Source organism: Lithobates pipiens, unplaced genomic scaffold (assembly GCF_037356315.1).
Source record: "Lithobates pipiens isolate NorthernLeopardFrog02 unplaced genomic scaffold, aLitPip1_a1.2 Scaffold_16, whole genome shotgun sequence".
NCBI lineage: Eukaryota > Metazoa > Chordata > Amphibia > Anura > Ranidae > Lithobates > Lithobates pipiens.
In genome coordinates, this window is record NW_027507748.1 from 636,078,708 (window position 1) to 636,222,886 (window position 144,179).

At 42.3% G+C, this 144,179-nt stretch overlaps 3 protein-coding genes across 4 annotated transcripts in view; 2 read left to right on the forward strand and 1 right to left on the reverse strand.

Moving 5' to 3' along the window:
- The first annotated feature begins 3,833 nt into the window (after nucleotides 1-3,833).
- On the forward strand, nucleotides 3,834-20,332 carry CUNH13orf42 (chromosome unknown C13orf42 homolog). Its single transcript, XM_077484639.1, has 3 exons — nucleotides 3,834-4,489; nucleotides 15,628-15,775; nucleotides 18,755-20,332. Exons 1-3 carry the CDS (start codon nucleotides 4,085-4,087, stop codon nucleotides 18,979-18,981), a joined length of 780 nt encoding a protein of 259 aa, XP_077340765.1. The 5' UTR covers nucleotides 3,834-4,084; the 3' UTR covers nucleotides 18,982-20,332.
- Nucleotides 20,333-24,041: 3,709 nt separating this feature from the next.
- On the forward strand, nucleotides 24,042-76,106 carry LOC143984195 (guanylate cyclase soluble subunit beta-2-like). The gene is made up of 15 exons (XM_077484488.1): nucleotides 24,042-24,059; nucleotides 29,109-29,182; nucleotides 33,603-33,697; nucleotides 37,374-37,534; nucleotides 38,466-38,565; nucleotides 46,738-46,934; nucleotides 48,745-48,814; nucleotides 55,287-55,390; nucleotides 57,929-58,145; nucleotides 59,300-59,620; nucleotides 61,268-61,416; nucleotides 63,454-63,600; nucleotides 68,146-68,300; nucleotides 71,730-71,899; nucleotides 74,517-76,106. The coding sequence occupies exons 1-15, from the start codon at nucleotides 24,042-24,044 to the stop codon at nucleotides 74,651-74,653; spliced, it is 2,115 nt and encodes a 704-aa protein (XP_077340614.1). The 3' UTR covers nucleotides 74,654-76,106.
- A 21,163-nt stretch (nucleotides 76,107-97,269) lies between these two features.
- The window catches only part of RNASEH2B (ribonuclease H2 subunit B), a 61,655-nt gene continuing 14,745 nt past the window's right edge, over nucleotides 97,270-144,179 (reverse strand). Inside the window, exons 3-11 of one of the 2 annotated variants that reach the window (XM_077484238.1) lie at nucleotides 133,953-134,060; nucleotides 130,048-130,124; nucleotides 129,424-129,541; nucleotides 124,616-124,680; nucleotides 115,262-115,367; nucleotides 109,638-109,719; nucleotides 108,723-108,765; nucleotides 108,375-108,449; nucleotides 97,270-97,536 (exon numbers count right to left, since the gene is read on the reverse strand). In XM_077484238.1, coding sequence (XP_077340364.1) covers nucleotides 97,429-97,536; nucleotides 108,375-108,449; nucleotides 108,723-108,765; nucleotides 109,638-109,719; nucleotides 115,262-115,367; nucleotides 124,616-124,680; nucleotides 129,424-129,541; nucleotides 130,048-130,124; nucleotides 133,953-134,060 — 782 coding nt within the window. In that variant the 3' untranslated portion in view covers nucleotides 97,270-97,428. The remainder of the gene's footprint in view (nucleotides 97,537-108,374; nucleotides 108,450-108,722; nucleotides 108,766-109,637; nucleotides 109,720-115,261; nucleotides 115,368-124,615; nucleotides 124,681-129,423; nucleotides 129,542-130,047; nucleotides 130,125-133,952; nucleotides 134,061-144,179) is intronic. The other variant, XM_077484239.1, reaches the window with a different exon arrangement.

The window sequence follows — 144,179 nt, forward strand, 5'->3', positions numbered from 1 at the left end:
TACCACAGTGGAGTCCTGGATCAGAGGAGAGAGTGTGGGGAGTAGTATCAAATCGTTGTGGCCCGAGGGCGCAGGATTTACAAGCTGGGCTGGCTGGGAACAGTAGTCCACCGTCCAACACATGCTTTTAAACTACTAAGCCTCTGGGGAGAGGTACTGCAGACCTCTGGCCTAGTAGCAGCAAGCAACCAGAGTCAGCATTAGAGACTATTCAGAGTGGGATCTTCTGCACATAGAAGAAGATGTGCTTCAGTATACGTTTTGTGCAGGAGGAGAGAATTTCTGGAAACTTCACTCATGAGTAAAGTCCTTATCTTTACACGGTAACTGATGAGGAAATTCTGGGAGCAATAGGCTGCAGGAGATACGCAGAGGAGGAGCAATAGTCTGCATGGTGATGCAGGGAAGAGACTATAGCTGTTATACATTCACATCATTCCTTCAGGCTCAAACTAAGTTCTGATCTATAAATATGATGGTAAAGTATTTGATCTATGGGCATTCAATATACCCCTTTCCCCAACCAAGTTATACCCCCCAATAAACAAAAACAAAACAAAGAAAATGACTGTTCTTTGTCTCTGAGGTGATATACGAAGGTCTGGAAGCGGGGTGATTTGGTGTATGTTTGTTACTAGTGGCAACTACACCGCTACATCAGTATGTAGGAATGGTGATGAAAGGATTGTACCATGTTAGTATTTGGGGGTGATAGAAAGAATGTGCCATGTCAGTATGTGGGGGTAGCAGGGGTGTTAATGGAATGTACCATATCACTGTGTATGGGGTGAAGTAGAGGAGCCCTGGAATATCCCATGTCTCAGTGATTTCAGAGGGAGGTGGGGCAGGGACCAGTCTCACCCCTCTCCCTCTCTGGTCTTATCTATGATCTCCAGCACACAAGCAACGGAAATTTTCATCCCATCCTCTTCACAACCATTTTGACCCCAAGTCTACACCTCTTGTGCCTGCTTCATGGGATACTGCCATCTTTCCAGCTCCCCCTATAGGGATGATTAGGGGTTGGACTCCGGAAACATGGCAGCTCATCCCAGCCGGGAATCCTAGCCTTCCTGGAGCCAGAGCTGAAACTGGAGAGGTATCACACCTCTGGCAAGTGTCACATGGGTGCGGTCTTCACCTCCCGCACCCCAATAGGGATAGCAGCAAACAAATACTCTTGCGCATTAGTTTGATGTCCAGGTGGTCTATTACTCAATGGATAGTGGGGGTTATTTACTAAAGGAAAATCCACTTTGCACTGCAAGTACACTTAAAGTGCACTTGGAAGTAAAGTCACTGTAGATCTAAGGGGGACATACAAGGAAAATGAAAAAACAGCATTTTAGCTTGCACATGATTGGATGATAAAATCAGCAGAGCTTCCTCTCATTTCAGATCTACCCCTTAGATTTACAGCGACTGCACTTCCAAGTGCAGTTGTAGTGCAAAGTTGAGTTGCCATTAGTAAATAACCCCCAATATCTCTTGCCTTGCTGCCCTCCAGTATAGGGGATATCCTAATAGTCAAAGAAAAAAGAGGGCGCACCATGCACAGCTGCACTGGATTTTGCACTGGATGGAGAGTCTTTTTGTGGCAATCAGTCTCAATATTTCTCCACGTTTGTGAGTAGTTTTGATCTTGTTTTTATTAATACATTTCCTTGGGATAATGCACAAGGCTGCTGCACCCTCTTTTTTCTATTTTTTCTACCACCATAGCGATGTCTCTGCTTCGGGGGATTTTTTTTCATTCTCCTTGTATATTGAACATTCTGTCATATTGTTCATTGTCTGGCCATGTACATGCAGCATTGCCTGATGTGCTTCCAGTCCTGCCCCTCTCTCCCCAACTCTGAGATGCTTCTATGCAAACTGTTACAGAAACCAGATATTAAGAAAGATTAAAGGGTAAGTTTACCTTTTCACAAAAAAATTGAACTTCAATATCCTGGCCATCAGTGTTAATTTTGTCAACAAATTTTTTTGTTGACAAAATTAAAAATGCTTAAATAATGCATTACAATTTATCTAAACCCATTAGACTTTAGTCAACTAAAATAAATTTAGTCCACTAAAATGTACTGGAGATTTTAGTCCACTAAAATACAAATAAAACAATTGAGATTGACTAAAATATGTCTAAAACTAAAATGGTATTTTAGTCAAAAGACTATGGGGATGTTTCACTAAAACCGGAGAGTCCAAAATCTGGTGCATCTGTGCATGGTAGCCAATCAGCTTCTAACAACTTGTTCAATTAAGCTTTGACAAAATCCCTGGAAGCTGAATGGTTTCTATGCGGAGCTGCACCAGATTTTGCACCAGATTTTGCACTCTCAAGTTTTAGTAAATTCCTCTATATGACTAAAACTAAATTTGACGTAAAAATTAACAGGGCTGGCCATCCCTCCAGACCCTGCGGCAGTGGCGTCGGCTGTGGGGGGGGGGGGGGCTGACGGTGGCTGGACCCCCGACTGGGGCCCCGGGTCTCGGGCATGCACGGTTCTATTATTAGCCCCAAACCCGAGAGCCACCGCCGAGCGGGGACCAATCTGACCCGAGCACGGCCGAGTGACAAAGCAGATCTCGACTTCTGGAGCCTGCAGCGCCTATGATGGACGTCCTACTGGTCCAATGCGGATGTGTGACGTCCATCATAGGCGCTGCAGGCTCCAGAAGACAGAAATTACAATGCGGCCGCCGCGCCACTGTAAGAAGATCCCCACTTGGCGCTCGGGCGGGCAGCTCTCCTCTCATGTGTCATGGTTCTGGCTGCCTGGAGGGCCTGGCCCTGCTGTCAACTCTACGGGTGCGCCACACACTATGGCTGAGCTGCAGGAGAAGGAGGTCACATCACCTGAAGTCAGGTAGACCAGTTTATCATGTCATTGGGGATCAGCGTATGTCAGTGTATGTCAGTGTGGGTCAGGTAGGTCAGTGTGGGTCAGGTAGGTCAGTGTGTGTCAGGTAGGTCAGTGTAGGTCAGTGTATGTCAGTGAGGGTCAGTATATGTCAGGTAGGTGAGTGTAATGGTCAGTGTATGCCAGGTAGGTGAGTGTAATGGTCATTGTATGTCAGGTAGGTGAGTGTAATGGTCAGTGTATGTCAGTGCGCATCAGGTAGGTGAGTGTAATTGTCAGGTAGGTAACACACACCGCCCCCGCCCCCGGTGCTGGGCTTGGACTTGCGGCCCTGATGCCTGTGCAGCCCCGTCCATACACCATATAATGCAGTACACAGCCCCAGAGTGATTATCAGTCATTGGTCAGCATGGCCATGGTGGGACAATAAGAATTGCACTGCACTGACCTAAGTGTGTTTGCCATAATGACCATTATGGTGGATACTCACTCAGGGGCTGTGTATTGGGGTGTATGGTCTGCTACATCAGCAGCATGGGCCATCAGGGCCACTATGTGCAGTGGGGGCCAGAGGGGTGGCCAGGACATCGAGAGTTTGTTCACATACTGTTTGTATTTAAAATTGCATATCATTTTTTTATTTATACAACTACTTAGACTGGTGTTTTTATATATCCGCCTGGAGTTCAGCTTTAAGAAATTAAACCGAGTTGTCTGGGTTAGTGTGTACACACATTCTCCACCTGTGTAATAAATTAACTACTGCGGTGAATTTCCGGCTCAGTGTAAGTTGCATCTGGTTATCTGACTCTACCATTTTCCTGACAATAGGCAGACACCAGATATCCTTGTGCTTCAGTGTTACCATAGTGAAAAAACTTGAGATCCTCTCTCACAGACTGTATCAGTGATGGGTCTTTGTGTCTGGACCGTCTACCTTTGCAGAATCCTCATAAGATGCCAGCTTAAGAAGTATTATAGAATTTTAGTTTTTTCTTTTAGCTTTTTTTATTATAAACAGTTTCTGATGAAGAATTGTGCATTCACTATAGAAGTCCACGGATTACTGAACCACATTTACAATCATAAGTGCCAGACTTCTTCATACATTGACCAACATTGGCCAATTCTTGCTGAGAAGGGCTCAGTTACTTAAGAAGGCTGTACACATGTAATGTGGTCTTTTTTTCTCAGAAACATTCTACTATACAAAGGAAAACATGCTAAAGAAAATCCAATTAGCTTTTCATCCAAACTCCTGCAGTCGTGATCTTGTGGACAGTAACCCATCGTACAATGGCACCCTATCACCGATGCGCCTGGTCCGCAGCACTTCCATGTATGTGGTTGGTGGTGGAAAACAGACTTCTAATGAGTCACTAAAAAAGTACAAAAGTACCACCAATATTGAGGAGACCGGGTGCTGCCATTTCAAAGATGAGGACTCTGCATGGATGTTTGCCAAGACACAAGACTTCCTACAATACCTCCAGGACCTGTTAGCCCTTAGAAAAAAATATCTGAGCAGTCTCCATAATTTGAGGTGTATGACAGGTGCCTCGGAATACTCTCCATCCAGCAAGCCTCCCATAAAGCCAACCTCCCATGAGACTGGTAACTGTAAGGTAAGAGAGAATTATGGGATATGACGGATGCTTAGAAAAATGGGTGTGGTTTTGCGTCACAATTATTATAAACATACTTTATTTCTAAGTAATGGCTTACTGCATGTAATATACAGTGGGGGAAATAATTATTTGATACCCTGCAGATTTTTCCCACTTACAAAGAAATGGTCTATAATTTTTATCATCGGTGTATTTTAACCACTTATTTACTGGCCACTTAAACCCCCCTCCTGCCCAGGCCAATTTTTAGCTTCCAGTGCTGTCATACTTTGAATGACAATTGTGTGGTCATGCTACACTGTACTCAAATTACATTTTTATCATTTTTTTCACACAAATGGAGCTTTCTTTTGGTGGTATTTAATCATCACTTGGGTTTTTATTTTTTGCTAAACAAACAAAAAAAGACAGAAAAAAAAAAAACATGTTTCATAGTTTGTTATAACATTTTGCAAACAGGTAATTTTTCTCCTTCATTTATATTCACTGATGAGGCTGCACTGATGGGCTTGCACTAATGGACACTGATGGGCTGTACTGATAGGCACAGATAAGGTGACCCTGATAGGCACTGATAAGACAGCACTGTTGGGCACTGATAAGACAGCACTGATGGGCCCTGATACATGGCAGTGATAGATGTCACTGATGGGCACTGGTAGGTGGCATTGGTAGGCAGCATTGGTGAAGAGGCACTGATTGGTGACATTTATAGGTGGCACGGTGGGCACTGATGGGTCTTACTGTGGGCACTGGTAGGTGGCACTGTTGTGCACTGGTTGTGCACTGGTAGGTGGCATTGGCAGGTGGGCACAGAAGCCTCTGCAGAGGATCTCCATGATCGGGACTGATGTCTCTCTCAAAGACGCAGGTGATCAGCTTTTTTTTTTCTCCTCAAGCTACCAGCGTGAGGAGAAAAAATAGCCGATTTCCGACTCTGTTTACATCACATGATCAGCTGTCATTGGCTGACAGCTGATCACATGGTAAGGGGTCAGGATAGACCCCTTACTCCAATCTGTGATCAGCCAAGTCTCATAGACTCGCTGATCACAGAACGTACCACGCTTGAGCATGAGAGGACGTCTATTGACGCCCTCCCGGCAAAGTAGGTCCACGCTGTAGCTGTCATTCAGCTATAGTGCGCATGGGAAGAGGTTAAATGATAGAGACAGAATATCAACCAAAAATCCAGAAAAAACACATAAAACAAAAACTATAAATTAAGTTGCAGTTCTGTGAGTAAAATAAGTATTTGATGCCCAACCAAAACATGACTTAATACTTGGTGGAGAAACCCTTGTTGGCAAGCACAGAGGTAAGACCTTTCCTGTAGTTGGTGACCAGGTTTTCACACATCTCAGGAGGGATTTTCTTTACAGATCTTCTCTAAATCCTTAAGGTTTCTTGGCAACTTGAAGTTTCAGCTCTCTTCATACATTTTCCATAGGATTAAGGTCTGGTGAGTGACTGGGCCACTCCATGACCTTAACCTCCCTGGCGGTAATCCCAAGTCCGGCTCGGGTTAGGAATTTACTGATAGGAGCGGTAACCCCGAGCCAGACTCAGGATCACTTCGCTCGATGCAGGGGAGGACACAGTGAGACTCCCTTACCTTGTCCCCTGGATCCAGCGATGTCCGCCGCGCTGTGTGATCAAGCTGTCCTCCGCTCGATTCACAGTGCCGAATGCCGCCGAGCTCCGTTCCCTGCGGCGTTACTGCGCACGGGAGCGGAGAACGGCGGCAAATTCAAAAAAGTAAAAACACACAAAACACACAGCACTGCAATCTTACAGATTGCAGTGCTGTACTAAAAAATACACACCCCCTTTGTCCCTAGTGGTCTGTGCAGTGCCCTGCATGCACTTTTATATTATAAATACAGTTTTTTCTGCCTGAAATTTGGAGATTGTCCATAGCAACCAAAACGTGTCCCTTTTTCAGTGTTTTAGGATTTGATTACATTATTGAATAATTTTTATTATTCTTTATTGTATTATAAACTTTATCATACCCGGGTGTCTGCTAGACTCTGGTTTGAAGAGATTTAAGAGCGTTATTCCTAAGAATTACAGGACTACAAAATAAAACGCCAGATTTCCATGCAAAATAATTGTACGGGTTTCAGCACCTAATTCCAGACTGAATCATACCGCCAGGGAGGTTAATGTGCTTCTTCTTGAGCCACTCCTTTGCTGCCTTGGTTGAATGTTTTGGTTCATTGTCATGCTGGAAGACCCATCCACAACCCATCTTCAGTGTTCTGGCTGATGGAACAAGGTTCTCATCCAAGATTTTACAATACATGGCTCTGTTCATTGGCCCCTCAATGCGGCAAAGTCGCCTGTATCTTTAACAGAGAAACAGCCCCAAAGCATCCTGTTTCCACCTCTGTGCTTGACTGTAAGGATGGTGTTTGTAGGGTTATAGTCAGCATTTTTCTTCGTTCAAACACAGTGAGTTGAGTTAATGGCAAAGAGCTTAATTTTGGTCTCATCTGACCACAACACTTTCTCCCAATCCTCGTCTGAATCATTTAGATGTTCATTGGCATGACTGTACATGTGCCTTCTGAGGAGGGGGACCACCATGTTTGGAGGAAGAAAAATGCTGACTATGACCCTAAGAACACCATCCCTACAGTCAAGCATGGAGGTGGAAACATGCTTTGGGGCTGCTTCTCTGCTGGAAAAAAAAACAACAACCCCCTTGTGGCATTTAGAAATACAAAGAAAAGTGTAAAATAGTAGCAACAACAAAGGCCTGCACAGGAGGGCCAAAGGCTGGCAGCACTACAAATAGATACATCCCCAAGTAATAAGAGAGACATTCCATCCCCATCCTAGAAGGGTTATGGAGCATGGACAAATCTGTCACCATGTACGGGTCTAGATCTTCAGGTTGTTAAGAACAGGTGTCTATGGTTTGCAACCAGCGATCCCAACTTTTGTTATGCCTATCTATGACTTTATCCCAGAGATCTTTTGACAGAGCCTTGCCACCCATAGTTGATTGTTTGCTTCAGTTGTACTATCAGGGACTGAAATGCTCCAGGGAAGTGCTTTACATGCTGAGCTGATGAAAATGATCATAGCTGATCACAGTTAAAAGTTGAATGGCTTTGTGTGCCATTAAGAAGGTGATCAGCTACACCTAATTGAGTAATTTTATGAGGGAGGTTATCCCTTTTCCATCTCAGTGAGTTTATATTTGATTTTTTTTTTCCATTGACATGTTGGTGTAATTTGCAGTGTGGTTATTAAAAAACAAAAAAAACATTTTAGGCAGAGTGAGATTGATACTTTCTCTTAGTATTTTTTCCTGTTTGTGACCTCACTGGGGTCTAAGAACTGGACGTATGTGGCCAATGCCAGGACAGGAAGGAAAAGCCTTCCCCACTCTACTAAAAATGTGTCTGTGTCCCCATTAGGCTGGGTTCACACTGCTGCGGGGGGAGATCCGGATGTGATTCGCACCGCAAATCACATCCGATCTCCGTAGCGATGCGAGTTCAGCCATACAGATAGTATGGCTGAATTTGCATCGCTCCCGCAGCAAACTCGCACGGGACCCTTTTTTTGGTCCGCAACAGAATCGGATCGCATGGGTGTTCACACCATGCGATCCGATTCCTGTGCGAGTCGGCAGATCGCACTGCGATATGCGGACGGATCTGGGGGTGTCATTAACATATCATTGACACTCCCAGCCGTTCGCATAGGGCAGTGTGAACTGCCGGCGGGAGTAATGCGATGCGGGAAAACGCAGCGGATTCGCGGCGTTCCCGCATCGCAGCGGTGTGAAGGCCGGAGATTCCTCTAGCTCCCTGTCCTGACAGAAGAAATGCAAAAAATCTCTCTCTAAAAAAAACTGATTACAACCTGATTAAAACCTGGCAGAGGTACACTCCGTTTTCTCAATTCTGAAACTTTTGGCATATTAATGTAGCATTTCATATTTTTATTTGGTTATTCATCCTTTGGTGCTGCCTACTTTTACCAAGCAAATATGTCCAAAATCAGCTGATCATAGACCAGTATATAGAAAAAAGTTTCTAGTACAATTTTATGATATTCTTTAAAATATTTTGAGTGCGATTACACTTAATCTACCAACTGTCTAACCTCCATTAAACTCACCACATTGAAATAGCAGCTCTGCCGCCTTGTGGGCGCTGCACAGAAACGTTAAAATCTTCAATGCCAGGCCCACATATGTGCACTGCAAACTCTATTAAAGCTGAAGTTTAGCTGAAAAAATATCTGCATTTATAGTGAGCTAACTTACCTGCAATGAAGTACAGTGCCTTGAAAAAATATTCATATCCCTTGAAATTTTCCACATTTTGTCATGTTACAACCAAAAACGTAAATGTATTTCATTGGGATTTTATGTAATAGACCAACACAAAGTGGCACATAATTGTGAAGTGAAAGGAAAATGAGAAATGGTTTTCAAACTTTTTTACAAATAAATATCTGAAAAGTGTGGCGTGCATTTGTATTTAGCCCCTTTTACACTGATACCGCTAACTAAAATGTAGTGGAACCAATTAACTTCAGAAGTCACCTAATTAGTAAATAGAGTCCACCTGTATGTAATCTAATCTCAGTATAAATACAGCTCTTCTGTGAAGCCCTCATAAGTTTGTTAGAGAATCTTAGTGAACAAACAGCATCATGAAGCCTAAAGGAAAACACCAGACAGGTCAGGGATAACATTGTGTAGAAGTTGTGGAAAAATTGTGGAGAAGTTTAAAGTTAGGTTTTAAAAAAAATCCCAAGCTTTGATCATATCATGGAGCACTGTTCAATCCATCATCTGAAAATGGAAAGAGTATGGCACAACTGTAAACCTACCAAGACATGGCCGTCCATCTAAACTGACAGGCCGGGCAAGGAGCACATTCATTAGAGACAACTATATGTCGTGCACGCCACAAATCTGGTCTTTATGGAAGAGTGGCAAGAACAAAGCCATTGTTGAAAGAAAGCCATAAGAAGTCTTGTTTGCAGCTTGCGAGAAGCTATTTGGGGGACACAGTAATTATCTGGAAGAAGCTGCTCTGGTCAGATGAGACCAAAATTTAACTTTTTGGCCTAAAAGAAAAAACGCTATGTGTGGCGGAAAACTAACACTGCACATCACCCTGAACACACCATCCTCACCATGAAACATGGCAGTGGCAGCATCATGTTGTGGGAATGCTTTTCTTCAGCAGGGACTGGGAAGCTGGTCAGAGTTGATGGGAAGATGGATGAAGCCAAATACAGGGCAATCTTAGAAGAAAACCTGTTATGCTGCGTACACACGACCGGATTTTCTGGCAGACTAGGCCCGACGGAATCGTTTTTCACATTAAAAATCCAACGGACCTAGAAATAGAACATGTTTCAAATCTGTCTGACGGACTTAATTCCTATCGGGAAAACCGTTCGGTTGTATGCTGGTCCGACGGACCAAATACAATGCAAGGGAAGCTATTGGCTACTGGCTATTGAACTTCCTTTTTTAGTCCCGTCTTAGGTCATCACATTCAAAAGTAACGGACTTTCAAACGGACTTAGTCCGTTCGTGTGTGGCCAAATATGTTCGTTCAGAAGTTCCGTCGGAACCCCGCCAAAAATCCGTCAGGAAAACCGTCAGACCTAGTCTGCCGGAAAGTCCGGTCGTGTGTACAAGGCATTAGAGTCTGCAAAAGACTTGAGATGTGGAGATTCACATTCCAGCAGGATAACGACCCTAAACATACAGCTAGAGCTACAATTGGGATGGCTTAAACCAAAGCATATTCATGTGTTAGAATGGCCCAGTCAAAGTCCAGACCTAAATCCAATTGAGCATCTGTGGCAAGACTTGAAAATTCCTGTTCACAGACGCTTTTCATCCAATCTGACAGAACTTGAGCTATTTTGCAAAGAAGAATGGGCAAAAATGTCACTCTCTGGATGTGCAAAGCTGGTGGGGACATCCCCCAAAACAGTGCAGCTGTAATTGCAGTGAAAGGTGGTTCTACAAAGTATTGACTCCGGAGGGGTGAATACAGATGCCTTCCACACTTTCCAGATATTTATTTGTAAAACATTTTGAAAACCATTTATCATTTTCCTTCCACTTCACAATTATTTGCCACTTTGTGTTGGTCTACCACATAAAATCCCAATAAGATACAATAACGTTTCTGGTTGTAACATGACAAAATGTGGAAAATTTCAAGGGGTATGAATACTCTTTTAAGGCACTGTAAGTCTCATGTTGTGCAGGAGGCTGGATTCTGTCAAAATCTTCTGTGTATGGTGACTGACCAGTCCACTTTCTGCCTCTGAACTTCCAGTGGGGTTATTAGCTTGAGGTCTTCTGAGAAGCTGCCATGAATGAGGACCAATGAGGACCTGTCCCTATGATTAACCCCCGGTGGGCAAAGCAAAATAAATCAGGGTGTGTGGTTTGGAGGAGACATATAGGCTGAGGCTGCTTTTTATCCTTTATTCACCTGGGCTGGTCGGGAGTAGCGGCGATCCTTTGCTCTTTTTGATTGCTGTATTCTTGTGTTCACTATTGCTTGATGTTGCCACTTGGGATGTCAGCTTCTCATATTTTTTGCAATATGACTTAGAGTATGAAGTTTGTGTGATTTTTCCAATTTGCTGGTTATATTCACCTTATTTGGACTTTTGTGATAAGTATGTGGACTGGTTTTCTGTGATTTTATTGTTTTTGTGTGTGTAATAAAGTTTACTGTTCCATGTATTTTTCCAGATATAGTGGTGTAGATATTTTTTGTTAGAGGTTGCTGCATGTATACTGATTGTTCTCTTTACTTTCTACACTCAATAGTGCTGGTTCGTTTGGCCGATGTGGTCAGGTATTTTGGATATCTGTATTCCCATTGGGCAAATGCGCTCTCTCTTTATGTTACTGTAACCATTTTATCTGAGACTGAAAGTGAGAGAAAATCCAAAATTTCCTTTGCTTTGGAGTAATTTCCTCTTGCTACCTTTTGAGCAGTACCCAGGCTGCCTTGTATACGGCCACGGCAAACAGATGGTCTATCCTAAAATTACACAGGTTCCAGGGCCCATACAAGGGACCGAACCCTTCGCTCACCTGACTGAGCTTGTTTAAACCCTCACTCCAAGGAATAATCACCCGCTGAGTACCGTGCCTGTTTCCAGGACTCCGCAAGCAGGTCTGGAAAGATAACACTCCTTCTGCTACACTTCCCGGACATTTGCTGTGGATATACTTTCTATTCACATATTCACACAGAGTCCAGTTCTTAATGAAAAATCTAAGGATCCTGTATTCACTATATCTGGTATCCCACAGTACACAGAACATGGAAATGCAGTTATTTTAGTAAATATAAACTGCTATATACCATTTCTCATCAGTGGTATATATAGCAGTCTTGTGACTTCTATCAGTGTCTGGTTAAAGCTTGTAGGAGGAGTTTATATTCTCCTTTGACTGTCCTATGTGGCTGCAGGACCCCTGACCGTCTGTCTGAATAGTGCTGATTGGCCCTGTGCTGATCACATGCACCCTCCCAAAAAAACAAAAACAAAACAAACAACTCTTTAGCGTGCAGAGTGCCCCAATGCTCTGTATTATCTAGTGATGGATTAGGGACATTGCTTGATGGCTTGAACATTATCCATCAAATGGTGAAACTTATTACAGTTCTCAGTTGATGGTAGTTAACGGTAGGGTAGTTAATGGAGGGTCTTCATGTAGGAGGTATTTGTACCTTTGTAATGATCAAGTAAGTTGACTCTAACTAGGCCTTCCTTGGCTGGACTGTACTCCTCTTCTCTCAGTGCTACCCCATACCTTCCGGACCAATCACTGTGAGGGATCCCTCTGCAGCCCCTCCCCCTTAGTGGGAGAGCAGGAAATAGCTCAGCAGCCCTCCTCTCTGCTCAGGTCTTCCAAGCAGCCCAGCACACTGAACCGCAACTCCACCTTATCTAGAGGCTCTCACAATGCTCAACAGAATAGGAAGAGCATCCCTTAAGGGGGAATTAAACCAACTCCACCTGCCTACAACCTGGTGTTTCTACAGGACAAGAAGTGAAGTATAAATCCCCCCAATGACAGGTTTTAGCCTTTTCCTTCTTTTAGTAATGACACAGACACCAATAATAGGTCTAATCATCTCTTATGCTATCCAAAACAAAATAAAACATTTTGGTTGAATCTGGGCAGAAGAAGCAAAAAAAGTGACCAGGTAGTGAGTTTTAGTGCACTTTCATGTGGATTTGCCTTTAGTAAATAAACCTCAATGTGTGAAAGGCATTTTAAGTGAAGTTGAGCATTGCTATGGATATATACTGTAGAAGTGTAGATGAAGTAGTTACTTACTTACATATAACATGTGCTTATGACACTATGTTGAATTGATTTTGCCTTGTGTGTGATTAAAGAATGTTCAGACTCCGCTAGGAGCCTCCCCCCTGTGTTTCTGTGGGTGTGGCCAAAAGAGAACAGCCAGGGCCGCTACAAGGGGTGGGCAGAAGTTGCGCATGCCCTGGGCGGGACCTTTTACTGGAGGAAGGGGGCGCAGTAGAGGCCACGCTACAGGCCGCAAGTCCTGGGGCCGCAGCACTCCCCTCCCACCTCCTCCTCTTGTTTGTCACACAGCGCCGGGAGCGCTGTGTGTCAGGGAGCTGGGTCTGTGTGTGCTCGGCGGTGCCGTAACAAGGTCCCGCCCCCCTAGACTGGCTCATGTGGTAGCAGATTGAATCTGTGTTCCACCTATCACACGAGCCGGTCTAGTGGGGGCAGGACCTTGTTATGGTGCCGCCGAACACACAGACCCAGCTATGTGACACACAGTGCTGTGGGAGATGTCCGCTGTGTGATCCAGGGCAGGTTGTGTTGAATCTGCATTCATAGGCAAAGTGAGGCTGCAATTATGGGCACAGAGAGGCTGTGATTATGGGCACAGAGAGGCTGCAATTATGGGCACAGAGAGGCTGCTATTATGTTCACAGAGAGGCTGCTAATATGGGTACAGAGAGGCTGCGATTATGGGCACAGAGTGGCTGCTATTATGGTCACAGAGAGGCTGCGATTATGGGCACAGTGAGGTGGCATTGATGGGCACAGTGAGGCTGCAATTATGGGCACAGCGGTAGGCTGCATTTGATGGCCACTAGTGAGACTGCATTGATCTCTTTTATCATGTCTGCAGTCTCTGACCCTTTGCCTGCATCATGTCCTCAATCTATAACCATCTCTTGTCTTATATCATATCTGCAGTCTCTGAGCAGAGTTTGCTTAATTAGCAATGGTATTGGTAATATGCAGCAGGAAGGGGGTTAATGCACTATCACTGATGCATTAGTATAGATCCCATTGTCTGTAGGCACTGTAAATTTTCACAGCGGGGTGGCGCAGTTTTTTTATCTTGGCCCTGGGCACCGGATGACCTTGTCCCGGCACTGGGAACAGCGTATGTGCCCAAAGGCTTGCAGATTCTGGATATGCACCTCCAATTTTATCTATTTCCTCACCGGGACTAAGGCACTCCTTGGACACTCTGTTGGGGGAGCCCCAAGACCCATCCAACGCCTAATAACTTTCATTTTTACAGCAGCTGGAATAACGATCACAAGATCTTGGAAATTCCCAGTGCTAAATTTTGACCTCTTAAAAAAACAAATTGTCCTGGATAATGTTAAACGAATGCCTCTCTGCCATTTTGCAGGATAAGCTTCCCTGTTTCGAAAAAAACCTGGGATCCTTGGATCACCTACCTGATGGGAACAGCCTCTTAGTGCCCTAGGGGGAGGCTCGCTGTTTCTTTTCCTTTTCTTCTTCCTTTACCTATTCCTTCTTTCCTTCCTTGTCCTTTTTCGCTTCTTCCCATTTATTAAACCTTTTGATAGTTTGGGAAGAAACATAGGACTGCTGGTCGGTCACCATTGGTCCCACTCCCCATCTGATGACTGTGTATGCAAACACAAAGACCAGCTACCATTGATCAATTTATGGTTGGGATGACCCCTCGTCTTAGATAGAGGACGATCCCCAGTCATGCAGTTCCTCTTCTGAGGATGTGTTCTTTGTTATTAGGAAATATAGTCACAGCCCAAAATGATGCTATACTGGTTCCTTTGCCTCTTAGTGTCCTAGGGGGAGGCTCACTGTTTCTTTTCCTTTTCTTCTTCCTTTACCTATTCCTTCTTTCCTTCCTTGTCTTTTTCTCTTCTTCCCATTTATTAAACCTTTTGATAGTTTTGGAAGAAACATAGGACCGCTGGTCGGTCACCATTGGTCCCACTTCCCATCTGATGACTGTGTATGCAAAGACCAGCTACCATTGATCAATTTATGGCTGGGATGACCCCTCGTCTTAGATGAGGATGATCCCCAGTCATTCAGTTCCTCTTCTGAGGATGTGTTCTTTGTTACTAGGAAATATAGTCACAGCCCAAAATTATGTTATACTGGTTCCTTTGCGATCAATGGTGTCCCTAATGCTATCATGTATTGGTACTTTTCTTTACTTTATTGTATGGGTTTATATCTGTATGGTTTACCTTAATAATAAAAATGATTGGAAAACAATGTACAGAATGTACAGACTTCAGAAAGCCTTCAGATTGGCATTAAGCAGCAACAATGTCAATAAAACTGCTGTACTGAAAGAGCTGCTTGAACAAGTTATAAAAGAAGACAAGGCTCTCGATGCCAACTGTCTTGGTTTTGCCAGGACAGTCCCTCATCTCTGTCTTCAGTCCTGGTGATGCTGTGTCTCGGATTGTGTCCAGAGATCATAGCATCACCCTTATATGAGTTACAGAACAAGTGCAGTAACTCAGAAAGGGTATTAGCTGAGGGGGAACATGGTCGCAAGTGTGGGGTCCCCTATAATCAGGGACAGGACTGCCCAAAAGCTGGACATATCAAGTGTGAGATGTAGGTGGGGGTGTTCTGAAGACTGGGATGAAGATAATTGCAAGGGCATTCCATTACGGGTCCTCTTGTCCAGTAGCAATGAACTGGGCTGCTATAATAAAAGTTACACTGCTGCATTTTGTGTATTTCTGGGAGTATCTTTCATTAGAAATTACACTACAGAAAGAAATTGGGGAATACACCGTTGACTACTGTTTTTTTTACACAGGTCACAAATGGAAATTTGGAGCATCATCTCAACAGTGACATCCAAGATGCAATTGCTTATTTTGACTCAGTTATTGCAGAACTGGACATGGAGAGGAAAATAAGGACATTCCCAAGTGATTTCAAGCATGCCGATGTTGACTTTGATGGTTTGTGCTTTTTTTTTTTAAATCAATATATATAAAGATGGTCTAAAAGTCGCCTACCAAAAGAAAAACGGGACAGAAATTGCTGATCTCCTTCTGAACTGCTGGTTACCTGACTTCAGTATTTTCTGCGTCACTGGCCCCCCTGAACAAGTATGCATTTCTAGAAAGACTGCGTAAATTCTTAAAGTGACAATTTCCTATAGGAGATATGAAGTTGCTTTTTCTGATCTCCTTAAAATGCTAGTTTCCTGGCTTTTATTCCCACTTCAATATATTCTGAGCTACTGATCTGAAACAAGTATAAAATGCAAAAAAATCGGTGAAAAGTCAGAAATCCTTTAATGCTTCTTTGGCCTGACTTAAAGTGGTTGTAAAGATAGAAGGTTTTGTACCTTAATTCATTCCATGCATTAAGGTAAAAAAAAACATTTAGGCACAGCTCCCCCCGCATTTCGCCTAAATAAGTACTCATCTGAACCCGATCCTGGTCCAGTGCTGTACACGTCTGAGCCATCTTGTCCCCTCTCCCGGCTCTCAGAGGCTTGGCTGACAATCAAAACCCATGAGCAGAGTGGGGGGTAGGGCTGAGCCTATTGTGTCTATCGGGAGCAAGCATGCATGAGTGCCCCCATAAGAAGCATCTTGCTATGGGGGCATTCAGCGGGGAGGCGGGATGGGGGTCCAGGGGTGGGGACCCTTAGAAGAGGAGTATTGGGACTGCTCTGTGCAAAATTGCATAGAGCAGGCAAATATAACATGTTTGTTATTTTAAAGAAAAAATCCCGGAAGGTTTACAATTACTTCAAAAAGGAACTACAGTCTGCTCACATAATTTGAAATAAAAAAAATCTTTGCCATTCTGAAGCTTCCCGCCAACCACTTTGCATATTATTTTATATATACTGTGATTCTGTACTTGCCAAATATTCTGCAGAAATCTCCCTCCACTGAGTCTAACTGCAGCCATTTTAACTGTGGGCAGCTGAAGCTGCTGGTTCACTTCCTGGATTCACACGCACGCGCACACGCACACGCACGCATATATATACAGACAGACACATTCACTCCTCTGCTTGCCTGCACATTTCTCCTCTGTGGATGAATAAACATTGATCTCTGCGGTCTCCTATTATCTCCCCCTTCATCCAGCCCCCTCCAGCTCTGCAGTTCTGCAGCTCTGATTGGCCCTTCAATGACTCATGTAAAAGTAAATAGACAGGCCCGGTGAACACAACCGCACCGGACTGCTGCACTGAGACCGCGGATGCATATGTGTGAACCCAGCATAAGAGCTAATCTGCATTCTTGTTCTGGGTTAGTGATTGAAGCAAAAGGGTGAGTATGACTGCCACATAGCTAGCATTTCTATGATGAGAACCCAGCAATGGCAGCCTATATATTTCTTACAGGAAATATCCAAACACACTGTACCCTGTTTTATTCAACCGATTCTAGCTCAGTGTTCCCCAAACTGTGGCCTGAGGACTAGATGTGGCTTTTCACTTGCCTTTATCTGGCCCTTGGAGCACTCGTCCTGCCACTAACACTTACAATGAGACACCATTCTTTTCGCTGACACCAACAATGGGGCATTATTCCTCCCATTGACACTAATAATACAATACAATAATACTCCCACTGACATCAACGATGGGGCACTATTCTTTCCACAAATACCAACAATGGGGCACTATTCCTTCCACTAACGCCAACAATCGGGCACCCCACTTATACTAACATATGGACACTGTTCCTTTCACTAATACCAGTGGTACCAGTCTCCAAACTGTGACCCGAGGACTAGATGTGGCCTTTCGCCTTGCCTTTATCTGGCCCTTGGAACACTATTCCTCGGACTGACACCCACAATGAGACACCATTAGGTGTTATGTAATTTTTGTAGTCCCACAGATCGCTGGGACGTTTTCTACTTCCACTGTCTGGACAGGGGCTCAAGTGGTGTGTTCTCTACTCCCTAAAGACTGAAGAGCATCAACTTTTTTAAATCTACGATGAATATATGCCATTTAGATCATATTGCTCCCCCCACCCTCCCAATGTAATGTACCCAATAACAACTTAAAGTACATAAACCATAGACATTAGGTGCACATTACAGTTTGGATCTTAAAAGCTCACCTCATCTTCAGTTTGTAATGTACAGTAGTGATGAGCATCTTCATCTTGCGGCCGACGTGCACAATACTTAGTTCAATATAATCCCACATGAGCATGTGCACAAGAAACCTCCAGAAAGCTTTGAGGGGAGCCCCAAGATATCGACTGCCTAGAGGCCTCCCCAGAGTTTAATCCAGCACTGTCCTTTGTCGGGAGAAACTTCCGAATACTCACTCAATGAATAAAGGTTTCTGCACATGCAAGATTGAGGTGCGAATGTCCTTTTTGCAAGGCAGAGCATGGTGGTATCTGCCTTTAACCCAAATTATGGTAGCTGCACACCTTACACTGTAGTAGGTACACTTTGAGGGCCAAAATGTAGGCTTTATGCAGAGTTACAAAAAAGATGCCACTGCCCCGCCATCGCAGTAAGCAGCATAGGAAGGCTACATAAGATAAAAAAAAAGGGCCAAGGATAAATTCAAGGGAAAAAAAACAAGCTTACTTACTGATCAGTTCTCAGACAATGAATTAAACCTGTCTTCACTTTATTTTACTTAAGAGTAGGATTAAGTGACCTCAGAACAAAGATATTATTTGAGCAAGAATATTATCTAATTCAACCAAGCCAGTATAAAGCCTTGTTCACTCTCAGGACATCAAACTATGGCCCTCCAGTTGTTCAGAAACTACAATTCCCATAATGCCTAGACACGTCTGTGAATTTCAGAGTTTTACAATGCCTCATGGAATATGTAGTTCCGCAACAGCTGGAGGGCCATAGTTTGAGGATCCTTGCTCTATACCCATTACCTATATTTATGCAATATGGATTTAGTACTGTTTGTTTTCTTTATGCAGTGGCCACCAGTAGCCGGGAACATAGTTTACATTCAAACTGGATTCTGCGATCACCACGAAGAACCACAGAAGAGATCATTAAAGCATCAGCCTACAGCCAGTCTTGGAGAAGTAGCTTTGGGACCACAAATATGAAGAGGATAGAACGTTATCCAATTTATTTGCCGAAGGCTGTGGAAGGGGCCTTTAACACACTGAAATTTAAACCTAAGCCTAAGCGAAAATAAGTGAAATATAGAAAGGTTAAAAGACTATGTTAAATTGAACCTAAAATGCTTGTGCATAAGGGCTAGTTGCCATTGTCGCTGATGGGACAGATCAATGGTAACTTAGGTGGATATGGAAAATTCCAGTTTGGAAATAACTGAAGGATGAATTAGGGCCAGTTCACCTAATTCTCTTGTTTTGAGAAGATGATAATCAACAATCTGTTTTATTAGTATCTGCCAGGGGCTCAAGTGGTGTGTACCCTACACCAGAGAACTCAACTTCTCCACAATGCCACATCCATTAGGAGAGGATCTGAGTTACATTGGTGGATTTTCATGTATACTGAACCAAGGAACCATGGGGAAGTAACATTGCCAATGGAGTCTACATAACACCAACTATTATTAGAAATTCAGGAAATCTTTGATGAAAATATACCTTGCTTTGGATCACTTGCTACCCTGCAACAGACACTCTACAGCAGACCAGAGGACATCAATGTCTGCTAGTATGCAGGCAATTACATTTTCAACAGCATCATCAAACGTACCTAGCAAATTGACCAAATACATTATAATCTCACAAAGATTAGACTGTTGTTAAACCTCTACAAAAAAAACAGCACAAAAATGATTATTGATCAAGAGAATGTTATTCTGCTCTGCTCTTCAGTTACCTATTTCAAGCTAAAGGACATTTAGAATTGAAGTATTTGTATAGGCATGACCCAAATTCACCCCAGATCTCCCTCTCAAGCATATCCCGCATTATTTTTTCTTTTACATCATTCCTGTAGAAATTATGACAACCCTGTAACGTCATCAGGAGGCCTATAAAATTCTTGCTGGGGCAGCTTTTGGGAGGAGGGATTACCAGGATGCTCTAAGTCAGTCCCCAGACCTACATCTTCCAGGAGCCCTTTCCCTACACACACAACCAATCAGCTTCCAGGTTTTATTGTCAAAGCTTAATTGAACAAACTGAAGTTAGAAGCTGATTGGCTACCATGCACAGCTACACCAGATTTAGCGCTCTTCGGTTTCTAGATAATCAACCCCACTATGTGGGCAGACTCTTGGCAGCTAAGACAGGAAAGTTTCATTGTTTTAATGTGAAAAGATAAAGAATGTGATACATAAAGAAAGGGACAGGCAGGGGCAGGGTTAAGTTGATTTCTGTAGCCCAGCAAGGGAGAATTTAGGCAAGACTGACAATGCTGCTTGGGATTTCAGTGCAACAGAGGTAACATTGTCAACCAACAACAGAACGTTAGGTCCTGATTCATTTTCTGGCAGGATCAGCACATATTTTGTCTGTACTTGCAGTGTTTTTATTTCCATTTCAGCTAAAGCTCTTTTCAAAAACAGAACATCATATATTTATATTTATATATATATATATATATATATATATATATACCCCTGGTATCAGACTGACAGCACTGGGCAATAATGAGCTTGATTGGCTTAGAGGGCTGTGCTAGCCTGTACCAATCCGAGGGGATTGCTAACAGCTAATATGAAGATTAATTCAAGTACTTATATGAGCTATAGTTAAACATAAATGCAGTGATTTTTAATTAAAAACTATTTACTGGATTAAACAGTTATTTTTGACCACCTGCCGAGTGCTCACAGTATATATACTGTGAGCGGGCGGCAGGTACAGGCGTGCATGTATGTGACCGGTCTTGTTCCAGATTTGGGGTGCGTGCATGATTGGACACGGCCCAAGTCTGGAGGCAGATTTAAACCAATAATTTCAGCTGAAACTTGTTAATCAGCTGTGTCCAATCACGCACAGAGTTCTTTGTTTACAAACACTCAGGACTCTGAGTGCACAGGAACAGTGGTCTGGCTTTTTCTTCTCCCTGAAAAGCAGAGAGAAAAGATAGCCATATCAGAAAGTAAAAGCAGCACACATTGTCCTTAGATGTTAACCCTTTCCCAGCCAGTGTCATTAGTACAGTGTCAGTGTACATTACTATCACTGATCACTGTATTCATGTCACTAGCGACATCAGATAGTGACCTTCCCAGATAGTGTCTTTTAGCTCCAGATTGCCCGCCACCCTATCAGAGTCCCACTATAGATTGCTGATCATACATTCCTATATATAATTTTTTGTAGATGCTATAACTTTTGTACATACCAATCAATATACACTTATGAGGATTTTTTTTTTTTTTTTTTACCAAAGACATGTAGCAGAATACATTTTGGCATAAATCTATGAAGAATTTTAATTTTTTTTATTAGATAGGTTTTATAACAGAAAGAAAATAGAAAGTAGAAAATATCAGGGTTGTTTTCCTCTAAATGTATTAGTCTTTTTTATTTATATAGTGATGATCAAATACCACCAAAAGAAAGCTCTATTTGTATAGTGCTGAATAGCAAACAATGTCTTGGTCATGAAAGGAGTAAAACCCTTTGGAGTTCAAGTGGTTAACAATCTGCCTGGAGTTAAAGTGGTAGTAAACCTGCTGAAATTTTTTATTTTTTTTCTGACCTGCAAGGGAAAAGGCATAATGAGCTAGTATGCACCGCATGCTAGCTCATTATGAAATACTTACCTTAGAGCGAGGCCCCGATATCTTCAACGATCCCCGCCGAGGGAGCTGACATGTTCCCTCAGCGTGTCTTCCGGGTATTGCGGCTCTGGCGCTGTGAGTGGCTGAAGCCGCGATATCGTCACACATGTGCGCGGGAGATTTCTTTCCGGCAAAGTCGGCGTCTGCTGGGATTTCAGCCGAAAATCCCCTGTGCGCATGCGCCACTGCAGTCAGCAGCGCATTGCAAGGGGAATATCTCCTAAATCATACAGGTTTAGGAGATATTTTGTTTACCCACAGGTAAGCCTTATTATATCAAAAAAAAAAAAAAAAACAGTATACAACCGCTTTAAAGTGTTACTAAACCAACAGTAAAAATCAATGTGTATATGCAGTAAAGCATGCATGTTATACTCAATGTGGAACATAAGGGGTTAATCCTCTGCATTGTAAAAAAGGCTGTTTGATCCTGTCTCCTTTGAGCCTCCCCTTCTTCCACAGTCCCCAATATATCTCCAGATTCTAGAGGACAAGCTGCACATGCTCAGTTTGATGTGTATTGCCACAGAGTTTTTTCTTCTTGGTAGAGTGAATGCGATCAGCAAAGGGCCAATTAACACTGTCCAGACAGAGGGTCGTGGGTCCTGCCTCCTCATAGGAGAATGAAAACTCCTCCTACAAGCTTTAACCAGACACTGATAGACGTCACAAAACTGCTGAGGTAAAAAGGTATTTAGCAGTTTATATTTGATAAAATGATTGCATTTCCATGTTCTGTGTACTGTAGAAGAGCAGATATAGTGAATTCAGGGTGCTGGGTTTAGTAACACTTTAAACTTTTAAGCTCACAGTGCTTTTTAAAACCCATTGAACAAAGGAATTGGATTTGGTTATCATCTGTGAAAACAAATGAGCTGAGCTCTACCCCTTAGCTATTATCATCAAGCAGCAGGTCAATACAAAATCCGAAGAGTTTATTTATTAAAAATAAAGTAGTCCCGTATACAGCAGAAAACAAACATGTTTCCGCTTACAAAGCCTTACTCATAACTTTGCGTAAGACTTTGTAAGCCAAAGCTTTAGGGTTAGCTTTCTGATCTATACTGGACTAATGATTTTTAACCACTTCAGCCCTGGAACGATTTCCTTCCTGAGCAGAGCACTTTTTGTGATTCGGCACTGCGTCACTTTAACGGTCAATTGCGCGGTCGTGTGACGTGGCTCCCAAACAAAATTGACGTCCTTTTTTCCCACAAATAGAGCTTTCTTTTGGTGGTATTTGATCACCTCTGTGGTTTTTATTTTTTGCGCTATAAACAAAAAAGGTCGACAATTTTGAAAAAAACTCATTATTTTTTTACTTTTTGCTATAATAAATATCCCCCCAAAATATATATAACATTTTTTTTTCCTCAGTTTAGGCCAATATGTATTAATCTACATATTTTTACATATGACTACAAAAAATCGCAATAACCGTTTATTAATTGGTTTGCGCAAAAGTTATAGCGTCTACAAAATAGGGGATAGTTTTATAGTATTTTTATTAATATTTTTTTTTACTAGTAATGGCATAGATCAGCGATTTTTATCCTGACTGCAACATTATGGCGGACACATCGGACAATTTTGACACATTTTTGGGACCATTGGCATTAATACAGCGATCATGCTATAAAATTGCATTGATTACTGTAAAAATGTCACTGACAGTGAAGGGGTTAACCACTAGGGGGCGGGGAGGGGCTAAGTGTGTCCTAGGGGAGTGTTTCTAACTGCCTAAGGGATAGGCTGTGTGTGACGTGACACTGATCGCTGCTCCCTATGACAGGGAGCAGATGATCAGTGTCCTGTCATTAGGCAGAACGGGGAGATGCTGTCGGCATCGGCATCTCCCCGTTCTTCAGCTCCGTGACGCGATTGCGGGTATGCTCGTGGCGATCGAGTGTGCGGGCCCCGCAGGCATGGTCACGGAGCTCGCAGCTAACGTACGGGTACATTACTTTGCCCAGCCGAGCCATTCTACCGACATATATTTGCCGACAGCGGTCGGCAAGTGGTTTAAGTAAGCTCTGCAGATTTTGTATGGACTCCAGCTTTGACTTTTTCCAATCTTAATGAAAACCTCTGTCCTCCTAAGATTCTTTAAATAGGACTATATATAGAAAGAGAGTTTTGATTCATTCAAGTGACGTTGGTGCCTTTTGATACCATGCAGCATATGGTTTGTGAATGTAAACGATCAGTTGGAACAGACTGAAAAATGTGCACAGACCTTATTTTGTGGCACTGGAATTTTTTTTATTATACCACTTGAATTGTGATCTGTAACTAATTGGATCCCTGCGTGGTAATGTATGTGGATATTAGGTGAACAGGCCGTTGTATGATAATGTATGGCCAAGTAGAACAACCAATGGCTAATTTTGTTGCTCCTTCTATAAACTGAACTGGACAGTATGTAGAACACAAGTATAAAAGTGCCACTTACATTAACAAGTGTTTGCTACAAATATCTCAGCATGTATGATATACAGAAGGTCAGTAATTAAAATAGTGGTAATATATGGGACTGGAATTGGCAGGAAATCTCAAGAAAGAAGAACAGCTCCTATCACTGAATATGATGAATTTATTTGCCATGCGTTTGATTAGTCTTCCAGAAAAGTCAACTCATGAAATTGCATTAAATAAAACATCATCATTTTGTATTTAATCTTTTTGTGTGTGTTTTTTTAAATGTAATTAAAGGTTCATGTTTTATAGTTTATGCTGATGAACTTCTATGGGGTTTTTTCAGTAGAGTGCAGTAAATCAATTGACCAATCAGATTCCAGTTTATTGAACTCAGACCAGTGAAATATGAGTTCTGATTAGTTGCTATGGACTATCTGCACTTTGAGCTTTCTTTTTGCATAAAGTGGAGAAAATAATTATTTGATCCCATACAGATTTGGACGTTTGCCCACTTCCAAAGAAATGAAGGGTTTATAATTTCTATCATATGTGTATTTTAAATGATAGAGACAGGATATCAACCAAAAGTCCAGAAAAAACACATGATACAAATTTTATAAACTGAGTTGCAGTTTAGTGAGTAAAATAAGTATTTGATCCACAAGCAAAACATAACTTAGTACTTGGTGGAGAAACCCTTGTTGGCAAGCACAGAGGTAAGACGTTTATTGTAGTTGGTTACGAGGTTTGCACACATCTCAGGAGGGATTTTGGTCCACTCTTCTTTACAGATCTTTTCTAAATCCTTAAGGTTTCTTGGCTGAAGGTTGACAACTTGAAGTTTCAGCTCCCTTCATAAATTTTCTATAAGACTGGCTAGGCCACTCCATGACCTTAATGTGCTTCTTTTTAAACAACTCCTTATTTGCTTTGGCGTTATGTTTTGGGTCACTGTTGTGCTGGAAGACCCATCCACGACCCATCTTCAGTGTTCTGGCTGAGGAAAGAAGGTCCTCATCTAAGATTTTACAATACATGGCCCCGTCCATTGGCTCCTCAATGTAGCAAAGTCGGCCTGTACCTTTAACAGGAAAACAGCCTCAAAGCATAATGTTTCCACCTCCGTGCTTAACTGTAGGGATGGTGTTCTTAGGTTCATAGTCAGCATTTTACAGGCCTGTACATGTGCCTTCTTGAGGAAGGAGACCTTGTGGGCACAGCAGGATTTCAACCCATGGCGATGTATTGTGTTACTATTGGTTTGCTTGGCGACTGTGGTCCCAACTGCCTTGAGATCATTTACAAGCTCCTCTTGTGTAGTTCTGGGCTGATCTCTCACTTTTCTCATGATCAGGCTAACGCCATGAGGCAAAATCTTGCATGGAGCTCCAGACTGAGGGCGCTTGATGGTTATTTTGTATTTCTTCCATTTGGAAATAATTGTCCAACAGTTGTCTCCTTCTCACCAAGTTTCTTGCTGATGGTCTTGTAGCCCATTCCAGCCTTGTGCAGGTCTACAATACTGGCCATGACGTCCTTTGACAGCTCTTTGGTCTTGCCCATGATGGAGAGGTTTGAATGGAAGAAAGAGATTCTGTGGACAGGTGTCTTTTTTTCACATAATGAGTTGTCGTTAGGAGCACCTTCTTAAATTGACAGGACTAATGAGCACATACTGCATGTGGGGTCTCATTGACTAACATGGGATTTTACATGTCACGAGACTTGGGGTCTCACAAGTCGGATCTCAAGTTGTGGCAGTGTGAACCGAGCCTAAAGGTGTCTACTCATAAGAAAATTCACAATGCCTCAAGCATTTGCATAATCACCGTTACATGTCTAACATGTTTATTTCCTTTGATCGTCAGCTCCATCCAGTGGCCATTATGCAGTATTTTTCTGATTGTGGTATAGAGAAGCAGTCAGCTGGTATGTTTATCTCTCTGTGACTCTACTCTCTCTTCCTATCAGCATATTCCTTGTTAGCACATGAGCACTGCAGAACAATTGACTGCTGCTTCTCCCTCTCCCAATCTGAGCACTGCTATAAAGGGCCTACAAAAAATAAATTTACTGATGTATTAATGAACACAGGGCTACATGCATGCGTGTCTTTCATATCTGTCCAGAGTTTAGCTTTAATATCATTGACAAGATTATTTATGTTTCAGTAAACCTGATGGCCCAAGTCCACAGAGCACCCATGGGTTCCAGAATCTATGGTCAATACTGAAGGACATTTTAGTGGGTAAAAGTGAGGGTATTGGTTCAATTTAAGTTGATGGCATTCACATATATTTCCAGGACACTTAACGAATATTATAAATTCCCTTTAACCACTTCCACCCCGGGAGGTTTTACCCCCTTCATGACCAGGCCATTTTTTTTGCGCTACTGCACTGCGTTACTTTAACTGACGATTTCACGGTCGTGCGACGATGTACCCAAAAAAAGTATGTTCCTTTATCCCACAAATAGAGTTTCCTTTTGGTGGTATTTGATAACCTCTGCAGTTTTTATTTTTTGTGCTATAAACAAAAAAATAAAAACTGAGAATTTAGAAAAAAAATTTTTTTACTTTCTGCTAAATAAATAAAAACATTAAAACAAATCTAATTTCTTCATCAATTTAGGCCAATATGTATTCTGCTACATATTTTTGGTAAAAAAAAATAAATAAATAAATAAATAAACATATATTGATTGGTTTGCGCAAAAGTTATAGCATCTACAAATTATGGGATATTTTTTTTAAACTAGTAATGGGCTTATAGCAGGACTGCGGGACTGTGACATTGCAACAGACAAATCGGACACTAAGTGACACTTTTTAGGGACTAGTGACACCAATACATTAATCAGTGCTAAAAAAATATGCACTGTCGATGTACTAATGACACTGGCAGGGAAGGGGTAAACATTGGGGCGATCAAAGCACCCTAGGGGGTGCTTTCTAAGTGTGGGGGGTGTGCTTTAACTTTAAGAAGACAGATATGTGTTCTTGCTTAGCAGAAACACAAGATCTCTGTCTTCTCCTGTCACAGAACGGCGATCTGTCTTGTTTACGTTCCTTCGGAACGATCGGCGGGTCCAATCACAGCGTGCACGGGTCGCCAGTGGCGCGCCTGCATACCCCAGACCCTGAAAAAAGAAATCACATTCAGGTTCGTGATTTTGTGCTAAAGGGCTGCCTTGTCGCAGCATATGTACATGGGGCAGTACTTAAGCAGCAATGACCAATCAATGCAAATCTATAGAGTGGAAATTGTTGGATAAGGAAGCAAAGAAGTGACATCCATGATGATGTCCTCATTTCCCTGGTCTGCCCATCTCCAATTCATTAATTATCATCCAGAACCTGTGGACTGATAATTAATTTCCATGGTTGTTGGAGATTCTTCTGTAACCCCTCAAGGAAGTGATACCTTGTGGTGAACAATCAAGGTACAATCAATAGGGATCTGGACATTGCAAATGAGAGAATTAAGGACACTTCACTTAAGGTGACCAGATTTTTAAAATGAAATCCAGGGACATTTTTTATTTTTTTATTATTGGCAAATGGTAAACTATTTTATATGCATATTTTCCTCAAATTATATATGCAGTCAGAAGTGTAGCGTGGGTTGCCAGCGCCCAGGACAAGGCAAGAAATGTGCACCCCCGCCAGACTTTTAGCACTCCCTGAGTCCCTTCCACTAGTACAGTAGTACTGACCAACTTGATTCCTACACTAACCTCCCTGCCCACTGAACTAACCTACCTGGTTTCCTACCCTAACCACTACACTGACCTACCTGACCCCTACACTGACCTAGCTGACCACTACACTGACCTACCTTATTCATACACTGGCCTACCTTATCCATACACTGGCCTACCTTATCCCTACATTGACCTACCTGATTCCTACACTGACCACTGCACTAACCTACCTGAATCCTACACTATCCTCTACTCTAACCTACCTAATTCCTACACTGACCTACCCGATTCCTATATTGACTACTACATTGACCTACCTGAGTTCTATACTGACCACTACACTGACCTACCTGATTCCTGCACTACTCACACCCCCCGACATGAACAGCATAGATTGGTTGATTTTGCTTACTACTCCATGGTCTCCATGATAATCTATCAGAGCAGGGCTCTCCCCAGCATCAGGTACTGTTCCCAACACCCAGCTGCTCCTCAGTATCCCCTGCCAAGAGCTTCTCCAATAGCCGCCGTATGCTCTGCACTGCCCCTCCCCTCAGCTGCTCTCACACACACATGGGCCGCCCTCACCAGAGGGATCATGGGGGACAGGCTAGATTTACAGGAGTCCCTGGGCAGGGGGGGCAACACAGCACACTTGGGGGGGCACAGTAATGATTGTGCACCCCCCAAATGTTTCACCCAGGGCGAGAGTAACAGATGCCCCCCTCCATACCACTGCAATCCGGGGACAAATCCAGGGACAGACTGGCTCCGGGGACAGTGTCCTCAATCCGGGGACTGTCCCCAGAAAACGAGGATGTCTGGTCACCCTAACCACACTCTACTCCATAGATTCATGGGCTGTGGATTTCTATTACGTTACTTTAAAAGTTGTAATGCTGTTAAATTTTACATACTATAATCAGTTCAGTTACGTGTTGCTAGTTAGCCTAACTTGAAATCCATACTTTTTTGTTGTTGCCATGCCTCTATTCCCACTGCCCCAAACAGGTTTGCTAAATGAACAGTGGTTGCATGTAATCTGCATAATCTTATTGGCACTGTCAAAACAGCGCAAAAGGGTGACAGAGAAATATATTTCACGAGTCCACTAACAAGTCACCTGGAGACAAGAACAACCACTCTGCTTTTCTCAGCTCAACCATGGTAGGTAAACCATTCACTTGCCATTCTCATAGGATCAAGAAAATAAGATTTTATATAAAAAATTTATATGAAACCTTATGGAGTGAAGTATAATTCTTTCCTGGTAATTCAAATATTTATTAAATATATTTGTGCCTTATTTTTAATATTCAGAATGACATGCTAAATTCTTATTTGGAACCTTATTATAATATATATCTCTTATATGGATTCAAGTGCATTAAGCAATTTAAATAATTGTTGTTTCTTTACATTTCTAGTATGGATTCATTAATACTTGTTTAAAATCACTAGTAATGGAAAAATTTGGTGAGGAAACATGGCAAAAATTAAAGTAAGTAGAAACAGAAATATTTATTTTACATTTTAGCTGTTTTTGTTTATTTTCTTTCTTTTAGGTCTTTTTTTTTTTAACACACAGTTTCTTACATATAATAATAATTATGAACCATGATACTACTAATACATTAGGTACAAAATTTGTCAAATTCTTAACAAAAACATTTATATGTATTTAAAAAAAACAGGCAAAGTAAATTATATAACACTTGTTTAAAATTGCTAGTAATGGAACAATTTAGGGATGAAACATGGCAAAAAGTAAAGTAAGTAGAAACACTAATATCTACCGGTATATGACATTTTAGCTGGTTGCTTGTTTGTTATAGTCTCTTTCTTTTAGTTCACATTTTCTTACAGATAATAATTAATAGAAGCCACGATACTACTAATAATAATTCTAAACAAAAACCTTTTTATGTATAAAAAAAAGTAAATTAATACTTGTTTAAATTCGCTAGTAATGGAAAAAGTTGGGAATTAAACATGGCAAAGAAATAAAGTATGTAGAAACAGTAAAGTCACATATTTATTTGCCATTTTAGCTGGTGGGTTGTTTTTGTTTTTCTCTTTCTTATAGTTCTATTTTTATTTTTTTTACTTTTAACAGTTTCTAACAGATAATGAGCCACAATACTACTAATATATTAGGTACAAAAATGTTTTTGGACAAAAATTTAGGGATAAAACATGGCAAAAATTAAAGTAAGCAGAAACACTAATATGTATTTGCCATTTTAGCTGATGGGTTGTTTGTTATATTCTCTTTCTTTTAGTTCTACTTTTTTTTAAACACAGTTTCTTACAGATAATAATTCATAGAAGCCATGATACTACTAATAATAATTCTTAACAAAAACCTTTATATGTATTAAAAAAAAGTTAATTAATTAATACTTGTTTAAAATTGCTAGTAATGGAAACATTTGGGAATGAAAAATGGCAAAGAAATAAAGTTAGTATAAACGTATAAAAATAGTCACGTAGAAGTCACATATTTATTTGGCATTTTAGCTGGTGGGTTGTTTTTGTTATATTCTCTTTCTTTTAGTTCTATTTTTTTAACTTTTAACAGTTTCTAACAGATAATAAGCCATGATATTGCTAATATATTAGGTACAAAAATGTTTTTTGGATTAAACTTCTTAACAAAAACTTTTATATGTAGAACCCCCCCCCCCAAAAAAAAACAAGCAAAGTAAATTAATCAATACTTGTTTAAATTTACTAGTAATGGAAAAATTTGGGAACAAAACATGGTAAAAATTAAAAAAAAAGTAGAAACAGTAAAGTCACATATTTATTTGACATTTTAGCTGGTGGGTTGTTTTTGTTATATTATCTTTCTTTTGATTCTATTTATTTTTTAATTTAACAGTTCCTTACAGATGGTAATTAATAGAAGCCATGCTATTACTAAAACAGTAGGTGTAAAATAATTTTTGGATAAAAATTCTTAACAAAAACGTTTATATGTAAAAAAAAAAAAAAAAACAGGCAAAGTAAATAGTAAAATAAATACATACTTAAATTTATAATGCATACTGTATATGATATGCTATGCTAGTATGTACTGCAATTTACCACATATTTAAAAAAATAAATGTATTTTGCTCTGTAGAATACAATGTCAACTGTATACTTGAAGTATTTTGTTTTAATATGAAAATAATCCTTCCATCCAAGATAGGTTTATTAAACTTGATATGTTGATAGGTACAAGAGCCTCCTCCCCACAACACAGGGCTGTGGTTGTGGGGGGTCTGTGGGCAGGGGGATTATTGGAATCTGGAAGCCCCCTTTAACAAGGGTGCCCCCAGGGGGACAAGGTGCTTTGGGGTGGGGGCAGAGCCTGCCTCAAAGCACCCCCCTTGTTGGGGGCATTTGGCCTGGTATGGTTTAGGGGGGGGGCTCGCTTATCCCCTCCTTTTACTGACCTGCCAAGCTGCATGCTTGGATAAGTGTCTGGTATGGATTTTGAGGGGGACCCTACACCATTTTTAATTTTGGCTTGAGGTCCCCCTCTAAATCCATAAGAATGTGCCGGAAAAACGCATCAAGCACAGCCGCATAGATGTGAACCTAGACTTAAAGTCATGTTGTACAAGCTAAATTTAAAGTGGTATTAAACCCAAAACCAACATTGTAATATATTGCAGCTTACCAATCATTAGATGTGGTGGCTGCATTTGGTTTATTCTTCTAGGCTTTTTCTCCCCTTTGTTTTCATCTAGTAATCTGCCCAGTAATACAATTCCTGTATTAGAGTGCCCCCACACTGAATGAAGAAGCACAGGGGCACCTTTGGACTGCAGCATTTCCATCTGTGGGGAAGAGGAGTATTAGATACACTAACAAATTTAAACAAAACACCAGCTACTTTATAAGCAGTTACAGCAAATAGTATTTTTTTCCTTTTGCAATAAAGGTTTTACATAAATAAATAAATAAAGCTGATCATTGTAAGAACTCCTGCCAGTGGGAAATGGCTTGTCTCAACCTTGTAATTGCTACATCTGCAGGAAAGCTCGTTTTGTTTAAAAACAACACACTTATGTAGGCCATACATGGGTCGAATTCTGAACAAATTTTCTTTAGAAAATAAGAAAATTTGTGCATTTTGTGATCCGATGAAATTCACCCAACCAAGCCTTTTAATTTTAACTAATTTTGCCGCCGAATTTCTTTTTTTTTGTGGCCGGGAATCTTCTTTTTTTTCCAGGTCACAGCATATGCGCATTTCTTTTTAGTTTATATTTCTCGCACGTATCTGCCATCATTGATTAGAAATTTGTTTGTTTTAAAAAAATTTTTTCCAACATTCCCGATCACTCGAATTTGATGGCCGTACAAAAATCTGCCGTTCCTGCGGCCTACTAATGATGCGAAATTTCGAAAAAATCTTAGCTGCGATTTTCGAAAGAAATTTGACTCAATTTGACTCATGTATGGCCAGCTTTACCTGCCAGATCTCTAGGTGAAAATAAAAGACAGAAAGAAAGCCTAAAAAAGGAAACTAATTCAGCCACCGCATTGAAAAATTGGTAAGCTACAGTATAATAAATGTTTGCTTTTGGTTCTAATATCACTTTATTCAAATGCAGTGGCAGCGAGTGGTTTTTTTTGGGGGGGCGCCAAACAAACACCCCCTTCCTGGTCGGCCAGTGGCACACCCCCCCCCCCGTGGTCATTCGGTCACTCATCCAGCCCCACACTTACCCCATCTAGGTTGCGGGTGGGTAGCGGTTTCTATCGCATCTCCTCTTTCCGCCATGTGTCTCCTCCCTCCTCCTCCTCCTAGGCATCCAATAGGATTGCCTGTCCTTTCAGCCAACTGGTTGACAGGTCTCAGTACCCGCTTCCTGATTGATCGAATATTAATTTTCTCTTGTTACACAACTGGGTGGGCTCTACACACAGTGCTCTGCGCCCCCGAGCCCACCCTTTATTGAAGCCTATTAGGCAATGTGCCGCTAAGCTACAGTATGTTACCCACAGATTCATTTTTTGTTGTTGTTATTCAGCCAGTGAGCTGAACGAAAAAAAAAAACAGATTCCACCATACACACAGGTGAAGGTGGATGAAGGCATCCTCCCCAATGTGCCATTGTATTCTAACAGCTGGGACTACTCCATCGTCAGAATACATTGATCAGCGGCTGCAGCCGATGACCGACAAAAGATTTCCAACATTCCCATTTGACAGAAATAGATTGTTAGATTGACTTCTGTTGAGCAAGAAGAGCCACAGATGGATTAACGTTCAGTTGGTCCCTGCTGAACTGGCTGAATTCCAATCCATCTAGCTTAAGGCTAGCCATACATGGTCAAATTTGGAAAGAATTTTCTTTTGAAAATTAGAAAATTTGTGCGTTTTGTGATCCGATGGTGCCACCATTAATTTCAAAATTCAGCCAACCAAGCCTTCAATTTCACCTCAAGTTGCTACAGAAAATAATTTTTGTGGCTGGGAATCTTCTTTTCTTTCCGGGAATTTTCTTTTCTTGCAAATGCGCATTTCTTGCACGATTCTCACATCATTGATTAGAAAATCGTTTGTTTTTCAAAAAAATTCCAACATGTCCGATTACTCAAATTCAATGGCTGCAGGAAAATCGGCTGTTGCTGCAGCCCACTAATAGTGCGAAATACAAAAAGATTCTTAGATAAGATTTTCAAAAGAAAATTCTTTCGAAATTCGACCCATGTATGGCCAGCCTAAGGCAGACTCTGCCTAAGTAAGGGGCACCCAGTTATGATGAAAAGGTAATCCAATAGTGTCATTGGTTCAGGCATTAGAAATAATTAGTGGTGTGGTCTATCCGCTCTTGAGACAGGAATGATCTTGATTATAACACTGCATTATTCATACATGGCCAGTGCTAAAGCATAATGCATATAAATTTGTTTTGCAGAAGTTTGGCTGGTGTTCAGGATACATTTATGACTTATGAAGTTTATGATGATGCTATTACAATACGAATGGTTAAAGAAGCTTGCAATATGCTTAGTAAGTGATCTGTTACTATTAATATTAAACAGGCCAGCACACATTTTGGTGCCTTGAATATTAGACTTGTTCCTGGGTATAATTGACCAGCTGATTCCAAAAATGGCCCCAATTCCCATATCAGCTCTAGTTTTTGAGATTCAACATAAATGCCATATACCACTCCTCAATATGGGATGATCCAGGCAGCACCATTGTGAAGTAGTCCTAACGTTTACGATGCTCGATCTGCAAAAATACGATCATAACTATAATACAGTTAATAATTACACTTTAGGTTCCAATGTTTCCGATGAAAAAATTATAGTTGGAAGTACATAACACTCTCACTATATCTGCTAACTTGTAAACACAAATTAGGTGACAGAAAAACAAGTTGATCATCTTTTCTAAAACTGACTAAAACAATTATATAAATTCTAATGAATTCTATTCATATCTAAGAAATAAGAGCTAATGCAGTCTAGCCAATGCAACTTCCTGAATCGGTGCCCCAAATAACCCTTAGCTTCGAAAAAATTTATTTTTATCACCACATATCAATACTAAAGCCCTGATGATCCAAAAGGGATGCTTCCTCTTTCAATACTCCTTATCCTCTCCTTCTGTCCACTCTCTGGTGCTCCCTTCCTTTCCTGCACTTTCAGTGTGTACTCCATCCTTTCCAATGCTCCTACTTTCTTTGATGCACTCTGATTTTGATATGCTCCCCTATTTTTTTTTTTTTCATTGCTCTATCCCTGAATAATTGGATGTCTTATTCTTTCTGGTTTATCCTCCCTTTCCCTGGTCTACCCAGTCCTCCTTCCACTTTTGGAGTCCCTACAGAAACGATTTCTAGGCTGACTGCCCTGCCACCAATCACCAGGCACTGAGAGTCTCTAGAATGGGCATACATTACTGGTGCCATATAAAAGAAAAATTAAAGTGAATGTAAAGCTTAAAGTGTTGCTAAACCCAGGATTCTGCATTCAGTATATCTGGTCTTCCACAGTACACAAAACATGGAAATGCAATTATTTTAGTAAATATAAATGGCTAAATACCTTTTCTCACCAGCAGTATATAGCAGTCATGTGACTCTTATTAGCATCTGGTTAAAGCTTGTAGGAGGAGTTTTCATTCTCCCCTGAGTATCCTATAAAGATACAGGACCCCTGACCCTCTGTCTGAACAGTGCCGATTGGCCCTGTGCTGATCACATGCACCCTCCCAAGAAGAAAAATCTGCAATACACACCAAACTGAGCATGTGCAGCTTGTCCCCAAGCTCTGTACTATCAGGAAGTGATTAGGGGACAATGGGAGAAGGGGAAGATCAAAGGAGACAGGATCAAACAGCCTTTATGCACAAAGCAGATGATTAACCCATTAGGTTCCACAGTGAGTATAACATGTATGCTTTACTGCATATAAAGACTGATTTGTACTGTTGTGGGTTTAGTAACACTTTAAACATGTTTTTTTTTTAGTTTAGTTTTTGTTTAGTCAGAAAAGCTAAACTGTCTGTGTACCATCAAGGACATTTCCCTTTATCTTCTGGCCCAGATGCCTAGCAGGAAGTGAGAGGAATCCCCCCCAAAGTAAGGATAAATCTTATCTTGGACTGCTATCTCTGACATAGGTGTACCTGTTGGCAGATTTTCCCTCTATTCATGTCCTAGTGACAACCATAAACTTTTAGGTTTCTCATGATTTTCTGATCCAGTGATAATGGTCACAAGGGCAATAAAAAGGGTGACCATTCCCAGCAGGGACACAGACAGGAATAAAAACCTTTCATGGGGTTTTGGCTTTACATACACTTGAATTACTTCCAGACTGCCCGCAGTACATTTACTGCTGACGGGAGGCACGGGTAGGGTAAATGTCATCCAGCCCATTCCAGTTTAAGGACATGCAGTTTGCCACTCCTGTGACAACTGTGTCCATCAGACACAGCACATTACAATTACTGGTAACCAGGAATCGTGATCAATATGATTGGTCATGGATTCCCATTCAGGAACAGCTTGCCTACAGTTGTGATCTGCAAATGGCCCACAGCAAAAACATGGCTACAGGTACCATGTGATTAGCTGCAAACAATCACAGATCACAAACATAATCAAGCTGCTCATGAATGTTAACCCATGCATGACAGCTAAAACTATTCCTTATAAAGTAATCATCACTGTATAAGCAATAACAGTATTAAAAAAAAAATCACTAATCCCCCCCCCCCCCCCCCCCCCAGAGTAGTATAGTGTCACTATTGTGACACTGTACTACTCTGATGACATGTACAAAAAAAAAATCACCACCACACCAGTCATATGATGATGCTGTACTGCACTGGATAAAGTGAAAGAAAAAAAAAAGAGTTGTGAAAAATAAATTGCATTTAATTTCTTTATTTTCCCAAAATTGTGACAAAAAATTACGATGTCAAAAAACTTGCCATACCTCAGATTGTCTACTTTTCAAAAAGGGGTAATTTGAGGGATATTTGTACTGTCCTGGCATTTTAAGGGACTCAAGAAATGAGATCAGCCGTCACTACATAAGGACTGATCGATTTTCAGATATACAGTATATCATAGTTTGTAGACACTACAACTTTCACACAAACCAATAAAAGTGGTTGTTACACCACTAGAACTGCCTCCTATTGTAGTATCCCCCTCTGTGTGTGATTTATTAAAATAAATGCTGCAAATATCTAATTTCACTGCCAAGATTGCAATCACATGACTGGCCAGCTTTCTCTTTTCCTCCTCCGAGTAATGCAGCCTGCAGGGTTGAGATTCTACTGCTGATGTCAGCCTGGAGGGGAGGAGGAGAGAGCTGACTGGTCATGTGATCACAATCTCAGCTCTTAAATTAGGTATTTACAGCATCTATATTTATAAACCATTCACAGAGGGGGATACTGCAATAGGAGGCAGTGCTGATGATGTATACAGGTTAGTGTTATGAGAGCAGCAGGAAGGGGGAGGGGTGGCTCACACACAGACAGAGAGGGGAGGGGGAGGGGGAGGGGGAGGAGGACACAGGAGCAGAGAGGAGAACAGATAGAAGGCTGCTAATGTCAGATAGCCATAAACTGACCACAGTGTCTGGTCTCAGCAGCCATGATACACTGTGGTCAGTTTACAGAGGGGTGGGGAGAAACTGGCAGGATCAGCCAGGTTTTTTAGGTGTTACAGAGGACAAGCACTGTGTCATATAACATGCTTTAAAGAAGCAGGATCCATTTTTTACGCTTTAATATACATTTATTGGATTTTTTTTTGACTAAAGGCATGCAGCAGAATACATTTTGGCCTAAATGTATGAAGAAATTTGATATTATTTTTTTTTAACAAGAAGTAGAAATTTGATATTATTGAATATGATTTATAACAGAAAGTAGAACATATTGTTTTTTCGTTTATACCACAAAAAATAAAAAACCCAGTGGTGATCAAATACCACCAAAATAAAGCTCTATTTGTGTGGAAAAATTATAAAAATTTCATTTGCGTACAGTCTTGCATGGCCGCACAATCGCCAGTTAAAGTAGAGCAATGCTGAATAGAAAAAAATGGCCTGGTCATGAAGGAGGTAAAACCTGCTAGAGTTCAAGTAGTTAGCCCTGTAAACCATACTGGAAAATTCATAACTTTAACAGTATAAATGTATCATTATATTTTCAGATGTATCAGAGGAAGAAGTTTTAAAGCTATTCGGAGAATATTTCTTCTCCTTTTGTAAGCAATCTGGATATGACAGAATGTTAAGAACACTGGGGGGAAATCTAACGGAATTTATAGAGAATCTAGATGCCCTTCACAGTTTTCTGACGCTCTCTTATAAGGTAATGCCTAATATAAAAATGTTTCCCCCAAAAAAATTCTTATTATTTTCTGGATAAGATTTACAAATAAAAGATTACAAGACAGAGTATATCAAACAAAACATATACTGGGTATAAGGGTAAAAACAGCATGTAGAAACTATATAATATTAAGTCATACACTTAACATATTTATTAAGCATGGATAAACGGTTTGAAATTTTTGTCCATATTCAAAAAGAAAGAGAAATTTAAATAAAGCAAAATAAAATAAATTAGAATTAAAATAAAATAAAATAAATTTGATCAATAATAAGGAAAAAGTGGTGACAGATATTGTTGCACAAATTTGGGGAATTTTTTTCATTCCAAAAGCTAATATAACATTTTACATGTTATTTATTGAATTCCATAAATAATGTTAATCTTATCTATTTTTTCAGCACTGTAGGTATAGGATTGTGTAAATGGTGGTTTTCATTTTTGTTTTTTGTTTTTGTTATTGGTTGAGCTAGATGGACATAGAGGGTAGTGACTGTTTTTATTGGTGTAGTATTCATTTGGTCATAACCTGAAAAAGCCTGGTTTTGCAGAAAACACTGACCCCACCACCACAAACATTTTTTAAAACAGCAATAGATAGTAATCTTCTATGTTATATGTCCTTGAAGTAATAATAAAGATGAAAGTTGCCTAGTACCAAAGAATGCACCAAGCATCAGCATTTCTGTGGGAAATCGCATTGAAACCACAGACCTCAGCAAACATGCGTAGTGACCTCAGGGAAAAGTCTATGAACGGGGTTAGATTATTTTAGCCTATTGTTCCCCAACAATGAGTGCACAAAGACAATGCTCACTTGTTTGATGTTCCTTGTGCCTACTTAGAGCTGGTCAACCATTTCTAAATATATGGTAGCCATATGATGCTAATAATCACCTTTATTCCATAGGAAATGAATGCACCATCTTTTCGAGTGGAGAAAAAAAATGATGGATCCATGTTTCTTCATTACTACTCAGACAGAAGTGGATTTTATCATATAGTGCCAGGTGTGGGCAGATCTAGGCTTTCTCCTGTATTTGGTATGGTCATAAAACATATGAATATTGTACTAATAGTGGCACTGTGCAGTCCCAGACTAATGGCTAAATGGTAAATACATCACATGCTAAAAGAGATGTACACTACAGTGCTAAAGTTTTAGTCAGGTGAGAAAATGCTGTAAATTAAAAAGTGTCCTTTTTTTGGTTAAAAATAACAAACATGTTATACTTACCTGCTCTGTGCAGTTTTGCACAGAGCAGCCCAGATATCTCCTCTTCTCAGTCCCTCACTGGCCTCTCCCTGCAGCCAAGTGCCCCCACAGCAAGCAGCTTGCTATAGGGGCAACCAAGCCGAGCCGCTGCTCTGTGTGTCCATTCAGACACAGACCCATGGTTCAGCCCCCCCCCCCCCCCCCTCATTGGCTCACTGACTTTGACAGCAGTGGGAGCCAATGGCACCAGCTGTTGTGTCTCAGCCAATCAGGAGGGAGAGTCTTGGACAGCCATGTCTCTCATGCAACATCGCTGGATCTAGATGGGGCTCAGGTAGGTATTAGGGGGGCTGAGTGGGGCTGAGGGGGGCTGCTGCACATGGAAGGTTTTTTATCTTGATGTATAGAATCCATTAATATAAAAAAAAACTTTTTGACTTTAGAACAACTTTAAGAATGCTTTCAGATATATAAGAGAAATGTTAATAGTTTATTTTTACCAATTACAAAAATGAAAATCAAATGGCCAGAAGAGCAATCCAAATTAAACCAATATTTGGTGTGAACAAACAATAATATATTCCAAATAGTGCAGCACTAAATTAAATGATACAAGTGTATATCACAAATTAACCAAGCAATTAATCATATGGTGGTACAAAATTATAGTGCAGTAGATTGTAAAAAAAAGTTTGGTGCAATAAATTATCTAAAAAATACAAAAATATAACTAAGTTTATCACATTAATCATTTGTTCATTGTGTTCATAAAACATCCTTATAACCTGTCTCTTAAAGCGTGAGTCCGCCGTTTTTTTTTTTTTAAAAGCCAGCAGCTACAAATACTGCAGCTGCTGACTTTTAAAATAATGACACTTACCCGCCCAGCGCTCCCACGATGTCGGCACCCAAAGCCGATCTCTCGATCGTCTCTCGGGGTGCTGCCGCCTCCATCTTGGGTATGGGAATCAGGAAGTGGAGCCTTGCAGCTTCATTTCCCGGTTCCCTACTGCGCATGCGCGAGTCGCGCTGCGCAATAAGGATGGTCCCCGCTGTCTCTGGGATCCATGTGTTTGCCAGCAGACAGCGTGGGACCTTCAGAAAGGGGCGTCGATTCTGCGGAAAGGGGCATAGCTTCTGCAGATATCTATGCCGGAAGTGGGTGCAGATACCTGTACTGTACAGGTACCTGCACCCCCTCCCCCCTGAAAAGTGCCAATTGTGGCGCCGGAGGGGGGGGGGGTTCCAATGAGCGGAAGCTCCACTTTAGGGTGGAGCTCTGCTTTAAGTGAAAAAAAAAAATCAAAAGTCCACTCAGTCTCTTTAACGATAGGACAGTCTCTTTCTGCACATCCACCTCCGAGCCTCTCCAATGATCCCTGTGCTCCCTCCACCAGATGTGCCTTCACCTTATATCCTAATAAATAGTGCTTTGTGTGTTGATATTCCTCTGGATCTCTCCTCCTAATGTTTCTCCTTCACTGTGGATGCTGCTTTCAAGCTCCAATCAGACTGGTAACATGTAAAGCAATCAGAACCATGCAATAGTGCCTTATACTTTTTTTTAAAGATTTATTTTGACTACCCAACATATATGCACTCACATTTAAAAACAAGATGTTGGGCATTAGTTTATCCCAGATATAACTTGTGCACTGATGAGTGTTTCACCTGTCCGCCAGTTCTGCAGTTCCAGCCATCAGTGGAACCTCCATCCCTGTAACACAGTATATTCCTTCCTCGTTCGTCAGCCTCTCAGATCCCTCCAACTAGTTTCATCACTCCTCGTGACTCCCTCAGGGAGATATGGCTGGCTGACGAGTTTTCCCCTTACTTATACAGCGGCTTCCACTGCCATTTTCTTATAGCCCTATTTGATGTATATATACTTTGAAGTATATACACTTTGATCTTGAATGGTATCACTTCTATTTACTGGATTCATGACGTAAAATTTCCTAATGTTAATGTTTCTAACAGACTTCTGGATGCCTATATATGCATCAAACTTGTTGAGAGGTTTCTTTGGGGCAAATTTTAGTCCCTGATCAAGTACTAAGAGTTCCTGTTTGGTGAGTTCAACCCCACTGAGATTATATATACCCTCTCCTGATATTCTCTTTTTCTTTTGGATCTTCCTCCCTCCCCTACATCCCCTCTTTCTTCTCCCTCCCTGGGGGGCTCCCTCTGTGGGGGTTATTGTCTGGGGGGTTCCTCCTCTCGGGTAATTTTCTGTGCGTGTATATCCTTTGTCTAAAAAAGGTGTCTGAGATTGCTCATTTCTATAGTGTTGTTGTAGTGGAGCATACCTATTGGAAGTTTGAATAGGTTCCTGTTCATATTCTGGATACTTCTGCCATCTAGGTCTTTGGGGTTTGGGGGTATAATATTACAGCCCCCCGCCTGCCGTGCATATGAATGATTATCATTGTAATGTGGTCTCCGTGGCCTTTGAGTGAATCCTTGATTATTCCTTCCCCCATATTGTCATTGTGTATTGTATTCACCATATTGGGGTTTCCATGGTCTGGGGTTAGAACCCCAGTTCCTGCCACCCCCATTATGCACTTGATTCCCATTGTGCAGGGGTCTTCATGGCCCCCTATATGGTTGATTGTTGTGATAAGGATTACTATTATAAGTGCTTTTAGGTGGTTTGTTTGCATCATAATGTTGATCCTGCCTTTCTCTGGGTGCATCCTGTTTGGGAGTGTTATGTTCCACTTGGACATATGTAACTCTTTCTGGAGTGGTATTGGTGGAACTTGGTACATTGTGAATAATCTGCTATTGCCATTTAAAAACCTGCTTGGTTTTGTAATCATTACAGTCTCTATGGAACCCTTTCTGTTCAATATTTTTATTTAATTCCTCTGATAGTTTTTTAAACTCAGTTGTACAGTATCTCACAAAAGTGAGTACACCCCTCACATTTTTGTAAATATTTTATTATATCTTTTCATGTGACAATGCTGAAGAAATTACACTTTGCTACAAGGTAAAGAGTGTGTGTACCACTTGTATAACGGTGTACATTTGCTGTCTCTCAAAATAACTCAACACACAGCCATTAATGTCTAAACCAATGGCAACAAAAGTGAGTAACCCCTAAGTGGAAATGTCCAAATTGGGCCCAATTAGCCATTTCCCCGTGTCATGTGACTTGTTAGTGTTACAAGGTCTCAGGTGTGAATGGGGAGCAGGTGTGTTAAACTGGGTGTTATCGCTCTCACTTTCTCATACTGGTCACTGAAAGTTCAACATGGCACCTCATGGCAAAGAACTCTCTGAGGATCTGCAAAAAAGAACTGTTGCCCTACATAAAGATGTCCTAGGCTTTAAGAAGATTGCCAAGACCCTGAAACTGAGCTGCAGCATGGTGGCCAAGACCTTACAACAGTTTAACAGGACAGGTTCCTCTCAGAACAGGCCTCGCCATGGTCGACCAAAGAAGTTGAGTGCACATGCTCATATCCAGAGGTTGTCTTTGGCAAATAGACGTATGAGTGCTGTCAGCATTGCTGCAAAGGTGAAGGGGTGGGGGGTCAGCCTGTCAGTGCTCAGACCAAACGCCACAAAACTGCATCAAATTGGTCTGCATGGCTGTTGTCTCAGAAGGAAGCCTTTTCTAAAGATGATGCACAAGAAAACTCGCAAACAGTTTGCTGAAGATAAGCAGACTAAGGACATGGATTACTGGAACCATGTCCTGTGGTCTGATGAGACCAAGATAAACATATTTTTTTCAGATGGTGTCAAGTGTGTGTGTGTGGCGGCAACTGGGTGAGGAGTACAAAGACAAGTGTGTCTTGCCTACAGTTAAGCATGGTGGGAGTGTCATGGTCTGGGGCTGCATGAGTGCTGCCGGCACTGGGAAACTACAGTTCACTGAGGGAACCATGAATGCCAACATGTACTGTGACGTACTGAAGCAGAGTATGATCCCCTCCCTTCGGAGACTGGGCCGCAGGGCAGTATTCCAACATGATAATGACCCCAAACACAACTCCAAGATGACCACTGCCTTGCTAAAGAAGCTGAGGGTAAAGGTGATGGACTGGCCAAGCATGTTTCCAGACCTAATCCCTATTAAGCATCTGTGGGGCATCCTCAAACGGGAGGCGGAGGAGAGAAATGTCTCTAACATCCACCAGCTCTGTGATGTCATCATGAAAGAGTGGAATGGGACTTCAGTGGCAACCTGTGAAGCTCCGGTGAACTCCATGCCCAAGAGGGTTAAGGCAGTGCTGGAAAATAATAGTGGCCACATAAAATTTTGACACTTTGGGGCCAATTTGGACATTTTCACTCAGGGGTGTACTCAGTCTTGTTGCCAGCGGTTTAGACATTAATGGATATGTGTTGAGTTATTTTGAGGGGACAGAAAATTTACAGTTATACAAGCTGTACATTGACTACTTTACATTGTAGCAAAGTGTAATTTCTTCAGTGTTGTCACATGAAAAGATATAATAAAATATTCACAAAAATGTGAGGGGTGTACTCCCTTTTGTGAGATACTGTATCCTTACATAATTTACATTTATCTATTATTTCTTTAAAGCAGAGTTCCACCCAGAAATGGAACCTCCGCTGATCCGGTTTCCCCCCCCCCCCCCCCTCCGGTGTCACATTTGGCACCTTTCAGGGGGGAGGGGAGAGCAGATACCTGTCTAATACAGGTATTTGCTCCCACTTCAGGCGAAAGAGTGCTGCAGAATCCATGGCAAACTATACCATGTCCAGCCCCTCTCCCCCCCCCCCTCCCCACATGATCTGTCATTACATATACACACTTTTTTGAAAGGCCCCAGAGGCTGCAAAACCTAAGCAAGAGGCACCACTAACCAAACACTGCCATGAAGACCAAGGAACTCTCCAAATAAGTAAAGGACAATGTTATTGAGAAGTACAAGTCAGGGTTAGGTTATAAAAAAAATATCCAAATCTTTGATGATCCCTAGGAGCACCATCAATTCTAACATAACCATATGGAATGAACATGGCACAACAGCAAACCTGCCAAGAGACAGCCGCACACCAAAACTCAGGGACTGGGCAAGCAGGGCATTAATCAGAGAGGCAGCACAGAGATCTAAGGTAACCCTGGAGGAGTTCCACAGCAGAGACTGCAGTATCAGTACATAGGATGACAATAATCCGTACGCTCCATAGAGTTTGGGATTATGGCAGAGTGGCCAGAAGAAAGTCATTACTTTCAGTAAAAAAAAAAAAAAAAAGGCACGTTTTAAGTTTGTGAAAAGGTATGTGGGAGACTCTCAAAATGTAGGGAGGAAGGTGTCCGGATCTGATAAGACTAAAATTGAACTTTTAATGGTATCACACTATTTAGAGTTTATTTTCTCTGTATATCACGATAACCTTTGGACCATCATCTATTGGGATATCACTGTAACTTGGTGTGCTGACTGATCTTTTTGCCAAAACACAAGAGTGTGAGGCAATATTAGCTGGCGAGTGTACATCTGACTGGGGAAGTGAGACCACGTATGTTCACAGGGTGTGGTAACAGCTGGAAGCTCAGTATCAAAAAGTCTGAATAGTATAACAGAGTTTGTGGACCACTTGCACTTGGCCCTTTGATATCATTAGGAGAGGTACCGGCACATCCATTCACCTGTATTTTTCTTTAGCTGGTGCCAACTTCAGGTTTATTCACACACATAAAGTGTAAATCCAATACCTAAATTCACACTCTAGCACTCTAAAGCCCTGTACACACGATCAGATTTTCTGACGGGAAATGTTGGACGTCAGGCTGTTGTTGGAAAATCCAACCATGTGTGTGCTCCATTGGACAATTGTTGGACTTTCCGCCAACAAATGTTGGCTAGCATGTCTTCAAATATTCCAACAACACACAACACATATTTTCCGATCGTGTGTGTACACAAGTCCTTCAGACAAAAGTCCAAAGTACAAACACGCGTGCTCGAAAGCAGAAGCGGTCGGTATTGTAAACTAGCATTCTTAATGGAGAATTAACATTTGTGACGTGGCAAATTATGAAATCTCCAAATGCATTGCACAATTCTCTTCTTCTTTAGTGGGATAATAATGAAGCTGCTTTGCTGTTGATACTGATGGAGTTATTGCAAACAAATTTTCCAAGGCTTTTTTTACCTAGTGATATCAAGAATAATATGATTATGCTTTTTTTTTATATTTGTGCAAGTTACCACAACACCATTATCTCATAGTTTATAAGATCAAAGATACAACTATGTTGGTGTCCCTTGTCAATTTTACATTGTATTTTTTAAAATGTAACTGCCTACTCCCAAACTGTCATTTGAAGTAAAATACACAGCCAAGTATTATTCTCCACATTTTTTTTTATTGTACATTAAAAAAAAAAATAGACATGCTATCTGTCAATAGGACATAACCAAAAAGTGCATTCTACACATCCAAAAATATAGAAAATATACCAAATCATTATTCAACCAAAAAATAAATAAATGTCAAAGCGATAACTCCAAGGCCAATAACAAATCACACGTTATCTCCTCCGATTCCGCAACATGCTTAATTGACCAACGGCTGTTCAGAAACAAACTGAAAAGCACGAAATGAAAAACGCGAAAAGAAAAGTGCGAATCAACACTCACAAAACTTCTACTAACAGAAGGAGCCCAAAGGGTGGCGCTAAAGAGATGAAAAACCACGTAGTATGTCTAGTACGCCACTACGTTCATAATTGTTGGCCAACATTTGTGTGACCGTGTGTATGTAAGACAAGTTTGAGCCAACACCCTTCGGACAAAATTCTTCAGTGTTGTTGGCGGAAATTTCGATCGTGTGTACAAGGCATAACAGTTACACAAATGTCCTTGTACAGAAATAAAGAAGAAAGGGAAAGGTAAGACCAGTTGTGTTACTGAGTGCTGATTATTGAGTCTTATGCTGGCCATATACTACTAGATTTTTGAATGAGCGTTTGTCCAAAGAATGTGTACAAACATTCATGCGAAAATTCTCAGTACATTTGATGACTTCACAGATGTCGTTCTAGAGTATTTCAAAGTTTTGTTTTCTTTTAAAATTCGATTTTAAAAGAAGTGCACTTTCCTGAGTAAAAACCACATACACTATTAGACATTTGGTCATTCAAGAAAAAAATTCCATCCTGCTCCTTCAAAATTTGTAACCACTGTGGTTGAAAAAACAAAAATTTATTTCACCCTACTAATGATTAGAAAATCAAAGAAATGTTTGTACAATGAAAAATCTTAAAATAAATTCTGCTAATGCGTGCCCAGCTTAAAGTGGTTCCAAAGGCTCAAGGTTATTTACCTTCATGTATTCTATGCATGAAGGTAAAATACCTTCTGTGTGCAGCAACTCCCCAGTCCCCCCCCCATTACTTACCTGAGCCCCATCACGATCCAGCAATGTGCACAAGAGCAGCAGCTCTCTGGGGTCTCTGCCTCCGCATTGGCTGAGAGAGCAGTGGCAGCCATTGACAATAGCTGGGGCCAATCACAGCCAGTGAGCCAATGAGGAGAGAGCAAGGGCGGGGCGGAGCCATACTCTGTGTCTGAATGGAGAGACAGGACAGCGGCTTGGGAGCAAGCCTGCTCAGATGTCTTCATAGCAAGCTGCTTGCTCTGTGGGCAGTAGGGAGGGGCCAGAGGGCCAGTGGGGGACACAAGAAATTAAAGATCAGGGCTGCTCTGTGCAAAATCACTGCACAGAGCAGGTAAGTATGACATGTTTGTTATTAAAAAATAAATAAATCTGATTTTAATATCACTTTAACTGGTGCCTGTTAGACTGCACAGTATATCAAGGTCCCCTCCAAAGTCCTTTATTAAATAAGTGGAGGTAAGACTATAAAAATTATGGTTTCTAGTACAATCTCCATCTGACTGAATAGGGTTTTCTGTTGAACTTTAATCTCCTCCTGTTTCAATAACTCTGATTGTTTCACCTGCTCTCACAGGGATAATAGAATCTGTGGCAAAAGATTTCTTTAACAGCGAAATAACCATGAGCATTGTCTATCATACGAAGGAGAAGGATCGCACTGGGAAGCGTGAACATGTTATATTTGAAATTCTCCAGAATAAAGAAGGTCAGAAGAAAACAATAAGGCCGAGGCAAAATATAGAGGATAAAAATAGCTTTCTTCAAGATCAGGTAGCAATTTTCACCACAGATGTATTTGATTTTATTTTAAAAAAACACACACAACATTTTTAAAGCGGTCTTAACAATTGACTAAAACTTTTTGAGATGTGGATACAGGGTTTTACAATCTAACAGTAAGCCCTTGTACACACGGTCGGAGATTCCGACAACCAAATGCGTCGGATTTTGTCCGAAACTGTTGCATACACACGGTCGGACAAAGTTGTTGGAAAATCCGATCTTTCAGAACGTGATGACGTAAATTCGTTACGATGGGACTACGTTCAGGCTAGTAGCCAATAGCTTTGATGTAGGAATTTGATCTGAGCATGAGTGGCACTTTGTCCGATCGGAATTCTCTACACATGATCGGAGTATGTCCAATCGGAGCATTTTGGCAGAAAATATTTCCGGCAAGTTGGAAAATTTGGTCCGACAGATATTCCGACGGAAACAGTCCAGTGCAGACCACACACAGTCGGAATATCCGACAAAACGCTCCGATTGTGTGTACAAGGGCTAAGACTAATATTAATGTAAACCTGTGGTAGGCTTATATCATACAAACTATGGTGTAATTCCAGTAGCTTACAGCATGTCAACTTTTCTTCAGAAATTGGATCCTCCAGTTCCACCGGGAGCCCCTTCAGTGTTTCAATTTTGTGGTAGTGTAGACCATGCATGTCCAATTAACTCACCCCATATTGCAATGAGTAAAGCCTTGGCACTGCAAAGAGTAATTTTTCTGTGGATATGCAAATAGAGATTTTGAAAAGGACACAGATAGGGAGATGTCTCATTTATGACAATGAATAGGATGGTGAGACATTTGCTATTTCTTGCTCACCATAAGAGCACAGCAACCACCTGTAGTTTTTTTTTCAGTCAGTTTGTGTTAGTGGGTTTTTTTCCCCTGTGGGTTGAACTTGAACTGGATGGATTTATATCTTTTTCAACCAGATTAACTATGTAACTATGTATTTTGAACACATGGTGCTCCCTTTTTACCTTAGTGCCTTAATTCTAGACAAACATTAGAAAATCTCAGTGTTTTGTAATGAATCCTTAAAAGACTCATTTAAACTCATTGTTGCCCTGAACCCTCCAGTGTCTAGCTAGTTGTCCATCCATTGTGATACTTGATTCAAAGACATTTTTTGCAAAAACTGGGTCACTCATGACCATCAGAATTTTAGGATTACATTAATGCCAAGGGTAATATTAAGGGAGCTGGCAGTTTTTACAGCCTGAATAAAAATACATCCTGCACAGTACCTTTAGATGCTTTTGGGAGGATGCACTGCCAACAGTAATACCATGAAAACCAAGCTAAAAAAATGGGCAGCACACCAATGGGTAAAGTCCTCAAAACTTTACTCACATCTGTCACTTTGCCGCACAGTTGGGAATTCAGCTTGCTTTCTCCTCTGGGTATCACCCGCTGTCTAATTGGGCAGCAGAACGAGCCAATCAGTCCTTGGAGCAATTCTTACATTGCTATATTTCTGAGGCTACATCGTCTCCTAAAAGTCAGTAGTTTTGATGCTTACCAAGTGCTTCAGATCCTGTTATTGCAAATAAAGTTTTAAGGTATGTACTTTGTGATGTTCTGACCATTTTTGCACTTTACTTTTCATAACCTGGCAGCTACTTGAGAAATGTGCTTGAAGAACCTTATAGAATATGAGTTTATAGGCAATTATTGTATTTAATATTTCTAATGTTGGGCAATGTTTCACAATATTACACAGCTGCCTATTCTTTTTTTTTACATTGACAGGATCATAAGAATACAGAAACAAGTACAGATGTAAATAAGATATTATCTTGCTGTCCTGTAAAGAAGTCCCATTGGGATATCATAAGGAATGTGGTCATGTTCGGAAGAGGTTGGTGATCTCCTACTGCACCCAGCTCACATCTATTAAAATGACCTATGAACAAAATACTAATGCTACATAGGAAATAACTCAAGAGATTTAAAAATCTTTAGAAGTATGGCAGTCTTAAGTTATATGTACATGTCTTTTCTACTGAAAGCTCAGAGTTTAGATTAGTTGATCCTCCCTTTCATAAGTATACATTTTTTTACATGAAGGTATTTTTTGTACATTCTACCTCTAGACTAGAGGATATGCGTGTGACAGACACCAACAACATGGTGTCAAATTTGTGAGAGGCCTCTGATCCTTCTAGGGGATAGTAATTAGATAGATTGTATAATTGCAATGTTTCCTTTTGTTTTTCTCAATAAATTTGCAGCAGCTTCCTGCTCCTGTTTCACTAGTTCTTTGATGACTGTGGGGTCAGCAGAGACCGCTGTAACGGCTCCCCTAATATAAAGGGGGTTAACGCCGTTTACGATGTTCCCTCTCCGAGACACACATCCACTCGGTACCAATATCCACAGCTAAACGACCCTTTCCTATAGGAGCCGATCCCTCTGGCAAAAAGACGAGACGCACTCTGTCTCTGCTGTAGTAGGAATGAATTTATTAAAAACCAACATTGTATTTTTATACACAATTCAAGGCACATGCTTTAACATGAACAAGAGCCCAGCTCCACCCACACATCCCAAGACGTCTGCTAGGCTTCAAACGATCCCATCCAATACACATCTTTTCACAAAGGGTTAGCAGCCAGTCTGTCTGGCACTTTACAATACACACAAGGATAGACTTAAATGAACAATAGAAATGCAAAACAACTTAATTCCTTACAGCAATGACACTTAACCCACACATACAGTATACATCCAACTTATACACAATGAATTATACACCCTTGAATATGGCTATCACAGACCATATCAGGGGTTTCTTTTATTCACCCTGTGTCCAAAGTGACCCCACTGTCACACATCTCCCCTTTCGGCAGGGGACTAACAGAGGAGGGGACCCCAGACGGGTTGACTCCACAGTTAGTCCATGGGTCCATTCTTCCAATACTGGATAACCCATCAACATTGCACTAGGAGCCCGGGAGGGCGTCGGTTTGCCGGGACAACCCATCAGCATTGCCATTTTGCTTACCGGGTCGGTAGCTGATGGTGAAGTTGTAAGGTTGTAGGGCTAAGCTCCACCGCAACAACCTGCCATTATCTCCGGAGACCCGGTTAAGCCAGACCAATGGGTTGTGGTCGGTGACCAGTGAAAATTCCTGTCCGTATAAGTAAGGGTTCAGCTTTTTAAGGGCCCAGACCAGGGCCAAACACTCCTTCTCCACTGCCGCATAGCTCACTTCCCGGGGTAATAGTTTTCTACTCAGGTATGCGACAGGGTGTTCTCCTCCATCCTCCCCAACTTGGCTCAGCACCGCCCCCAGTCCAAACATGGAAGCATCTGTGTGGACAAGAAAACGCTTGTTAGGTACTGGGGCAGCCAAGACAGGGGCATTTACAAGTGCTTGCTTGAGGGCTAGAAACGCGGATTCACAAGCTGGAGACCAGAGGACTTGCCTAGGTAAATTCTTTTTCGTCAGGTCAGTCAGGGGTTTGGCGATAGCACTATAATTAGGGACAAAACGTCGGTAGTACCCTGCAGTTCCCAAGAAGGCCAATACCTGGGTCTTAGTACGGGGTGTGGGCCAGTTAGCTACTGACTCTACCTTGGCTGGCTCTGGTCTCTGGTTCCCACACCCCACTCGGTGCCCCAGGTACTGCACCTCCGCCATTCCTAGATGGCACTTGTCTGGTTTCAAGGTCAGGCCTGCGGCCCGAATTTTGTCCAGAACCACTCCTACGTGAACCAGGTGCTCCTGCCAAGACCCACTGTAGATCGCAATGTCATCCAGATATGCACATGCAAAATCCTGGAAGCCATCGAGGAACCTATCCACCATACGTTGGAAGGTCGCCGGGGCATTTTTCATTCCATTCCATTTTTCATTAGACTGGTACAGGCCAAATGGGGTAACAAATGCCGACTTGGGGATAGCATCCTCGGCCAGGGTGATCTGCCAATAACCTTTACACAGGTCTATTGTAGTTAAATAACGTCCCCTGGCTATACGATCTAGTAGTTCGTCTACCCTGGGCATCGGGTAGGCATCAGTGGTGGTCTTCTCGTTGAGTCGCCTGTAGTCCACGCAGAACCGGGTAGTCCCGTCTTTCTTAGGCACCAGGACTACAGGCGAGGCCCAAGGGCTGTCAGAAGGCTCAATGACTCCTAACTGAATCATCTCCTGTATCTCCTTCCGCATTTCCTCTCGGACTGCTTCAGGGATACGGTAGGGGGGCTGGCGGAGGGGTGCTTGTCCAGGGGTCTCTACCTTATGTACAGCCAAGGTCGTATAGCCCGGTCTTTGGGAGAACGTCGCCTGTTTCTCCCACAGAAGCCACTTAGCCTGTTCCTTCTTTGTGGGGCTTAACCGGTCTCCTAGCTGTACAAGGCTAATGAGGTCGGTCTGGGGCTCTCTCTCTAGTAAGTCAGGGAGGGGTAAACCTTCTGAGTCGTCCGCAGCAGGGGCACATACTGCAGCAACATCCTCCTGCCGTTCCTGATACTCCTTCAGCATGTTCACATGAAAGGTTCGCTGGATTCTTTCATCTGCACAGCTGGCAATGACATAGGTAGTATCACATACCTGGGCTACTACTTTATACGGGCCCTGCCAAGATGCCTGCATCTCGTCGGTCTTCACAGGCTTGAGCACTAAGACCTTCTGCCCAACCTGGAAGACCCGCTGTCGGGCCCCCCGGTCGTACCATCTCTTCTGTCTTCCCTGGGCCGCCTGGAGATTCTCTCTTACCATCAGAGACAGTTGCTCCATGCGGTCCCTGAGTTCCAGAACATAGGGTACTATGGGGGTCCCTTCTTGCTCTGTCTCTCCCTCCCAGTGTCCTCTGATGAGATCGAGGGGTCCGCGGACCCTTCTCCCATAGAGTAACTCGAAGGGCGAGAACCCAGTAGATTCCTGGGGTACCTCTCTGTACGCAAATAACAGGTGAGGCAGGAATCTCTCCCAGTCTCTGCAAGAGTCCGAAAAGGTCCTCAGCATTTGCTTGAGGGTCCCGTTAAAGCGTTCGCAGAGACCATTAGTCTGGGGGTGGTAGGGGGAGCTCAGTAAGGGCTTAATATTGCACACCTTCCACAACTGCCGGGTGAGTACCGCGGTAAACTGGGTTCCCTGGTCAGAGAGAATCTCTTTAGGGAACCCCACTCTGGTAAAAATCTTAACCAGGGCATCAGCTACTGTCTCTGCTTCAATGTTGGACATAGCTACTGCCTCTGGGTAACGGGTGGCGTAGTCCACCACGGTGAGAATATACTTCTTTCCGGATGGACTAGGCCGGGCCAGGGGACCCACAATGTCAATGGCTATGCGGTAAAAGGGCTCCCCAATAATAGGCATGGACATGAGTTTAGCCTTAGGGTGATCCCCCCTCTTCCCTATCCGTTGACATGTGTCACACGTTTTGCAGTATTGTCGCACATCCTGGCTAAAATTGGGCCAGAAGAAATTCTGTGTGATCCTATGGGCCGTGCGACGGAACCCTAGATGTCCCGCTAGCGGCACATCATGCCCGATTCGCAGAATCTCCAGCTGGTATTTCTTAGGTACCACCAGCTGTCGTTTCTGCGAAGGGGCCTTACTTCTCTGAGATGGCTTAGGGATCCTATACAGTCTATCCCCATCCCATTCAAACAGCTCCCCATCTATTCCCCTTTCCTGAGTATCTGCCTTAGCCCTATACTTGTGTAAGGTTGGGTCCTCCCGAGTTTCCCTCCCGAATGCTTCTGGGGTATCCCAGCCTAGGCGCGCCTGATCTAAGGTACGTGTCGGGGAGGATAGTCTCACCTGGGTCTCTGCAGCAAGTGGGCCGGTTCCAGCAGTACGTGTCTGTGCACGGGTAGTCACAGGGTTGACTTCATCGGGGCCCATCGGGGTGTAAGCAGAAAACAGGGGGGCCAAATCATTCCCCAGTAGTACATCCGCAGGCAAGTCCTTCATCACCCCCACATTCACGTGTCCCGAACCAACCCCCCAATCCAGGTGAACACGGGCCACGGGTAGCCGGAAGATGGTACCTCCCGCTACTCTTACGGCTACAGTGTCTCCGGTGTGTTGGCTCTCTGGGATGAGGTTCTTCCGTAGTAGGGTCATGGTAGCGCCGCTATCACGTAAGCCATTGGCTATCGTTCCATTAACACGGACCGTCTGCCTGTGTTGTTGCCTGTTGTCCCGGTTAGCTGCTTGTATTGGATCAGCCTCGTGCAGGACGCCCCAATGTTCTTCCCCCTCGACGCAGTGGGCCGCAGGCATGGGTGTGCGGTCCCCCTTGCTGGTTGTCTCCATGACTGGGACTGGATGGCTGGATTTAATGGACAGTCTGGCTTTTTGTGCCCTAGCTGTTTACATCCGAAACACATGATGGGTTGTGCATAGTCCTGGGCGTTGAACCTGGGCTGCTGAGGATAAGTGGCCGCTGGGGTTGGTGCTGAAGCTGTGTTAGAGGCTGATAAACTGGGCCGAGATGGTGGATGGCGCTCGCTTCCGCCTGACCTTCGAGAGTCCAGATATTCATCGGCCAAAGTAGCCGCTTGCTGTACAGTCCGTGGTTGCTTATCTCGTACCCAATCCCGTAGTACCGGAGGGGTGTGGTTAAAGAACTGTTCTAAGAGTACTAGTTGGGTGATGTCTTCTATGGTATGAGTGTGGCTTCCCTGGATCCAGCCCTTAAGGTCTCGCTGCAGACGATGTGCCCACTCCACGTATGTTATGTGGGTTTGTTTCCGAGATTCTCGAAACTTAATCCGGCTGGCTTCGGGTGTAATGGCAAATCGGGCTAGCAGAGCTTCTTTTACCCGATCATAGTCTTTAGCGTCCTCATCCTCCAGGGCCCGATACGCATCCGCCGCTCTGCCAGTTAAATTACTTGCCAGTAAGACGACCCAATCTTGGGGCAGTACTTCATGTATCTGGCATAGTCTCTCAAAGTCCTGCAGGAATGCTTCAATTTCCTCCTCTCCCTCCTTAAATAGTTTGAACGCCCGAAAGGGCAACTTACGGACAGGCGCTGCATCTTTAAGTGTTGTCTCCGATTGCCGTATTTCTGCCATTCTCTGTTCATGTTGCCGCTCTAGTTCTCTCTCCTGTCGCTCATCCTGCAGCTGGATGTCTCTAATGGCATTCTGTATGGCGGTCTCTGATGGGTTAGCACCATATAATGCCACCCGCTGTCGAACTCGTTGCTGAAACTTACCGGGGTCCTGCATCACCATCCCTCTGATCCATCTCGGTTAGTTGCCTGATCAAGGTGGCCTTGTTCTTTGTCCCACTGGTCCCTCCACGGCTCTCAAGTAAGTCTTTCAGTGTGGCTTTCCTGCAGGCTGCATAGCTGGTCATTTACTGTGGTGGTTTGAAGTGTCCTAGTAACTGGAGGGAAGATCCCGCTGCTGCCACCAATGTAACGGCTCCCCTAATATAAAGGGGTTTAACGCCGTTTACGATGTTCCCTCTCCGAGACACACATCCACTCGTTACCAATATCCACAGCTAAACGACCCTTTCCTATAGGAGCCGATCCCTCTGGCAAAAAGACGAGACGCACTCTGTCTCTGCTGTAGTAGGAATGAATTTATTAAAAACCAACATTGTATTTTTATACACAATTCAAGGCACATGCTTTAACATGAACAAGAGCCCAGCTCCACCCACACATCCCAAGACGTCTGCTAGGCTTCAAACGATCCCACCCAATACACATCTTTTCACAAAGGGTTAGCAGCCAGTCTGTCTGGCACTTTACAATACACACAAGGATAGACTTAAATGAACAATAGAAATGCAAAACAACTTAATTCCTCACAGCAATGACACTTAACCCCCACATACAGTATACATCCAATTTATACACAATGAATTATACACCCTTGAATATGGCTATCACAGACCATATCGGGGGTTTCTTTTATTCACCCTGCGTCCAAAGTGACCCCACTGTCACAACCGCATTACAAGTTTATGTAGAACTCTGAAGACAAGTTAACCCAATGATAGTCAGATTGTGCATGCATAAATAATTGTCCCATTGCATCTACATCTGTAGGCAGCTTATAGAAAATATTGTATAACAGCTAAGATTGAATTATTTAATATGATACATAGCAAGTGTATTTTTCTCTTGTCAGGGCAGACAAACAAACTTATATTAAATTGTAAGATGCAAAATGCAGGCTACTAAGGAAGAACATTATACTAATTACATTAACATAAATATCTAATTAAAAAAAATAACATCTAAAAAATGCAGCCTTTTTTTTACAGTAAAAATATTTAAAAAAATTAAGCCTTTTTTTTTTACAGTAAAAATATTTTTTTTTATGAATGGTTTCCTTTTTGCTTACTTCTCCTCAGGAAGTTTGCTAAACTCTTTCCAACCAGTATATCCAGACAGATTGTGGATGGATGAGAAGGCATTTTGTAATGAATTTCCTTTCCATATTGTGTTTGATAAAGAGGTAAAAGCAAAACTATATTTTATTTATTTAAGTAGACTAGGCGAGCACTGTGCTAATGCACTAATCTGAGCCAACCATGTACTATTGGAGCTGGTACAGGTTGGGGCACAGGCATCTATTTGTTTACCAGATTTGGAATATAGGATGATTGCCAAGTTTGAGGTGAAGGTTCTAAAATAATCTAAATGCCCAATAATCAAGACATATAATCAAGTATCATCACTAGTTATAATTGTCACTTGTTCATTAACAGTTTAGGTCAGTAAGCACTATTGTGCAACAAATGTACTGCCACTGGTTGAAATATCCCATAACCTAGCCAAACAAACCATTGCCAAAACATGGAAGAAATAATATGTATACTTCGCTTTAGTTAAACAATGCATAGACAAATTTTTTATAAATGAGAAAATTGTGAACACACTCTTGGATACCCACAAGAAATTCCTCAATGTGTGTTCACCATGGAACTATTACACCAATGCCCCACTTCTGATTGACAGTCAGGCCGCGTACACACGCGGGGACTGTTCGCTGAAACTGTCCGCTGAAACCAAGTTTCAGCGGACAGTCCGCTCGTGTGTGGGCTTTCAGCGGACAGTTTCAGCGAACAGTCCGCTGAACAAGGTTTTTCGGAAATTCCAAAAAACTGTCCGCTGAAACCTTGTTTCAGCGGACAGTCCCCGCGTGTGTAGGCTTGTTCGTCAAACAAAGTTGCGCGCATGCTCAGAAAGGATTTTCACGCCGAAAGTTATAATGCAGTGTATAGGACGTCGTATTTTTCGTCCCGTCGTACGTGCCGTTCACGTCATCGCGCACGGTTTCAGCAAACTGTTCGTCCGTCGTGTGTGGCCATGTCCGTCCATGCTAATTTTGAGCGGACTGTTTGCCGAAACTGTTTGACGGACAAAGTTGGGCGAACAGTCCCCGCGTGTGTACGCGGCCTCATACTTTTTTTTATAAATACTGATGCTAGGAGGTGACACTCAGAAATTCCCAACAACTCCTTAACTAAGTGTGATGGCAAGGACAAGCAAAATACTTTCTTGTATAATGTATTTTCGTAGAAAGATTTAGCTGTCACCAAACACAAATCCACAAAATAAGGTCTTATTGTTTAGTTAAAGAACAAATACCATTCTGTAAATTGTTGTTCATTGGAAATATTTCCTTAGTTTACCTTTTACCAAGAACAAATCAAAAGTAAGGAGCTAAAGCAGCCAATGGATGTTTAACCAGCAGGTTGAACGAAAAAAAAAAAAAATACCCAATTCCCCCATCCACACATTCTACCACTGAGCTACTGTATTCTGATGGTGTGAAAACTTCCCATCCATCAGAACGCACTGATCAGCACTGCCTGCTATAGCTGGTGGTGTTGATCAAGAGGCATTTATCTGACAGGCTGGTTGTACAGAAGTTGATTAGTAGATCGACGTCTGTACAATCAGCCTGCACATGCATTCAATTAGGACTGCCAGAATTTCAATCCATGTATGGCCAACTTTATTCTTTATTCTTGGAAATCCTGCAGGCTAATGGAAACTTATGTCTGTGACCAACTGTGCAGGCTTGTTATTAGAATTTATGTGCCTTTTGTGCTAGCTTCATCTGTTTTGACATGAAGCTTTTTTCAATGTTCATTCAATTTTATAAAGGTTAGCAGGGTCAAATTAAGGTTTGTTTTTGACCATAGTGATGAGAAAACTCAAAGAAACAGGAAGGAAATATTTTCTTCAATAAACAAAATTCTCACTGTGAATGTGGTTTTTGTTAAGGAAACCTGTTTAATAATTCTGAGATTTAAGTCAAATAGCAGGTCTGGATGAAATTTTAAGGGCTTTGAGACAAAGTTGACTCAGTGGGGTTTATTTACTAAAGGGAAGTTGACTGTTCAATTTGCAAAGGCAGTTTTACTTTGTGTGGGAATTTACCCCAGAGCTTAGTGAATGAGGTGAAGATCTGCTGATTCCATCTAATCACGTTCAAGCAAAAATGCATTTTTTTCCACAATTGGATACATTTTATAAAGTGGCATTTTACCACATTCACCAAGTTCTGGGGAAAATTCCCATGTAAAGTGCAACTTCTTGCAAAATGAACAGCCTATTTTGCCTTTAATAAATCAAGCCCATTGATGGCAAGAAATGTCCGAAATTAATGATTTTCAGAAATTCTGTATGAACGTACAAATGAAAATTTAACCATGTATGGCCAGCTTTATTTCTGTGATGCCTCCCAAGAGCCCATTTACCTCTGAAAAGGACTAGATTTACCCTTGTTCAGTGGTAGACAGAAAATGACAAGTATCAAGAAAAAATTCACTGCAATTAGAAATTGTTGTGGTTTAGTGCTACATCTCTAAGCCAGCATCCCTAAGCCCGAGCCTACAATTGTTTAATGCACTTTTAGGCATACAATCCTTCAAGTCATTATGCACATCTGCAAATGAGAGTTGATCTATTTAAATTTTGGGCCTCTGATGACAATGATGCCTTACTAAAACAGTCTATATGGTGTTATCTTTTCATGATATAGCTAAGAGTAAAACAGGCTGGAGTGAACATACAGAAATATGTCCCTGGAATACAGACAATGGACATCAGGCTGGATGAATATTTCACAATTGTGCATCCACAAGTCACATTTACCATTGCCAACATTCAGACTTTTACCAACAGTCAGTTTGTGTTAAGAACAAAGCGGGAAATGATGCCAGAATCCTGGAAGAAGCAACCAATGTTGAAACTCAGAGGTATGTACTATTGTGTACATATATGTATACAGAGTTGTAATACTTTATTCAAACACCACTGCTTCTTATACAAATCACATTAAACAAATAAATAATATATATATCAAAATATAATTTATGATTATTCAAGTTGGTCAGAAGATGGTGGCTAGATTTCAGTAGACCCATCCCCTTGAGAAGAACGTGGTATATACACTTGTCTTTTGCAAGCATATGGATCTATAAACTTCACACTAATACTGTTGGTTGCAAATTACATCCACCTACGCAAGAACCTTCTACCAAAGTTAGGTCAGCTGATAGGACACAGATGTCCCTTATTTCCTCAATTTCTGTAGGACAGGATGACTATCATCTTATATCTGCAAGTAACTTGGGTAGTAGGGCTGCATTATTGCAAGGTGTTTTCCACACCTGCTTTATAGAACAAGACTACTGGCAAAATCAGTTAACCCTCCCTCTTTGCAGCTTACTATAAAACAAATCAGAAGTGTTCCTCCCTGTGGACTAATACATAAGGGATTGAGTCTGCGCATTCCTAGTGTTTCACCAGAACTCATTGCTATTTAGATCCTGAAGATGAGGTAGGATTATTAAATAAACAGGCCAGGTAATAGGTAATCTTAAAAAGCAAAAACTGAGAACACTTTGAGGTGACAATCCTCCTCAAGCATTACAAACAGAGTCTATGCACACAACCTTGGTGTCATTTTTGATCATTAGGTGTTCATGCACCACACAGGGGAGATGTTTTGAAAAATCTTCCTGCAAGCACTGCCTGCACTTGAATTAATGTCAAGCAAAAATCATAAAATGTCCAGGGATTTAGATCAAGGATGGCCAAATATTTCCCTGTCCTTTTATTCTTAGGTATAGATATTTTACCTTCCAAGGCCAGCTATAAGCTGCTGGTAAGTGTCCCAATGCAACCCCAATCTGAGCACTCAACATACAGCGACCTTGTTAAGCCTTTTCTCTTTTGACAGAAGATATCAGTTTGGGGATTTTGAAACATTTTACAAGAGTGTTATATATATTGAGACTACATTGTTTAATACAATTGTCTATGACCTCAGTATACCATCACCAATTAGATGTTTATTGACCATGTAACTGCTCTAAACCTTTCAATTTCCAATCTAACATTTTCCAAGGGTACATGATTTGGATGGAATCCATACAATGCATGATCTACATGTGTTCTCCAAAGCTACGCAGCCTACAGGAACTAGAAGAGAGAAATATGCACATTTCTGATATAGCAAAACATGATGTAACCAGGGACTTGATCCTACTGAACCACCAGAGACTGGCTGAGATAGAATTGTCCAACCAGCTGGAGAAGAAGAAGGAAGAGTTACGCATTCTGTCTAAAAACCTGGAGATCGAGAAGAAGAAGACAGAGACCTTGCTATATGCCATGCTTCCCCCTCATGTGGCTAATCAGCTAAAGGAAGGCAAGAAAGTCCAAGCAGGTATTTACTTCAATAATTTATCTTTGTCTTGTCTTATCCTCTTTAATATTACAAACAATGCTAACATTTAATTGAGTACAAGCATACCCCACTTTTAAGTACACAATGGGGTTTATTTACTAAAGCTGGAAAGTGCAAAATCAAGCTCACTTCTGCATAGAAACCAATGAGCTTTCAGGTTTTATTACCAAAGATTAATTGAACAAGCTGAGGTTAGAAGCTCATTGGTCTCTATGCAGAAGTGAGCCTGATTTTGCACTTTCCAGCTTTAGTAAATAAACCCCATTGTGTACTTAAAAGTGGGGTATGCCTGTAAATTGATTTTGCCACACAAAATAGTTAGCCCTGCCTCTCCAAAGCAGAAGTCAAAAGTACGGTGGATAGTCCGGCAGAAAAGTCCTGTGTGTGGGCAGGTCTGCTCGTTTGGAAATTTGGAGGACTTTTCGGCGGTCTGTCCCCCAGACTAAGTCCGCCGGATAGTCTGATCGTGTGTACGTGGCATTACTGACCAGTCTGCACAACAACCAAATTGGCCCTGTCTTTGCCCATGTGCAGCTTTTTTTTTTAAAGCCTTACATATTTACTAGAGACCCAAACAGAATAGAATAAAAGCACCACATTTATTTTCTAAATCAGTTGTCCATTCGTCTAATAAGTACAGGACCAGATTCTCCCTTAGTACCCCTCTATAGCTACACTATATTACCAAAAGTATTGGAAATTAACTTTACATAAGCTTTAATGACATCCCAGTCTTCATCCGTAGGGTTCAATATTGAGTTGGCCCACCCTTTGCAGCTTTAACAGCTTCAACTCTTCTGGGAAGGCTGTCCACAAGGTTTAGGAGTGTGTCTATGGGAATGTTTGAGCATTCTTCCAGAAGCGCATTTGTGAGGTCAGGCACTGATGTGGGTGCGAATGCCTGGCTCACAGTCTCTGGCTCCACTCTAATTAATCTCAAAGGAATTCTATCCAGTTGAGGTCAGACCAGTCAAGTTCCTCCACCCCAAACTCGCTCATCCATGTCTTTATGGACCTTGCTTTGTACACTGATGTGCAGTGATGTTGGAACAGGAAGGGGCCATCCCCAAACTGTTCCCGCAAAGTTGGGAGCATGAAATTGTAAAAAATATCTTGGTATGCTGATGCCTTTGGAGTTCCCTTTACTGGAACTAAGGGGCCAAGCCCAACCCCTGAAATACAACCCGTCACCATAATCCCCCCTCCACCAAATGATTTGGACCACTGCACAAAGCAAGGTTCATAAAGACATGGATGATCGAGTTTGGGGTGGAGGAACTTGACTGGCCTTCACAGAGTCCTGACCTCAACCCAAAAGAAAACCTTTGGGATGAATTAAAGTGGAGACTGCGAGCCAGGTCTTCTCATCCAACATCAGTACCTGACCTCACAAACGCGCTTCTGGAATAATAGTCAAACATTCCCATAGACACACTCCTAAACCTTGTAGACAGCCTTCCAAGAAGAGTTGAAGCTGTTATAGCTGCAAAGGGTGGGCCAACTCAATATTGAACCCTACTGGGATGCCATTAAAGTTCATGTGCGTGTAAAGACAAGTGTCCGAATACTTTTGGTAATATAGTGTATATTTCTTGATGTATACTAACTGATTATTTGTCCTTGCAGGAGAATTCCCAACTTGTACAATACTCTTCAGTGATGTAGTGACATTTACAAATATATGTTCTGCTTGTGAGCCCATCCAAATTGTCAACATGCTCAATGCCATGTACTCAAGGTTTGACCATCTTACAAATGTCCATGATGTATACAAGGTACAACTTCATAATTTAAATGAACCAATTTAAAAAAATAAAATATAAAAAAGAGAAAAAAGAACCTACCCTTCTGTGCATAATGCACAAATCCTGGCTGGTGCCCCACATCCTATTACAGTCTTTGCAAAGATCCTATGATTAATATTTGTAATAACACTCCAATCCACAGATGAACTCTATCTGGCAAACGACACTGAGCATTGCATTATGGGAGGGCAAGAGGACCATGCATGTGTGCCCCAAACACTGAAGCATTGGTTTCCTTTTAAATATATAGTATCTCACAAAATTGAGTACACCCCTCACATTTTTGTAAATATTTTATTATATCTTTTCATGTGACAACACTGAAGAAATGACACTTTGCTACAATGTAAAGTAGTACAGCTTGTATAATGGAGTAAATTTGCTGTCCCTTCAAAATAACAACACATTAATGTCTAAACCAGTGTTTCTCAACTCCAGTCCTCAAGGCGCCCCAACAGGTCATGTTTTCAGGCTGTCCATTATTTTGCACAGGTGATTTGATTAGTTTCACTGCCTTAGTAATTACCACAGCCGTTTTTACCTGCAAGAAATCCTGAAAACATGACCTGTTGGGGCGTCTTGAGGACTGGAGTTGAGAAACACTGGTCTAAACTGTTAGCAACAAAAGTGAGTATACCCCTAAGTGAAAATGTCCAGATTGGGCCCAATTAGCCATTTTCCCTCCCCAGTGTCATGTGACTCGTTCGTGTTGCACAGTCTCAGGTGTGAATGGGGAGCAGGTGTGGTGAATTTGGTGTTATCGCTCTCACTCTTTCATACTGGTCACTGGAAGTTCAATATGGTAGCTCATGGCAAAGAACTCTCTGAGGATCTGAAAAAAAGAATTGCTGCTCTACATAAAGATGGCCTAGGCTATAAGAAGATTGCTAGACCCCGAAACTGAGCTGCAGCACAGTGGCCAAGACCATACAGCTGTTTAACAGGACAGGTTCCACTCAGAACAGGCCTCGCCATGGTCCACCAAACAAATTGAGTGCACATGCACAGCGTCATATCCAGAGGTTGTCTTTGTGAAATAGACGTATGAGTGCTGCCAGCATTAATAGGGTGGGGGGGTCAGCCAGTCAGTGTTTGGACCAAATGCCATACACTCAATCAAATTGGTCTGCATGTCATCACAGAAGGAAGCCTCTTCTAAAGATGATGCACGAGAAATAGTTTGCTGAAGACAAGCAGACTAAGGACATGGTGTGTCATGGTGTGGGGCTGCATGAGTGCTGCCGACACTAGGGAGCTACAGTTCATTGAGGGAACCATGAATGCCAACATGTACTGTGAGATACTGAAGCAGAGCATGATCTCCTCCTTTCAGGGACTAGGCCACAGGGCAGTATTCCAACATGATAACGACCCCAAACACACCTCCAAGAAGACCACTGCCTTGCTAAAGAAGCTGAGGGTAAAGGTGATGGACTGGCCAAGCAAGTCTCCAGACCTAAACCTTATTGAGCATCTGTGGAATACATCCTCAAACGGAAGGTGGAGGAGCGAAAGGTCTCTAATATCCACCAGCTCTGTGATGTCGTCATGGAGGAGGGGAAGAGGAATCCAGTGGCAAGCTTTGAAGCTCTGGTGAACTCCATGCCCAAGAGGGTTAAGGCCGTGCTGGAAAATAGCGGTTTAGACACTAATGGCTGTGTGTTGAGTTATTTTGAGGGGAAAGCAAATTTACACTGTTATACAAGCTGTACACTCACTACTCTACATTGTAAAAGTATAATTTCTTCAGTGTTGTCAAAAGATATAATAAAACATTTACAAAAATGTGAGGGGTGTACTCACTTTTGTGAGATACTGTATAATGAAAGATTATTATGATAAACAACTCACAATAATAATTTAAAAAATGTCAATGTTAAAATAAAGATGTCTTTATGGTTTCTTTTGGATTATCAAAAATAATGTAGATGTTAAATACCTTGCACTAAAATGTATATCCTTATAAAAATAGAAATCCCACCAACTTGTTTGTTGTTTCTTTTACAGGTAGAAACTATAGGTGATGCATATATGGTGGTGGGAGGTGTTCCCATTCCTGCGGAAACTCACGTGGAGAGAGTTGCAAATTTTGCCCTTGGCATGAGACTTGCAGCCAGAGAAGTTATCAATCCCATAACTGGAGATCCTATCCAGGTGACTGAATTTTTGGGGTAGGGAGTTCCAGGGGCTGGGAGAAGCTCTGGAGAAGTTCTGAAGGTGAGCATAGGAGGAGGTGACAAGGGAGCTAGAGAGCAGGAGGTCTTGGGAAGAACGAAGAGAATGATTTGGTTGGTATTTTGAGACAAGTTTAGTGATATAGCTGGGGGGGAGAGTTGTGAATGGCTTTGAAAGTTATTGTTAGAATCTGGAATGTATTCCGTTGGGTGAGCAGAAGCCAGTGTAGGGATTGGCAAAGAGGGGTGGCAGACACTAAATGGTTGGTAAGGTGGAGGAGTCTGGCAGCAGCATTCATGAGGGACTGAAGGCTATGTAAAGAACGCCAATGAGGGAGTTGCAGCAGCCAAGGTGAGATATGACCAGGAAGTGAATTAGAAGCTCTGTGGTGTCATTGGTTAGGAAGGGGTCTATTTTGGAGATGTTGTAGAGGTTAAGGTGGCAAGTTTTGGACAGTAATAGGATGTGAGGCCAAAGGGATGGTTTAGAGTCCAGGATTACACCTCGCACCCGGCATGGGGGGACGGGTTGATAGTTGAGCCGTTCATTTTGATGGAGAAGTCAGGGGAAGGGGAACGTGGGGGGGGATATTATGAGCTCAGTTTTGGACAGGCTGAGTTTTAGGAAGTGGTGTGACATCCAAACTGATATGCGGGTTAGTAAATAAGTGATGCATGAGGAGACTGATGGAGTTAGCTGAGGGGTAGGGGAGGATCACTAGGTGAAAACAGAGGACCAAAACCTAAAAAAACTAAAACGAACGCAGCCACCACCATCTAATGATTGGTAAGCTGCAATATTTTACATATTTGGATTTGAGTGTAATACCGCTTTAATTATTAAAATCTAAATCCACTTTTTTGACCATATTTCATGTTACACTTATTTTATCAGATATTTAATTAGATATCAGATATACATTCAGATTATGAAGATTAATAATTCAGAATACATATTTAAAAACCCATTAACAAATAGTTTTCATCTACATTGATATAGTGACATTTACAAACATGTTCTGCTTGTGAGCCCATCCAAATCGTCAACATGCTCAATGCCATGTACTCAGGGTTCCACCATGTCAAATGTCCACGATGAATACAAGGTGAAGCTTTGTAAATTACATTATCCAATTTAAAAAAAGAAAAGAAAGAACCTACCCTTCTATGTAAGGAACTCGTTAGTGTGTGTACATAAATGAGAGTAAAAGTATTCTCGCGCCTACCAATGTGTCCTAAAACTAGTGGGGTTGCAGCAAAACACCGGCAGGGGTATACACCCTCCCCAGATTAAGTAATAGTGGTTAAGAAATGGTGTTGCGCTCCGACTACATAAATCTAATTAAATTAACATGTACTCAAGTGACAACCAAAACAGTAATAAACTAAAGTGTGGAACTGTATGTTTAAATAAACTCAGACAATGTGCATAAATATTAAAGTGCAATACACCAGGTCACATTGTGCGCTTGACAAAAAACTTGATATGAGAAATCCTCTATAGATGACAGTGAGATAATATTAAGTATATATCCGAATATGTAGATGATATGACAAAAAAAAAAAAAAAAAAAACAAAAAAAAAAAAAAAAACTTGAGTGTCGTTATAAAAGTGCAAAACAGATCAAAAAATACACAAAATACTAATAATCCATGTGTAGTGTGTCACGTGTCTGAACAAAATACTAATAGTCCATAAGCAGTGAAATGTGTGTTTGAGCAAAAATTCCAAAAACAAAAATAAGGTGAACTATAGTTATATAGAGAGCATATCCATTTAGTGATAAAATGCGTCCATTTGGTGATCAACAAAGCAGTATCCTGCGTGCTCCAAAAGCAGGGGGTGGATTCCACCAGTGCTCCTATCCGTATAATATCCTCACACTAGGTGCAGTAATTACCTTACCTTACTGCTGTAAGGTAAACAGCATTTCCAAAGTGACGCTTGTTGTCCAATGTAGGTTCAGTAGGTGATGTAATCCTGGACTCTCATTCACCATGGGCACGTTGTAACATGCAGAGAAAGCAAGGGGAACACTCCAATAGTGAAGTACGTATTCACAATTTATTGGGTATAAAACGAAGGTAAGGTACTCACATTTAAAACAATAATAAAAGCACAACTTAAACGAACGCGTGTCACGTTCGCGCTTCCGGACGTCACTTCCGGTGTAGATATTCTATCTTATCCTATTCTATTTTTATATATATTCTATTCCCCTTTTTTTAATCAGTCTATGTTTTTAGTGTTACTCTTGGAGATCGATTATGACTCCCGTTAGGACCATCTATGATGGCCGTTATCATGGAATTCTTACATCCTAGTCCAATATATTGTTGATCTCATATACACACAATTTTAGCTATAATTTTTAATTTTTTTCCCATATCACTCAGTCTATATACTGCTAGTGATCTAGTAAATAGTCGTAAGTGTGTTTTAGATCACTGTCTCCCTCCTAGACATCACTGCTTTTTAGATGGACCTGTTGATAATTTATATCGCCAATAGCTGATTCCCAATTATTGGCCATGCTATACCACACACCTTAAGATTTTATATAATTATCGATATCTCTTACACATAATAATTTTATGACTATGGTTGTACTAGTGTAGCTTTTATTTTGATTTTATTTAATCACTTTCAATTTTAATATATTCGCCCAGTATTGTCCATACTGTTCTTCTTTGTTGTTTTATGCTAGATGTCATTTTAGAAACTAACGTTATTGCGCAGGTACGCTAATGAGAAGGGTTGCTCTGTTATTACCTTCGGGGCTGCGCCAATAAGAATAATGTTTCCTGGGTATTTCCCAGCGGGCTATAACAGTTAATGATCATCTACAATAAAAAATACCCCCACAAAATGATCGCAAGTGAGGCTTGCACATTTCCTGTTACTGTCACGTCCGTTGACAATTACTCTATATATATTAGCCCACGAGAAAATGGCCGTAGATGGGGCCACAATGGACTTCACAAAAATGGCTGCTAATTACTGACACTATTTATACGTTCGCCCTTACCCCAGTTGTTATTCCCTGATGAAGTCATTTGACGATACGCGTAGGAACACAATTGGCCAGTAAGGACACCGGAAGTGACGTCCGGAAGCGCGAACGTGACACGCGTTCGTTTAAGTTGTGCTTTTATTATTGTTTTAAATGTGAGTACCTTACCTTCGTTTTATACCCAATAAATTGTGAATACGTACTTCACTATTGGAGTGTTCCCCTTGCTTTCTCTGCATGTTACAACGTGCCCATGGTGAATGAGAGTCCAGGATTACATCACCTACTGAACCTACATTGGACAACAAGCGTCACTTTGGAAATGCTGTTTACCTTACAGCAGTAAGGTAAGGTAATTACTGCACCTAGTGTGAGGATATTATACGGATAGGAGCACTGGTGGAATCCACCCCCTGCTTTTGGAGCACGCAGGATACTGCTTTGTTGATCACCAAATGGACGCATTTTATCACTAAATGGATATGCTCTCTATATAACTATAGTTCACCTTATTTTTGTTTTTGGAATTTTTGCTCAAACACACATTTCACTGCTTATGGACTATTAGTATTTTGTTCAGACACGTGACACACTACACATGGATTATTAGTATTTTGTGTATTTTTTGATCTGTTTTGCACTTTTATAACGACACTCAAGTTTTTTTTTTTTTTTTTGTTTTTTTTTGTTTTTTTTTGTCATATCATCTACATATTCGGATATATACTTAATATTATCTCACTGTCATCTATAGTGTGTGTACATACCTTCCCTGTTCCTAGCTGGTGTCCCACATCCCAGGTACAGTCCTTACAAGGACCCTATGTCAATACAGACCACATCCTATGATAGGTATTTGCATTCTGTAAGACCAACCACTTCAATCCTTAAAGAGGTTGAAGACTCTTTTGAAAAAAAAAAAGAAAAGAAAAACCTGCAAGACAAAGGCTTACCTTAGAATGAAGCTCTCTCAGCGGCGCCCGCACACTGCTGAGGCGGCTGACATTTTCCCCAGAGTTTTTTCCACGTTCGTGGGCTCCGGCGCTGTGATTGGCCAGAGCCGTGATGACATTCACGACACAGGGCTCGGAAGCAACTGTACCCGTGGCTGTTCCTTCAGAGCGCATGCACTAGTGATGTCACTGGCTGCATGTAATGTAAATATCTCCTAAACGGTACATTTATTTTATTTACACTACCTATAGGTAAGCCTTATTGTAGGCTTACCTAAGGTAAATGTCTGCAGAGGAAGTTTACATCCTCTTTAAAGGCTAAGTTCATTTTTCTGACTGTTTCATGTTTATATCATATGGTATATTTGATCAGATATAGTACAGTACATTCAGATTGCGAGGATTATAATTCAGAAGACATTTTTCAAAAACCATTACCAACATGTAGAATTCATCCTGTCTATCCAAATGACATAAAAACTAATTTGGCAGCAAAGTACAATGCTGGTATCTTACACTTACAGCATAACCATTGAGCACTTACTTTTTTCATTTCAGATCAGAGTTGGGATTCACACAGGGCCTGTATTAGCAGGAGTTGTTGGTGATAAAATGCCCAGATACTGCCTATTTGGAGACACTGTGAATACAGCTTCTAGGATGGAGAGTCATGGGGTTCCAGATAAAATCCACCTTAGTCCAACAACTTTCCAGTAAGAACGCATAAAAAAAATACAATAATAATAAAATAAAAATAAAAACAGGAATATGATAGGTTATATACATATATATAATACATTTTTTGCCTCATATAAGCCAATTTGAGGAGAAACACAATAGCCTAGACCAAAGTTAGCAGTTTCAGTATGCATTGGTTAATTGACAATAACCCTATGACTAACTTTCCTACTTGAACAATTTTTACCTTTGCTTTTAAAACATATCTAAATCCTACTTTTACATTTGGTCCATTCAATGTGACACAATATTAAAGTGTCGCATTTTAGAACTACCTGAATTTGGTGCACAAGTCACTGTCATAAAGAAACGTGTAGCAAATGCTTCATGAATTTGGGGGAATACATAATAAACAATAGGGATTAATGCTAGAAAAGTGGAGCTCTAGCTTTATTTAATTCCCCCCAGTTCCTGGAATTCATCGAGCTTGGCACAGAAGGATTTTTCGAAAGCGTCTCTCATGTTTCCTAAAAGTGGTGCGGCATGCACTGAATCCATCTTCCTGTCTAGAACTTGTACATGAATTTGGCTCATGCTGTGCCACTTTTAGAATGCACACTAGACACTTTGGTAAGGCGCCTCCTAAGTAAAACTGTAAAGCATTTATTAACACAATATATAAAAGCACTTACCGTACATTTGTTAAGTGAAGTAAGGCACATCAGGGTGTCCTGTAGGGTGAGTCTGTGCTCTTGCCGGATTGCTGCTGAAGATGCTATGTCTTGCCTGGTCTCCTGTGAACACCAATCGTCTGCTCAGTGTGACTTGAACAGGAAGAGGGTCTGGAATGCACGTGGAATGCAGCAGCGGGTGAGTGACGTCACTGGATATGATACAATGCATTTCCGAGTGTGCTCTCTGCTGATGGTAGTGGCATCACACGCCCGCTGCTGCGGTCTACGTGCGTTCTATCCCCTCTTCCTGACTCACCCTACAGGACCCCCTGATGTGCCTTACTTCACTTACCAAGATGTAAGTGCTTTCCTACATTGTGTTAATAAATGTTTTAAAGTTTTACCCAAGAAGCGCCTCTACTTGTCTTTTACATGTTCCTGGAGTGTGTTTCTACTTCCCTCAAGAGGCTTGCCATAAACTCTGGACTGTTACGATCAACGCAGGACTTCTATCGGCTGTTCACTATTAGAGACTTGTTCCCCCCTCTTATTACCTTCCACGACTATCCTATAGACCACCCACAAAAAGATTGATGCCCCATCCCCCCACTATTATCTGTGATTAACAGCTTTCGCCAGTATCATTCCATTGTAAAATCTATCTGTGCTAGCTTATCTCTGTATACCAAAAGAGAGCTGGTCTTAATTAGCTTCACTTTCGGTAGAAACTGTCAGTATTTTATTTTGAATTAGTTGCATTGATTGTGACACATTGGCTGTCGCTGTGGGAGACAAAAGTGTTGCATACAGGCATACCACACTTTTAAGTACACAATGGGGTTTATTTACTAAAGCTGGAAAGTGCAAAATTAGGCTCACTTCTGCATAGAAACCAATGAGCTTTGAGGTTTTATTACCAAAGCTTAATAGAACAAGCTGAGGTTAGGAGCGAGCCCGATTTTGCACTTTACAGCTTTAGTAAATAAACCCCATTGTGTACTTAAAAGTGGGGTATGCCCTTTTTGTGAAAAAAAAAGTGGATTATGCCTGTACTCTTCATGAATTTGGCTCAATACCTTAACAAGAGGGATTAGTACTAGAAAAAGTTGGGCGGCAGCTTTATTGAATTCCTCCCAACATCTTTAAATCTCTCACTCTATAGCAGACTGGTGAATGACTTTGGAGCTGAAGTCAATCCTTTGGGACTGGATGCTGAAGATCAGTATTTAACACATATTAGATTGAGGATTACACTCTAATGCCCCATACACACGATAGGATTGTCCGACAACCAATGTTGGATGTGAGCTTGTTGGCGGAAAGTTCGACCGTGTGTATGCTCCATCGAACATTTGTTGTCGGACTTTCCACCAACAAATGTTGGCTAGCAGGTTCTCAAATTTTCCGCCAACAAATGATTGTTGTTGGACTTTCTGATTGTATGTACACAAGTCCGTCGGACAAACGTCCACGCATGCTCAGAATCAAGTACGAGCTGGAAGCGCTCAGTCTTGTAAAACTAGGATTTGTAACGGAGGTATCATGTCTTGTATGTCACTACGTTCGTAATTGTTGGCCAACATTTGTGTGACCGTGTGTATGCAAGACAAGTTGGAGCCAACATCCTTCGAACAAAAATCCACGGTTTTGTTGCACGGGGCATAAGGGAACATTACTTACAGAGACTATTTTCTGAAAACATTTGTAACCACAGTACCCCAAAACATAAGGACTATTATACTCACCTCTACTGTGACCTGGGTATCCTTTTTTCTGTTTGTTCCAGTGCTGCAGCCGTTGTCATCCTCTTTGGAATTTGGGAGTCCCGTGCCACACGCTGTAGATCCTTCTGCTGACCCTTAAGTCATTACGAGATTCAGTAATTACCTAAGGGTCAGAGGATAGAAAACCACAGCACACATTGGGAAACGAAGGCATGCAACAGTCCTGGAAGGGCGGAATCCCAAAGTCATTGATGGATGGTACAGCACTGTAACAGGGCAGAGGTAGGAGACAGGGGCCACTGGAGAGGAAAAATATACGGTAAGTCCCCAAATTATGAACAAATTCTGTTTCGTATAGTCCAATTTGCTTGTAGGTCAAGCAAAGATCAGCGCTTGCAGCCTTTCTTATCAGTGTGTTCTGGAGGTGGGAGCCCCCCTGTTTGATCACAAGGGCACAGCATGGGACATTGCTTGTGCTGGTATGACAATCTGTCAGATTTTTTTTAGTATGTACCCAGTTTTACAGGACTGGAAATGCGCATACATGTTTGCACCTTTGACAGTTTGCAAGTTGAATGTTCGCATGTAGGAAGCGTAGGCCCCTTTCACACGGGCTTCTCTGTCTTGTGGATTCTGCTTGCTCAGCTGGGGATTGCTTCGCGGATCCCTGCAGAGCAGGCGAGTGACGGGTCCTGTCAGATCCACTGTGCAGAGAGGACACAGACACAGTCCCACTCTCCTCTATGGGCAAATTGGGTGGAAACAGACCGCCTGTCTGTTTTCATCCAATCCTATCCAAACCGCCAGACAGATGGAAAATAGTACCACCATCCATCTGGATTTTGCGGGCAGGATCAGATTGGATGGCAGCAGGTGTTAGCGGACATTCGTTGCTCCATAGAGGAGACTGGAGGGTCCGATCAGGTCTGCCTGAAAAACTGACAGGCGGACCTGATCAGAAAGGTGGTGTGAAAGGACCCTTACTGTATTACCTCTTCATTTGCAGGGTGCTGCAGGTACAATTTTTTTAGCCTCTTAAAAATATTTTAATTAAATCATTATACAGGGCCTTGAAACACAAGGACTTCGACATCGTGGAGAGAGGAATTATTGATGTAAAAGGGAAAGGGAAAATGAACACATATTTCCTAATTAAGAACTTATTTCTATCTGAAGAGGAAATTATGGGCATGCCAAAATGTGAAGACCCACAGGCAAAATGTAATCTGACTAATGGTAAGTGATGGCCTTTGTATTCCACATTCTGTAAAAATTTTTGCTAAAGCCCATGCAAGCCAAATGATACGTTTTGTTTTCCACTTATTACAGAGACTTTACTTCACTTTTTGTCCCAGTAACCATCGACTCTGGAACAGGAAGGGTCAGGAAATTTAATCAACAGGGAAAAACAATAAATATCAGGGATAGCAATAAAAACATTTTTAGAGTGGGGAAGGGTTAAATCTCCTGATGGGGTTTTATTGCTGTCAATTTTTTCCCCTTACTTTCTGTCCTGGTCACGAGTAGTTCTTGGGACATGATGTTAAGGGCAGGAAGTTATAAAAGCAGGGAGTGAGAAGGGTCAGAACCTTTGTAAGTATATGGGACCCAAATATAACTAACAGAAAAACATGGACTTTATAGGCACCAATACATAAAAATTGACACATTTTTCTGTTGGTTATAGTTGGTTCCCATATACACTTACGGACATGACACAGTAGACTACTTGGTACACCCCCAGTGCCACCTGTGGAGTTACATACTTAACACTATCCATTTATGCCTTTGTAAAGTAGGTACTGCTGTTTCCAGTTACCTTCATGTCATTATATTTCACTAGTATTCAGAACTGATCAGCTTTATTTTACTTTTTTTAGGTACACATATGAATTTGATTACACTAATGTAAATGATAGTTCTTCATTTGTACATTTGCTTTCTCTTTCAAACCAAACACTATGAAGCAGTATAACTATGTAGGTTATGGTGAGAAGGTACCTAAGAAATGAAAAATCTCTCCAACCAAATACGCATAGCACAGTAACGATAGAGTGTATGGATACCATGGACTGTATGGAGTAGGGTTGGGACCCCATGGGATCGTACAAACATACACATTATGGTGAGAAGGTCTAAAGGAAATCAAAAGCCCTACAACTGAATCAATGAAGATTAATCCTTTTAGTTTTGGGATATGCGATTTCCTTGTCTTCTAAGAAGGCTTTACTCTGCTACACATTGAATGGGGAGCATTTGTAAGGTCAGTTACTGATGTTAGCCAAGAAGGCCTGGCTTATAATTGGCATTCCAAGTCATCCCAAAGGTGTTCAGTGGGGTTGAGGTAGGGGAGTCGCTGCAGGCCTCCCAAACGTCTCCATACCAAACTATTTACTACACGGACCTGGCTTTGTGCACAGAGGCCAGTCATTCTAGTACAAAAATGGGCCTACCCTCAAACTATTTGGAGGGGCACAACTGTCTAACATAACTTTGTACTGAATGCTGTAGCATCAATAGTACCTTTCACTAGGAAGACTTAAATTCAATAATTTGGAGGGGGTGTTCACATAATCCTGCACATAAAATATACTGATAAATTGAAATTATATTTTTATGTGATATTAGGTTTTCACTTGAGAGGAGGAAATCAAGGATGATTTTTGTGTATTTACAAGATAAATGTGAGGATGTATTGCAAGAATACCAACCTCTAAGAAGATGTACTAGAATGAAGTTGCTGGCTTCAGTCCCTAAGAGTTTGAGGGGTGTAGCATTGTGTGTAACCTCTAAGGCCGTGTACACACGGCCGGACTTTGACAGCAAAGGTCAGACAGAACTAATCTGTCTGACAATTCGACCGTGTGTGTGCTTCATCGGACCTTTGCTGTCAAAAAATCTGACGGACTTTAGATTTAGAACATGTTTCAAATCTTTCCGACGGAGTCGAGTCTGGTCGAAAAATCTGTTCATCTGTATGCTAGTCCGACGGACGAAAACGGACACTGGGGCAGCTATTGGCTATGAACTTCCTTATTCTAGTCCGGTCATCACGGTAGAATCCGTTGAACTTTGGTGTGATTGTGTGTAGACAAGTCCGATTCGATGGAAGTCCTTCAAAAGTCCTTTGAAAAATCAGACGGAATGCAGTCTGTTGAAAAGTCCGGTCGTGTGTACATGGCATTATGCCCTGTACACATGGTCGGAAAACGTACGATCGGACTGTGTTGTCGGAAATTCCAATCCTGTGTGGGCTCCATGGGACTTTTTCTGTCGGAAATTTCCGACACACAAAGTTTGAGATCTGGATTTAAAATTTTCCGGCAACAAAATCCGATCATTTAAATTCCGATCGTGTGTATTCAATTCCGACATACAAAGTGCCACACATGCTCAGAATAAATTACGAGACAAAAGCTATTGGCTACTGGCCTCTTTATAGTCCGTTGTACGTGTTTTACGTCAACTCATTCTGAACGATCGGATTTTCTGACAACTTTGTGCGACCGTGTGTATGCAAGACGAGTTTGGGCCAAAATCCGTCAGAAAAAATCAGAAGGATTTTGTCGTCGGAATATCCGACCGTGTGTATGGGGCATTAGACAGGAAGATTTTGAGCTTACAAGGTTGCTCATCTCTATTGTTACTGCAGCGGAGAGCATCATATTTCTTTTTATGTTTTTTTTTTGCTCACTTTTTGTTGATGAAATGGCATTTTCCCTTTTTCCCCATGTTAGAAGTAAGTGATGCATTCTGGTAAATATCTACCATGACATAAAGATTTTGACAAGCTCATGGATCACTTACTGTTGCTGTAGGTGAAATTAAGTATAAAAAATTTTCTTTATTGCAGTTTTGGATCAACTAGAAACTATAGAGGATTATGTAATAAATGGAACAGAAGAGGAAGAGGCATTAGACGTGAAGACCAGCGATACAAACAACCAGCCCTCAGCCACTGCTACTTCAAGAACATGCCATATTTTGTAGACATTTCAGTATTTGTTTGATAATATACAGCATATTCATGAAACACTTCTCTTCTCAATAAGTGCAATATTTTTTTTTGGCTGAAAATTATTTTATAAAAACTAGTACAAAAAAAAACACTATGTATCTCTACTGGAAGAAAAAATGTCCCTATTTTCCAGCTAGTAAACATTTCCCTACATTGTATTTCCTTGAATTTCATACTCTAACCCAGTGTTTCTCAACTCCAGTCCTCAAGGCGCCCCAACAGGTCATGTTTTTAAGTTTCCCATTATTTTGCATGGGCGATTTGATCAGTTTCACTGCCTTAGTAATCACCACAGCCCTTTCATCTGAGGGAAATCCTGAAAACATGACCTGTTGGGGCGCCTTGAGGACTGGAGTTGACAAACACTGCTCTAACCCAGTGGTCTGAAAAACTGCAGCCCATGGGCCAAATGTGGGCATTTGCTTAGCTTCATTATGGCCTCAGGGCACTATTCCCCTTATTGATGCCAAGGGGGCACCATTCCTTCTACTGACACCAACAGTGGGGAACCATTCCTCACCTGACACCACTAATGGGGCATTTTTCCTTCCACTGACATCAATAATGGGACACTATTCCTCTCAGACATATGAACAATTAGGCACTATTTCTCCCACTAATACCAATAATGTGTCACCATCCCTCCTTCTACTGGCTACAAGCACTATGTATTTTTTTTTTTTACTCCCACTGATCTTGGGCATTTTTTTTTTTACCAAACAGGACTTATAAGGCAAGTGCAGAATCACAGAGGTAATAACAGCAGTACTATCCAAGCAAGATAAAAAGAACAAACCATAGCAAACTGACATGGTACAGTGCAACATATACACAATACAGCAACATAGTAGAATTAAGTCTAACAGAACAACCATTGCAAATGAGGGGGCATTTTATACTTCCACTGGCCACTCTGGCCCCCCTACAGTCTGAAGGACAGTAAACCATCAAATCACCCCATCAGATCATTCTCTGCAGCTACTACCTTTTGTACCACCATCCCCTCCCTTTAGAATGTAAGCTCTGTACCTTTTGTATTGAACTGTACTGTAATTGTGTTGTCCCCATATACATTGTAAAGATCTGCGTAAACTGTTGGCGCTATATAAATCGTGAATAATAATAATAAACCAGCCCATTGGTTACGTTTGGAGACCCCTGCTCTAACAGATAGGCTTCAAAGATATCTGGTCTTATAGATGTTAATAAGCTGCCCAGTGACATTATATATTATCTGATTATTGCGATTTGCAGCTCTGGACCTGTGTCGGCACTCAAAAAATATAAAACCAGATGATCAGCCAGAGATAGAGATATTTAGCAGTATTTCTGGCTTTAGTTTCTTATGGATTTTCTGCAGATGTTAGCACTATATGTACTGTCCAATCGTATGACAATTTCTAGTTTCAAACTACAATAAAGTGATTTACTGTGTATTTTCAGTCTTTTTTTTTTTTTTTACTTTATCACTTTTTTTTAGTTCTAGACTGAATGGGAAAGGGACAGACTCTATTAGGGTCCGGTTGTCTATGTCCCCATGAGGAGTTTTACTCAACTAAAAGGTTTCTGTTTTTATGCTAACAGACTAGTTAGCCTAACATCAACATCTTAACATCAATTGTGTGTAAGATCTTGGAGGGGATGATAAGGGACTATATACAAAGATTTTAGTAATGAGAACGGTAGCATTAGCAGTAATCAGCATGGATTCATGAAGAATCGTTCTTGCCAAAGCAATCTATTAACCTTCTATGAGGAGGTGAGCTGCCATCTAGATAAAGGAAGGCCCGTAGACGTGGTATATCTGGATTTTTCGAAAGCATTTAAAACAGTTCCCCATAAACGTTTACTGTACAAAGTAAGGTCCGTTGGCATGGACCATAGGGTGAGTACATGGATTGAAAACTGGTTACAAGGGCGAGTTCAGAGGATGGAAATAGATGAGGAGTACTCAGAATGGTCAGGGGTGGGAAGTGGAGTGCCCCAGGGTTCTGTCCTGGAACCAATCCTATTTAATTTATTCATAAACAACCTGGAGGATGGGATAAACAGTTCAATCTCTGTATTTGTGGATGATACTAAGCTAAGCAGGGCAAAAACTTCTCCACAGGATGTGGAAACTTTGCAAGATCTTTATGGGTGGCCAACTACATGGCAAATGAGATTTAATATAGAAAAAATTAAAATAATGTATTTGGGTGACAAAAATAGGAATACAATCTACTCACTAGGGGGAGAACCTCTGGGGGAATTTAGGATGGAGAAGGACCTGGGGGTCCTAGTAGAGGACAGACACAGCAATGCCAAGCTGAGTGGCAACCTCATTTCCTACCCCCCCTTGGTCGCAACCAACGATGGGCTAAGAGACCACCTTCTCAACTATATGCTGCGCATAAACCAGTCACTGTCACCCAACATGCTGAAGGCCTACCGTACGGTCTTCAAATTCCTAGCCATATGCTCCGGGACACAGGGTGCCGTGTCATGTCATCAGAAGATTAGGCAGATGGAAGTCCACCTGGTACTTTCCAAATCCTCAGGTTGAGATGTTGCAAGCCTTCACCAAGCTTGCCCAATAAATGTCATGTATACCAATAAAACTGATTTCCCTATACTGGTATTTTTGCCCCCTTTTTGGTGTACCAACCAGCTGACCGGGGCACACGTGAGGTCTGTTATGTTGTGAGCCTTGTGGCGTCTTTATGTGGTTTCACATCTATCTTGGTTGGAGGGCTCCGGCCATAAATTAGAAGGCCAGTATGGTGGCCTGAATTTATAGGAGGAGCCAGGGGGAAGGGGGGCATTTAAGCAGCCCACAAACCTGTGTTCCTTTTCAGCATTTTTGCTTGTACATGATTAGATGATAGAAGTCAGCAGAGTTGAAAGTGTTTGCTACCCCAACACTTCACGTTCCTGATATGTGGCTGCTGTACCATGTACTTGTATGAGAAAGTATCCTGTTCTCTTTGTATTGCTTCCTCTGTGTGAAATCCCTGGTGTTCCTGCCAGTCCCTCTGCTTTCCTAATAAAAAAAACTGACCACACTAAGCAGGAGAACACATCATGGTCAGTTCTCTAGCTGCGCTGGGAACTCAGGTATGCTCTCCTCCAATGATCAGACTTGTCCTGACACGGCTCCATTACACAGCCATTCACTGGGAAGATCAGTGTGCTGCTGGTTCTCCCCCCCCCCCCCCCCCAACTCTCATGGAGAGGGAATGTGATCACTTATAAAAAAAAAAGGTATTTATGTTTTTTCTATATCTAGTCATACGTTTTGCCTTTTATTTCTATATTAAATTGAATAGGCTATTTTACAAGGTGATCCTTTACAATCACTTTAACCTCATTCACTCTAGGGAAAGTTCCCTTGCAAAGTGAACAGCCATTTTTTTCCTTTAGTAAATCAACACCAATATCTCACCCATCTAATATCCATTGCCAATCCAGATTAGGTGGGGAAGTTGGCTGCACCTCATTCACATGGCTATAGCCATCAGAAAATCTGGAGCTATTTAGTTTTTATCATTGAAACTATAGATTCAGTAAAGGTGTGTTTTCCGTGCGTAAGCTCTGTACCTATATTAGTGTATTATCTGTTTATGCATGAACAAATAAGGGGTGTCACGTGATGTTTTCTTTTACCAGTCATCCATTAATGAGTGATTAACTGCACCTCTGTCACTATGATAACCTTATTAAACTGACCCCTTAACAAACATGAAGGCCTCTTGTAGTGCACATATCAGTCTTCCTAAGCACCTTCACATTTTTCAAATAGGAATATTTAAACACAATCAAGCAAAGCTGAGATCTGGCGTTCTGCCTCCCATACCTTCCTGTTGGCTACCCATTACGGACTGTCCAATACAAAACAGTTAACGGGCCAGCATTCAACACTACTATCTAGTCCCATGAACAATATGAAAGCGGAATTTAGAGTTTTACCACGATCCTAAAAGTTTTTATCAGATGTGTAGTTTCTCTTTCTCCCGGAGATCACCGTTACTGGAACAGGAAGTGTAATATTATCAATGAAAATTTGGCTGCTTGTTTCTGTGAGGTTTAGCTTGTGATAACTGTGGTTTTAGGTGAATAAAGGGCAAGAATATAACCATAGTGCAAAAAAGTGCAGCGCTGATAATAAAAAAACAAACAAAATTAAAATAATTATCCCACCAAAATGACATAGAATAAATAAATGACAGTGATATCAAATGAATTAAATAAGAATATGAATATAAAATTAATATACTTATAATTAACCCACCAAAAGTGACGTGAGATAAATACCAATAATGAAAAAAATAAACTAAAATCAATACCAAAAGTAGTGGTGAAAAATCACTTATAAAGTAAAACTAAAACAGACACCATCCAAAATTCATAATTCTCCTAATATGTGTTTAAAACAACTCCCTATAGTGTTAGACAATATAGCCTATGCAAATGATATATACAAAGAAAAAATAAAAAAAATAATAAGATTTAAAAAAAGTCCAATATAGCGTGAAATAATATATTCGTGCACAAGGAAAGGAAATAGTCCACATAAGGTGCTGACAAACACAGTCCAATCTCAGATAAGAGAAGACAGATTCCTTTATCCCAGTCGGTGACTATATCCAAAACGGTGGCACACCATAAGCGAGTAATAATAACCCGTACCGACTCCAAATGACCACACTGCAATGGTCACTCCAAGCATAGGGGAAAATTCTCAGGTATCCCCAATACCTACACCCGCTCACTTCTGCATGGAAACCAATGAGCTTCTAACCCCAGCTTGTTCAATTAAGCTTTGGTAATAAAACCTGAAAAGCACATTGGTTTTTATGCAGAACTGAGCCCGATTTTGCACTTTCCAGCTTTAGTAAATAAACCCCATTGTGTACTTAAAAGTGGGGTATGCCTGTACAGATAAGTAAATGGAGGGTAGAGACGATGCAGATGGAAAGCAAAAACAAAGTCCCTGTCTGCACACGTTTCTTTATGCTGTAGGCAGACCAAATGAAACCTAAGCAGTGTTTATGAATGAGTAGTTAAGCCCAAGCCAATTTAATGGCTGAGAACATTGAACTCTTATGCCGAGTACACACGATCGGAATTCTCGTCGGAAAAAGCTCTGATGGTTTTCCCGATGGAATTCCGCTCAAGCTGTCTTGCCTACACACGGTCACACCAAATTTCCGATCATTTAGAATGCGGTGATGTACAACATGTACGACAGGACTAGAAAAAGGAATTTCAATAGCCAATAGCCAACAGCTTCAGTCTCGTAGTTGAGTCTGAGCATGTGTGATTTTTGGCGTGTCAGAATTGCATACACAAAATCGGAATTTCCGATAGAAAGTTTTTCCGTCGGGAAAACTGAGAATCTGCTATCAATTTTTGGCTGGCGGTAATTCGGACAGCTAAATTCCGATGGAGCATACACACGGTCGCATTTTCCAATGAAAAGCTCTCATCGGTCTTTTTCTGGCCGGAATTCTGATCGTGTGTACGCGGCATAAGGCTAGCCACATATTCATAGATAGATTCCTTCATCCACGCCATGCCCAACAGCGAGTGTTTTGTGGGTATTCCATTTAAACAACCCCAACACCTGTGGCTGCCTGGATACCCAAAAAGTGACTGCATCTGATAGGGTTTCAGGCATTATTTGGCTTCCATTTCTTCACTGGGCTCAGTGCATTTTTAAATCGACATTTGTTGAGCTAGGTTGAAACCTTTGACTACCCACAGTTGAACGTTGGCCGATGCAGCTGAAATTAGCCAAATTTGAGCAGTGTATGGCCAGCTCAAGGGTTCTATTTAAAAAGCAACACTTCGAAGAGTTCTCTCTGCTGCATTAAGCAGAGGGATGCCTGTAACACAAAAGCAGACACTACATTGTGCCCTGCATTTTATGAGTGAGCTTTAAAATGCAGACCACAAGAGTATGTAGAAGGATAATATCTGCTCTCCATTATTAATGGGGTCCTTAGTGTTTATTAATCAAGGGAAGAATGGGATGCTTTGTATGCTTTTGCTGGCAGGTGCACAATTAAAGCTTGTAAATTCTAGAGTATGATCTACTTTAGGGCAGGGAAAAATAAACTTTTGTGTAATTGCAGTGTATAAAATTAGCTTTTTTTCTGCAAAATATTTCAGCAAGGTGAGTACAATTAAATTATTGGACATGCTCTCTAATGAGCAAGCAAGCAATGTATCCCTGAGTGGTCACACCTGTTCTTTCAAGGCAATAGGTGATAATTGCCACAGGGAATATAGCAATCCCTATGAGCCTCCAAGTTTTACACCTCACTATCGACAGAGCTGAGCCTAAATAATCCCTAGATGTAAATACTGCTCTGGATAGAAAACATTAACAATTTTATGAAAACCAGAGGCAGCACTTCTGGCCTTGGTCACAATTGATCTCTCATTGAGTTGTGGTGGGCTTCTTGTATAGTCTACTGCTTTAATGTACTCCAGGTGGGTAGTACTTAGATTATGGATTTATATGTTTGACATGGCAATTAGAACAGATAAGGCAGAATTGTTGCAGGTTTTATAAAACCTTAGTTAGACTTAAGGTATTTCTACAAGTCTTTCAGCATAGCACCTGGAGAGAGCACCGCTCCATTCACTTTCCCAGGAAACACTGCAGTCAGTTTTTTTTTTAAAGACTGGATGCTTCCACCATAGCCTCAGTTGTTCATAGAGTACTTCCAGCCATGCTGAAATGAGATAAGAGGAACATAGCAATAACACCACATTTTATAATACAATTAGGGTGGGTCATCGGCGCTGTCCTGAAAGACTTAGTAGAAATACCATTACCAGTAAGTCTACGGTTTTCTCCCCTCGTCTTTCATGACAGCACCTGGAGATAGAGTACTTACTCTAGGTTGGGACCACCGCCTGCAGGACTTTCCTGCCGAACAATTGTTCCGATGCCGGAGACGCCCGTTCTTTCCACCCGGGACTTGCTACTGCTCTTGTTGAGTGGGCCACTACCCCTGTGGGAGGATTTGCCCCTGAAGCTCTATAGGCTTCACTGATGGCCATTGGCAGCCATCTACCTATAGTGGTTTTAGAAGCACTTTACCCTTTACTTTTTACTTTCTGAATTCTTTTGTGATTTCTAGATAGTGTAGTAAACACCTTCTCACGTCCAGGCTATGGAAAGACTTCTCCATAGTGCTGGATGGTGTAGGACAAAAATGGTAGGGAGAATTATTTCTTGTGCCCTATTAAATGCTGTTGAAACTTTTGGCAGAAAACCCGGGTCAGTTTTCAGCACTACCCGGTCTGGAAATATATGACAGAAAGGTTCTACTGTAGACAGGGCTTGCAACTCGCTTACTCTTCTAGCTGATGTAACTGCCACTAAAAAAACTAGTTTGAGTGATCACAATTTGATTGTCGCTTCCTCTGGAGGTTCAAAAGGTCTTTTGATTAAACCTTGTAAAACCAATGATAGGTCCCATTTTGGAAAACATTTAAAAGGTATTGGTCTAGCTCTGGTCAATGCCTTAAAAAAAAAAAATCTAATAATAAGCGGCTCATGAGATAGCTGTCTCTCAAGAAAAAAACGATAAAGCGGGCACTTGGACCTGCAGGGTACTAGCCACCAACCCCATTTCCATTCCTTCATGGAGGAATTCTAAAACTGAAGGGATTTCCTGTAGTGAGAACTTTCTTGTTGTGCACCACGAATTAAAAAGTTTCCACGTCTTAAAATAAATTGCTCTAGTAACCTTTTTTCGGCTACTTAAAAGGGTTGAGACCAGCTTGTCTGACAAGCCTTTTCTTTTTAGGACCTGCTCTTCAGTAACCACCCTGTCCTTCTGAGGTGCTTGATATTCAGATGTTGAAGGGGTCCCTGGGTTAGGAGATCTCTCAGAAGAGGAAGAACCCAGTGAGGTTCCACCACCATCCTCTGCACAGTTGCAAACCAAGCTCTTTTGGGCCAAAAAGGAGACACTAGAATTATACTCGTGGCCTCTTTTTGTAGTTTCTTTAATACCAAAGGTATCATTTGAAAACGGGGGAAGGTATAGCACAAGTGGAAGTTCCGCGGTTGTGCTAGTGCATCCAATCCTCTTGCTCGATCTTGCCTGTTTAGAGAAAAATAGGCCTTCACCTTTGTATTGTTCTGGGATGTGAACAAATCTATTTTTCTATTAGCCTTTGAAATACCTGAGTTTAGGCTCCACTCTGATTTCCAGTATTCTTTCTCTGCTCAGAAAGTCTGCTACTATATTCAGATCTCCTTTTAGGTGCACCGCTGTTAGGGACCTCAAGTTGCTCTCTGCCCAGGACAGAATCCGAAGGGCCAAGGATAGCAACACCTTGCTTCTCGTGCCTCCTTGCCTTGTTATATAGGCCACTGCTGCGGCGTTGTCTGACAACACTTGGACATGGTGACCCTGGACCAGTCTCTCAAAGGCCCATAGTCCTAGAAGAATAGCCCTTCGTTCCCTCCAATTGGAGGATCTCCTGGCTTCCTTGTTTGTCCAGTTCCCCTGAGCCATCTGTCCTTCCAGGTGGGCACCCCAACCCCAGGAACTTGCATTCGTTGTTAACCTCCTCCCTATGGGGAAACACCAGAGCAGGCCCCTGTGCAGATTTGAGCGACTCCTCCACCACCAGAGCTTCCTCTGAACTTGAGGGGGCATTCTGATCAATTTTTCCAGGGACTCTCCATAGGACTAATTTCTCAGAATTGCCTGCTGGAGATCCCATGCATGGAGACGTGTCCATTGTACTGCTGGTATTGATGCAGTGGGGAGACCCAAGACTGACATAGCTGCCCCGATAGAAATTGGCAGGTTTGTCTGGGCCTTTTTAAAACGGCATTTTGAACCTTCTCTATCTTTTCCTCCAGGAGAAAAATAGTCTCCTGTATGGAATCGATGGTATATCCCAGAAATTTTGTTGACTGAGATGGAATCATGTTCGAGTTCTCCTTGTTTATTATCCAGCCGAGACCGGCCAAATGTTTCTTTGTCCTTACCAGATCCTTCTTTAATAGATCCCTTGTTTTGGCAAATATTAGGAAGGTCGTCTAAATATGGGACAATTGATATTCCCTCTACTCTGAGGGGGGCTAAGGCCTCTGCTACGATCTTTGTAAATATCCTCAGGGAGGAGGACAGCCCGAAAGGAAGAGCTCTGAACTGAAGGTGTAGAACTGTGCTTCCCATCTTGACCACAAACCTTGGGTGTTTTTGTGATGCTGAAGCAATAGGCACATGGAGATACACGTCCCTCAAATCTATGGGATGCCATAAAACAGCTTGGGGTCAGGAGAGCCTTTACCAAAAAATTGTATCCATTCTGAATATCTTGTTCCTGACTGATCTGTTTAGTATCTTCAGGTTCAGAATCAATCTGAATTTGCCCGAAGGCTTCGTTACAAGAAATATGTGCGAATAGCACCTGTCCTTGTTTGGGGAGAACATTTATGATCACCCTCTGTTGAATCAATTCCTGTAGGATTGAAGTCATGGCCAGATTTCTCTAGGTCTCGTGGAGCCTGGGTTACTTAAAAATTAACAGATGGAGGTTGAGAGAATTCCAATCTGTAACCCTCCATTATTTTCTTGAGGATAAACGGACTGGTTGTTATAGTCTTCCACTGTGGAAAGAAGGCTTGTAACCTTGCTCCCACAGTCGAAGGACAGTCACTGGCTTTTGGTGTTTGAGGTAGGGGGGGTGAAAAAGTACTCGACTTGCCCCTCCTGTCTCTTTTGTGTCAGGGGTTTTTCAAAAAGCACAAAAAAATGTATTGCCCTGTGGGACCACATTTTTCTTTACTGGGAAAGCCTTTTTCTTATCAGCCGTCCTGCCAAGTATGGCTTCAAAAACCATAGTTTGGTTTTTGAGGCTGTATCCCCAGTCCATGTCTTAACCCATAAAGCTCTACGAGCTGAGTTTATCAAAGCCGGAGGATCTGGCTGACATTTTTACAGATTCAGCTGAGGCTTCTGCCATGTAACCCACTGCTTTCAGTAGTAAAAAGGCAGTGTATGCAGCAGGTCCTTAGAGGGAGTTCCTGCCTCGATATGGGCTTTCAACTGTTCCAGCCAGTGCTCCTAGTTCCTGGCTACCACCGTTGAGGCCATAGCTGGTTTCAAGTTTGCTAGGGTTGAATCCCATGCTCTCCTTAATAGGAGTCTGCCCTATTGTCCATGGTATCATTTAGGATACCCATAACCTCAAACGCAAGGTCTGTGTTCCTTAATACTTGAGAAAAAGCTGCATCAAGCTTTGGTTTTTTGTTCCAGACTTGAGAGCTATCCTCTTCAAAAGGAAACCTCAGTTTGAGGGATTTGGAAAAGAAAGGGGCCCTCTCTGGGTCCTTCCATACCCTTTTTATTGTTTCCAATAGAAACTTGTGCACTGGAAATACCACACCTCGCCCATGCCTTGAAACATTCCATCATGTAATGGCAACTGGGCTTTATCCTCTGTGATGTTCAGAGTTGTATGGATATTTTTCAAAATATCATCCACCTCCTCTAGGGATAATTTATACCGGGAAGAAGTTTCTTTCACTTCATCTGCTTCTTCCTTGGAGTCTGAGGAAACAGTTTGCTCTTCATCCTCTGAGTCACTGCCCCCGCAGCTTGGTGTTTATCCAGATAGGACCAAAACCATTCAAATGTGTCCCCCAGTTCCTTCCGGAAGGAGCTTATTAATTCTCCTTGCTGAGTCGCAGGTGTAGCAGGAGTGGTTTTCCTCCTTAACTAAGTCTGCTATGCAGGACCTGCATAACACTTTGGTCCAGGACTCTCAAAGTACATTTTTACATGATGGACATTTCCTCTTAGTAGGGAGGAATGCTTGGTCTCTTCTTTAACTTACCAAAATAACCATTTCCTCAATTTAACATTGTATCTCAATCATACTAAAAAACATACCATGCTGCCAAAATAGAGGAGCTATCCCTTTAACTCCTGTGATTTTGATACCACAGCCAGTAAATCCCCCCAGATTCACTTTACTAATAAACATTCTTCCTGATTACAGAAAATAGGAAGAGTGTTGCAGGCTTCCAAATTCCCCATAGAATTAAGGGAAAATAACACATGGCCCATAGAGTAATAGCCTGAGACCACTGTCCCTGCTTACCTGGCTGACTTGAGTGGCTCCTGCCACCGCCCTTTGTTCCTCCTCCATTGCTGCGAGGTGTACAATGACGTTTTGGATGCCTTTATTTGAATTTCCCAGTCCGCTCGCCGCTGCAAGGGTCGGAAATGACGTCAGCTGAAAGAGACCACCCCCTCCTCCTGCGTTCCAGTGGCCGGGACCGAAGCCGCGCTGCCAGAAGTCCCGCCCCCAGCCAGAATGAGGCACTTTCCATCAGAACCCGGAAGGCATGAGGCTCTGGGGATGGAGGTGCAGAAATTTAAACAAACCCTCCTAGCCTGTGCCTCCAGTCTAAAGGAGCGGAGACCCCCAGCAGCCTGGCCCTTGCCGGGTATGAAGAGGAGGGGAACGGCGGAGCATCCACCACATGCAAGGGAGGAAGCTGGGCTGGCCCTTGGAAACAAACAAGATACAGGTATGCCCCATACTCTCCCCCACCTGGAAAAAGCATAGACATCCCCTGGTTCCCTGCAGTGCTTCCACCATGGCGGAGGAAACACTACAACTGAGGCCACGGTGGAAGTGTCTGGTCTTTAAAGAAAACTGACTGCAGAGTTTCCTGGGAAAGTGGGTGGATCCGTGCTCTCTCCAGGTGCTGTCCTGAAAGACGAAGGGAGATGTTAATATAGTCTCAATAAGTAATTGTATGCAAAATGTCACATAGAAATGCACAATGAGATCTGTGCCCTTCTAGTCAAGATTAGAATAAAAGTAGTTGACTATAATGGCACAGGACTAATCAATTTTAGTTGTATTAAAAGCGTGAATAGTTACAAAAGCTTTCAGTGAACTATGCTAAAAGGAAGAAGGATTTTTTTAATTTATTTTTGCGTTCGTCATTTCCTCTTTTAGTGGTATCTTGGGCTGAATCTACGATCACACAGGATCTTTTGCAATGCTACATCCATCATAAGCCACTAGTAAAAAGGAATTTCCTTTATTTACAAATGCCTCTACAGCCTCGACTTCAGAATAAACTTACCTCAATACAGCACTGGGAAGACCCTCTTAATTTCTCAACTTCACTTGCTACTTACTATGCTCATTCATAACTCATGTCTTAATTTCAATTCCCTTTTTTTTTTTTTTTAATAAAATTTTATTGAAAAAGGCATAGAACAAATTGTACAAAATACAAAGACGTAAATTTTTCTCATTGAAATAGAAAGATCGAGTGAAAACAATCATTCAGCTTAAGGTTTGGTAGTAATTAAACATTGTGGACATAGCTTAAGGGAAGATCTAACATTCTCCCCAAAGAAGGGAGAAGGGGAAGCTTCAACTGGATGGATCTGGAGGTCAGAAGGTAACCTGGAATGTTTTATAAAAACGAACTACAGGGTAAAATAAAGTATATAATGAATATGAAATAAAATAAATATGAAATAAAATAACCGTGGGGGGGGGGAGCGGGAGGGGGGGGAGTGGTCAGTAGCAGGTGCAGTTCATTGCATATTGGGGGGGGGGGAGAGGTGCTGCACAGATCCCGGCTGTCCATGAAAGGTGATGAGTCCCCGTGTGGGGGGGAGATAGAGTCAGGAGCACAGAGACCCGCTTGGTACGGTTTCAGGTTGCAGCGATTATCGCCGTTGGCGCGTGTCCCTTATGTATGAAGGAGTGGTCCTCAAGGTGGGCTCGTTCCTGTGGGGTGAGTTTAGATGCCATATATAAGCCCCATCTGTTGTGAAAACGTATTTTGGCTTTGGCGTGAAGAAAGCTAGTATTCAATTTGTCCCGAAAGAGGAGATGCATAAGTTCTCTGTCTACTTGTGGAACAGAGGGTTTAGTCGTGGTTGTCCAGTTGGCTAGGATGGTTCTCCTAGCGAGTAACAAACAGAGCAAGGCCCACTCCTTGCCCAGAGGTGTGGGGGTAGCCGACCAGGGGAGCAGTTTGGGGTCCCAATACCCAAAGATAAGGAGTAGCGGGTCCTTGGGGAGTTTCAGGAGTGTTATCTTGAAGATAAAAGCCAATATTCCATCCCAGAATGAGGAGATGACCAGGCAAGACCAATAGCGGTGAGTAAGGGAGGGTCTCGGATGCTGGCATAGAGGGCACAAAGAAACAGCGGATTGACACGAAGGTGAGGAATGTAGAAAAGGTATGTGCGCTCGATGTACAATTTTTAGTTGGGTTTCCCTCCAAGTTTCATTTGGGACCAAATTATAGACTGATTTGAGTCCGTGTAGGATCTTATCCACAATATCGGTACTTGGGAAATCTTTGGCCCAGTTAGAGACCGAGGAAGATTCCAGAGAGGGTGTAGTATTCAGTAGTAGAGGTTTGTAAATATCAGAGATGCCATAAGAGTCTTTGTGGAGAAGTAGTTCGATGAAAGAGGATTGGAATCTTGCGTGTTCCGCTCTGCAAGTTTTCTGCAAGAAGCTGAGGCATTGGCCATGGTGGAAGGCGGATGAATCCGGCAAGGAGAACTTGACAGCTAGCCGGCGGAAGGGAAGTGCTCGACCAGAGTCCGGGTCACATAAGGAGAAGAAGGTGCCGAGGCCCTGTAGACGCCATGTTTCATAGGGGTAAAGTTCGGGTTGCCTTGTATCGGGAGATGTCTGGAAATGAAGGGAGACAGCTTAAGGCTCTTCCGTGTTTCTCTCCAGGCAATAGCCGTGTCTCTCAGTAAAAGGTTGTGTTGCAATGACGGATCTAATTGTTTCCATTTGCAGTGGAGAAGAGCAGCTAGGGAGTAAGGGTGAGTCATTGCAGCTTCCAGTGGGTAATTTGAGCAGCGGGATTTTTGGGATATCCAGTCTAGACCTACCCTCAAAAGACATGCTAGGTTATACATTCGAAGATTGGGAAGGTTAATACCCCCTTCGCTCCTGGGAAGGTGAAGTTTAGAGAAGGCTATGCGGGGTCTCTTGCCTCGCCACAGGAATTTAGAGATTGCTGAGTTTAAAAGTTTTGTATCCTTATGTCTAAGAAGTAAGGGTATCGTCTGTAGGGGATACAGGAGGCGTGCAAAGCTGACCATTTTTACCAGGTGGCACCTTCCCAAGAGCGAAAGAGGCAGATCCATCCAGTTGTCTAGTTCCTGTATAAGTTTGGCAAAGAGGGGGGGGGGTAGTTCAGGTGATAGAGAGATGAGGGGAGCCTCCCTATCTTAATGCCCAAGTATGTGATGTGGGTTCTAGCTACTTTGAAAATGGAGTGGTTTGCCCAGGTCGGAGGTGGAAGGGATCCCAGGGGGAGTATTTCGCTCTTGGAGTAGTTAATACGCAGTCCCGAGCACTGTCTGAAACGGTCAAATAAGGATTTAATCGTGGGCATGTCTGTTGAAGGGTTGGCGGAGAATATCAAGACGTCGTCAGCAAAAAGGGAGGTTCTTAATTCGTGCGACCCGATTTCGATCCCGTGTAGCGGAGCTGTATATGTCAGGTATCTGGATAGCGGCTCCAGGGCCAGATTAAAGAGGAGTGGGGACAGGGGGCAGCCTTGTCTGGTTCCCTTATGTAGCCGGAACTCATCCGAGAGGAGGCCAGCGGCCACCAATCTGGCTGCAGGGGAGGTGTACATGGAGCTGATCAGGTGTAGAAATGGTCCGGTGAAGCCCATATCCCCCAGTACCATGGAAAGCCATTCAAAATTGACATTGTCAAAAGCCTTTTCGGCATCTAGAGTAATAATGGCTAGATCGCTGGTAGGGTTACATCTGGCATGTTCTAGTGCCATCATCACCTTCCTGATATTGATAGTTGCCGTTCTGCCCTTGACAAAACCTGATCGGGCAGAGTGGATCAGGGAGGGGATGATGTCAGCCAGTCTATTAGCTATTATTTTGGAAAGAATCTTGACGTCAAGATTTAGAAGCGAGATGGGTCTATATGACCCGGGCTCTTGTGGGTCTTTACCCTTTTTTTCTAACAACTTAATAATTGCTTGGTTACCGGACGGGAGATAGGGGCCACCAGACCATATATGTTGGTAGACATCGGCCAGGGTCGGGGTTAGAAGTGTGTTTAAAGATTTATAAAACTCGCCTGATAGGCCATCCGGGCCCGGGGCTTTGGAGGAAGCTAGCTTGCGGATCGTATCGGATATCTCCGAGGGGGAAATGGGGGCGTTTAGCGAATCGAGTTGAGAGGGAGATACTTGGGTCAATTGTACTTCGTCGAGGAAGTCGCGAGCAGTGGGTCGGTCAATAGGGTCCGCCGCATAAAGGGTGGAATAAAAGCGGAGCATCGCCGCATTGATGCCCTTCGGAGTGGTCGCGACTGTGCCATCGGGGTCGCGAAGCGACGATATGACCGTGGGGCGGTAGGTTCCCTTGCATAGTCTGGCAAGAAGCTTGCCAGCCTTGTTGCCGAATTTGTGTAGGGTGGCGTCGAAGTGGGCTTGTTTAGTGGTTTCCAAGGTTTCGGCCCAAGTGTCAAACGACTGCTTAGCTGTATGCCAGGCCTCGCGATTTTCGGGGGAGTTTAAGGCATAGAGTGCTCGCTGGGCCTGATGTAATCTGGAACTGGAGGCTTTGTATTGAGACTGGGCGTGTTTCTTGAACGAGGAGGCATAAGAGATAATGCGTCCCCTAAGGAACGCCTTACCTGCGTCCCAAAACAAGTGTGGGTTATCAGCATGTATTGCGTTCGTCTGTGAATATGATGCCCATTCTTTCGTCATGTAAGCTTGAAAATCTGCGTTGTGCTGCAAATAGGAGGGGAAACGCCATATTTTGGGATTGGGGTGTATGTCGGGGGTCATTAGAGTCACTGAGATCGGAGCATGATCCGATATGGCTATGTCATGGATTTCCGCCGTCGGAAGGAAGGGGATTAAGTCATTAGAACTAAAAAAATAGTCAATCCTAGAAAAGACATTGTGGGGATAAGAGTAAAAGGAAAAATCTCGGTCGGTCGGGTGGTGTAGTCGCCAAATGTCATGTAGGTGAAGGGATTCCATAGTCATTGCCAGGCTCGTGGGAATGGTAACAGTCGAACAGAGTATGGGGCGCAACGATGAGGATTTGTCATCTACCAGGTGGGCAACAGAATTGAAGTCGCCCCCCACCAGATGCGGGAGGTGGGGGAAGCGCAGAAGCCAACTAGTCAATGCGCTGAAAAAAGGTTTTGTGGGACTATTGGGAGCATAGACGTTTGTAATAGCAAGTTCCTTGGTCCCTATGAGGGCCCTGATCGTGAGGAGTCTGCCCTGTTGATCTGTGTCCGTAGATAGGATCTTACAAGGAAGATTCTTATTGATAAGAATAAGAACCCCTGCTTTCCGGCCTACAGCCTCAGAACCTACCACCTCACCCACCCAGAGCTTCCTCATCCGAACAAAGTCCGATGAGGAGAGATGGGTTTCTTGTAACAACGCTACGTCTGTTTTAAGTCTCTTGAGGTGTCGCAGTATCTTCAGACGTTTGTTGGGGGAACGAAGCCCTTTAACGTTCCACGAGACTACTTGTAGCATGGTGGAGCGTTAAGTGCAGTAACAGTGGGGATTAATAGTACCATGTGGTAAGGAGGACCCGGGGCATGTAACAACAGGAGCTTTGCTCCAGATAGGGCCAGGGCGGCCCCTGGTAAGGTAGCAGCAAGGGAGAGTAAATTGGGGAAAAGTGCAGCTGTGGGAATAAGTAGAAGGAAGGGGCGGGGAAGGGAGCGGCAAATGTGCCAAGCACAATAACAAAGAAAGTAAAAACAACTCACTGTGAACTTCACTTTTTTCCGCATGGGGGTCACTGTGTAGACCAGCTCCCAGAACCAGGCCTCCGAACTGACATAGAAATGGCTGCCCTAGAAAGAGGGAGCATGGCATGCTGTCGACCCAGGCATGGATCAGAACGAAGTGAGATGGTCTGCACAGAAGAATCCACATGGGGAACAAGTGGGTATAACCTGAGAGGAAAAAAAAAAAAAGACACAAACATTGAGGAAAAACAGTTACAATAAGATAATAAAAGAACAACCAGACGCCGAAGGCGTATGGGGCATGGTAAAAGACATACGTTCAGTTAATGTAGCGCACGGGGGCAGTCATGGCCCCGGTCAAATATTACCTGAGGAGCGCATGCATAGCGCAAGAGGCCCAGGAGGGGATTGATTCAAGCAGAAGCCACTTCTACCATGAGAAAACAGGTGGTAGGCAAAGCTTCGTCCCTGAAAAGAAGGGAAGACAAAAAAGGTAGCAAGGTCCTGAGGTTCATCAACGTGGGTTCTGAGCGTGAGGAGCTGGACCTGAGGCCCTGAAGCGCTTGGGGGAGTCCTTCCGTGGGCTCCTCTGGTCAAGGGCCCTATTGACTGGGGCCGCCTTGGGAGCCGGGCTGAGTGGAGGGCCTGAGCGTAGCGATTTCAGAAAACGCGATGCATTGTCTGGGTCTTGAAAAGAGAGCTGTTCTCCGTTGGGTGCTTTGATCCGTAGGATTGCCGGAAATGCCAGAGTGAATTTCATCTGCCGTTGGAATAGTTCCGTACAGACATGTTGAAAGGCTTTCCGTTTCTTGGAAACATCCACTGAATAGTCAGCAAAGATCAGGATTTTGACCCCGTCAATCTGAAGTGATCTGGACTGGCGATACTGCTGTAGAATGGAGGCTTTGTCTGAATAATTCAGGTATTTGGCAATTATCGGGCGCGGGGACTTGCGATCCGAGTTGGGCGCCCCCACACGATGTGCTCGTTCCACGACGAAGGGTCCCCCCAGGCCCAGAGCCTCCGGGATGCGGCTTGCACACAGGTCTGACAGGGCGGATTGGTGAAGCGACTCGGGGATACCTACAAAACGCAGGTTGCTCCTCCTGGACCTATTCTCGAGGTCATCGAGCTTTTCCAGAATATACTTGTTAGTTCTGTCCTGAGCTTGTTCCAGGGACTGCGTTTGGTATAATTCTTCCTCTAAAGTAGAGATGCGACTTTCAGCCTCATTGAGTCTGGATGCATGTTCCCCGAGTTGGGCTTGGAATTTATGCATGCCTTGGGTGACAGCTTTCTCAACAGAGGCAGCTATCATAGGAGAGAGGAGAGCAGCAATAGCTTGTGCCAGAAGCTCTGTCTGTGGATCCTGCAGAGGTGGGGATGGCAGAGAATGCAGCATGGTCACAGGCGCCACAGGCCCAGGCATGTGTGGAGGTTGGAGATTGTAGGGAAGAGGGTGCCTTGGAGGTTGTCTGACCTTGTGCTGGGTCTCCTCTACCTCCATGGCTGGCGCTGGTTCCTCCGGGTAGGCCGCGCAGGCCGGAGCGGTGTAGGCCGAAGCCGGGGCCTCGATTTGCGGTGCGGCCTGCCGCGCGGTGGCGGCCGCGTACGAACGCGGCCCGGTTTTTTCCACGAACCGGTCCATCCTGGAGCTGGTAGCGTGGGGAAGTCAGCTGCCCGGTGGAGCGGGCGAAATCGCCGGATTTGAAGCTGATTTAGAGGCCGGTCTGCGGGAGCTGTGAGAGGGGACAGCTACTCCATGCGGCGCCGGAACCGGAAGTGTTACCATTCCCTTTTGGTATTGCCAGAAATTGTAAACCAGTACCCCACCTTCAACATATGATCAATAATCCTATTGATTATTTTCTCCTAGAACATAGGTTTGCCAAAGCCCATTTACAAACCACTAAAATCAGCACTCTTTGGGACTCCCGCAGACACAATAGAAATGCAGGGGAGATTGTTGAGCTAACTTTTTTTTTTCGTTCAGCCCGCTGGGTTGAGCGAAAACAAAAACTAGCAGTGTGTACTAGGCTTAAGAGTCCAGTATAAAAATCAGGATGCACCATCAATACTAGATGAAGATAAAATGGGGTCAGTTCACTAAAGGATTTTGCATGCGATGTAAAGGTCATGAGACTCATTTTTCGGAACTATTGCATGAGATAATAAGAGTCAATTCATCAAAGTAAAATTGAACGGGAGGTGAATACTGCAAAAAAAAAAAAAAACACAAATATTTAACACATTCGGTAAAGAACGCATGTTTTTTAGTGAATGGACTAGTTTTGAGATAAATGCTACGAGATAGAATTTAACTCAAAAATGTTTGCGGTATTTAGCTTTGTGAAATAACACCAATGTATTAAAAAAGGTACAGAAAGCATGAGTGTGTTTATAGGACCACTCTCACACCAAAGTGAAAAAAAAATAAAAGGTATATATATATATATATATATATATAATTTTATGTCATGCTAATTGTATGCAGTTTATTTTACATGCCTTTATTTAGATTTTCTTTTCTTCTCCATTTAGATATAGATCAAGCTGTTCAACAAAAGTGACAGTGGCTGGGATCAGCTGTAACACTGCTAGTGTGGTTAGAACAGTAATCTTTTAGTTTCATGTTATTGTATAGTTTAACCACTTGAAGTCTGCGCTATACCTGAAAGATGGCTACAGCGTGCCCCTCAAATACCAGGGGTGTCTCCGTGTACATCCTCCCATTCTCACGCCCCAGGGGGTGCACTCTGATCACGAGTTCTTGGGACAGAGCAGATTGAAGTGACACTAAACTGCATTGCAGTTTCTTCTGGGATGACAGCCATTCAGACAAATTTGATGCAGCGTATGGTCTGAGACCTGACAGGCCGACACCCCCCCCCCCCCCCACTTCAACCTCTGCAGCAATGCTGGCAGCACTCATATGTCTATTTCCCAATGACAACCTCTGGATATGACACTGATCACGTGTACTCAACTTTTTTGGTCGACCATAGCGAGGCCTGTTCTGAGTGGAACCTGTCCTGTTAAAGCACTGTATGGTCTTGGCCACTGTGCTGAAGCTCAGTTTCAAGGTTTTGGCAATCTTCTTATAGCCTAGACAATCTTTATGTAGAGCAATAATTCTTATTTACAGATCTCAGGAGACTTCTTTGCCATGAGGTGCCATGTTGAACTTCCAGTGACCAGTAAGACAGTGAGAATGATAACACTAAATTTAACACACCTGCTCCCCATTCACACCTGAGACCTTCTAACACTAATAAATCACATGACACCAGGGAGGGAAAATGGCTAATTGGGACATTTTCACTTTTGTTTCCAGCGGTTTAGACATGAATGGCTGTGTATTGTTATTTTGAGGCGACAGCAAATTTACACTGTTATACAAGCTGTACACTGATTTTACATTGTAGCAAAGTGTAATTTCATCAGTGTCACATGAAAAGATATAAGAAAATATTTACAAAAATGTGAGGTATACATACACACACACACACACACACACACACACACACACACACACACACACACACACACACACACCTCAAAGTTCTTTCTCTATTGCTGCCAGCCTTCTCTAAATTCCTTTTGTTTGTGATCTGACTTCCTGTTAGAGGGTGGCTGCGCTTGTTCTCCATGGTCCCGCTGTATCTCGGAACATAGCCACCCCCTCCTACACGCTCGTAAGATGGACTGAGATGTGTAGTGTGCATAGAGTACTTATGTTGCGCAATCGCCCCCCCCCCCCACCGTTTTAACCCTTAAAAACCCATACCACAACTGTGTGCATTGCAAATAATTGCAGGCAGGCACCACTCAGGTGAATGGGTCACGTTTGGCAGATGGTACTGCCTTCTTAGCATGACAGGGAAATAAATTATTTTTTCCCTCACCATGATGCAAAGTATCACACCTGCAGCATATGTATACCCCATCCGCTGTCTTTGCAGCTTAAGGGGGAGCAGTAAAAACACAACTCATTACTCAATAGCATCTCTCTACCCCCCCACCACAAGTCTAAGCAAGGCCTTAGGCTTGATAAGGATGCAGTGATAAAATTAAATAAAAATGATCACATTAACAGCGCTAAAAACAAATAAGAGTATAAGTGCAATAACATGTAGACCGCATATAAATCTAAATTCATATGCAACAAAGTCCCAACAGAAGTCTGCAGGGTAAGTATGGTGCTCTGTGGCCCCCTCAGAATCGCAGGGAAGCCTCAAAGCATAAACACCATCACCGTAAAGGAAACCTCGTGCTCAGTAGTGATCCCCGTTGGTAATGCACTTACCACAAACTGGCCAAAAAATAGCCTTAATATCTCCTGGGACACCCGCATAAACTGCTATTCTGATGAGCACATTCTTTCATGAGACAGAAATGCATTGAACCTGGTCTCTCCTTGTGTGAAAAAAGTACTTCACGATAATCTCTTTAAGTGGCTCACCCTGGGTACCCACCAGCACCTATGCAGCAGCTGGAAGACACACGCCCTGGCCCTTACTGACTGTCAGTAAAGGGTAGGGTGTGTGTGTGCGTGTCTTCCAGCTGCAGCATAGGTGCTGGTGGGTACCCAGGGTGAGCCACTAGACCATTTAAGGACCACCTCACGGCGATGTACGTCGGCAGAATGGCACAGCTTGGCACAAGCACGTACCTGTACGTTGCTTTTTAAGTGCCCAGCCGTGGGTCAGGAGCGCGCCGGCACGATCCCGACCCGGTCCTGTGCTCCGTGACCGTGGGACACAGCGGACCCGATCGCCGCTTGTGTCCCGAAATCGGGTCACAGAGCTGAAGAACGGGGAGAGGTCTGTGTAAGCAAACCTCTCCCCGTGCTTCCCTGTGTGGCAGTCACCGATCGTCTCTTCCCTTTTATAGGGAAGGACGATCAGCGACGTCACATGCCAGGTCACACCCCCCTACAATAAAAAAAAAAAAAACACACACACACCGTCATACATAACACCTACACTGCCCCCTATTGCCTCCTTCACTGCCAGTGTCATCTACACAGGGATCAGTGCATTTAAATAGCATAGCTGTATAAAGGACAATGGTTCCAAAAATTGTCAAAAATGTCTGATGTGTCCACCATGATGATGTCGCAATCACAATAAAAATTTCTGATCGCCGCCATTACTAATAAAAAAAAAAAAAAAAAATATTAATAAAAATGCTATAAAACTATCCCCTATTTAGTAAACGCTATAACTTTTGCGCAAACCAATCGCTAATTGCGATTTTTTTTTTATCAAAAATATGTAGAAGAATTCATAAACTAAGGAAAACTATTTTTTAATGTATTCTTTGGGGGATATTTATTATAGCAAAAAGTAAAAAATATTGCATTTTTTTCAAAATTGTTGCTCTATTTTTGTTTATAGCGCAAAAAATAAAAAAACTGCAGAGGTGATCAAATACCACCAAAAGAAAGCTATATTTGTGAGAAAAAAAAAAAAAGGACGCCAATTTTGTTTGGGAGCCACGTCGCCCGACAGCGCAATTGTCAGTTAAAGCGACAGTGCCGAATCGCAAAAAGGGGCTTGGTCCTTTGGCTGCAAATTGGTTCGGGCTTAAGTGGTTAAAGCGATTACCGTGAAGTACTTTTTCAGTAGTTTACATACACATTTTTTTCAAAACTTTTGGTTTTTCTATGTAACATCATCTAACAATTCGTAAGTTACAGCAGAATATTTTTTCTTTTTCAGGTAATACCGATTTATACATATTTTACTCTTTTGTCGATTGCTGAAGGTGCATGGTTTACCCAAAAAACAGTCCAAAATGTGCGTTCATTGAAAAGGTATTTACTACAAAAAATGTCATTATTACAGCATATAAAATACATGCTCTTTTTCAGAACAAACTGACAGAGAATTCAAAAATACAATTTATATATTTAAATAAAACAACTTTTCTTTCATGTACAGTTGCGTCCCTTCCCACATTTTTATTTTGTGCTCTTCCCTTTTGGACTAAAAAAAGAAGACATGCTTTTCATCCCAGTTTTGTCCACTTTAGCCAGGGATTTTTGGGCTGCAGTCATCTTGCTATTGGCCTATAACAAAAGCAAAATATTAAAATCAACTTAGCATACATTTTACATGCCAAGCATGAATAGCACACACACACACACTTTATTACATATAAAATATACATACATTTTATTTTTTATAATATATATAATTTTTATTACACACACACACTCTCTCTCTCTCTCTCCAAGTGAAGTGATACTAAGCCTCCATTCAACCTAGAATGCGTTGAAGGAAGCCTGCGATTCTTGCATTTGAATCACACTGTAATCTTAAAGACATCCCAAATGCAGGCTGCAAACGCAATGTATCTGCCTGCAGAGGATTGCATGGCATAAAATGACCATGTGATCTGGTTGCAGCATGTTCTAAAATTTCTGCATGAATGACTTTGGTGTGGATGCGGTGCCAATTGAGCAATTCGCTCAAATTGTACCACACTAAATCACATGTGAACTGTGCAGGAATGTGGTCTGTTTCCTGTGCGATTCACAGTGTGCACCAAAGTAAAAAAAAAAAATATATAATTTCTTTCCACAAAAAAAACAAAAAAAAAAAACAAACAAGGTAAACTTGCCTGCCTGCTTACCTGAATATTTAGTGTGACCATCCTTTGCCTTGACATCAGCAAAAACACTTCTAGGTACACTTGCACACAGTTTCTAACCACATGCGGACCGCCCCTCGCACATAGAGCGGCCGTCCTGCCTGCCCGCAGTATGTGCCAGATCCTGTGCCTAGTATGGGATCTGACACTTCTGGGTCTGGAGAGCGCGCATGGCTGGCAACCCGCTCCCGCTGTGATTGGACACAGCGGGAGCCAATCAGCGGGTCCGGCCGACTATGCCCGCCGAAACCCGATGATCGTTGAGGACACAGGCAGTCTGCCTACGTAAACAAGGCAGACCACCATTCTGTGACAGAGGAATGTATTGAGCCTGCGTTTCTGCTAAGCATTAACACCAATCTTTACCATCCCCCAGTCAAAGCACCTCCACTAGTTAGTAAGCACTCCCATGGCATACATTTAACCCTTTGATTGTCTCTTGATGCTATCCCTTTCCCTGCCAGTGTCTTTAGTACAGTGACAGTGCATTTTTATTAGCACTGATAGCTGTATTCGTTTCCTGGTCCCACAAAAAGTGTCAAAAGTGTTTAGGTTCCAATTTGCAGTAACGCAGTCCATTACTAGTAAATACAAATAAAATATCCCATAGGTTTGTAGACGCTATAACTTTTGCGCAAACCAATCAATATACGCTTATGTTTTTTTTGTTGTCAAAAATATGTTGCAGAATACATATTGGCCTAAATTAATGAAGAAATTCGATTTAAAAAAAAAATGTTATTGGGTATGTTTTATAGCAGAAAGAAAAAAAATTCTAAATTGTCGTTTTTTTTGTTTATAGGGCAAAGAAAGAAAAAAAAAAAAAAAATCACAGAGGTGATCAAATACCACCAACATTTGACTTGGGTACAGCGTTGGACAACTGCACAATTGTCAGTTAAAGCACCTCAATGCCGTATCGCGAAAAATGACCTTGTCATAAAGGGGGAAAACCTTCCGGAGCTGAAGTTGTTGAAGGAACTCTGCAAGTAGATTGCTTTAAAACATCTTGGGGAACTAACCACAGATCTTCCCTTAAAAAAAAAAATTCTACTCGTAAAATCCTTTTCTCCGAGTTCATTGACGGACACAGTACTTCCAGTCTTGACCTTAGGGTTATATCGCCACCTTCAGGAGTAGGACTAGGCAGAAAAAAAAAAAAAAAAAATCAAAAAAAAAAAAAAATACATAAGCACAGCACCACCTAGTGGCGGTCCTTACCAGCAGTAACCCCCCAACTCTTCTACAGCAGCTCAGTTTGTTATAAAGCAGTACAAACAGGAACAGGAGGGGTGGGTGCTGTGTCTGTCAATGAACTCAGAGAGAGAGATTTTACAGCGAGTAGAAAAAGAAATCCCATTTTCTCTTTCGTTCATTGACGAACACAGCACTTCCAGTCTTGACCTTAGGGACGTCCCAAAGCAGTGCCACAACAAGGGGTGGGAACAGAGGAAAAAAAAAATAAAAAATTACCAAAAAATAAAACTCCAACCAAAACAAAAAGAAAAAAAAACCCCCGCAAGAGGAGCCAAAACCTCAGACAGCCGCCCGCAAAACTTTGCGGCTGAAACACGAATCTGAAGATACCCCAACATCTACCTTGTAAAACTTGGTGAAAATGTGTACCGACAACCAGGTAGCTGCCTTACACACTTGAGAAATGGACGCTTGATGCCGGAAGGCCCAGAAGCACTAACCACCCTGGTAGAATGCGCCGTGACGGCGGTGGGGGGGGGGTTTACCTGCCCCCTGATTGCATAAGCCTGGACAACAATCTGTCTGATCCAACGAGAAATAGTGGTTGAAGAAACCGCCAGGGCCTTCCTCGGACCAGCCACAGTGACAAACAGCGAATCTAACCTTCAAGAAGGAGCCGTAGCCGACAGATACACACGGAGAGCCCGAACCACATCCAAAGAGTGGAAGGTGATCCTCCTTGGGGTGAGACGGTCGAGGACACAAGGAAGCAAGCACAATGTCCTCATTTAGATGAAAGGCAGATACCACCTTAGGAAGAAACGAGAGGTCGACCGATATGGGTTTTTCTCTGGCCGATGCTGATATTTAGAAATCGGGATGGCCAATGACCGATATATGTTGCCGATTTTGCGGCCAATATTTTAAGCCGATTTTTTCCTTTTCCTTCATCTCAGAAAATCTAGGGTGGAGAGGAGGTTATTTAGGGTGGAGAGGTGGGGGTGCAGCCTATCCGTGTCCATCAGTGCCACCTCATTAGTGCCCACCAGTTCAGCTCGTCAGTGTCCATCAGTGCCACATCATTGCAGCCCATCAGTATCCATTAGTGCCAAAGATAGCTCCATTCGTCCCCTGACGTGCTGCGCTCCCCACCTCTGCCTCCGGACTACAAACCCCAGAATGCAGCACAGCTGGTAACAGCCAATCGGCACCCGCCGTGATAGCAGCCGTTTAGAATAGACGGTGGGTGGCGGGATTTCCACCCAGCACGCCCCTGCCTCAGATCCTGCACAATCAGCCTTTTTTTTTTACATAATAATCAGCCTCTAATGCAGACGCAGCACCGCCTTATCTGTATCTATGGACCGACAACCTCTGCAGATGCCCCTGCTGTATCCTCAATTTCCAAAGTATCACGCACTGCCGTAATGAGTGCACCCACCAGCACTTTCTCATGCGCCGCAACGAACGTGGAGGATTCCGCCTCACTGTCCGAAAGATCAGGGGCCGCATCATTCGAACCATCCAGGCTGCTACGTCGGTGCCCAAGTCTGGATCAGAGCCCTCTCCCCAGAAGATGGAGAGAGAAGGGGGGGATTTTTTTTTTTTACCCGCCTTACGCCCGCATGCCACTTCAACCCAGGAGATTAATGATTCCAGGACTACCGACAAAGCGTCCAGGGGCACCGCAGACCCAGAGGAGCCAGCTGCCATCACAGGGGTGTCTGTCGGGGGGGGGGAACGACACCCACTTCAGACGCCATGCCATCCCACACTCGACCTGACACTACCAGGGACTGAACGCCCACTGAGAAAGAGGACCACCCTCCTTGCTGCCACAGACTGGGGGGCCCCCCCAGGAGGACTCCCCACCCTGACCGAGGAGCAGTGCTGTGGCGTCTGTCCTCCGGCAGAAGGGACAAGCCACGAGGAGATCCATGCTCTTGCCTGGCTTGAATTGTAGAGTCCAGCGCTAGAGGCCCAGCAGAAATACCCCTCATGCGGCTACAAGAAAATGTCCGCTGGCCGCGCTTCCTCAGCTAGAGCACAAGTGCCTGGAAACTATGGGAAAATTACCACTGTGCTCTGAGTAAATGGGTGCAGCTCTCGTCCCCCAATCAATGGCAGCTATACATGTGGAGGAAAAACCGCCAGCTACCCCCCCCCCCCCCACAGAATGCCTGGAGACCACCCGAAGGGGACCCCACAAGGTCAGGTAGATGTAAAGACAACATCCCTGAGCCCAGCAAACGGCAGCGCAACCAGAGGGGGAATAAAGCAGTCTCCCAAAACCGAACCACCCCAGGGAGTACCCAGCTGCCCCACCATGCCGGACCAGTGGAGCACATACTTACCTCTCCTGCAGGGACTGCGGGTCACACTCCACAGACAGATTCACCTCCTGCCTGGATGGAGTGGCTGTCGGCCATGGTGACACTGTGACCCAGGCGTCAGATGTCTGGTCAAATGTGTCCCTGCAAGAAGTCTATCTTGCTGGCCATCGCAATCCAGAATGGGGCTTGTCACGGCCAGCCCAGTGTGGAGCTCAGGTCTACGTGCGCTCGGTGGCCAGGCTGGGGAGACTACCAGGAGCTATATATCCAGCCTGCCCAGCAGTTGATTGCAGATGCATCACCAAAAAAATAAATAAAACAAAAGCCAAAAGAACCACAGGTCCCAGCAGGGAGCCAGGTCATTCTAGACTAGGAAGAAAAAAAAAAGAAAAAAAAAAACTGAGCAGCCTGTAGCAGAGTGGGGGGTTACTGCCAGTAAGGACCAACCCTAGGTGGTGCCGTGCTTTTTTTATTTTTTATTTCTGCCTAGTCCTACTCCTGAAGGTGATGATATATCGCTAAAGTCAAGAGTGAAAGTGCTGTGTACGTCAGTGAACGAAAGAGAAAGTGAGTTTTCAGGGATCTCCTAAAGGTGGACTGGTTAGGGTCTGATCAGACATATGGGAAAGAGAGTTCCAGAGGATAGGGGAGGCTCTACAGAAATCCTGAAGGCAAGCATGGGAGGAGGTTGCAAGGGAGCTGGAAAGCAGGAGGTCCTGGGAGGAGCAGAGGGGACAATTTGGACAATATCTGCAGATGAGGTTGGTGATGGAAAAAAAAAAAAAAAAAAGAGAGAGAAGGAAAAAGCTTCTGAATCCCTACCACTCAATAAATGAATAAATAATATTTCAGCAATGGCCAATTCGTCGGTAGGATTGGATACCCCATCAGGAACCAATTCATTACCACAGAAAATAGTTTTGGGACAAAGATGTCACCAGAATGGTCAAAAGAGGAGGGTCAACTACAGCATAATTGCAAAAAATTTAAAAAGATTTTATTGATGAAACATATCACAGGCGTAAGGTTCACTAAAGGCAGCATTACAAAAAAACACTGCCTCCAGTGAACTACACAATCACACTGTACCAGTTTACTGGATAAAATCTAACACTGTTGACAAAATGTCATTAAAAAGACTGAGCTCAAATTCCCCCCGTTCCAACAGAACTGTAATCCTAACCCAGGATGTGGAACAAAAATGGTGTATGGATGCTGTAATAGTCACATATGAATCCACTCTCTCAGGCAATAGACTACCCCCACAGTGATCATAATTTGGTAACTGAAGTCCAAGAGACCATCTACCAATCACCATAAGCTATGCGTAATATAAGATGGTAGAACAGTGGATATTGGGTGGTCATAGAAGCTGCTGATGCTGAAATAAAGGTAAGTTGAAGAAATCCAGCAGAAAACCAGTATAGTCCAAACATTCCTGTAATGCAAATCAGGCTTTGTATGAGATTTCACACTGCTATTTTGTAGAATGTGTAGGGTATTATGACCAACAAATCATATAGTGAATATAGTCATCTTCATTCCACTAAGGTAAAGAAGGATTGCGAGTTCAACCAGACCAATGGGCTGTCATAAAGCAGATAGTAATTGATATGGATATATTCAGATTCTGTTGGAACGGGGGAATTTGAGCTCAGTCTTTTTAATGACATTTTGTCAATAGTGTTACAGTGTTTGATTTGAGGTTGGTGAAGCAGCTGGGGGCGATATTGTGGAAGGTCTTGTATGCTGTGGTTAGCATTTTGAAATAATCAAAGAGTGAATAAGTTGCTTTGTGGTGCCAGTCCGGAAGGGTTGAATTCTGGAGATGTTGCAGAGGTTAAGGTGGCAGGATTCAGCCAGTGATTAGATATGGGGGCTGAAGGAGAGGTCAGAGTCAAGGATTACACCCAGCACCCTGGCATGTGTGAAGGGCATAATGGTTTTGCTGTTGATCTTAATGGTAAAGTCTTGGGGTGGGGACCGGGTAGGAAGAAATATAAAAAGCTTAGTTTTAAAAAGATTGAGTTTGAGAAAGTGGTGCGACATCCATATCAATATATAATCCAGTAAGTTTGAGATCCGTGAGGAGATCAAGGGGGTGAGTTGACGAGCGGAAAGATAGATCTGGGTGTCGTCGGCGTAGAGGTGGTATTGGAAGCCATTGGAGGTTATTAACTGGCCCAGGGAAGAGGTATAGAGCGAGAACAGGAGGGGGCCAAGGACAGAGCCTTGAGGTACCCCAACAGAAAGAGGAAGAGGAAGGAAGAAGATGGAGTTGTAAGTGACACTGAAAGTGTGCTGAGATAGGTAGGAGAACCAGGATAAAGCAGAATCATGGAGGCCAAGGGAGTGTAGTTTGCTGAGGAGAAGCAGGTGGTCAACTGTGTCGAAGGCAGCAGAGAGGTCTAATGCCCCGTACACACGGTTTGATTTTCTGACGGAAAATGTTCGATGGGAGCTTTCTGTCAGAAATTCTGACCGTGTGTAGGCTCCATCGGATATTTTTCATCGGAATTTCCAACACAAAATTTGAGATCTGGATCTCAAATTTTCCAACAACAAAATCTGCTGTTGTAAATTCCGATTGTGTGTACACAATTCCGACACACAAAGTTCCACGCATGTTCGAAATCAAGCAGAAGAGCGGCACTGGCTACTGAACATCGTTTTTCTCGGCTCGTCGTACATCACCTCGTTCTTAACATTCGCAATTTCCGACTAACTTTGTGTGACCGTGTGTATGCAAGACAAGTTTGAGCCAAAATCCGTCGGAAGGATTACGGAGCTGCCGAAAATTGCTGTACCCAACAGCTGCGAGTGAGCTGTACTCCGCACATGCGCAATTAAAATGTCATTGCACGAGATGATGCTGCACGCTCCAGATGCTCATGCTACTCTGCAAGGAGCTAACCAAGGGGCAGATCTATTATTACGCTAAGAAAGGGGTATGTCTGTTATATCGTGTAAGCAAGGGGTGTGTTTAGTATTATATCGTGTAAGGGGCGGATGGTTACTAAAGAGGCAAAAATGTTTAATTCATTTTATTGTAAAAGACGCCGTTCATTTGTTTAAAAATGGCGTGCAAAGATGTGTAGTTTATTGTTAAAAGCACCCCTAAGTTATCAGCTTACACAATATAACAGTAATAATAGACCCGCCCCTTGGTTAGATGATAGCCGCCCCTTGCAAAGTAGCACAAGCATCGGGAGCGTGCGGCATCGTCTCATACAATGACATGTTAATTGTGCATGTGCAGTGTACAGCTCACTCACAGCTGTTTAGGTTCGGCAACTCCGTAGGCCTTCGTACTGCACTAGCACTGCGCAGTACAGGGGGTCCTTATCCGCCGGGGGAACTTTTTCGGCAGGACACCGGCTTTTATTCTGGTAAGGCAAGACTAAACACTAGTCTTCCTATACCGTATACAATAGGGAGAGGTCTGTGGATATTACAGTGAGTGGGGGAGATGTCATGGATATTACAGTGGGGACTATATGGTAGTGGAATTTTCACAGGTTTTGGCAAATTCAATTATTTGCTGATCCGAAAAATGATCCGATCAGTGACTCTGACCCGAGGAACGATCCGAACCAAGAGTTTTTTGATCCGTTGCACCCCTATTTTTTGGCCACAATTCTTGCATGAAAACCACAGTAGATGGGTGTACCTGGGTCCCAATGGTTTCCGCCAGATCTGTGGAAGATGTCCAGCAGTGCCATTAGCAATGTTGAAGTGAAGTAAGCATGATGCGTCTCATTTGCTGCATTAAGTTTCCTTGGCCAATCACTGCGTCTACGGTCCTCAATATTGAGAAATACAGGCAGATACTTATCAATCATGCCATCAGTGAGGCGTGCGATTGGTCCCAATACTCTTCTGCAGCAGGGTGTTCCATTAAGAAATATTCTCAGTTGAAAAATGGCTCCGATGGGTCTTCGTATGCACAGTACGCAGCGTCACTCCAGCCGATATGTTGATCAGCTGGCAGATCTTCACACGCAGTCTGACAATCTAAGCACCGAGAAAAAATGAAATTGTCAGATTCTACCTCACTGTTGTGGGACGGGTTCTGGCTGTACTGAACGGCATGTTTTCAGTCTGTTGCATGGTGGCTTAAGTGTGTGAAACTGCGGGTTTTGGCTGTATCGAAGGGCAGGTTAAAACGCACACAAAACCTGGCCTTCAACACACCCACAACCCGCCCCGCAATAGCGAGGTACAATCTGACAATTACATTCTCCCTCGGCACGCAGCTAATCGTCGGATACTGGCTCAGATGATCTGCGCATGCGCAGTGTTGACGCCACGCCAGCTGACCAACATATCAGCTGGAGTGACATTGTGTATTGGGCATGCGCAGACCCATTGGAGGCATTTTTCGAAGGAGGGCATTTCTTGATAGAACAAGGGCAAGGACCCCAAACACACAGACAATGTCATTAAGAACCATCTTCGGTGTAAAGAAGAACAATGAGTCCTGGAAGTGATGGTTCGGCCCACACAGAACCTTAATCACGTCATTGAGTCTCTCTGAGAAGATCTTTGGTTAGTTCTCCAAGATATTTGGAACAACCTACTTGCTGAATTCTTTCAAATACTGTGTGCAAGTGTACCTAGGAAGAATGTATGCTGTTCTGAAGCCAAAAAGGGAATGCACACCAAATTTGATTTGATTTAGATTTTTTATCTGTTCGCTCACTTTACATTTTGTAAATTGATAAAAACAAAGAAATATATTTTTTAAAGCACTTACTTTACAGTGTGTGAGGGAAAAAAAAAAAAAAGTCCAAATACCCTTTTCCTCCCTAAAACATCAGAGCCCAATGAATTGGAGAGAGGGCCTTTTCTGTAGCTGAAAGCTGGACATTGTATATATTAACCACTTCAATACTGGGCACTTAAACACCTTCCTGCCCAGACCAATTTTGAGCTTTTAGCTCTGTCGCATTTTGAATGACAATTGCGCGGTCATGCTACACTGTACCCAAATTAAATTTTTATAATAATTTTTTTCCCCACAAATAGAGCTTTCTTTTGGTGGTATTTGATCACCTCTACGGTTTTTATTTTTTGCTAAACAAATAAAAAAAAATACAGAAAATTTTGAAAAAAAAAAATGTTTTTTTTGTTTCAGTTTCAAAACTTTGTAAATAAGTAAGTTTTCTCCTTCACTGATGGGCGCTGATAAGGCAGCACTGGTGGGCAACGATGAGGTGGCACCAATGAAGTGGCATTGATGCACACTGATATGTAGCACTGATGGGCGACACGAATGGACACTGATATGTGGCACTGATAGGCAGCACTGATGGAGCGGCAAGCGCATCAGCGCAGCCCCCCCCCTCACGTCAGAGGAGCAGCCGATCGGCTCTCCTCTACTCGCGTCTGACAGACGCGAGTGAGGAAAAGCCGATCACCGGCTCTTCCCATTTACACTGATCAGCCGTGATTGAACATGGCTGATCACGTGGTAGAGTGGAAGAGTCTCAGACTGACACCCCGCAACAACGATCGCCGCGATGCGCGCCCCCGGGGCCGCGCAGCAGCTCAAAATCCTGATCACGTCGTATGACGTCCAGTCAGGATTTTGAAACCACAATGCCGCCGTGTTTTTGTTATAGGGCAGGCGGCAAGTGGTTAATAGGGATAAATACCAAATTTTCAAAATAAATAACAGATACTGAGGACATTATGGGATTTTTAGATCATTTTTTTGTCCTAACTTGGCCATAGAAATTTCCCATACACAGGTAAATTATGATACAAAACCATTTGGGCTGACCATTTATGCTTACAAACTGGAAAAGTGAATCCAGATATGCGCTACCAACATATGACATTGGGGTGGACTCAACAGCAACCAGAAAAGATTTTCCATCAAGCCCCCCCCCCCCAAAAAAACAAACACCCCACACACAGCTGGCAAGTCTGCTAGTGCTTAATCACATTCAGCGACTAGACCTCCTCTTTTTAATGGCAAGCTCACATCCATAGGTTTAGCTGCAGGCTGCTTTGGACCACTGGTGCAGTTTTGTGGGACCTTTCCCAACTGCTATCCCCCAAAACATACATGCTGGTATTGCCTGCCTATACCACCTCTCTGGATTTCTGTGCCAGGAGAACATCATATCAAAGAGTGCTTTGATTTCTCCTCCATGTCACCATTCTCTTTTCTGTGGGCACCCTTGGATTGTAAATACAGCTATAAATTAGAACTGGTATATTGATTGTTCTACAACTGATCAAGCTCGAAGTACTTGAGTTACCATGGTTTAAAAGATTATGTAAATCACATGGATTTTAAAGTGCATAGAAGCATAGGGATCTGGAGGCAGAGCATCAGTAGGAAGGAGGAGAGCTGAATTGCAGAGTCAAGCCACATGAGTTTGCAGAAAAAAGGAACGTCAAAAATAAGCCATTAACTAAAAGGTAACTCGCAGCAAATGGATGATAAAAAACAAACAAAAACAAACTCTAAAACGTGACAAATCTCTGAATTGGAATCGCGCATAAAAAAGGTAAGGTTACCGAGACATGGTCTGCAGATAAACATCACGTCAGCCTTGAAACAGGGCCTTCTATGCAATAAATATTAAACAGGTGCTCCATATAGCAGAGCTATTATGTATGATTCATACATGTAAAGTGGTTATACCCTACACACGCCGCCATAATCAAAAAAAAATAAAAATCCATGAACTAGGAAGATTAAAAGGCCCACCTTTTTTGTTGAACTGGAATTAAATTTTGTGTAGTCCTCATCTGCTTCCACGGGTTTTTCAGACATTTTCCTTTTCTGTAAATTTAGATTGAGGAAGTTCTCAATTTACTGTCTGGTTACCATTTTATGAAAAATTCCCACTAGTTACAGTGTAAAGTAACCATCATTTCAAAATTACATGCAAAAAGAAAAAGAGCTCCTAAGCGTGTGATAAAAAGTTTCTAAGAGCGTGATAGAATTTTAGTGCCTCACATTAAAAAGGAAGAAGGAAAAGGTAGTTAGCTTGATTTTTTTGGAAACTACAGAGCACCCCACAGGAATACACAAACACATTTCTACGGCATTTACCTTTGCAGGAGGTTCAGGAGCTGGAGTGGAGACATCTGGAAGGCTGTATGGTAAAATAAATAGTTGTCAAATATTTAATCTGACATTTTATCTTTTAGAACAAATCACAACCCCAAACCATGGCAAAATTATGCAGTTTATACAGGAAAAAGGAAAGCAAGTTACACTAGTTAGCCATTTCTAATGGTTCCCAAAACAAGGAGGAGGAGGAGTCAATGTCTTTAGTGAATCAGCCTCAAAAATGTCAGACTGCTCATCTCCCCTTTATTTGTTTAACTCTTCTCTGAGCTATCCACAAAGCCTGAAGACAGAATATATGCAGACTGCTGTATGGTCACGGCTTTCCAGCATTCCATTGGATGCAAACAGAAGGACCAAAAAAACAAAAGTAGTCATACACTGAATAACCTTGTCTCCTAATGTTAACTGGACTATGAAAGCCTTTTATTGGAAATGCTTGCTGTAACTTTGATGGTATACTAGTTTTTGACCAGTTAAAAAACTACCGCCATCTTGCCCAAGCAAAGTGAAAGCATCTCTGCAAAATCCACCCCCTCAACCTCTTTATAGTCTCCTTCCTAGCAAACCCTCTCCATCTCTTCCTCCACTGCAGGTGCTCACACTACCGGGGATGGAGAAGCATGTAATCTCCTTACAAGCAAAGTCTTATGAGGGGACAGTGATGTCACTGATCCCTTGGGTTGTGGATATCAGTCATATTTCAGTGCTGGCTGCGGGAGAGGCAGGGGCATCAAGGAAGCACAGGTAAAGGGAGTAGAAGGATGTCTGGAGCAAGCCTAGGAAGAGATACTGCCACTTTGGTCTTGACTATATGAAGATTGCTAACCCTGTTCTAGCACTAAATAACTATAAACTTTTAATATAAAACATGTTAAAGTCGGGTATAAATCTTACTTTAGATATTGGGACAGTTCAGTGCGGAGTTCTCCTGGTATATATTCGGATATGAAGCCATGAGCATACCGAAGGTAGTCCTCTGTCAAAAAAAAAAAAAAAAAAAAAAAGAGGTTTAAGAGGTTGAAAAACAATGATCACATTTATTACAGTGCCTGGATATTCCGGAGTGTTTAAAACGTTTCATCACACTACAATCTTATCATACAGTCTCTGTACAAGTAACTTTACATTTACTATGAGGACCTACCTGTTTAATCAGACAGACACTAGAAGCTTGTCAGTAAAAGTTAAAGATTGTACAATCGGACCGTAACCTATGCAGTGCACTTCAGGTTATAACACATGCACAGCATATCGATTCCATAAAATTTTAGGTCTATCCTCATGTTTAGATCTGCAATATAGCACATGACAACCAGCAATAAAAGATTTTAGCACAGATAAGCAATCCCGATGGAGGAAGGGCCACTTCAAAATAATACCCAGAGCTCTGGTGCATAGATCAGCAAGAAACAGGCAAGTTTCTCCATTAGTGCCCACTGACACTGGTTACCTACCCGGCTCTTCATCACTGGCTTTGTCAGTGTTGTCTGCATTCAAACTTGCAAGCTCTTGGAGGGGATGCTAAGGGACTATATACAAGATTTTAGCAATGACAACAATATCATTAGCAGTAATCAGCATGGATTCATGAAGAATCATTCTTGCCAAAACAATTATTAACCTATGCGGAGAGGAGCTGCCATCTAGATAAAGGAAGGCCTGTAGACGTGGTGTATCTGGATTTTGCAAAGGAATTTTAGTGGCAAAATGGGGAGTACGCAGAACGGTCCAGTGTGGAAAGCAGGTCTATTCATTTCTCCACGGGATGTGGAAATCTTGCAAGACGACGTGGCAAATTAGGTTTAATGTATAAAAATGTAAAAATAATGCATTTGGGTGGCAAATATATGAATACAATCTGCTCACAAGGGGGGAGAACTTCTGGGGGAATCAAGAATGGAAAAGGACCTGGGGGTCCTAGTAGATGACAAGGCCCAGCAATGACATGCAATGCCAAGCTGCTGCATTAAAAAGGGGATTAACTCCAGAGATAAGACAATAATTCTGCTGCTCTACAAGACTGTCAAGTCCGGCCGCCCCTGGAGTATGCTGCCCAGTTCTGGGCACCAGTCCTCAGGAAGGATGTGCTGGAAATGGAGCGAGTTGAGAGAAGGGCAACAAAGCTAATAAAGGGTCTGGAGGACCTTAGTTATGAGGATAGATTACGAGCACTGAACTTTATTCTCCAGAGAGAATAAATGCTTGAGACAGGATATGATTTCAATGTACAAATACCATACTGGTGACCCTACAATAGGGATAAAACTTTTCCACAAAAGGGAATTTAAAAGACGCAGCCATTCACTAAAATTAGAAGAGAAGTGGTTTCAGCGGGGAGCATTGATAAATTTCAAAGAACTTTTAGATAGGCACCTGAATGACCACGACATACAAAGCACACACACAGGTTGCACTTCATGGACTTGTGCCTTTTTTCAACCTCATCTACTATGCAACTACAGTATGTAGACACCATCAGGCAGAACACCAATCTGCAGGAGCAGACATGCACAGTTGAGAGTTTTACATCAAAAACACCATCAGCCATGCTGCTGAGATCACAATTGTTTCCTCAGCAAGAGCGCATCAGACTTGTTACCTTCGGGCCAGGACCGCTGATAAGTACAGGCAGTACAACCAGCCCTGTTGTACCGGGCCCAGAATGAAGGGGGGGCACCCCCGAGCAGATTTCTAGCTAAAAAAACAACAACACAATTAGCTAAATAACTTTATTAACCTGCACCTACTTAACCGGCAAGGTATATAGTACCTTCCTGGGCCCCATGAGGTGAGAGAAGAGCGACTATTTCTCAATTTTCAGGTGGAAGCATACAATTTCTGCTCTGCATCAGTGTACCTTGTGCTCACTGTATGCTTTCCTGGACGGATGGATTCAATTGTAATGTGGCTCCCTTCCCTCAGTAAGTGCCATGCTGCTGCAGCCTGAAGTAGAGACAGAGACTAATCCTGACGGTGGTCCCACAGGCAAACAATTCCCCTATACACACACAAACATAACACAGGCTGAGGCTCAGTCCCCTGACTTCCCATTGTGTGCTCATGGTCATTATGACGATCAGAGCATAGCAAGTTCTCTATGGCTCTGTCAGTGTAACATGCTGTGTGGTGCTGACTTTCTTAATATATGGCTGTACTGTGTGTTACAGACTATAACACAGTACAGTAAGAAAGTCAGTCCTACACAGTCATGTTACACTGACAGAGCCATAGAGAACCTGCTGTGCTCTGATCATCATAATGACCATGAACACATAGTGAGATGCTACATTATACATGGGATGGGGGAAGGGATAGTAAAAACACATAGCCAAGTTGCATTTTTACCACCCCCCAAATCACTCCCCTTTAAGAATTTTTCACCCAAGCTTTGCAATCGGGTCCGTCTGGTGATTTTTTTTCCTGTGGACCAGTGGGTACAGTAGCTGCGTATGATGGGACAGTGGTGGCAATTGATGGCACAGTAGCTATGTTGAATGGGCACAGTGGCAGCAACTGATGGCACAGTAGCTGCGTATGATGGCATACTGGTGGCAATTGATGGCAGTGACTGCAATCGATGGGTACAGTATATATCATATGCATATGATGGCACAGTGGTAGCCATCGATGGGTACAGAAGCTGCATTTGATGGCACAGTGGCTGCAAACGATGTGTTTTTTTCCTGAATTTTTCAGTTTGTTTGCGCCCCCCCCCCCCCCCCATACATTTTGAGCACCAGCTGCCACTGTCAGGGGATCATTCAGGAAAGGATCCTTACAATGAGCTGAACAACCAACCGTGTGGGCAGTCTGTCTCACTCCATGTATAAAAAGCATGGAATTGCAGAAATTGGGCATTTTTTTTTCCAATCAGCAGGGTAACCCACATATAAACACAATGGGGTTTATTTACTAAAAGGCAAATCCACTTTGCACTACAAGTGCACTTGGAATTGCAGTAGCTGTCGATCTGAGGGGAAGCTCTGCTGATTTCATCATCCAATCATGTACAAGCAAACATGCTTTTTTTTTTTTTTCACATTTTCCTTTTTTGGTTCTCAGCCTGAGGCCATCTCCCACACGTTAACAACATAGACTGGACTGAGAGAGTGATTATTTTTCGAAGCATACTACAAAAGGAGTGCAGTTAGTTATGCACTTCTGTGACCCATTTTCAGCTGACAACAGCTATATACAGACTTGGGGAAGATCCCAACTTTACAGTTGGAATTCACCCACATGCCCGAGTCAGCAGATCCTGCCCCCTGCAGTTCTCAGTCTGGAGCTGGCAGGGGACCGATGCTGCATCCACCTAGGGGAGTGCAATTTTGTTTTTTTCCCCCAGGAATACCCTACTTCATTTAAAAAAAAAAACAAACGAAAGCCTCCCGTTATAATTAAGTGTTGCAGCTTATTTTTTAAGTAAATCTGCAGTTAAAGAGGGATCCCACCTACAACAAAAAATATTAAAAGCTAGCAGCTATAAATACTGCAGCTGCTGACTTTTAATAAATAGACACTCACCTATCCCAGGGTCCAGCGATGTCGGCAGCGGAGACCGATCGATTGCTCGGGTCTCGGCTGCTGCCGCCGCCATTCTAGGTGAGGGAATTAGGAAGTGAAGCGTTGCGGCTTCACTTCCTGGTTCCCTACTGCCCATGTGCGAGTCACGCAGCACACTAGGAATGGTCCGCGCTGTCTCTGGGACCCGTGTGTGTCCCAGCAGACAGCACGGCGGAACAGGAAACGGCATAGACTCCCATGGGAGTCTATGCCCAGAAGTGGGTGCAAATACCTGTCTTAGACAGGGTATCTGTACCCCCCTCCCCCCTGAAAGGTGCCAAATGTGACACCGGAGGGGGGGAGGGTTCCGATGAGCGGAAGTTCCACTTTAGGGTGGAACCCCGCTTTAAAGTTCTCTCTTAATCCCCCTGCAAAGTCCCACAAATACTTGTTGAACCTGCCAATAAATCCACTTAATGCAGTTCCTGTGATGGGGTGACAATGATGCTTCACTACTCTTGAATTCAGAGGAGAATTGTCACTCTTTAAAGCTTGGAATGAGTAAAGGTTTCTGGGGTGTGATGATCAGCATGGTCACCTAGCTACACCTAGCCCTGACAACTGCTTTCTGGATTGACAACACCGTCTCTGTGGCTTAAACCTCCCACTGTGAACTGCGGTGTCTGGGAGGGGAGTGAAGGAGAGACAAAGGAGAATATGGCTCTGTATGGGAAGGTAAATTAACTGGATCACACAAATGGATTTGGAACTGTTTTAAAAAGGAGTCTTTAGTTGTACTTTAAAAATCACCAATTGGCATTTTGCAATGCAAACTCATGAGGGAAGAACACCCAATTTAGGCTTAAGCACCCCCTCAATGACTCACTGACTCCTGTATTTAAAGTTTACACCAATTTAGGCTCAAGACTAAGCTCTGTATTGTAACTGAACAGAGTAAAGAAGACTATTCATTTATAATTTTAAAATGCAAAACCTCAAGAGAAAGCGTGCCAAGGAAATAAAACACATTTCCTGTGAATTCTCCAGAGTAGAAGGCTTCCTAAATCTGCTTTAATGCTAGACATATGCGGGACTTGCTGAAATATATAGCATACACCACTCCTGCTCCAAACATGCTGCAGCAATCTGCCAGATGAGCAAAATTTCAACTCAAACATGACCTAAAATTTTTAAAGAGGGTGTACAACAAAAGGTGTGTCAGTGGTACATGAACTCCAAGTTCTTTAGAGCTCGAAAGTAGAAAATTGTTGAATAACCGTTTTCTTTTAAACATATTTTAACAGAAAGCTACTACAAAATGTATTTTATTTTGCAGAAATTAAAATGATACTAAAAGGCTCATATTTTTCTGTTTAACAATAACAAACATGTAATACTTACCTGCTCTGTGTAGTGGCTTTGCACAGAGCAGCCCTGATCTTCCTCCTCTCAGGTCCCTCTTCGGCGCTCCTGACCCCCTCCCTCCTGCCCCTACAGCAAGCAGCTTGCTATGGGGGTACCCGAGCCAAGCTGCTGCTCCCTGTTGTCAATTCATATATGGCCCACCCCCTTTCTCATTATTGGCTCACTGGCTGACAGTAGTGGATGCCAATGACACCCCCTGTGTCTCAGCCAATGAGGAGGGGGAAGTCCTAGTGGAGTCTCGTTCAACAACGCTGGATCGAGATGGTCTCGTGCATGTATGAAGGGGGGGGGGGGGGCTAGAAGTTTTTTTTTTTATCTTAATGCATTAAAATAAAAAATCTTCTGCCTTTACAACCGCTTAAATATAGCTAAAACTAGCTGACACAGAATTTCAAAAATCTTCTACCATGTTGAAAACTTGACAGGTGATGTAGGTTATGGTCATTAGGAAAAAACTCGGATTCTCTACCAGCTCAGTGAGGACCCCTCTGTTTATAGACAGTGTAAAAAAAAAAAAAAAAAAACACACACGCAGGAATGCAGCTGTCAGAGTAATAAAGATATATTTTTATTTAAATTGGGGTTTTTACCTTCCTTTACGTCAGATTCCTGCTTGATCCGAACAAAGCTGGCAGATTGAACTCCTCCACCCACACTCACATCACTGTTCTTTAAAACTTTGACTGTCTGGTCAACCTATAAAAGACATGCAAGCAACATTTTAACAGTAAGAATATCCAGGAGTTTATTTAAAAAAAAACACACAATCCATGGGTAAGGTTTTCACTCAAGGCTCATCTGTGGCAGTAAAGGCTGCCATGAGACTTGAGTAAAACAATTTCCCATGGAGTGGTGAGGATTGATGTGGACTGAAATACTTGGAGATTTCTGTGAGGGAGACCAGTTATGGCTATACTGACCCCGGTTTAAGAATGCGCATTGGATCTAAGGGCATTTGTAAATCCGTGACAGGAATTGCAGTGTATTTGGAGCACAACTGCACGGGAAGTTATTGCAACATTTTGTACGGATATAGATGCAAATATATGGTGAACTGATATATGTTGAAAGACTAATTTTATTATATTTTTATGTTATTCATTTAAATGGTATATTACAACAAAAAAAAAATACACTATCTATGTGACTGCTTTCCATCAGTGCCTCAAAGGCAGACCTAGTACACACACACACACACTAATATTATATATATATATATATATATATATATATATATATATATATATATATATATATATATATATATATAGTATTCAGCCCCCTTGAACTTTTCAACCTTTCGCCACATTTCAGGCTTCAAAACATAAAGATATACAATTTTAATTTTTCGTGAAGAATCACCAACAAGTGGGACACAATTGTGAAGTGGAACGAAATCTATTGGATATTTTAAATTTTTTTAGCAAATAAAAAACTGAAAAGTGGTGCGTGCAAAGTTATTCAGCCCTTTTACTTTCAGTGCAGCAAACTCACTCCAGAAGTTCAGCGAGGATCTCTGAATGATCCAATGTTGTCCTAAATGACTGATGGTGATAAATAGAATCCACCTGTGTGTAATCAAGTCTCTGTATAAATGTACCTGCTCTGTGATAGTCTCAGGGTTCTGTTGAAAGCGCAGAGAGCATCATGAAGACCAAGGAACACACCAGGCAGGTCCGTAATACTGTTGTGGAGAAGTTTAAAGCCGGATTTGGATACAAAAAGATTTCCCAAGCTTTAAACATCCCAAGGAGCACTGTGCAAGCGATCATTTTGAAATGGAAGGAGTATCAGACCACTGCAAATCTACCAAGACCTGGCCGTCCCTCTAAACTTTCAGCTCAGACAAGGAGAAGACTGATCAGAGATGTAGCCAAGAGGCCCATGATCACTGTGGATGAACTGCAGAGAACTACAGCTGAGGTGGGAGAGTCTGTCCATAGGACAACAATCAGTCGTACACTGCACAAATCTGGCCTTTATGGAAGAGTGGCAAGAAGAAAGCCATTTCTCAAAGATATCCATAAAAAGTCTCGTCTAAAGTTTGCTACAAGCCACCTGGGAGACACACCAAACATGTGGAAGAAGATGCTCTGGTCAGATGAAACCAAAATCAAACTTTTTGCCCACAATGCAAAACAATGTTTGGCGTAAAAGCAACACAGCTCATCACCCTCAACACACCATCCCCACTGTCAAACATGGTGGTGGCAGCATCATGGTTTGGGCCTGCTTTTCTTCAGCAGGGACAGGGAAGATGGTTAAAATTGAGGGGGAAGATGGATGCAGCCAAATACAGGACCATTCTGGATGAAAACCTGTTGGAGTCTGCAAAAGACCTGAAACTGGGACAGAGATTTATCTTCCAACAAGAAAATGATCCCAAACACACAGCAAAATCTACAAAGGAATGGTTCACAAATAAACGTATCCAGGTGTTAGAATGGCCAACTCAAAGTCCAGACCTGAATCCAATTGAGAATCTGTGGAAAGAGCTGAAAACTGCTGTTCACAAATGCTCTACATCCAACCTCACTGAGCTCGAGCTGTTTTGCAAGGAAGAATGGGCAAGAATTTCAGTCTCTTGATGTTCAAAACTGATAGAGACATACCCCAAGCGACTTGCAGCTGTAATCGCAACAAAAGGTGGCTCTACAAAGTATTAAACGCAAGGGGGCCGAATAATTTTGCACGCCCCACTTTTCATTTTTTTATTAGTTAAAAAAGTTTCAAAAATCCAATAGATTTCGTTCCACTTCACAATTGTGTCCCACTTGTTGGTGATTCTTCACAAAAAATAAAAATGTTATACCTTTATGTTTGAAGCCTGAAATGTGGCAAAAGGTTGAAAAGTTCAAGGGGGCCGAATACTTTCGCAAGGCACTGTATGTCACACTGTATTTGTGCAGTGGTCTTTCAAATGAATTTTTTTGGGGAAAAAAATAAATAAAAAATTCTCAAAAAAACACACACACACACACACACACACACACACACACACACACACACACACACACACACACACACACACACACACAGTAAAAAGTTAGCCCAACTTTTTATACAATGTGAAAGAGGATGTTACGCTGTGTGAATAGTGATATTTGGTCTAAGCAAAAAAAATCGTGATGCTTATTTTAGCCAGAAACGTGCTGTCCTAATGTGTATTGTATTTTCGGACAACTGTATCATTATACAGGATTTATATAGTGCCAACAGTTTACGCAGCGCTTTACAACTTGAGGGTAGACCGTACAATACACGTTAATACAATAGGAATCAGAGGGCCTTGCTCTTTAGAGCTTACAATCTAAGAGGAAAGGTCAAGAGATACAAGAGGTAATAACTGGGAGTGGTCTGAGCATGGCTGAGTGAGGGCGTGCAGAGTTTGTGCTCCCAGCTGAACCGCCAGTCATAGGTGATGTGCACCTGAGGATCCCGGAATGAGTGCTCCTAGACAGAGAGAAACGAAAACCTCGCGCAGAGCTGCAGGGTGTAGTGCCCCACAACCCGCTATACAGCAGTATTTCTCCCCGAGGCGGATGTCAGCTGCCGGGCATATCGCGGAGACTACGGACGTAGCTAAACCCCACGAGGTGGCGAGCGCTCGGACAAACGGGGGAGCTACCCCTCGCACTAAACGATCGGAAGCGGAGGTGAGCGGGCGAGTGAATAAGGGGGAGACGGAAAGCTCAACCGAGGCAGTGAACGGCCGAGAGGAAAACGAAGGAGCTACCCTTCGTGTTAAGCGATCGGAAGCGGAGACGAGGGCGTGGATGAATAGGGGAGAGATGGAAAGCTTAACCAGGGCCGGGAACGGCAAAGAGGAAAGCGGAGGAGTCACCCCTCGTAGTATACGATCGGAAGCGGAGGATCTGAAGAGCTTAATCCAGGCTCTACCAACGAAAGCCGACATAGAGGCTCTCATTAAGAGAGTGGAGGAGACACACCGTGCTGAGATTCAGCAAGTACACACTGAGATCCAGGTCATTTCCGACCGCTTGATAGCGGGGGAGGTAAGAGTATCCTCATTCGAAGGAAAAATGGAGAGAGTGGAAAGGGAGAGCAAAGAGCAAGGTGAGATGTTGGTGGAGATGCAGCTCCAGATCGAAGAACTTGAGGATCGCAGTCGCCGCTGCAACTTGAGGCTCCGAGGCGTCCCAGAAGTCGCTGAGCAGGAGGACTTACAGGAGAAGGTAATGAGCATTTTTCACATGATTTTAGAGGGGAATGTCCCGCCCAACATGGACTTGGACAGAGTACACAGGGCGCTAGGGCCTAAACCAGCAGACCCGCAAAAGGCCCAGGGATATAATTTGCCGCCTCCATAGATATGCGCACAAGGAGACTCTGCTGAGGAAGGCATGGGTGGCTGGTAATATTGAGATAGAGGGCTCAGTAGTGAAGCTCCTACCTGACTTATCCCGGGCCACATTACAGCGCAGAGCACAGTTGCGCACTGTCTTGGACTGTGTACGGCGTGGGGAGACCGTTGGTAAACGGTCGACCCAGGGATTGGTAGTGGGGGAGGGAGGGAGGGAGTAGTAGACTAGACGGGAGGGAGGGGGGTGGGGCTAGAGGGGGGCCTTTTTTTTTTTTTTTTTGCACCTTTATTGGTCTCTGCCTATTTCCCCGAGGAGATATGGAGACTTTAAAAATAATGTCCCTGAATGTTAAGGGACTGAACGTCCCGGAAAAAAGACGAATGCTATTCCACGATTTAAAGAGACTGAAAATAGATGTGGCATATATCCAAGAAACACATTTCAGAGAAAATAATCTTTCTCTGTTGAGGTCTACGGGATATCCAACGGTTTACCATGCACTTAACCCGATTTCCAAAACTAAGGGAGTTACCATCATGATATCCAAAACAGTAGCATGGAATCATAAGGATTCCATGATAGATGCAAAGGGAAGGTATCTCTTTGTAAAGGGGACGATGGGAGGGGTAGGAGTTACATTAGCAACATGTTATGCCCCCAATATACAACAAGACCTCTTTGTTAAAGAGATACTTGATAAACTTATGGATTTTGAAGAAGGACAGTTGATTATGGGGGGAGACCTTAATATCCCATTAATCCCCAGTGAAGACACCTCATCAGGGACATCGTCAGTGACACCAAAAATAAGAAAGAGGATAGCTCAGGCATTAACAGAAACAAAACTAGCAGATATATGGCGAATATTACACCCCAAGGAAAGAGATTACTCTTTTTTCTCCAATCCGCATAAAGTGTACTCACGAATAGATATGTTTTTTATTCCGCATAAACAATTACCCTCAGTTAAGGACGCCACTATTGGCCTAATTACTTGGTCAGATCACGCTCCAATTTTCTTAAAATATAACTTAACGGGGAAAAAACATCTAACCTCTAGGATGTGGAAACTTAACGAGAGCCTCCTTCAGGATCCTTTAGTCCTGGAGGATATTAGAAAGGAGATAAAATTCTTCTTTCAGGAGAACGAAGGCCCAGAAAGTTCCTCGGGTACAATCTGGGAAACGCACAAGGCAGTAATCAGAGGAGTATTAATTAAGCATGGAGCAAGGATTAAGAAGGAAAGAGAAACTAAGTTAACAGAATTATTAGTAAAAATGCAACATCTAGAAGCACAACATAAACATGCCCAGAACCTAGAAGTTGAACAAGAATTAATAAGTATACGTAGGCAAGTCACAGATTTATTACAGTACAGAGCTAAAATGGCAATTCAGATAGGACGTAAGTGTAGCTATGAATCCGGCAATAAATGCGGAAAACAATTAGCGAGAGCATTACGGGAAATACAAACCAAGACATATATACCTATAATTAGAAAAAAAGATGGGGAGGAAGAACGGATGCCAGAACAGATCGCTGGTGTGTTTGGCGATTTCTACTCCTCACTGTATAACCTGAACTTGAGGGCGGCAGATCAAGCTAAGATAAATGAATACATAAGTTCAAGTGAAATGCCGACTGACGGGTGATGCACGGGAGGAGATGGAATCCCCAATCACACTAGTAGAAGTACAAAACACGATAAAACAGATAAAAAGTGAGAAAGCACCTGGTCCAGATGGACTAACAGCCCAATATTATAAGACGTTTTTGCCGGAATTAGGTCCACATATGGTTAAATTGTTCAATGAAATAGGAGACATATCGACTTTCCACTCAGATACACTTAAAGCTACAATCACAGTGATACAGAAGGAAGGTAAAGACCCGAAACAATGTGGAAGCTATAGGCCAATATCCTTACTGAACGCAGATTTGAAAATATTTAGCAAACTACTAGCCTTGAGGATACAACAGTATTTGCCCTCTCTGATTCATCAAGACCAAGTGGGATTTGTCCCAACAAGAGAATCAAGGGACAATACTATTAAGGCCCTAAACCTAATACATACAGTTAACTCCACCGAGACTCCCTGCATATTTCTGGGAACAGATGCAGAAAAAGCTTTTGATCGGGTGGGGTGGGGGTTTATGTTCTCGGTACTTCGACATATAAAGCTAGGAGGGAAAATGTTGGGCTGGATAACAAGCTTGTACGGAAAACCTACAGCTCAAGTAAGAGTAAATGGAGTGGCATCTACACCTTTCCCAATAACAAATGGGACCAGACAGGGATGTCCATTGTCCCCTTTGTTATTTGCGCTGACCCTCGAACCACTTTTATGCAGAGTAAGGCTCAACAGGGATATCCAAGGAATAATTATAGGAGAAACCCATAATAAAGTTGCAGCATATGCAGATGATATGCTTTTCACAGTGACGAACCCGATAATCTCGCTCCCAAATCTATGTAAGGAAATCGAGACATACAGTATACTATCCTACTTTAAAATAAACTGCTCCAAGTCAGAAGCCTTAATGATAGCAGTCCCAGAGAAAATGATGAGACTAATAAAATTTGATTATAAATTTAATTGGACGGACTATGGTTTGAAATACTTGGGAATAACGATCGCAACAGACCTCAATAAGATATACGAATTAAATTTTGCACCGGCATTGAAGATGGTACGAGGATGCCTGGAGAGATGGCACAGGGGAATATATTCCTGGTTTGGAAGAAATAATATAATTAAGATGAATATTTTGCCAAAACTCCTGTACCTCCTACAGGCAATTCCAATGTTAATACCAAGAAAATTCTTCAGAACTATACAAACATTATTTATGAAATTTATCTGGGCAGACAAACAACCAAGGATACGGAGGACATTATTAACATTACCAAAGCAATACGGGGGATTAGCAACACCAGACATATATAAATACTATCAGGCAATACATCTAGGTAGACTACTAGACTGGTGTCGACATGGAGATCAGAAAATATGGGTAAAATTAGAGCAAGCACAATGTAGGGAGCTACTACATAGAGCACCTTGGTGCTACAGAAATTTGACCTTAGATACGAAGCTTCACCCTACAATAGGACCCACATTACAGATATGCTACCATCTCCTAGCTAAGAATAAGATATCGACACAGAACTCCCCTCTAGTTCCTATATTGGGCAATCCCCGATTTATACCAGGCATACAGAAAGGACCTTTTGATAAGCTGATTAAAAAAGGAATATATCAAGCCTCGCATTTCGTGAAAAAAGGTAAATGGCCAACAAGGCAGGAGATGACAGACAGAAAAGGCCCCTTTCAATTAGATTTCTGGCAGGCGGCACAATTAGGACACTTTTTAAGAACAGAGATAGAGCCAGAGTTACTAGACCGAGACTATATGCCATTTGAGAAACTTTGTACGGAAAAGGAACCAATTACGCATGTAATCTCGAAAATGTATGCGTTACTGATTAAACCCGTAGAAAATTTTCAGTTACCCTTCTTTCGGAAGTGGGAAATAGACCTAGGAAGGATTTTCTCTGAGGAGCAGAAGAAAAAGATGATACAATCAATTTTTAAAACAGCAACATGCACAAAATTGCAGGAAACTAATTATAAAATTATTGCACAGTGGTACAGAACACCAGAAAAACTTCAAAAATATTTCCCTCATATATCAAATAAGTGTTGGAGGTGCCAGAAAGAAGTGGGACATTTTTTACACATATTTTGGTCATGTCCAAAAATTAAGAAATATTGGAAAGATGTACGAGAGATCGTTCAAAAATTCAGTGAAGTAGAGATACGGGAGGATCCAGCAGTATTCCTCTTGAATTTGTCAGAGACCTCAGGGAATATAGGTGGGAACTCCATCATGTGTCACTTGGTAAATACAGCCAAGTCATGTATAACACTTAGGTGGAAACAAATACAACCTCCCAGTGTGAGCATGTGGTTGAAGAAAGTCGAGGAGGTGAACAGGATGGAAGACCTAATATGGACAGCTAGGAAAAGAAGGAAAACTTATTTGGAAATATGGACACCATGGAACCTCTATATCTCCTCGGGGGATGGAAGGAGACGGATCGATGCAGTTTAGGGGGGTGGGGGGGGAGACTCGGGGGGAGGAGATGGGAACTCCCCCTCTCTCCCTCCCTCTCCCCCTCTCTCTGGCTTGGTTCGGTTTTTTTTTTTTTTTTTTGGGGGGGGGGGGTGGGGGGGAAATAGTAAGAGGGGTAGATGAGTAAAAAGGAGATAACAATACAACTCTAATCTAACTGGGAACAGTACCAATCTAGGATTAGACATGGTGTATGTGGGACTGAGAGAGAAGTTTCCATGTTACTGTTCCGATATGTTATGTATATTACCATTAACCTTGCGTGTTTTCTTTGTGGTTTTATATATTATACTATAAGGGGAGTAAGAAGCGAACGGAATGGAATGAACTGTTATGCTATTTCTGTTTATTATGTATGAACATGGAAACTAGATGTATGACTCTTAGATTGTTTATGTAAAACTTTGTTTTGGCTTACTTATGGAAAGGGAAAAAATAAATAAATAAAGAAATTGAAAAAAAACAAGGAGGTAATAACTCTGTGGGGATGTGCTGATGGAGAAGATAAATGTACAGTTGTGAAGTGGAGGCCAGATAGGCTTTTCTGAAGAGATGAGTTTTCAGGGATCGTCTGAAAGTGGATAAAGTAGGAGAAGATCAGACAGATTGGAGTAAAGCGCATTCCAGAGGATGGGAGAGGCTCTGGAGAAGTCCTGAAGGCCAGCATGGGATGAGGTGACAAGGGAGTTTCAGAGCAGGAGCGAAGAGAACTATTAGGTTGGTATTTTGAGTAGGACCGGGGGGGGGGAAAATTTTTTTTATTAGAATCTTGAATCGAGTTGAGGTTAAATCTATTCAAAATGTAAGAAAATCTATATTTTTCGTTTTTTTTTTCCTACCACCGCGCCAGTCCTGAGTTGCTGCGGGCAGGAGTTTTTAGGCAAGGCCGTGGCTTCGGCCTAGTCCGCGAGGCCGGATGCCACAGCCTCGCCTAAAAACTCCTGCCGCAGCTCCTCAGGACTGGCGGCGGCGTCCATCAAAAAAAAAAAAAAAAAAAAAGAAAAGAAAAAAATAATAAAAAAAAAAAACAAACAAACAAACTCACCTCGATTCCAATCGTGAATCAAGTTTAAAAAAAAAAAAGATGATTTTTTTGGTTTAGAAAAATCACCCAGCTCTAATTTTCCCTCTACTGACTTATTTTTAATCCCTATGCTGCTAGCATTAGTAAACAGATAGGAGAGTATATGATATAGTCGAAAATGCTAGGGAGAAGTTTTTCAAAGTGATTTCTCAGCAAAATAAAGCATGGATGGATGGAGACATGGATGGACGAGTTTACTTTGAATATTAACAATGAATTAAATAGTGCTTTTGATTTGTGGTGCTCAGATGCAGTGTAGTTCTGCTTTAAATAGCCTTGATAGCTTAGTCAATCCACCCATGGCTCACATAGAACAGGAACATTACTGGAAATGTAATCTAACCAACATTAACCTGCACTCATGGTCATAGTAAAAAAAATAAAAATAAAATCATCACCTTTTTCTTAAGCCATGCTAAGGTTTTTTCTTTGCTGTATTTATAAAACTTCTTGCTGCCAATTTCTGAAAAAAACAAAACAAAAAGAACGCAAAGACAAAATGTTAATTCTGAATTAGGGCTCATACACAGAGCTAAAAAAAATAAAAAAATAAAAAAAAAAGGCCAGTTTTACCGGCATTTGGCTTTTTTATGCCCCTGGCATATTAGAAGAGCAGAGTTTACACCAAAAAAATAAAATAAAAATAAACCTATTACTAGTGCACTCTAATGACCAGAATAAATATTGTGGCCAATTTTAATGCACATAAGTGTGTGCAATAAGTGACTTTTACCATGTTTTTTAGCACCTTTTTTCGTATCAGAAGGAAAGGCATTCAGAGGAGCTGAGCAAAGGCTCAGTGTGCATGAGGCCTTATTCTGATACTTGTATCCTTTTTTTTACCCTACAGGATCATTTATGTTCTTAGTAGACCACCACAAGGAGTTAAAGTGGAGTTCCAATAAAAAAAAGAAAAAAAAAAAAAAAAAGAAGGAAGAGTTAAAAAAGTCAGCAGCTACAAATACTGCAGCTGCTGACTTTTAATAATTGGACACTCACCTGTCTGTCCCAGCGATGTGGGGAAACAAAGCCCTGCTCGTCTCCCTCTCCTCTTTGCGGTGCTGGCATTGTCACTGTGGGCATGCACTGCGCATACGCTAGTCGCTGTGACTGGCTGGGCAATCTCATATGGGACCTGTGACGCGTCCCAGATGATTGCCGAGAGGAGGGGGGTGGAAGAGGTGATCTCCCTTCCGGCGCAGCGGACCCCCGGGAGGAAGTGGGAGCTGGAACCCTCTAAAAAGAGCATTTCTGCTCCCCCCCCCAAAAAAATGACATGCCAAGGGGTCACCGTCCCTTAAAGTGGAAGTTCTATTTTTGAGTGGAACTCTGCTTTAAGAGAAACCTGACCTGCTACTGCAGACCAATCCTGGAGATATTGATAGATACCAAGCCATCATGCTGATCACAGAACAAATACTGTATGCCAAATAAGAAAGTCACTGCTTTCAGTCATTCATTTGCTGCGTGTTTGTTCAAGATCTGTGAAGTATTAAGGCAAGCAAGGAAACATACATATCTTTCATGACAGGTGCCCATCAAAGGGCAACTTTAGGCAAACACGTAATTAATGGTTTCTCTATAATCCTCTACACAGCAAATATATCAGTGAGAAAGATTATGCTCTGTGAGGAAATACAACTGCCGAGTGCTGCCAATCTAACATACTTCGGGGACTGGAGCTACATAAAACGCAGATGGAGCTAATCACACGACTGGTTAAAGGGAAATAAAAATACTATAGTAGGTTGAAGCTGATCCCCAGGCTAATCTCCCCCACCCCTCTTGCCACCAAACTTATCCCACTCTGCCTCCTGTAGCTCCCTTGTTGTGGGCCTGTGCCAATGCTGCTTTATGTCTAGGGGACTTAGTCACTTACCCTATCCTCCAGTCCAGCTGACTCCCCTGCATGGTTATACCAGTCCCAGAAAACCCCTGTCCCTCGGCACTCTGGGGGTCAGATGCCCTTGGATGTCATCATGACTAGGGCTGAAACAACTAAATCGATTATGAAATGAATCGATTTACTATTTTCATAAATCGATTAATTAGCCATTATTATAATGGGGTGTAAAAAAATAAAAAAGCACAAACTAAAATTAGCTCTTTATAGTACAAAAAGAATAATCCCTACTGTAAATATTACTCACAAAAAAAAATATTACTTTTTTTTGAAGGAAGACATTGTTTTTGTATGGCCGGCATAGGCATTCTAAAGTGACGTATACAAACGAGCTTGCTGCTCGTAGGAGAACGTTTTTTTAATTTGTATTATGTGAGTATCCTCACGGTTTTATTAATAAATCGAATTACTGTTCAAAAACGCTGCACTATCTGGCACCCCCTCTTTTATTACTGCTCCTGCATCTGCTGAGAGACGAAGACAGATAAAGAACCCACTCTGGTCCAGGGATATAAGGGAGAAGAAGCAGTCATTTCCAGTCATTCCCAGGGTTTATTTATATGCGGTTACCTCATTACCGCAAGATAAGTGGCCACTTCTTACTAGTGTGTGCTTACACAAAGAGGAGACACCTTATCCTTTCAGCACTTTATTCTGCTATCTGCACATTGGAATACACATTCACATAAGGAAGAAAATATTTCAATAGACTATTACTATAGCATTTTTGCACAACTGTGGATTTGCGTGGACCAGCCTTAGTTAATAGTAGTTGGCACTTTTAAAATATATGTTGCACTTTGGACTGTATTTTGCAATTTTTGCACAGGCGAGTTGCACTCTGCATAGGAAGATATACATCATTTATCTTGCACTATATGCTAATTTTGCACCACTCTGCTGGTCTTGCAATAGTTGCTTATTTGCACAGTTGATCGTTTGTCTGCCAATTTTGATTGCTCATTTATTCATGTTTGCACATATTTATTGGAGTGTTATTTACTCATTTATTTTTTGCACCTTGCACTTTGATATTATCACCCAGGAATTTGGATGTCACAATATATCTTGACTTTTTAGAAACACAAGCAATTTGTTGGATTTTGCATCTGTAGTAATATCTATTCGATTTACATTTTATTAGAGCCTGTAGAAGCATAACGGTGCCATTAGTCATTTCTTGCACTTTGAACCCCTATGAACATCATTGATTCATCTAATTTACATTTGTACGGCTACCTTTAGCAGCTTATTCCTTCATTCTGCTGGGAACAGCACAGCATCATCTTTTAATACAGCATATAATAATATATTACAGTTGTGTTTGAAAATCGTCAAAACAGCCTAACTTTTTTTATTAAAAAAAAAAAAAAAAATTTGAGATCTCCATGTCTGATGATACTTACCAGATTCACCCTTTAAGACCCCTTTCACACTGCCGTGCCCATAGCGTCGGCAGTAAAGTGCTGCTATTTTTAGCGGCCTTTTAGCGTTGGATTTGCAGCGCATTTCGGCCGCTAGTGGGAAGCTTTTACCCCCTGCCATCGGCAGACAAAGGGTTAAAACCGCCCGCAATAGCTGCGTTTTTTCCGGCGGTATTGCAGCGCTGCCCCATTAATTTCAATGGGGAGGAGCGGTAAACACACCGATTCTTCACCGCTCCAAAGAAGCTGCTGGCAGGACTTTTCCTGATGTCCTGCCAGCGCACCGCTCCGGTGTGAAAGCCCGAGACAATGGTGCAGCAGTTTGAGGGCGGATTGCAGGCGCTATAGCGCCTGCAAAACGCCCTCTGTGTGAAAGGGGTCTAATAGTATATCTCCTCTAATAGTATATACAGTATATCACTGTCTGTTATTCTCAGAGTGGATTCGATATTTTGCTCCCTATCCATATTGCTGGTTATTTATAATTTACCACTGAATAGAGATATTTAAGAATAAATAGCTTTTTTTTAAGCTTTACATTTTACCTAAATTATACACCACACTTAATTTTTTTTTTTTAAGGTTATTAACCGATCAAAACAATCTGCCAACTAATCAATTATGAAAATAATCGTTAGTTGCAGCCCTAATCATGACCAATACAGGGTTGACCAACAGTCCACCACTGGGGAACAGGGCAGCAAGAATCAGATAAGTAAATGTGCTACGCCAGTCTCTGACATCAACAAGTATTTAACCGTGAGCACTATTTCACTGCAAGGGAGGGTTTTTATTTTCAGTTCAGCTTTAAAAATAAACTAAGTAGCCCAAATACTTAACTGAATCTGTGGTCACATGACATCCTGGGCTTGAGTTATCTTTCTTCTGCACTAAACAGAGTTTTTCTACTAGAAGGATGCTCCTTCCCTGGTAATGTGCACAATTCCCACTTCCTGTCTATCCGTAGGGTTCTCTCAAGGTACTGAAGAGCTCATTGACACCGGGGTACACAGATGGATCCTCAGTTTACTCAGTGCCCAGTCACACACAGTCCCACCTCCCGGACGGCTCATAGACTAGACGTCATATGTTTCGGCATTGGACCGGTGTTCTGTCTATCCTATGAGCTGTCCAGGAGCTGGGACTGTTTGTGACTGAGTGCAGAGTAAACAGAAGATACATCTGTGTAATCCGGCAATGGTGAGGCGGCTGCAATGAAGGGCAATTGTAAGGCTGCAATGATGGGCACCGATCAGGCTGCATTAATGGGCACTGACCCTTATTTTGCTTCAAAGCTTTTTATTTCACAATTTAATTTTTTTTTCCTGAAACTTCCCTCTTAAAATTAAGGTCCATGTTACATGCCTGTGCACATTATATGCCAATAAATATGGTAAATGCTACATTAATCATTTTGCCCATACTCAAGATGGCCACAGCCAGAAATGCTAGGGGGGTTGTCTATCAAAGTTATTTCTCAACAAAATAGAGCTTAGAGACATGGATGGATGGGGGAGTTTGCTTTGAACATTTAAAATGAATTCGTGTTTTTGGTGCTCAGATGCAGTGAAGATCCGCTTTAAGCTATGCAGGAAGCAGGAAGCATTAAATAAAAAACAAACGTATAGGAAGCGAGAAAGATGGCCAAGAAATTCCAATGAATGTTCAGAGAAAGCAATATTCACACGTATTCATGAATGATAAAATATTGCGTCTGTCTAAACAAGGACCTGTAATCCCATTTTAAACACAGACACATGTTCTTGAAAAGGCAAAGATACTTTGGAAAAGTGAAGGGTTGCTTTCCCAAAGCCCATTCTGATATGTAATATGCCTAGACAATGTCACTAATATCACAAGAAGTGCAAGAAAAAGGCACCTTTTTCTTCTGTCACATGATGGAGGGACTTCTCTACTTGAGTGCACTTCAGCAACAAGTTACAAGATGGAAACTCCTCATCTACCACAATCTGTTCCGCTGGCTGAAATTTTCCATGCTAAAAGACAAAAACTGATAGTATTAATAATGAGAATGCAGAAGTATGATAGATATAAAAGGGCACATTGGGGCTTCTAAGTTAGTGGATTGAAAGCCATCGCCCCTCACAATGGCTAAATCTCAAATCAGGGACCAATATATTGTTCAAGCTATCCATCAACTAAAGGTTTTAGTTTATATTTTTCCAGGCATGAATCAGAAATGGGTGGAGCTCAATTACATAACTGACGTTTATTTGCATAACACTCATGACAGAGTCATTATACGAAGCAAAAAGAGGTCAGGTCAAAAAGGTATGCACTTCCTTTTCGGGTGTGTATAGAAAATGCACCAATTATTTTAAAATAGATAACTTGTGAGTCAACAGTAACAGGTTAAGCAGGCTAAAACAAAAATACTGTACGATTGTTTTGGGTGTACGATCACATGCTCATCACTGACACATTTACACACACTCTGACAAATATAGCTCCTGTTTACATATGTATACAAACATTACTATACCTCTTTGTCTGCCTTTATTAAGTAGTATATCACCAAAAACAGAGGATCCACTGGGGTTGCGTATAATAACCTGCCATCTAGAAAACCGTAAAAAAAAAAAAAAAAAAAAAGTAAACACAAGAAAAAAGGTATTTCAGAGAGTAAATCCAGAGAGAGTAAATTCAAAGTTGTTATCTGATTAGTTTGCACTGTTTAGCATGCAAATGTAATGTAGTATCAGTAATATTTTGAAGTTCAATTAACCACTTGCCGCCCGCCCTATAACAAAATGATGGTGGCAAAGTGGTTTCATAATCCTGATCGGACGTCATATGACGTGATCAGGATTATGAGCCGCTGCGCGCCCCCGGGGGCGCACATCGCGGCGATAGTTGTTGCGGGGTGTCAGTCTGACAGCCTGCAACTACGATCTCGGTAAAGAGTCTCCGACGGAGACTCTTTACCATGTGATCAGCCGTGTCCAATCACGGCTGATCACAGTGTAAATAGGAAGAGCCGGTGATCGGCTTTTGCTCACTTGCGTCTGTCAGACGCAAGTAGAGGAGAGACGATCGGCTGCTCCTCTGACAGGGGGGGCCTGTGCTGATCGATTATCAGTGCAGCCCTCCCGAGGATGCCCACACTGGACCACCAGGGACGCCACCAGACCACCAGGGATGCCCAGGACAAGGTATGCCACCCTAGACCGCCAGGGATTCCAGTCAGTGCCACAATGGATGCCAATCAGTGCCCATAATGGATGCCAGTGCCCACAATGGGCATCACTGATTGGCATGCATTATTGTTTGGCACTGATTGGCATCCATTAGTACAGTATATTATAATACATATACACATACATATTATAATATCAGTGCCCATCCATGCCCACCTGTGCCACCTACCCATGCCAATCCGTGCCACCTACCCGTGCCGCCTATCAGTGCCACCTCATCGGTGCCCATCAGTGCCGCCTTATCATTGCCCATCAGTGTAACCCCATCAGTGAAGGAGAAAACTTACTTATTTACAAAGTTTTGAAACAAACAAAAAAAAAAAAACTTTATTTTTTCAAAATTTTTGGTATTTTTTTTATTTGTTTAGCAAAAAATAAAAACCGCAGAGGTGATCAAATACCACCAAAAGAAAGCTCTATTTGTGGGAAAAAAATGATAAAAATTTCATTTGGGTACAGTGTAGCATGACCGCGCAATTGTCAAAGTGCGACAGCGCTGAAAGCTCAAAATTGGTCTGGGCAGGAAGGTGTTTAAGTGCCCGGTATTGAAGTGGTTAACCACCTAAAAACAAAAATTGTTACATTAATCACTTCAGCATTGGAAGGATTTAACCCTTTCCTGACCAGAGCACTTTTTGAGATATGGTACTGCGTTGCGTTAACCACTTTCAGACCGGACCATTTTGCTGGCTTAAGACCAGACCACTTTTTGCGATTCGGCACTGCATCACTTTAACTGACAATTGCGCGGTCTTGTGACGTGGCTCCCAAACAAAATTGACGTCCTTTTTTTCTTCACAAATAGAGATTTCTTTTGGTGGTATTTGATCACCCCTATGGTTTTTATTTTTTGCGCTATAAACAAAAATAGAGCGACAATTTTGAAAAAAAAACCCATTATTTTTTACTTTTGGTTATAATAAATATCCCCCAAAAATATATAAAAAAAAAAAAAAAAAACATGTTTTTCCCTCAGTTTAGGCCGATACGTATTCTACTATTCTATAACGCAATGAGCGATTGATTGTTTTGCGTAAAATTTATAACGTTTATAAAATAGGGGATAGTTTTATGGCATTTTTATTAATAATTTTTTTTTTTACTAGTAGTGGCGGCGATCAGTGATTTTTATTGTGACTGCGACATTATGGCGGACACATCGGACATTTTTGCCACATTTTTGGGACCAGTCATTTATACAGCAATCAGTGCTATACAAATGCACTGATTTCTGTGTAAATGACACTGGCACTGAAGGGGTTAAGCAGGGAGTGGCAGTGTAGGGGTTAAGGGTGTCCTAGGGGCGTGTTACTAACTGTGGGGGGCTGGGCTGTGTGTTAGTGAACACTGATCTCTGCTCCAATCACAGGGAGCAGAGATCAGTGTCACTTGTTGCTAGGCAGAACGAGGAGATGCTGTTTACGTCAGCATCTCCCCGTGGCGATCGAGTCGACCGGACTCATGGGGACTCACGCGATGGCAGGGCTGCAAATACAAATGGACGTACCTGTACGCCAGTTTGCCTGCCTGTGCCATTATGCCGACGTACATCGTCATGCACCGGACGGGAAGTGCTTAACCGACGTCCTTTTTTTCCCCCACAAATAGAGCTTTCTTTTGGTGGTATTTGATCACCTCTGCAGTTTTTTTTTTTTTTATAGCGCAAAAAATAAAAAGGGCTATATTTTTTTACTTTTTGCTATAATAAATATCCCCAAAAAATATATATAACAAATTTCTCAGTTTAGGTCAATATGTATTCTACATATTATTAGGGGGGGGGGGGGGGGGGGGGGGGGAGAGCAATAAGCGTATATTGATTGATTTGCGCAAAAGTTATTACGTCTACAAAATAGGGGATGGATTAAATCTGTGATTTTTATCGTGACTGCAACATTATGGCGGACACATTTGACACCATTTTGGGACCTTTATACAGCGATCAGTGCTTAAAAATAAATAAAATAAAAAAAGGCAATTGCACTACTCTGATATCCATGCTGAAGATGACATCTTTATTAACCTTGGGTCAACTGCTCTTCCTCTATCGCTGTAGATAGCGGCAGTAGCCTTTGGATCGTGTGATAATACCTGCTGTATGCTGATACCAGGACACTGGGACTTGTAGTGCTAACACCTGCTGAATGATGATATCCGGGATAACTGCTGCTTGAATGCATTGGGCAGCAATTGTAATTGTTTCTCCCCTTGTACCAATCCTCGCTGGTGTAGGATTACATGGTGGTGCCCTAGGACTCCTGTTTTGTGAATTGTTGGAACTCTGTGCCAGTTATATTTGTCCTTACCATTACTGTCCTTTCTGTCCTATGGCGACTAAGATCGTGTTTTTTTTTTCCAAAATTGTGAGCCTTTGTTTATAGCACAATAAATGAAAACGGCAGAGGTGATCAAATACACCAAAGGAAAGCTCTATTAGTGGGGGAAAAAAACAAACAAAAAAACCCCAAACATTTTATTTGGATACAGTCTCACACGATCACGCAATTTTCAGTTAAATGAACGCAGAGCCGAATTGCAAAAAATGGCCTGGTCCCGAAGGGGGGTAAACTTTCAGAAGCTGAAGTGGTTAAACAACCCACTGGTATAGGCACCAAGGCTCATCCTCTAGTTTCAGAGAGGCGCACACTGCATAAATAAGGGCCCGAAGCAGTCTCCTTTAATTTGGGAGTGACTCAGAATGACCCAAGGCTGGAAACACTGGTAGAAGCAACAAGGTGACCAAAGTCACAGATCAAAAGATCACCATTCAATTTTTTCAAGCAGAGACCGTTGTGGGGAGAAGTCAGTGGGGCCTGAGCATGGTACTGTAAAAGCTAGGCCAAGTCAACCATGCTGAAAAGCCTAAATTGAAGAGACAAAGCTCAGTGGTTTACAAAAGAATCTTGACTGACAAAAAACAAAGATCCTTTCTAAAGCTCTGCTGTACTAAGACTAACTCCTAGATCACTAGCCATAAATTGAGGTTTGCTGGAATTGGAGGAGTTATCCCCGACTGGCCAAGATTTTGTTTGCCAGTGTCCCCTGGTAGATGTCAGTAGAACTCAAAGCTTTAAGGCTCCCTGCGTACCTCAATGGATGAAAAAGTAAAAAAAAAAAAAAAAAGGGTCTAAGCAATGGTATGCTACAATAAAATGAAATGTTTGTTTTTGGGTTAAGAGAAGCTGCTTACCTTGTTGAACTGTCTGACCTATGAACCAAGATCGATATTCTTCTTGGAAAGCTTTCATTTCACAGATCTGCTGTCCAGAGTTAATAAACAGGTACATGTTGCCCTTTTCTAAGAAAAAAAAAAAAAAATAAAAAAGGGACAAAACATAATCTCATGCATTTCTCATTGTATGGCAGGTCTCACTTATACAGCAAAATGAAACAACTAAAGCCACTTGTAGGTCAACCATAACCCTATAGTAAAAGTTTCATACCCATCCCAATCCACCCAAACCCCAGCCTCTTTCAGGTTTATTGGAGCCGTCGGTAAACCCAGAAGCGATCTAATCCATCTGATGGCTAGGTAGGAAGTTTGTATTGCGTGTGGGCAAGATGACCCCCCGCTCGGCTCCATGCCTTTGGGGGAACAGAGTTACCTCCGATGTCACTTCTAGTCCTTGGGCATGAAGAAAGAATTTTTCTTTTTTAACCAGTTCCCGGACGATGTACATTGGCTGAATGGCACGGGCAGGCATATTGGCGTACAGGTACATCCAATCTTTAATGCCTTCCTGCCATCGCGAGCACGGCGCCGGTCGGGACCCCCATGAGTCCGGTCGGGGGTCCCGCGGACTCGAATGCCGCAGGCATTGCTGCGATCATCTCACAGGGCTGCTGAAAGGAGAATTGCCGTTGTAAACAGCATTTCCCCATTCTGTCTAGCAACTAGTGACGCTGATCTCTGCTCATGTGATTGGAGCAGAGATCAGTGTTCACTAAATTAAAGACCAGCCCCCAACAGTTAGCAACACACCCTTAGGAACACTTAACCCCTACACTGCCGCCCACTGATTAACCCCTTCACTGCCAGTGTCATTTACACAAGAATCACTGCATTTATATAGCAGCGATTGCTGTATAAATGACAATGATCCCAAAAATGTGTCAAAAATGTCCGATGTGTCCGCCATAATGTCACAGTCACAATAATAAAAAAAAAAAAATAATAAAAATGCCATACAATTTTGTAAACGCTATAACTTTTGCGCAAACCAAATCGCTTATTGCGATTTTTTTTAACCAAAAATATGAAGAATACGTATCGGCTTAAATTGAGGGAAAAAAAATGTTGTTTTTTTTTATATATATATTTTTTTGGGGGTATTATAAACAAAAAGTAAAGAATAATGCGTTTTTTTCAAAATTGTCACTCTATTTTTGTTTATAGCGCAAAAAATAAAACCCGCAGGGGTGATCAAATATCACCAAAAGAAAGCTCTATTTGTGGGAAAAAAAGGACATCAATTTTGCTTGGGAGTCACGTCGCATTACCGCGCAATTGTCAGTTAAAGCGACGCAGTGCCGAATCACAAAAAGTGGTCATGTCTTTGACCAACAAATTGGTCCGGGGTTGAAGTGGTTAATGTAAAAAAAAAAAAAAAATGTATGTATGCATGCATGCATGCATGCATATAGATATATATATATATATATATATATATATATATATATATATATATATATATATATATATATATAGTTAAAAGCACCCCGCTAGCGGCTGAAAAGTGACGCTAAAACAATGGTAAAGTGCTGCTAGTTCACCGCCGATGCTCTCCCAGCTCCAGTGTGAAACTACTCTAAACAGGTAACCCATGAAAATTTTTTAAATACCTTTGTTTTAAAGCATGACATGTTAGGCATCTATTTGAGCTGCACGATTAATCATTCAAAAGATTGTGATTCGACCCCACACATGACCTCAAATCAAGCATTTCCACGATTCATGTAAACAGTGAACAGTGCAGAGCAGTTCCCCTGCTCACAGCTGTAAAAAAATAAAATAAACCCCCCCCCCCACACACACACACAAAATGTTTATCAACAACATCCCTCAGCTCTTAAAAGAGAAGGATAAAAGAAACATTGCATCTCATCTTTCTTTCTCTTTAAATTAATAAAGATCAAAAGGGATGAACTTTGGTCTGCAAGTTAAAGTTTAAAGCAACCTTGTCAAGTAAAAAAAAAAAAAAAATATTTTTTTGGCTTTTGATTAAATTGTTCCTCTGTTTAACCCCTTAATTTACTCTAATAATATTAACTCCTTATTCTCCTTCATTTAATTTTTTTTTTTTTACTTCTATTTTATATAACTACTAAAACTATTTTTTTGTTTGCACTGTTCATTAAAATATTTTTACACCTTTAGCATATTTGCACGTTTCACATGGGGGAAAAAAACAAAAACTATAATATTATATATAAAAAAGTTGTGGTAGGTATCGGTAATTGGTATCAGCGAGTACAAAAAAATAAAAAAATAAAAAAGGAAAAAAGACTCCAATATAACCTAATGGTAATTTTTTTATTTTATTTCTTTACGCATTGCATTTCTTTAAATTTGATTGAAGCAAAGAGTATTCAGTCTTATTTTATTGCCATCTTGTTTGAAATATTGAGGGGTTGTAAATCTTTAAAATAAAACAAGTTTAGAATTGTGTTCTTTATTCTAAGCCAAAAGAAATTAGGATTGCCATTTTATCTAGAATCAAGCAGCTCTAGTATCCATTTACTCGCTTTAACATCATACAAAAAAAATTGGGCTAACTTTAGTGTTTTTCTTTTTTTAATTTATTAAAGTGTATTTTTTTTTTTTTATTGCGTTTGAAAGATCGCTTTGCAAATAGCGTGACATAAAATATTGCAATTTTTACTGATTTATTCTCTAGGGTCTCTGCTATAGAAAAAAAAAATGAAAATGAATAAACATTATATTATTTATATATATATAAATAATTTTCTAGCAAAAAAATAAAATAAAAATCTATTTAAACAAAATGTTCCAGAAAAGGCCTGATCAGCAAGTGGTTAGCGATATGGTGGGACACATATCAAACAGAACATAAACAGCACTCATACAACCAACCATACAGTTACATATGTTAGTTTTTTACTCAGACAGAAATAACAACCTACTATAAAACAAACGATTTTTAAAATGCATGTCCAGCTAAAACGTTATTTCTAAGGGCTTATTCACACCGGCAGCTGGGCACTGGTGTGACCTGGGGGGAAATTGCATTGCTATTTACAATCACTCCCATTTCAGTTGTGTGAAATTTAAAGACATAAAAAGCTTTGAGATGGCAGGAATTTCTCTTGTTCAGCCCAGAGATCTGAAGAAGAGAAGTCTATCTGACAAATAGATTTTCAAAAGGAAGGATGTCAGGCAGTAGTTGCTGCCAGGGCCACCCATGGCTCGATTTCATCCGGTTCGTCAGGAACTATCCGAAATTCGCACCGTGTATGGCCAGCTTTATAACTTCTGGTCCAGCAACTGCTACAAAATAGAGTCAGCATGAGTACTGCCCAGCCATTCACAGGAAGCTTTGTATTTTATGAGTGAAGACAAGGCTTCTTTTAATTGGCTGAGCTGGAGATAGTGATTCATCTACCCACCTGTCAATCAGAGGATGCCTTGAATTACCATATTTATTGGTGTATAACACGTAAAAGGCGTATAACACGCACCCTCATTTTCAGAGGGAAGTTTCAAGGAAAAAAAAAATAAAAATAAAAAAACACTTTTGAAATAAACAACTTTGAATTAAAATATGGGTCAGTGCCCATCAAAACAGCCGGATTAGTGCCCATCTGCAGCCTGATCAATGCCCATCGGTAGCCCATCTCATGCCCATTTTTAGCTCCAATGCTCATCCGTAGCCTCACCATCTTTTATCAATGCAGCCTAAACAGTGCAGGAAATAACCGAGCCGTCATCCCCCATTTGCTCAGCTCTCAGTCAGCAGTTACACACAGTCCCGCCTCCGTCATCAGCATTGGATCAGCTCCTGTAATAGAACACTGGTCCAATGCCAGTGGGTGGAGGCGGGACTGTGTGTGTGACGCGAGAGCCGAGTTAGAGCCAAGTAAACAGGAGATGACGGCTCTGTGAACTCCGTCTGCGCTGGTCCCCCCTCCGAGGTACACTATCGGCATATAACACGCACCCATGATTTGCCCCCTATTTTAAAGGGGAAAAAAATATATATATTATATATTTTTTTATAACAGCTTACCTGTAAAATCCTTTTCTTTCATGTACATCAGGGGACACACAGCCATAGTAATTACTATGTGGGTTATATCAGACCGACAGGTGCTGGACACTAGCATGCCCCTAAAGGCGTGTACTCCCCTATATAACTCCTCCCATTACTGGGAGTCCTCAGTTTTGTAGCCAAGCAATACAGGTGTATCCCAAAGAAGGGGAGGGACCTCTTTGTCCCCTAATGTACATCAAAGAAAAGGATTTTACAGGTAAGCGGTTATAAAAATCCTATTTTCTTTTCTTACATCAGGGGACACAGAGTCATAGTAATTACTATGTGGGATGTCCCATAGCAATGGCAATTGAAAGGGGGGGGGGGGGGGGTAGACAGAACAAAAAACAGATGGCCAGAGGACTCATATTGCGCCTAAAGGCATAATCCTCATGACCTTTAATAATCGATTTGATAAAATCTGATAAACGTATGAACCGAAGACCAAGTCGCGGTCTTACAGATCTGAGCCATAGAGGTCTGATGATGCACCACTCAAGAGGCACTAATCACCCTGGATGAGTGTGCTCTTAATATGAGAAGGAAGAATTTTCTTCTTTAAGCTGAAGCTTGAATAACCACTTGACAAATCCATTTGGAAAATAGTGGATCTTGACGCTGCCTATCCAAATCTTGGACCCTCTGGCAGTACAAACAAAACCTGTGTTTTGCGAACTTGAGCGGTCGCCCTTAAATAGACTCTGGTCGCTCTTACTACGTCAAGGGAATGTAGTGCCTTCTCTTCCCCAGATTAAGGCTCTGGAGAGAGAGAAGGAAGAATATCTTGGTTTAAATGAAAACCTGTTACCACTTTTGGTAGGAATTCAGGATGAGGACATAAAACCACCTCATCCTTATACATGATGAAATATGGCTCTTACAAGACAGAGCCGCTAGTTCCGATACGCTTCTAGCAGAAGAAATGACAACCAGAAAAGATCATCTTTCTTTTCAAAGAATCAAGGAAATTTCTCGTAAAGATTCAAAAGGCTGATTCAGCAAAGCCAATAAGACCAATTTTAAATCTCAAGGATTTAGAGGTGCCTTGATAGGGGGAATAAACCGTGTTTCCCCCCTGAATAAGCTACGCACCAAGAGTGGGAAGCAAGAGGCCATAGGAAAAACACTGACAAGGCCGGAATCTGCTCTTGATAGAAGTCAAGACCAGCTTCATTACAGATCCCATATGCAGGAAATCAGGAATCCTGCCTATGACATACTTCCTGGGGTGCCAACCCCTGGATCCACACCAAGAAACACATGCCTTCCAGACTCGATAGTAAATTATTCTGGAAGTCGGCTTCCTGGCATTAATCAAAGTAGACACTACCAAAGGAGATCACCCACGATCTTTTGTAGGAGTGGGATTCAACAATCAGACCTGTCAAATTTTTCGTCCGTAAGGTAGGATGAAATACCGAACCGTGCGCAAGAAGGTCTGGCTATAATGGCAGAGTCCGAAGGAATCCTACTGCCATCTTTATGATCTCAGTAAACCTTCTGGGACCACCAGAATCACCTCCTTTTGTTCCTGCGAAGAAGACCCGGAGGAAATGCATAGATCAGTGAAAACTGATCCCATGGGAAGACTAATGCGTCTGTTCCGCCTGCTAGCGGACCCCTTGTTTTCGACATAAAGTTGTCGACCTCGTTAATGAATCTGGACGCGAATAGGTCCACGTCCAGAATACCCAATCTTCTGACATATCGCAAGGAAGATGTTGGGCTGAAGAGATCATTCTCCCAGAAATAATTGTAGTACGCCTGAAAAATTAGAATTGCCGATAGGCAAGGAGTGTTGTATTCTGCCCAAGCTAGAACATTATTCACCTCTTTTTGGGCTGCACGACCTCTTGTGCCCCCCCCCCACCGCCGTGGCCTTGTCAGACTGAATCCTGTCAGGACAGTCCCGTAGTCTGACTGCCAAGATTCTAGGGCCAGACGTAGTGCCTGAAACTTCCAAAAAAGTTGATAGCCAAGGTCCTCTAACCTGGACCATCTCTCCCCTGGACAGAATCTTCTTCCAGGGCTGCTCCCCAGCCTAAAAGGCTGGCATCTGTTGTTAATACCTTCCAGGATAAAGATTTTCCCTTTTGCTGGACAACAACCACCAATTTAGGCTCTATGTTGGGAGCCAAGCGTATTGGAGACAAACAAGGCCTGAATTTTTATTCCAGACCGACAGGATGGTGTTTTGAAGCAGTCTGAGTAAAACTGCATGTAAGGGACGGCCTTGAAGGAGGCCACCAAATCTCATGCACAGCTGAATGGAACCGATTCTTGTCTGTGGTAAGAATACCTTCTTCTGTATGGTATCTATAACCAGCCTCCAAGTACCGTTATCTCCTTGATGGTTTTAAGGAGAATCTTCCTAGGCTGAAAGTCCAACCTAGAGATTTCAGATATTTACGGCTGAGATCAGACTCTGGTTTTAGACCAGAGACTGAATGATCTATTAAAAGTAGATCTCCTGGGGGGGTCCCCAGGATTCTGACAAGACAGTCTCTAGTTATGGGCTCCGGATAAGGCGATGATACCCTATTGTTGCACATCTGGCTTCAACCATCCCTGTGAGGGATGAGGTCTGTATTTCAAGCCACTATTGTATATGATTGCACTACTGTCTGCCTGTAGCATATTTGTTCACTGGCAGCAGGCCTGCCCTGCTGACAATTGTTTGTTAATGTACTCATGTACTTGCAAGTGCCTTTTCAAAAATAAAAACTTTTGAAAGTAAAAGTAGATCTTCTAATAGGCTAAAGGAGGTGCCAGAACAGAATCTTTCAGAACACTCGTGGTGCTGTGGCTAAGCTGAACGGCAGGGCCACAACTGAAAAAAATAGTAAGCGGGAAACTTTGGCACATGGAGTTTTGCAACTTCCCTCCTTGCAGGATGGACACAGCCGATTGAATTATGAATCAAAATCTAGAATGGGTCTTAACTCTGTTTGGTTCTGGAACCTTAAAAGGTTTTAGCCAAAACCCCCTGTTCCACTAAGGGAACCTCTGATATCACCGACTGGAATAACAGCTGATCCAGAGGCCAGAAAGAGACTTAAATTTTTCTCTGGATCCTTAGGAACATTCTCAGAGGAGACGGAAACTCATGCATAAAGACTGCCCCATCAGCAGAGGGGATGAGCCGAACACCCCCCGGTTTGGTTCACACCAGAACCTGTGAACAGACCTAAAATTCGTGTGAACTTTAGAACCCTATTAAAGTCTATGGACTCAAATGTTCAAAATCAAAAGTGCTAATTTTAAAGCCTAATATGCAAGTTATTGTCCTAAAAAGGGTTTGGGGACCCGGCTCCTGCCCCAGGAGACATGTATCAATGCAAAAAAAAAAAAAAAAAAAAAAAAAAAAAATAAAAACTTTTAAAAATGGCTGTTTAACCACTTCCCGACCGGCGCACACCGATGTACGTCGGCAGAATGGCACGAACAGGCATATTGGCGTACAGGTATGTCCAATCTTAAATGCCGCCCTGCCATCGCGTGGTCGGGACCCCCGTGAGTCTGGTCTCCATCGCCGCGGGCATACCCGCGATCGTCTCACGGGGCGGCTGAACTGGGAGATGCCATTGTAAACAGCAAGTGACGCTGATCTCTGCTCCATGTGATTGGGGCAGAGATCAGTGTTCACTAAATGAAAGCCCAGCCCCCAACAGTTAGTAACACACCCCGAGGAACACTTAACACCTACACTGCCACCCACTGGTTAACCCCTTCACTGCCAGTGTCATTTACACAGGAATCACTGCATTTATATAGCAGTGATTGCTGTATAAATGACAATGGTTCCAAAAGTGTCAAAAATGTCCGATGTGTCTGCCATAATGTCGCAGTCACAATAAAAATTGCTGATCGCCGCCATTACTAGTAAAAAAATAAAATAAAAAAAATTAATAAAAATGTCATGAAACTATCCCCTATTTTCTAAGTGCTATAACTTTTACGCAAACCAATCAATAATCGCTTATTGCGATTTTAGTTATCAAAAATATGTAGTAGAATAAGTATCAGCCTAAACTGAGGTCAAAAAATGTATTTTTATATATTTTTGGGGGATATTTATTATCGCAAAAAGTGGTCTGGTCTTTGGCCAGCAAAATGGTCCGGGGCTGAAGTGGTTAATAATGCTTAAAGTGAAACAATAAAGGTGTAATAGTCCTTTAAGTTTCATACCTGGGGGGTGTGTATAGTATGCCTGTAAAAGGGTGCATGTTTCCCGTGCTTAGAACTGTCCCTGCGCAAAGTGTCATTTCTGCAAGAAAAAAAAAAGTAATTTAAAAGCACTCGCGGCTATAATGAAGTGTGGAGTTCCCCCGAAAAATCCATACCAGACCATTTATCCGAACATGCAACCTGGCAGGCCACAGGAAAAGAGGTGGGGAGGGGAGAGCCTCCTGCACCTCAACAAAAGGGCCCTGAGGACTAGATGGGAATCTGCTATGTTTAGTCCTACTATGGAGAGGCATCATAGCATCAATCTTCTTTCAAATTTTTAAATGGTTTATGGATAAAAAAAAATTAAAAAAAATTAAAATGGTAGAAGAGGAAAATGCCTGTGTGGCCAAACCTGATCCAGCCAACCTCTCTGCTCTGTCCCTCCACCGCCAGGCAGCAGCTTTAAAGACATGTGACTACTCCCCCCGGAATTTTCCCACGCGATCAGCGTCTGCAGCATGGCGAGGGCTATAAATCCTGAACTTTGAGTGGCTGCGGTCTGCTCCCCTTTTTTTTTTTCCTTTTCAAAAAACAAGGCAGATGCTCTGGCATATTCCTGAAGAGGAAAAATGTCAATCTGGGGGTGCAGGAAAAGACCAGACCCCCCTTTTATTACCAGAGGGTCTGTGCCGGCTGAAGGAGAGGAGAGTGAAGGCTTCTGTTTTTTCCAGCGTCAGGACGGTGAGTGCTCAATATAGCCCCCAGTGGTGACACATAGGCATGACAACACTACACACAGAAGGAGAAATTCCTGAGAAAAACTCCCTTACCTTATCCTCGCAGCAGGGTTTTATCCGAGATAAAGACCCAATCTTCACCCTTCACGGTAGGCTCCGAGACCTTATAGGAAACCTTCAGGAACCAGGGAACTCTCAGGTTATCACACAATCCTGGACCTGCGACAGCACCCTGCCAGTAAAACTTTATGGCCTTACTACCAAAAAGTACTGGATCCCAGTTCCCAGCTGTCAAAGAGAAGCATTTGCATGCAAAACTTTGTTTCTTCGGATCACAAGGCCCGGGTATTCATTTAGCCCATGAAAAAGACATCACAACAGATCCTGTCAGCATGGCTGGCTCTTATAAAGGATTACTGCCCGTGGAGCTCAGCACAGCACATCCGTACTTGTGCCCAACACCTTAGACACTGGCGAAAAAAACTGAAGACTCCCAGTAATGGGAGGGATTATATAGGGGAGTACACACCTTTAAGGGCGTGCCAGTGTCCAGCACCTGTCGGTCCGCTATAACCCACATAGTAATTACTATGGCTCCGTTTCCCCTGATGCAAGAAAAGTGCGTGTTATACACCAAAAAATATGGTAATTAATACAAAATGGCTGAACAGCGCTCAGCCTTACTTAATTTTGTTCCAGGAATGGATTGGGGAGTCCCCATACCACTGCCAGAACACAGTGCTTCATACTGCATGTAGCTTATGCGAAATACATTTTTTTAAAGCACGGAAAGAAGGCGTATATATTTATTTTAGGAATGGGAATAGTTCCTTTGGGCCTAGAGTTAGGCTTTAAGGAGTGACCACCACAATATCCCCACTAAGGCTAGGGATTGGCCACCACACTTATTCACCCAACAATTTTAACCCACTTGCCAAACGCACCACAGTAGATTTACTGTTACTGGGCAGCCGTTCTGTGCAGAATTATACACACACACACACACACACACACACACACACACACACACACACACACACACACACACACCTGCACTTCCGGGTAGGGGGTATACGCCACTTCTATTGTGATTAGTCACAGTAGAAGCCAATCAGTGGGTGCTGATCGTTGAGGAGAGGCTGGATGGAGCTCTGCCTATGTAAATATACAGACACTTTTTTTTTTTAAGTTTGTTTTTAGACGCTATAACCAATCAATATACGCTATTTTTTTTTTTTA

Excerpts from the sequence above, each read along its gene's own strand:
- CUNH13orf42 (XM_077484639.1), top strand. The coding sequence starts at position 4,085 with ATGCTAAAGAAAATCCAATTAGCTTTTCATCCAAACTCCTGCAGTCGT. Across the intron at positions 4,490-15,627 it reads ATGAGACTGGTAACTGTAAG|GTCACAAATGGAAATTTGGA; the intron begins GTAAGAGAGAAT and ends TTTTTTACACAG. Across the intron at positions 15,776-18,754 it reads TGCCGATGTTGACTTTGATG|TGGCCACCAGTAGCCGGGAA; the intron begins GTTTGTGCTTTT and ends TTCTTTATGCAG.
- LOC143984195 (XM_077484488.1), top strand. Across the intron at positions 46,935-48,744 it reads ATAGCTTTCTTCAAGATCAG|ATATTATCTTGCTGTCCTGT; the intron begins GTAGCAATTTTC and ends GATGTAAATAAG. Across the intron at positions 68,301-71,729 it reads CTTAGTCCAACAACTTTCCA|GGCCTTGAAACACAAGGACT; the intron begins GTAAGAACGCAT and ends ATCATTATACAG.